Source organism: Crinia signifera, chromosome 5 (assembly GCF_055691185.1).
Source record: "Crinia signifera chromosome 5, ASM5569118v1, whole genome shotgun sequence".
In the NCBI taxonomy this organism is placed as follows: Eukaryota; Metazoa; Chordata; class Amphibia; order Anura; family Myobatrachidae; genus Crinia; species Crinia signifera.
This window is the reverse complement of record NC_139221.1, coordinates 215,994,914-216,109,047: the sequence shown is the minus strand read 5'-3', so window position 1 is coordinate 216,109,047 and position 114,134 is coordinate 215,994,914. Positions and strand designations below refer to the sequence as shown.

General features: G+C 45.0%; 1 protein-coding gene across 1 annotated transcript; it reads left to right on the top strand.

The window, feature by feature from the left end:
- The first annotated feature begins 15,122 nt into the window (after positions 1 to 15,122).
- LANCL2 (LanC like glutathione S-transferase 2) lies at positions 15,123 to 93,579 on the top strand. Its single transcript, XM_083188536.1, has 9 exons — positions 15,123 to 16,669; positions 34,958 to 35,075; positions 41,495 to 41,702; positions 52,821 to 52,968; positions 54,909 to 55,055; positions 78,508 to 78,690; positions 87,265 to 87,441; positions 89,264 to 89,336; positions 91,106 to 93,579. Exons 1-9 carry the CDS (start codon positions 16,469 to 16,471, stop codon positions 91,180 to 91,182), a joined length of 1,332 nt encoding a protein of 443 aa, XP_083044662.1. The 5' UTR covers positions 15,123 to 16,468; the 3' UTR covers positions 91,183 to 93,579.
- The last annotated feature ends 20,555 nt before the right edge of the window (positions 93,580 to 114,134 follow it).

Below are 114,134 nucleotides of genomic sequence, written 5' to 3'. Positions count from 1 at the left end.
ACCTTGCTGAGATTTTTAGCTATATGCAAAACAGAGGGGGGTTGCAGGTGCACTATGCAATCATTACTGCTAACATGTATTCCTTTTATAATTAATTTTTGAGGATGTTAGCATACATTTGGCCAAATATATCTACCTGCTCACCACGTTAAGGTCTCCTCATTAGAGCAGGTCCCTAGCACTATGGGGTTCATGCCTGGGGCACAGGGCACCCCCAAGCCAGTCCAGCAAAACCACCCCAGGGCATCACATAAATAAAATATAGCTGTGAAGTGTAATAGAGTGTATAGTGTCATAGAATGTAGGGTATGTGTAAGCAACTAATAGTGATAAAGGGTGTGTCAAAAAGAAAAAAAATTGTGAAAAAATACATATAAATAAGACATACATAGAAAAATGATATGTTTATGTGAGTCTATGTGTAAAGTAGCGATGCCCTGGGGTGGTCCAGCCAGACAAGCCCAGGGGGGCCCAGCACCCAGACAATTACCCCAAGAAAACTGACATTTGTAAATTATTAGGACTTACTTGGAATTATGCCTTCATCACAGTTGTGCAGTCATTGCTAGTCCCTGCTTAAAAACATTTGAGGGTGGTGGGGGAGGGGTGCTAATCTAGGCAGAAGCAATCTCAGGCTTCAGGTGTGTACGGATACACAATATAGACTATGGACAAAGGGGGGGCCCTAGACTGCACACCCTGTAATGAGAGGTGCTACCTTGCTGAGATTTTTAGCTATATGCAAAACAGAGGGGGGTTGCAGGTGCACTATGCAATCATTACTGCTAACATGTATTCCTTTTATAATTATAACCCCCCTCTGTTTTGAATATAATAATACAGCAATAATGTAAAAACACAATTAGCAGCACGTTAAAATAAATAGTGGGATTGTCTGAGATATTTTTTCAAAAATATATTAAAACATTTTATTAACATAAATATACAAATTCAATATTAAAAATAAAAATAAAAAAATGTTGTATCAGCATTTAAAATATAGAAATTTAGTATGGCTTTCAAGATATATTTGTAGTGCAACCTTTTGAAATAACTCACCCAAATCTAATTCTCTCTGCACAAGTAACATCTGCCCCACCTGCAGTACACATGGTTTTGTCCATCCAGGGCCGTTTCTAGAGGCGGACAAGCCATGCAGCAGCCCGGGGCGCCGCATGGCTTGTCCGCCTCTAATAAACGGTAGAAACAGGTTTTTTGTGGAGCAGGTCAGCGCAATTTAAATTGAAAAGGGTGCAGCCCGATCAGACATAAAAGGAAGGTACACCACCTTCCAGGACAAGTACGTGGAGAAACAGAATATGTCTGAATTGGCGCAGCTCTTTCTCAATAAGATGTAGTCTGAATAATTTTTCAGAATTTTAATTGTGACATTTGCATGAATAAAAATACATAAACAATAAACAAAAAGTGTGGGCAGACATTCAAGGTTTACTTTCCAATGATGGTCATGCACAGACAGATGTTAAAGTCCAACACAAGTAAGAGGACCAGGATCTCACCCAATTGATGGATTGCGGTGGGCTATGCTCCTGTGGGAGAGTCTGCGGCACCACCGCCGTTGGCTTAATCGAGTCCTCCAAAGTTGAAAGTGCTTGTGCTCAAAGTGTCCAGTGCTTCCAAAGTGCTATGTGAATTGCACAGGGATGAAGCAAATGGGTATCCAAATTGATTTGTTTTTTGGATACCCATTTGCTTCATCCCTGTGCAATTCACATAGCACTTTGGAAGCACTGGACACTTTGAGCACAAGCACTTTCAACTTTGGAGGACTCGATTAAGCCAACTGCGGTGGTGCCGCAGACTCTCCCACAGGAGCATAGCCCACCGCAATCCATCAATTGGGTGAGATCCTGGTCCTCTTACTTGTGTTGGACTTTAACATCTGTCTGTGCATGACCATCATTGGAAAGTAAACCTTGAATGTCTGCCCACACTTTTTGTTTATTGTTTATGTATTTTTATTCATGCAAATGTCACAATTAAAATTCTGAAAAATTATTCAGACTACATCTTATTGAGAAAGAGCTGCGCCAATTCAGACATATTCTGTTTCTCCACGCCTCTAATAAACAGCCGGGGCGCCCGGCAGCAGCTCCCCCCAGCGCTGCCTCCCTTCCTCGCCCTCTCCGGCTCGCCTCTCAGCTCTCACCGTCCACCGCCGGCGCCGCTGATTAATTTCCATGGGGAGGGGAGGGAGCGCATCGTGCGTCTCTCCTTCCCCTCTCTCACTGTGTCACTGGGCTGTCAGCCAATCAGGAGACAGCCCGCGATGTATGAATGGCTGACAGCTCAGTGAAGGGGAAGGAGAGACATGCGATGCGCTCCCCTCCCCAAGGAAGATGAAGAAGAGGCAGCAGCAGAGGCGATGGCAGCAGGGGGAGGCACAGTGAGTTACTGTATATGCTGCTTCCGGCACTGTGGGGCATATTGGCACTGTGGGGCATATTTGGCACTGTGGGGGCATATATCTGTGGCACTGTGGGGGCATATTTGGCACTGTGGGGGCATATATCTGTGGCACTGTGGGGGCATATATCTGTGGCACTGTGGGGCATATTTGGCACTGTGGGGGCATATATCTGTGGCACTGTGGGGGCATATATCTGTGGCACTGTGGGGGGCATATTTGGCACTGTGGGGGCATATATCTGTGGCACTGTGGGGGCATATTTGGCCCTGTGGGGGCATATATCTGTGGCACTGTGGGGGCATATTTGGCACTGTGGGGGCATATATCTGTGGCACTGTGGGGCATAGCTGTCACTGGGGGCATATATGTGTGGCGCTGTGGGGGCATATGTGTGGCACTGTGTGGGAATAGCTGTCACTGTGGGGGCATATATGTGTGGTGCTGTGGGGGGCATATCCAGCACTGTGGGGGCATATATCTGTGGCACTGTGGGGGCATATATCTGTGGCACTGTGGGGCATATTTGGCACTGTTGGGGCATATCTGTCTCTGTGGGGGCATATATGTGTGGCGCTGTGGGGGCATATGTGTGGCCTTTGAGGGAATAGCTGTCACTGTGGGGGCATATATGTGTGGCGCTGTGGGGGGCATATCCAGCACTGTGGGGGCATATGTGTGGCACTGTGGGGGCATATGTGTGGCACTGTGGGGGCATATTTGGCACTGTGGGGGCATATCTGTGGGGACATATCTGTGGGGGCATATTTGGCACTGTGGGGGCATATGTGTGTCACTGTGGGGGCATATATGTGTGGCACTGTGGGGGCATATCTGGCACTGTGGGGGCATATTAGTAAATGGCATCAGTTGTGCGGCAGCGGCTCGTGGGGCATAATGTGTAATGGGCATTACGGTGTGGGAGTATTGCGTAATTGCCATCCCAGTGTGGGGTGTAATGGGCATCACGGTGTGCAACAAAAATGTGTCATTTTTATCACGGTGTGCGGCGTAATATGTAATTGGCATCACAGTGTGCGGCATAATGTGTAATTGTCATCACAGTGTGTGACGTAATGTGTAATTGTCATCACGGTGTGCGGCGTCATGTGTAATTGGCATCATGGATAAATAGTGTATAATGATTTAAGTAGCCTGTCATTGTTTGGCCTTGATCTGTGAGGCGTACTAGGTCACTGTGTGGGCCTTTATGTTTTTTATGTCACTGTGTGGCCTTCAGCCCGCCAACTTAAGTGCAGGAGGACAATGACAACTTCTGTAAGGTAATTGTTTTCCGGCTAGGCCACGCCCTTATATTAAGCCACACCCCTTTTAAATTAAGCCACACCCCTATTTCGGCGCGCGCCTCCGGCGCGCTCAATTTCTTCTGTGCCATGTTATGTATTTGGGGGGGCGCATTTTTTTTTTTCGCCCTGGGAGCTAAATTGTCTAGAAACGGCCCTGTGTCCATCTAAGAAGGATTTTGGCAGAAAGAGTGAACTAGAATAAGGCCCTAAATGGACAAATAGATTGGTCCCTTATGTACAAAGTTCCACCTGTGAAGTAATCTAGTAGGGGATCTCACCACTGGAGGAATGCTGGGGTTCTCTTATTCCACTATCCAATGTGCTCACGATGGCACGGCTACTGTATTAGCATATTTGCAGAAGACCAATGGAGTGGATGCTGTAAACCATTTTTGCCCTCTCTGTATTGTGGTAGAAATTGGCAGATGGAAAGTCCAGTAGTTGGATTATGACATGGACCAAAGATGAAGGCTGGCAGGTTGCTCTCCTAGGCACCGACGCGTTTCGTTGTCTTTATCACAGTGATTTGTAATTAACACTAAGGGGATATGGTTTGTATTTGACTACCCAGACTGATGCGCATGCCCTGAGGGTTTTTTGACAAATTTGTAATTTATTGACTTATGCCTAGTGCTGTATGTGTGGGTGACTTAGTGACCTCTTTGAGCAATCTTTAGTTTCATTAATAAAATTCTCGGGACTTCCGGGGGGCGGTGCATCGTGATGGCCGCATCTTAACTTCCATTCCGTCTCTTATTCATGAAATCTTTCCCCATCTCCCCTTTCTCCTCACAAACAGGAGATAACATCACAAAATCCATTTGGGGGATACTCCATACTACCACGACTACTGCTTATTGAAGAGAAAGGGGCAGCGATTATCTTGGAATCCTGCCTGCAACGTGCAAGGCTTACCCCACGTGAAATGCCAGAGGCGCCATTGTAGCTGCTACCTCTGCGCACCCCTTTTTTCCTATATACCTCTATTCCTAATACCATCGCCCGGCCTGGAAATCCTTGTCTTCCATCTCATCTGACCTGTCGGGATTGGAAATGCAACCATCATAGAGAGTGCCTCCTCTGACTTCGGCAACCTACCATGCTGCGATGGTGAGTGCGGCACCGCCTGTCTGGAAGCCGTCTAAGCAGCTAATCGCTGGGTTTGAAGTAGATTCTGCTGCGCGGTGACCTGGGGCGGGTGCGCAGGAGAAGAACCTGCAGCGGGAGCGCAGGAGAAGAACCCATCAGACAGCTGACAGGCGGACATCTGAGCGGAGCGAGGAGGGGGTGAGTCTAAGACTGACAGCTCCCCGTGTGCTCGGTCGGCCCTGCTGGAACACACGGGCTGGGATGCCGCAAAGAGCTCCAGAGGTGGGGACTGCTGGGACCGGTGACGGGGATGTCCAGCCGTGGGTGACTGGACACTGACCCCTGGCTACGGGCTGAAACAGTCTGGCTGTAACGGCCTGCTTTGGTGTGGCCCCTGCACTCACTCTCCCTGTTCTGGAGTAACGGTAAAGCTATTGCCCTACATAAATCTGGGGGTGATTGGTGGCCTTGATTGCAGGAGTTTGGAGACACAACCCTGCCTGGGGATTTATTAACCTCAACTTTGCCTTGTAGCAATTCCCTACTCCCCCTTACAAGTAAAGCCAGTGCTACAGTGGCCATTTATTTTGCCCATTACAACCCCTTATATAAGGGAAATTCTGCTACATCACTCCAGAGTTAACTAAGTGGGAGCCACTAGATCTCCATAAATCAGAGGAACAGATATCTTGGATTAACCCTTGGATAAATCTGCCACATTGTGAGATCCAACTTATTGATGGTATATACTAGAAATACAGTCTAGTGTGCTTAATAGACATTATTCAGCGAATACCTAAAGGAGCCCATACACGCTCCGTTTTGTACTTTTAAAGTACACATCGTATCGGATCTCATGCCTTGTGCATGCACTGCGATCCGATATGATGTGTAGCGGGAGCGCGCATCACATAGTACAGAACAGAGCCGGACCACAATGGAGCGTGTATGGGCTCCTTAAGACTGACTGCCCAATTTGGTCAACAGAACCGTGATAAGAAACAAGCATGACCTGCGACAGATCCCTCTAAACCCAGCTTAAGTTCTTTGCAAGATAAAACAAGTTAACCCTGATCTTAATAGGGTAACTGATATATTGATTCTTACTGTTTCTATTGCTGGTGGTCCATATCTCTTCCCTATCTCTTTTCCCCCTTTCAATATATTAGCATTGTCAATGTAAGGATTTGTATTTCTGTTGCATGCTCAACCCTTTTGCTAAGGTTTAGATAATAGAAATAGTTGATATTCCACTGCCATCTAGTGGACAAACTGTTAATCTACAGCTAGATAAATATACTGGAATATATATATAACTATTTTCACGATGCATAATCACACAGATTCACCAATGCACTAGGACAACTTTTAGCCAGAGATGTGAGGATTTCAGATCTACCTACAGTCATATGTAACTTGCATTTATTGGTATATTTGGGCGTGCTGACATTTGTCACAAATTTCTTATCCATTCATAGACCCTTTACAGGGTATGGAAAAATTCTTAAACAAAACAACCCCATTACCTCAAATAATGACAAAACACAATAAAAAATCTCAACAATTAAAAAATCCTCTAGCACAAAATATGTCAATTTCGGACAACACTCTCCCTTCTCCGGGGCCCATAGGCCTAGATTCCCCAGTATCTGCATCCTCTCAAGATGACTATCCATCTCTGAGTCAGATGGATAAGAAATTAGATTCTATACAACAATCTATAGACAAAACATTTTAATTAATCCAATCTTCTATTAACACCATCTTGGCTAAAGTGGAGGGGAATGCTAAATGTGTCAATGAGCTCGAGCTGCGCACAAGTGACACTGAAGATGCCATTGTAACTCTACAAAACTCTACTGACTCCATTGCTAAAACAGTGAAAGAAATGGCAGCTAAAATTGATGAACTTGAAAACAGAAATAGAAGGAACAATTTAAGATTCGTGGGCATTCCTGAATCTATTAATTAAAGCAGGCATGCCCAAAGTCAGGTCCGGGGGCCAATTGCGGCCATGCTGTCATTTCAAGCGGCCCGCAGCCTCCAGCTGGAAGCGGGCAGAGCATCAGATGTGGGAAGCACAGCAAAGTACACTAAAGGTTGGGCCCCGGCGAGCGCGCCTTTACCTTGCTGTCTGCTGCAGTGAGGAGGTTCCGGCTGTCACAGTCAGTTGTGTTTGAGGTCCTACCCCTGCTGATGCAATTGTATATTACCCTACTCCACAATCACAGTGACAGATTTGGAGAGGGGGGCAGCAAGGGGGAAGATTGCTCCCGTAACATGCAGAGTGGAGGAGGGCAGCAGCGGGAGCCCAAGCATCTCCTGTCCTTGCAGTGCCTGCTTTGCCTCTCCTTCCTCTGGCTCACACAAGGGGCTGGGAAACATACAGAGAAGGGAGGGGGCAGAGTGGGGGAAATACAGTTAAGGAGGGTCAGGCTGGGGGACATACAGTGAATGGAGGCAGTGACGGCCATTCAGAGACGGGGGGCAGGGGCAGGCTGGGGGAAATACAGTGAATGGGGGCAGAGTGCGGTACATAGTGAATGGGGGTCATACAGTGAATGGAGTCATACAGTGAAGGAGGGTCAGGCTTGGGGGCGAACAATGAATGGAGGCACTGATGGGCATTAAGAGAAGGGGGGCAAGCTGTGGGACAAAGGGAATGGGTGCAGAGTGGGGAACATACAGTGAATGGGGGACATACAGTGAAGGAGGGGCAGGCTGGGCGACATACAGTGAATGGGGCAGGCTGGGGGAAATACAGTGAAGGGGCAGGCTGGGGACATAGAGTGAATGGGGGCAGAGTGGGGGACCATTCTGATGTGATTAATGATTCAAAGAATGTCAGGCTGAATGGTCGGCCCCCCATTTTTTCACCTCACCAAATCTGGCCCTCGTCGCAAAAAGTTTGGACACCCCTGAATTAAAGGATTAAATCTTGGGGATCTCCTAAGCGTAGACCTAATTAATGTTCTTCAAGTTCCCACAACTTCAGGCACAGTGCAAATTGAACGATTCCATAGAATTGGTCCAGAGCGCAGTTCGGGCTCAGCGCGTTTTATTGACTTTAGAGATAAAGAAAACATACTAAGAGCTCACCACAAAACAAGCACTCTAAAAATTAGAGATTTTACCATACTAATTTTTCAAAACTTTTCCATGGCGGTATCTCTCAAGCGTAAAGAATTTAGTCCAATCTGTAACTTGTTATATGACAAGAAGCTTTAATTTGCCCTCTTATATCCAGCAAAATTGAAGGTTTTCCTGGATGGAAAACAGGTGATTTTCAATACCCCTTAAGAGGCCAAGTCTCATCCTGCTCTGTCATTTTCCTCTGCTGAAAGCCAAACGCAATCTCCTCCTAATGGCTGAATTTACACATATCTCTTTTTTTATAATGTATAGTTACTGAATGACGTGACGAGAATCTACAGATTCACTGATGGTCACGTAATATATTATATTTTGTTTTTGGATTATTTCTATGTATTACTAAAATATAGAAAAATTAGTCTCTTATGGCACCTGCTGTTTAGGTGTACTCAATGTCTGGCGTTTATAATTGTTGCTTAATTGATGCTACACAATAACCTTAATTTTTTTTTACAAATGACTTGTTCCAGATCTTTCTCTTTTTTCACACTTTCCTCTTCTACATCTATTCTATGAGCATTGAGTCTGGCTGTGAAAATCTGCACCCCCCATACACAGAGTCAAGTCGTCCAGCTTGTTGGGACAGGAGGACGGCTCTAATATGGTATGAAACCTTTATTCATAACCTTTTCATAATTTCAAGTGAATAGCCCCAATATGAATCGGATATCCCATACTGTAACTAGCTCTACTACTCACATCCGCTACCTATCATGGAACGTAGCGGGTTTAAATTCTGCCATAAAACTTAAAAAAGTAATATCTCATTTCAAAATCCCTAAATCCAGACATAATATTGTTACAGGAGACACATTGGCTGGAGGGTCCTTATGCCAAACTATCAATCCATGGTTGGGTGAATGTATCTCCGCATCCTATACTCAAAAAAAAGAGAGGTGTGGCAATAATTTTTAATAAAAATTTACAATATGAAGTGACTGACAAAATAATAGACCCAGAGGGTCGCTACCTATTGCTAACAGTCAGAATACTAGGGGAATTATTTACCATATTAAATATATATGCCCCCAACACTCCTAACTTTGAATTTTACACCAAAATCTCCAATCTTTTAATGTTTAGAAATACCCCGAACCGTATTGTAGGTGGAGATTTTAATTTACTCTTTGATCAAAACTTAGACAGATACCCCTCACTTCCAAACCAAACATCTAAACAAAGAGATGGCCTACATTTACTATTGTCTCAACATAACCTTATTGACCCATGGCGACTTTTACATCATAATAACAAAGACTTCACATTTTTCTCGGACGTACACAAGATTTTCACTAGAATTGATTATATCTTAGCACTGGACTCCCTCCTACCGAGATTTCAACAAGCTACAATTGGCAACATCCTGATTTCGGACCACGCCCCCATATGCCTAGACTTAACACTCCAAAATCCCCTAAATAGAGACATTACATGGCGTTTCCCATCCTATTTATATGCTAATGCAGAATTCCGCTCTTTTCTCAAAGATATATGGAAAGAATTTACAACTACAAACTCGACACATCGTTCAAACCCAACCCTATTCTGGTCCACATCAAAGGCAGTCATGCTCGGCCATATCATTGCCTATATCTCAAGAAAAAGGAAGCAACGTAGGGAAAAAACCACAACACTTATATCTAATCTAAATCAAGCCTATCAATCTTACCTTGACAATCCTTCAGAATGTAACAAAGCTAATTACCTGCAACATAAACTATTAATGGACACTTTCCTAACAAATAATGGTCGTCTGAAAGTAGATTACACAAAACATAAATATTTTTAATGGGGAGGAAAAGCTGGAAAAATATTGGTTTATATGGTATGCCAACAGACTAGGAGAAAACTAATACCAAGATTAAAACATGATGGCAATTTTTTAACATCCCATAATGAAATTGCAGATAAATTTCCTTCATACTTTTCTACCCTACCCAAATTAACCATATCACAATCAAAAATTGTGGAAGCAGAAATATCTCTAGAAGAAATCATAACAACCATTACATCCTTAAAACTCAATAAATCCCCGGGCCCAGATGGTTTTAGTGGAGATTATGTCCTGATATGGTGACACTATTCCAACATATTATGAACGGACAAGCTACATTTCCAGACTTTAATGAAGCATACACTACTTTACTTCCCAAACCAATCAAAGATGAAGAACATGTTGACTCATACAGACCCATAACATTACTAAATCAGGACTTTAAAATACTGACAAAATGAATTGCATCCCGACTTCAAAAACAAATGCCTTCTATCTCGACTAGCCATCAATTAGGATTTATTTATTTAACCGGAATTAGAGCCGCAATAACTGCAATTGCAATAAATCCCATAACAAAAACAATATGTTGTTAAGTCTTGACGCCGAAAAGCATTCGACAAAATAGCATGGACACATCTATACAGGGTTTTGGAATGGAGAGAATTTAGCCCTCGATTTAAAAACCTTATTAAATTATTTTACAATAACCCATTGACGAAGCTGCTAGTAAATGGACTAATTGGCCTACCTGTCCACCTTTTTAGAGGAACTAGACAAGGGTGCCCTTTGTCACCCCTGCTATTTAACCTTTCCCTAGATCCCCTCCTATGTATTCTAATCAAGTGTTCTATTCATAAAGGCATTCAGGTGGGTAGATGAGAAGTAAAACTCTTAGCCTTCGCAGAAGACTTACTACTGTGCTTCTCTAACCCACAGGAGAGCCAAGTGATAGAGAAAATCTCACAATGTGGAGAGATTTCAGGTTTTACAATAAATATCCAAAAATCTGTGGCATTACTTTTATCACCTGATAGATGCCCTGGATGGGCACACAACTTCATAAATAAAGCGGTTGATGAATTAAAACAATGGCATAATATCCAATTATTCTTCTTAGGCCGGGCACATCTTATCAAGATGATTTCCTTCCCTAAACTACTATACCCTATTCAAGTCTTACCTTTATTAATTAAAGTTAAAGATGAACAAATAATTAACGCAGCTTTTCATAGATTCATCTGGTCCGGCAAAAAAAAACAAAATCAGCCTAAAACTCTTACAAAAAAATAAACAAGAAGGAGGTATAAATTTCTCTAATATATCCTTTTATAATCAAGCTGCTATTTGCCGGTATATTAAAGATTGGGTGTTATCTAAAAGTCAATATGCAGATTCCAACCTGGAACAACAACTCATACCAAATATTCATTTAGTTGTCTTCTTACAAAAAAAAGATATACCCCTCTCACTTTTAGAAAATCCAATCCTCTCATCAACTCGGTCAACTTGGTTTAAAATAAGACATTGTCTCCGTCATATTCATTATTTCTTCCTTTATATCATAACCCAGATTTTCAAGATGGAGGATATAACTACCCTTTTTATGTATGGGATCGTTCTGGACTAAAAGCAGTTAGTCACGTAGTTGACACACATCTCCGAAAATCATTATCAATAAACCAGATTATGGATAAATATACTTTTACACGCAATAACACCTTTGGTTTATGTCAGGCAACTCACTACATTCAAGATTTATTAAAAAATATTCCAGCAGAAGAATGGAATAATCCATTAAACAAAGCTATGTCTCTTTCAGAACATCCAAATAAATCTATCTCCTTTTACTATGCACTTATAAGAACCCCTTACTTTTTGGTTAATCATCGCTCAGGTATGACTACCTGGCTAAAACACTTTCCACATCTCCAAATAGCTGACATTATAAATGCCCTAAAATATTCATTATCAGTCCTGCCAAGCACCTTTTACGCTGAAATGACATACAAACTGTTCTATAGAGGTTACTTATCTCTTTCTAGAGCTAGTATAATAGGTATACTGGAGTCTACATCATGCCCAAAATGTTATCATTCACTAGCCACATTATTTAATTGTCTATGGGAATGCCCAAAGAATGCGGCACTCTGGACAACTTGTGAAGAAATTACTGGACGTAATTTCTTCACAAGTTGTCCAGAGTGCCGCATTATATACCTGCCTATATATATATATATATATATATATATATATATATATATATAATGTTCTGATATTTACAATACCTTTACAAAATAATAGAAAAACTCTTGACTTTCTTTAGATTACAGTTACCAACATGTTTATATGCACGACCAGGAAATATATTTTGACATAATGATTTTCTCTTTATATTATACAATATGCATAACTGTGTTAAAATTTGTAGAAATAGATACTGTACAACAATTAACTACACATCAAAATATACACAATTTATAAATATAATTGTATACCAAGACTGTCCATTTGCTTTTGTTTTTTTACATTTCTGAAATATGATTATTGTATACTGTGTCACTAAGTTGTTTTACTCGAAATGGCTATTTATGTAAAACTTGCCGAAAGATGACATGCATAACTTTGACCTTGATTTATTGTATAAGATGTGTGCCCTTTGTGAACTTCAATAAAAAAAGATTATTACAAAAATATATATATATATTCTCGGGTAGCGCTGCATAAGGGACTTTGGCCCTTATTCTGGTTGGTGCGGTCAGAGCCGCACACGGGGCTCCGACCGCACAAACCAAGGGCCGCCCACCAGACGGATCGCCACGGCCGTCCGTACACGGACGGCTGGCGATCCGCATTAAAATGGTGGAGGCTACGCCTCCACCATGGTGGGAGCTGCCCCCTGCATTCGATGGTCGTCGACCATCGAAGGCAGGCCCGCACGCCGCGGCAGCTCCCGCAAGCTAAGACCACACGGACAATCGTCCGTGTGGTAGCTTGTATGGGGGCTGAAAGCTGACATCCGGCGACGTCAGCTTTCCGCCCCCATGTCATGGTAATGAGGGCGTCATGCCCTCATTACCATGCATACGCCCCGCGTTTGCATGGGAACGCCCATGAAACGCGGGGCGTACACATAGGGAAATGAGGGCATGAAGCCTCTCACGCCCCTATACGCCCCCTTTGCGGCGGACGAAATACGTCTGCGGCGAAGGGGGCTGCACATGCGCAGATTGACCTCTGCGCATGTGCAGAGTCCAAACATCGGCGGTACGGCCGCACGCGGGCCGTACCGACCGAATCAGAATAAGGGCCTCTATTTCTAGTCCAAGAGTTGGAACACATGCCGGACGGGCAGTGGGCATGTGTGGATATGGAGACTTATATGGATATGTCTCCATATGGACACTGTAAGGTAGGCCATTACCCTTAAGCTGGATCTGTACATTTAGCATTTGATTTTGAGTGCTAAAAAAAGCTAAAAAAAAAAAACGTAATAAACAATGAAAACAATTAAGAGTAAATGGCTTGAGAGTACAGATAATAACCCCACGCCGTTTTTTTTCCTCATTTATTTATTTATTCTTCTTTCTTTTTTTTACACTCTGCAGCCTGCACGGATCTGACTGATTCGTGCAGACTGCCTGTACGAATTCGTATTAGCGGCCGTATATAGAATACAATTTTTTATATATGTATCCTTAGTAAATTTCCCCCCTTGTTTTCAGAACTTAAACTACATTTGCATTGATGGCCATGACTTACTTGATAAATCAGATGCAGTCTAAGGCCATCATCATTGTCATCATCATCATCATAAGCCCACAGCTTGCACCAGGGATTGAGCACATGCAAGTTATTTCACTCCAAACAGATGCATATTCTTTCCTGTGCAAATTTTGACCACAGTGTATGACAATAATGCAGCCTTCCTGTACTTTGGTTACATCTAAATGCTCCTCCACTCCCAAACTCTGACCCTTTGTCATAGGGCAGAACGGTACTTCTTTACTTTCACGGCGCCAGCATGGCGCCGCACGTCAGAGTCCCCTTGCGGGGCTCGCTTCGCTCGCCCACGCTGCGGGCTCGGTGGCTCGCTACGCTCGCCACGCTATTTAAAATCAACTCCATGCCAACATGGATAGTGGAGGTATGAACTATCCATGTTGGCATTGCGTTAACTTCCTTTATTTTACATAGTTTGTGGCGAGCGTAGAAGGCGGAAGTAGCACGGCGCCATGCTGGCGCCGTGAAAGTAAAGAAGTACCGGCAGAACAAGTGCACGTTGCCTGGAAAAGAAAACCCCCAGGGCTAAAAAATGCACAGGTACACTAAAAAAAAAATAAGACCAATACCTATTATGTAACCCTTTTGAAAATCAAAACTTTTTTCCTCAAATCTTCTTAAATCAATAAAGTTACGTGAATAAATGGATTCAGGTAATATAGCTGCCACTGAATGAAATACCATAATTGGTGGTGTCAAGATGATCAACCAAATAGAAAGGGCCACTTGTGCTGCAGATCATCATCATTATCAGTGCAATAGCTGAGGCAAGAGGTGGTTCTACTTCAGTCACAATGACCTGAACAACATGCTTTTACTGTACTCAGCCTCTGCTTGTCTGTTCCTTTCCACCCTGTTCCAGTCATAAGCAATATTTGAGAGGTAGGTGTAGATCAATTTGGTGCAAATATGTAGCATGGAAATGTACATCTCACAGAACAGCTATACATTTAACAAAAGGCAGAACTACCATTGGTGCAGCAGGAACAGTGCACCGGGGCCACTGAGGACTATTACACTCTGCCTCACCCTGTCACCCACTGCCATGTTGCATATTGTGAACTTGGAGGTGGAGGAGGGGGGCCCAAATTACATTTTTGCACCTCGGCTCACCACACACTGATTTAACTCTACATGAGCCCCCATAATGAATAGGGGATACGATCGGTTGGTCTAGCTAAAGATGGTCGACAGTTATTAGGTCGACACCATTGGGTCGACATGGGGCACGGTCGACATGACATTAGGTCAACACAAGCATTAGGTCGATATGGTCTCGGTCGACAGTCAAAAGGTCGACATGGGGGTTTTCACTGTTTTTTGACCCGGGTCAACATTAAATTAATGGAATTTCCTCATTGTGGTTCTGGGTTTACAAATCAGCAGTGCTGAGGTAATAGGATTAAAGCAATACGGCAAATTCTGGTTATGACAAAAGGGAGATCTGTCTTTGTGTGTCTGTTGTGTGGATGTGAGAGAGTGCTGAGTGCTTGCTGTGGGTGATTTATCCGACAGCCTGGTGACAATTGTAAGGTGTGTGTGTGTGTGTCTGCAGCCCTCCTCCCATGAGCCTGTCCTACAGTACCATTTATTCATCTGTGGATCACAGGGAGCGAACACAAATTCAACACAGCTGCTACCAGACAAAGGCTGGGGCTGGATTACAAATTGATTTTCCAAGATATTTTGTATAAAGTTTAGGCACAGTATATTCTATATCTGCAGGGCTAATCTCCTCCCCTCAGTGGCAAGGTGAATGAATGAATGAGGATGATGGAGCAGCTGTTTGTAGTATTATGATGCTGCTGATTTGCCTGTACACCCAAGCTGAATGGAGGCTGAAACATCACTGAAGTGGGCATTTCCACTCCTTCCTTACAATGAATCATTGGGTATATGAATTTCAATGTTTGCAGGTGCACAAAGCAACATCAAAACCTGTTCAGTGATCTTTGGATATTGACTGTGGTGCACAGCACTATACTAAGTGTGCATTGTCATGTTTTTCTTCAAGCAAAAATATAATTTGTGTTTAATTGCCTGGATGGACTCTTCATAAGGCTTTGAGGATACATATACTTACTGTACTTTGCATGATCAAACCTTCTTCTGGTAATTTCTGCTCTTTGGAATTAATTTCAGCAACCCAAAAGGGGATGTGCTAGCCCTGTATGGAAGAATGAGGGATACTGTTATGGATGATACCTCAGCATTATTGGATGTCAGCGTATGTAAGCATGGTGTCTGGTGCCTGCTAGCTGCTGCTCTGTGCAGTGTGGCTGCTGAGTGACATTTCTGCTTTGTCACCACAATGCAACATCCCTATCATTTGCCATACACTATAATATACCTCACACACATTTGTTTTCATGTTAACTAAAGTCCAACACAATTAATGACATCCACATATATATTTCTGTTAATAAAATGACCATGGGTCCTTCTCAGACCTTCTTTTCTTTTTTAAATATGCTGCTCTGCATCCTACTTTGTCTCTGATAATATAATGCAATCTGGAACATAATTTTGTTTACACTTTGCCCACCCACTAACCATTCCATTTTTTACTTTCCAAGAGTAATAATAATTGTATGCCAGTCACAGCGTACACACTGTAGGCAATAATGTATAGTGGTACTGTGGCATAGGAGGACAGGGCTGTATCTCCCAGCTGTGCCAGAGATCATGGATATGACATATGTGTCACCTGTTACCCTGGCATGCTGAGGACTGTGTCAGTGTGTGCTGCTGTGACAGGGAAGAGGAGGAGCAGGCTGAGTGTGTGCCTGGCTGAGTGTGAGTGAGTGAGTGACTGGGCGGCTGTGTCAGAGACAGCAGCCTGACAAGCACACCATTAGCAGCAGGAGGACGCGTTGTGGTAATTGGCTGAGTGAGGGCTCGGTGTTTTGTCCCTGCCGGCTCTCGGTGGGGGAGATGGGAGAGAGCATGTCTAAGAGGCTGAGGCTGCAGCTCGGCGGGGAGGCGGAGATGGAGGAACGCTCCTTCAACAACCCCTACTCGGATTACCGGCCTCCCCAGCCCACCCCCGATGCCGGGGAACAGGGGGAAGAAGAAGTGGACGAAGCCTCTGGCGACGATGGGGAGCTGGACCTGCCCTTTGACAGGGATGGGAAGGTATGTGCCCCTGCATGGCTGCTTGGCTGGGGTCCCGTGTTCTGTGTTATTACTTCTACACCTGCTCTCCTGGCTGGGTGTACGTGTATTACAAACAGCTGTGCCCGGCCGCCTGTTACACTGTGCTGCTGGGGGGTGTCTGTGATGGGCTATGGGAGCGGGTTGCAGTGCACTGCTGCTGCAGCAGCTCTTAATCAGAGGTTCTAGTTATTTTACAACATACTGTAATTGCAACCTGGTATAAATGTAGCAATATATATCTTCTTTGGTGCTTTCCTGTTACTGTCTGACACTAACTGCTATTGGTCTGGTTACAGATAATGATCTCTGTTGCTTTCATGGCCTCCTGGGGCAAGAATATGACAGCAGGTTCCTGGTGCTGCCTAGATCCGCCCCCTACCTTTTAAATTGGTCTTTTGCTGTGATGGCCCCCATACATCTAGAGTGGATTCTCTGACCCTGACAGAAAACATGGTTATTTTATTTTTTCAGTTCCCTGACGGATTGCCGATCATCATTGGTCGATCCATCAGGTGTTGGTGGAAATGAACCATGTTAAAAATGCCTGTTTTGCTGATCGCAACAGTCTTTGGTCAGAGTCTCAATTTTTAATCATTGTCCCAATAATCTCAGATGTTTGGGGCACATTAGTCATTGCTTTACTGTTAAGGCACCACCTCAAATCCTACATAGTGGATTTTCTGTGGCGGATGTAAATCAGGGTTAATATATACTTTCTAATGCTGGGCATAAATAACACAATTATTTGAGTGCCTGCCGCATTTGACAGATAATCGTACTGTGTATATGTGCAACCGATTGTTTGGGGTCATCCAGCATGCCCGCCAGATGCAAACGGGCATTGAAAAAACCAAGCAATGGACATTTTCCCTGTTCCTTCACTGGGAAGGGAAATGTCGCCATCCCAGTAAAAGAGCACAGATATCAGGTGCATTACACTGCGGGGGAAATTTAATAAGATGGGTGCTCTATTTCAGATGGGATGTTGCTATGGATAACCAATCAGATTCAATCCATTATCTTCTAGAAGGTGCATTATCTTCTAACAGGGCTGGTGCCACCGCTAGGCAGCTTTAGGCATTTGCCTATGGGCGCTGGCCACTGGAGGGCAGTACAGAGTTGGAAAGCAGCAGCAGCCCGCCCAAAGTAAGGTCTCCCTCACACTACCAGCTACCAGCAACCAGCCACGAGTAGCAAACATCCCCCCCCCCGGCGGTGGCTGCAGGTAGCGCCCGCACACTCTCCCCATCACCCGCCATGAGTAGCACACCCCCCATAGAACAGTACCGCCGGCACACCCCAAGCCTTGTATAGCACACTCCCACCCCCCATAGAGCAGTATGGTAGTGGCTGTGGGTAGCGCCCACACATTCCACCCCCTGGTGGCGGACACACACCCTAACGCGGAGCAGGTCAGAAGGGCCCGCTGATATCGGCGGCCGCACCTCCAATGGTTCATGGTCCCAGCGATCAGTGTCCACAAACTTAGCCCCGGCCACTCATCCCTGCACCCAGCTGCCCGGCAATCGATTGCTGCAGGCGGCTGGCACTTAATTCCCCCTCCCCCATTGGGAATTTGGGGGGAGTAAAGGGGAGGCCTCTTACTTCAGTGTGAAAGCTGCCTGGGGACAGATGGTCGGGACACGCAGGATAGCCCACACACCCCCCCCCCAAATAAAAACTTGTCGAGATGTCTTGCATCGGCCCTGGGTGCTAAATATATAAGAAGTAGCTTCTGATTGTTGCCCATAGCAACATCCCATCTGAAATAGAACTCCCATCTTAGTAAATTTCCCCCTGTGAGATCTCACACACCATGTATTCCCCTGATAGCTGAGGGGTGTGAGGCTGTCCCATAAAATATCACCCATCTTCCCTCCTGTTGTCAAAGCCCACTTCTCTTCACATTTCACTAACAGCTATCCTATACTCCAACACTCAGTGACCATCTGCGTCCGCATACGGTAGAGACTAGTTCCCATGCAGTATAGCTTACAGGAAGTGACGTTCAGTGAGGGCGGAAGTTGTTAGATGCCCTCACAACGTTTTTAAATTTATGTGTAATTCATGTAGGTGTCGTTTATTTTGTTTTATTTTTGCAGCATTGTACCCTCGCGGGCTCGCTACGCTCGCACGCTTCGGGCACGGTGGCTCGCTTCGCTCGCCACAGATTTATATTCCCCCTCCAGGTATACGTGGACCCAGGGCATGATGGGAAAATTACCTAAACTGCATGGGATCTAGACACTACCGTCCGCATACTCATCTCCATCATTGGCATCTAGCCTCTAGTTGTATGTTGAATTGAGTCGTCACTACTTATATCTAAGCTGTAATGTGTATTGAACTGTGGCGCTCTTTATTTGTACTCTATTTTTGTTATTTATTCAATGTTATGCCAAGTTTTACTGTTCCTTTGTACGGCGCTGCAAAACACTTGTGGCGCCTTATAAATAAAGCTATAATAATAGTTGATCGGGCAATTCAAGATTCCATATATACAGCACTAAACACTACATAGCACTGCATGAGGCCTTGTGTAGGAAATGTACATTTGTTTTATCCTCTGCACCCCACTTCCGCAACAGAACATTGATTGGCAGTGTTATAGGTATAACTACTGCAAAATATTATTTTTTAACAATTCAAATCTGCAAAGACCGGAAGTGCAGAGAGGATCCCATCAAGCCAGATCTCATTATTAATTCTTATGAGTTACAACAGTGGGGTATAATTTGCCTAAAAGGTTTGACATTGTTTAGTTGAGTTTTAGGAGTATTACAGTAAGAACGGAAAAATATAAAGTGATTAAGTACTATTGATTAAAAGTTTGTCAATGTCTGTGGGGTAGGCCAGGTCCACCAATAAAAATTTTTAATATGGTGTTTTTTAACTGGGGTGCCTTGTATTTCAGGATTGAGTCTGATTATGACAGCTAGCGATTTTATACTCAAGACCTAGGGACAAGGAGGAAGTGAGGTTAGAATATAAATCCTGTAAAGCTTGCATGAATTTTTCATTAAAAGGCTTACAGTAGGTATGACAACAATGATTGTTTGGTACTTATTTCCTAGCACGGCGCCTGTGATTTTGATTGTATTGATCTGGTCAGAAAAATCGCGTTGATCGCATCGCATGCCAATCAAATCGCATGCGATGCGATCGACCCGATTTTTACATTGGAATCAATGTAAAATGGTCCCTGAGACCCAATTTTACATTGATTTCAATGTAAAAAGCCCCAAAACCCCCCCTTTTAATAGAAAACCCCCATCATGTTTTAAATGCCCCCCCAATGTTAACGCCACCCCACTATTGATGCCAATCCGAAGTGTGGCGAGCGCCGCGAGCCCGCCAGGGGCGGCGGTATGCGTCCTCCGACCTTTTCATACCCCCCACTATCCACGTTGGCGTGGAGTTGATTTTATAAAGTGTGGCGAGTGCAGCGAGCCACCGAGCCCAAAGCATGGCGATCGCACACGCATAACTTCAGAGGTATACGCCTCCCCTCGCGGGGCTCGCTACGCTCGCCACGCTTCGGGCTCGCTGCGCTCGCCACACTTTATAAAATCAACTCCACGCCGACGTGGATAGTGGGGGTATGAAAAGGTCGGAGGACGCGTACCGCCACCCCTCGCGGGCTCGCTGCGCTCGCCACGCTTCAGGTTGATATCAATAGTGGGGTGGCGTTAACAATGGGGGGGGCATTAACCATACTTTATAACCATACTCAATGAGAAATAGGCCATATTGGCCCATTTCCCATTGTCCCCTATGTAAAATCGCGTTGATCGCATCACGGCCCATTATAATGGGCCGCGACACGATCAACCCGATTTTGACTTGAAAAATAATTTAACATTATTCTCTATTGGAAAATCGCGTTGATCGCGTCGGTCGCATTATAATGGGCCGCGATGGACGCGATCAACACGATTTTCTCTTTCACTGGCAAATTAACAGGTGATTGACAGAAAATCGGGTCCATCGCGTTGATTGTATGCCCTAAGTACCTTACACTTAAGGCATACAATCAATGAGACGGGCACCGTGCTAGGAAATAAGTACCGATTGTTTTAGGTGGAATTAATTTGTAAGAAGCCACCTCGCATGATTCAAAGTAAGGTCACCTCAGAAAGCTCTTTGTAATTATAAATAGAAAAGTCCGGCCATGGCAGAGTATTCCCAAGACTTTGTAGATTTCAGCGCACTTGCCTGTATTCCTCCGTAATGTAAAGCTTATGTTTACCACCAGAGCTACTGTCCACTCAGGAGAGTACAGTACAGGGCTGCTTTTGAATACTAGAGACATGGGAAGGATCGGAGGGATAATAACTAGGAGATTGTGCAAGAAGTTATAAATCTTTGTAGATGGACTTATTAATAACCAGATTGTAACTGAGGCAACCGGGTTTATCTCAGTGCAGTTAGGGCCCGCAAAGCTCTGTTGGCATTCAACCTATTAGCCAATAAATGATGAGCCTCTTTTCCTTTTATCAAAACATTTTGGGCTCAGCTACCATGTAGCTCTTTCTGCTTTTCACTCAAGGATAGCGTGAATGTCCCCCCTTTTTTTTTCTGAAGTTGCTTGTAAACAGAAGTGGAGTGAGTCAGGTACGTGTTCAAGTGGTTGTATGGGAGTTAACACATTTAGGGGCCATTCGGGTTGGCTCGGTAAGATGCGAAGATTGCAGTTTATAGAGTGCCTGAGATTCCCGCTGCTAATTCCCCTCGTTAACATGTGAGGGGATGTGTAAGACCCATCCCCTCGCATGCTTCCGCTGCAGGAGAAATCATTTGATGGTCGCTTACCATCATACATTGCTTACAATATGTTGTTCAGAATGTACATTTATTGGGACAGTTGTGTGAGTGTTATATATGTTGGCGTGTAATAACGATAGCATGCTCCTGCGACCAGCTGCTTCTGCAGCAACCATCTCTGGTCGCCGATGAAAACGGGACACTGGCACTAGTGTGGCCAATCCCGGGATCGGGATCGGCGGGATCCCGGGATTTGGCCTAAAAAAATCCGGGATTTCAATCCCGGGATTGGAGAATCCAATCCCGGGATTTCGGGATTAGACTGCGCATGCGCAGTCTAATGCCGGGCAGCGTCTGAGCACTCGCTCAGACGCTGCCCGGCTGTTCCCGTAAACTGACCCGGCGTGCGGCCTGCGTAGCGTGACAGTAGAGGTCACGCTGCGCAGGCCACACGTCACCAGTGACCGCCGGCCTGCCTCCGCCTGCCCGCCTCTTCTCCGCCGCACGCCAGCCTGCCTCCGCCCACCTGCCTGCTGTCTTCGATGGAGATGCACTTGCCGGGAGGCACCGTGCACCTCCAAACCCACTCCCGGCCGCCCGCCCGCTCCCTTATGTAAGTAGATGTGCGGGTTGGCCAGGGTGGGTCCAATGCTAATAATGGGCTTTTTGGTTTGGATGCCAATCCCGGGAATCCCGGGATTGAGCATTTTTCAATCCTGGATCCCGGGATTGAAAAAATGCCCCGGGATTGGCATCCCTAACTGGCACAATATGATCACTGAGCAATATTAAGCCAATTTCTCTTTCAATGGTCCTGGTGACACAGCTCAACATTGGTATGTAGGAGGGTCCGTAGGAGCCAGGCACCTATCCTAAAGCTTTTGGAGGGTAGGCTCCTCCCCTTCTGCATCCCAGACTCCTCAGTTCGTGTTAGGTGCCCACTGGAGTGGGTGCTATTCTAAAGGGCTGCTGGAGCAGCCAAAGGATTAGAGTTAGTTAGGAGTTTTTTATTTTATTAACTTTTACACTAGCTAGGTAGGCACAGTGTGAGGATTCTCATTGAACCCTCACACTGACAGCGCAGCAGGAGCTGACAGAAGCGCGTCCTGTCAGCTCACTGCGCACAGGGGAGACACTTTCTGGTCTCCCTGTGCAGCGCTTATTAAGAAGCTGCCTTGGCTCCGGAGCGCTCTGAAACCGGCTTCACGCTAGGTGGGGATCATGGGGGACAGGCGCTCCGTGATGGCGGGGGCCATTTTCTGCGGAGCTTACACACTGAGCTCCTGTATGAGAGGACAGCAGTGTGTTACAGGCATGTTCCAAGTGGTCCCCAGCAGAGGGGGAGACACTGGAACTTGGAGATCCTGCAGTGGGAGCTGCTGTCTGGGGGTGGTTGGCATCAAAAGCCACGGACCCCACAGCAGCAGGGACTTGGTCTCTTCCCTCACTCTGTTTTGGCACTTGCAGCGGAGCTGAGCTGGCTGACAGATCCTGGCAGAGTGATTGGATTTCCTGGGCATCGTTTTCCCCACTTCTGAATGCTTCAGACAGATACAGTAAGTGACTGTGGTACATTGGCTCTGTATAAAACGCCTGTACTTTGTGCACTGTGACTGTGTTACTTTTTCCATCATGTCTGAGCAACAGTCTGTGGCTTTAGGGGAGGGAGAGAACACAGACATCCCCTGGGATCAGGGTGATGACTCTGAGGATTCCACGGCCTCAGTGGTGGAGGATTTGATTACTGCTGTTAAACAGGCTTTGAATTTGTCTGTGGATGATAAAACTCCTGCAAAGGGAGTATTTAAACGGCAGCGTAAGGAAACTGTTATCTTCCCTGCCAATGAAGGTTTACAGGATTTATTGGAAGGGGCTTGGAAAACGCCCGATAAAAGACTTCAGATGCCTAAGAGATTTTTAAGTCTATACCCCATGCCTAAGGCTCATGAAGACCTCTGGGAAAAAGTTCCGGTGTAGACGCTTCTGTGGCACGGCTTTCTAAAGCCACTGTGCTACCTGTCCAGGGGGGGCAGCCTTTATGGACCCCGTAGACAAGAAGCTTGAAGGTAACCGTAAGGCAATATTTGAAGGGGTGGGCTTCACTTTACGCCCTCTTATAGCATCAGCCTGGGTCTCTAAGGCCATGATTGTGTGGGCCAAGGACTTATGAACAATTTTGCATGCTGATCCAGGTGTGTTACTGCTTGCTGAGAAGCTAAAAGCAGCCGCGGAGTATGTACTTGAGGCTGAGGAGGAAGCTCTCAAAATGGCTTCCAGAGTATCCACGGTGTCCATCAGTGCCAGGAGAGTGCTTTGGCTTAAAGCCTGGGAGGCGGATAATGAATCAAAAAAGGCCTTAGAGGCATTAGCTTTTAAAGGAAAGCTGTTATTTGGTTCAGAGCTGGAAGAGATTATTAAACAGGCCACGGGAGGCAAAAGTACCTTCCTGCCAGCTCCTGCAGCTAAACAGGCCTCAAGGTTTTCTGCTTTTAGGCCGTCCTTTCGGCCCTCCCCTAGAGGGGGTGCGTCCTTTCGAGGACAGTCCTTTAGGGGAAAGTTTCAGTCCTCCAGGGGCAAGACGTCAAAGTTCGGTTCCTTTCATAAGAAACCGAGCACCAAAGGTGAGGACAAGCCCTCAGCATGACTACCTGGGGAATATCCCAGCGGTAGTCCAAGGTAGGGGGGGCGTCTGAGATGGTTCAGGGACGCTTGGGCATTGTTGGGCCAGGATCCTTGGGTGTTGGACATTGTATCCCAGGGTTACAGGATTCCCTTCAAAGGTCTTCCTCCGAGAAGATTCATTTCTACACCACTGCCAAAGGACTCTTGGCTCCGTGCTGCTCTTTTAGGGGCGGCTCAATCTCTCTTAGAGAAAGGTGTGGTGATCCCGGTCCCTCGAGCGGAGTGGAAGAAAGGCTTTTATTCCACTCTGTTGTTGGTGCCCAAGCCAGACAGGTCCTTCAGACCAATCTTAAATTTAAAGTCTTTGAATCTCCTTCTGTGGGTAGACCATTTCAAGATGGAATCTCTACGGTCTGTGCTGGTAAGCCTGGACCAGGGAGAATTTTTGGTGTCCATGGATGTCCAGGACGCATATCTTCATGTTCCTATCCACCCGGAACATCAGGCTCTCTTGAGGTTTGCGATAGGAGACCTGCATTTGCAATTCCAGGCGTTGCCCTTTGGTCTGGCCACAGCACCAAGGGTATTCACCAAAATTATGTCAGTAATGGCGGCGGGTCTCCGACTGAGAGGAATCACTGTGATTCCGTATTTGGACGACCTGCTGTTCAAAGCAGAGTCGGCGGAGAGATTGCAGAGCCACTTGGCAGCAGCCATCAGTTTTTTGCAAGCTCATGGTTGGCTTTTAAACTTACAAAAGTCTCAGCTTGTGCCGTCACAGAGACTCCAGTTCCTGGGGGTTGTCCTGGATACCCATCTACTTCGGGTTTTTCTACCAGAGACAAAGGCCAGGGACATGGCCACCTTGGTTCGGGAGATCCTGGGGTCTCAGAGTCCATCGGTTTGGAGGTGTCTCAAACTGCTGGGGAAAATGGTGGCGACTTTCGAGATGCTACAGTTTGCCAGGTTCCACTCTCGAGTGTTCCAGTGGGACATCCTGACATCTTAGTCGGGGAATACTTAGACCATGAAGTCAGAGCACATAGTGTTGTCTCCAGAAACACGGTCTTCCCTGCAATGGTGGATTCCCTTCAGTGGGGTCGGTCTCTGCAGTCCTGGGACTGGCTGGTAGTCACTACCGACGCCAGTCTCAGGGGCTGGGGGGCAGTGGTTCTGGACCTACGCCTTCAGGGCTTATGGACCTCAGAGGAGTCTGCCTTGCCGATCAACATCCTGGAACTGCGGGCTGTGTGGAAAGTGATATCTCTGGCAGGAGAAAGATTGCAGGGTCTTCCTTTGAGGATTCAGACCGACAACCCCACGGCTGTGGCGTACCTGAATCATCAGGGAGGCACACACAGCAAGTTGGCCATGTGGGAGGTTTCCCGGATCTTCTTGTGGGCGGAACAGAATGTTCCAGCGCTATCAGCAATATTAATCCCAGGGGTGGAGAATGTCGAGGTCGATTTCCTGAGCAGGGAGGAACTGCGAGAGGGGGAATGGAGCCTGAACCCACAGGTATTTCATCAGATTACAGTGAAGTGGGGAACCCCGGATGTGGACCTGATGGCATCAAGGTTAAATCATCAGGTGCCCAGGTTCTATGTCAGAACAAGAGATCCACTGGCCGAAGCAGTGGATGCAATGACTATCCCCTGGGAGGGGAATCTGCTCTATGCCTTCCCGCCGTTTCCAATGCGGGCGAGAGTATTGAAAAGAATCCAGTCCCAAGGAATTCCGGTGATTCTTGTAGCTCCAGAGGAAGTCCTGGTACTCGAGGCTTCAGAGATTGTCGGTGGACTCGTGGCATCCACCTCTGAGGTCAGATCTGTTAAGCCAAGGGCCGTTCTTACACCTGGATTCAGTTCGGCTAAATTTGACGGCTTGGCTATTGAGACCGCCATCTTGAAGAACAAGGGTTTCTCGGAAGCTGTGGTTAACACCATGGTGAAAGCTAGGAAGTCAGTGTCTTCAGCTAACTATTATAGGGTCTGAAAGACCTATATTAGGTGGTGTGAAAGGCAGAAGTCGCATACAGCGCGATTTCGACTGTCTAAATTGCTGGAGTTTTTGCAGGATGGTTTCTTGTCTGGGTTAAGCCTTCAGTCACTCAAGGTACAGAGATCGGCCTTGTAGATTTACTTCCAGAAAAGGATAGCATTGCTACCAGAGGTGCAAACTTTCCTGCAAGGGGTTTCACGGTTGAAACCTCCCTACAAGCAACCAGTGGCTCCATGGGATTTATCGCTGGAGCCACTGGTTGCTGGTTGCTTGTAGGGAGGTCCAGGATTTAGAGCAGCAGCAGGGCTAGTGAGATCCAGTCCGTGTTTTCCTAAGGTATTTCGAATCATTGTCTGCTAATTTACAACATCTGTTACTTCCTGTTATATGTTTGTCCAGAGCAGAGAGTCAGCATTCCCAATGCCTTTTAGGGGCTGAGCAATAGGCTGGGGGAATGTGGGGATTACGTTAGGATTCCCTGGAGTGTACCCTTATTGTGAAGCCTGTGTTTTGTCTGCTAGAAAGCCTGCCATGCTATAATTGAAGAATTGCCAAGTTGTTACCTTGTATGCTGTCTACCTACTACAAATAAAGATCTAGACTTTATTTATATCCAGTCTATTTGATTCCTTGTCACATAGCTTATTGGGGACCTCAGCTGGATGTAGATTAGAGTATTTGCCAGAATAAAGCCATAAATAAAGCAATAAAGTGACCTTTGTCACTAAGGCCAGAGGAGAGAATGCTGTGCACATGGACATTTTAAGAGAAGATGAGGCCCATGTGCAGCAGCCTCCGATCATTCCCCTTCCTTTCTGCCAGGAGTAGCAGGGTCTGAGCACTAGAGTGCTCAGACCATACTACACATGGTCAGGTCTCCTGAAAAATGGTGGTGCGGACATTTTTGGGGGATTTCCACAAGGGTAGAGTGCTCAATCTCTAAAACCACTGGCTGTGCAGAAAAGTAAGGTAATCAACAGTGTCAAAAGCAGCAGAGAGCTCTAAAAAGAAGTGTAAAGAATATTAGACTTTGCTGTTAGCTTATATTGTATTATCTGAGTACTTTCTCTGTAGACCATTTGCAGAAGCTTGATTTTCATTTTCTACAATGGAATGAGAGTAGAGGAAATTATCTAGTTATACACAAGTACCTGAGGTAGCTTTAAGGCAAAGGGGAGGAGAAAAGAGTCCAGTAGTTGTTGCCCATAGCAACCATTCAGATTATATCTATTATCTTCTAGAACATGGGTCTTCAACCTGTGGCCCTCCAGATGTTGTGAAACTACATGTTCCAACATGCATTGCCACATTTTTCCTATAAGAGCATGCCAAAACTGTCAGGGCATGCTGGGACATGTAGTTCCACAACATCTGGAGGGCCACAGGTTGAAGACCTGTGTTCTAGAAGGTGCTACATAAATAATAAGTAGAATCTGATTGGTTGTTGTGGGCAACATTTCCATCTATAACAAATTCTGGATTTACCCAGATCTCAAAACGGGATCTTATTGGCTATATGCTGTCACAAGTTTTTGCTCCAAAACAATTGACAGCTGGATAGCCAATAAGATCCTGTTTTGAGATCTGGGTAAATCCAAACCTGCACATCTCTATTATATACACAGAAGTACCAAATGTCATGAGATAGGTGCCTAGTATAGTCTAGTCTAGTAACCCCCTCTAGCCAGATGAAGTGCAGCAGCTCGGCTTGACATTGATTCCACAAATGGACAGAGAACCTTTTGGAGATCTGGATAGCTGACCAAAGCTTCTTTATATTTGTCGGTGCATGAACTTCGGTGCAAATTGAACTCTAAATCCCTTCCTATAAATGATTGTTTGGGTTTATTCTGGTCAAACATAGTGGCTACAACAATCATCAGAACTCTCCTTCATTCTCCTCAAACCAATTTCAGACCGCTTTGGACAGAGAGCAAGGAGCATTATCCCAGTGGAACATTCCATCATTGTGGGGGGACGTGAAGTCCATGAATGGCTGAAAATTATCATTGAGTAATGTAGCAGTTACCAGTCAATGGCGTGTTCAGACTGTCCACTGGGTCCAACCCATGCCATATGAACACATCCCACACCATTATGAAACAGACTGCACAGTGCCTTGCTGACAACTGACCTCATGGAGTCTGTGCCATACTCCAACCCATTCATCAGACAATTGGAACCGTGACATCCAATCATGCCACATGTTGCCAGTGGGTTTTAATGCTTACCATGAGGTATTCCTGGTACATTCCTCACACTGTAAATGGAGGAATGTAGTCTGCATTACTTCAGAAAAATAGGAATGGCCTAAAACAGTCAATCACCCATTATCATGGCCTGTTCGATCTTTGCCTTGCAATGGGCAACCTTGCCTGTGTTCAAACTGACTCATGAGATATCAGATTACAACTAATGCAGGTCTGGGCATTTCCAAGATGTCACAGTATGGTGACACCACCTACCATTACCTTTACATACTGCTGTCTCATGTCTTTTGACACTTCATTGTAAATATACTTAAGAACTGGTGACTCCGGTAGTCCCAACTGTAAGGGCTATTTCACACGCTCTGGCTCCTTACGGGAAGCTGTGCCAACACAGTAGTTTACAATGGATGGGGATGGCCACAGCCCGGCAGCCGTCCCTTACAGTGGTGGGATCCGGCTGCAACCGGGTGGCCGTGCCATGTGAATGGACACATTTATGTCCATTATTAACTGCTGTGTGCGGCACGGCTTCCTGGCCATGCAGGGTTTCGCCACCCGGCACGAGCCGGAGCGTGTGAAATAGCCCTAACTCAACAGGCAAAGCTTATCAACAGAAGCTTAACGCGTCAATCAGTTGTATAAATAAGAAATACGTTTCAAATCCATCTTGCAAAAGGTCATAAATAGACCTAGTAAGGATAGTCTGTTTTATATGCTGATTCATTGAGCTACTTGTAGCAGTACATTCAGTACATGTTCTTCAATGTATTATAATTAGTAGTTGAATGCATACAGTCAGGTCCATAAATATTGGGACATCGGCACAATTCTCGTAATTTGGGCTCTATGCACCACCACCACAATGGGTTTAAAATAAACCAAAAAAGATGTGCTTTAACTGCAGACTTTAAGCTTTAATTTGAGGGTATTTACATCCAAATCAGGTGAATGGTGTTGGAATTACGTTTTTCTATATGTGCCTCCCACTTTTTAAGGGACCAAAAGTAATGGGACAAACTAAACAATCCTAAATCAAAATTAACATTTTTAATACTTTGTTGCAAATCCTTTGCAGTCAGTTACAGCCTGAAGTCTGGAATGCATAGACATCACCAGACACTGGATTTCATCCCTGGTGATGCTCTGCCAGGCCTCTACTACAAATGTCTTCAGTTCCTGCTTTTTCTTGGGGCATTATCCCTTCAGTTTTGTCTTCAACAAGTGAAATGCATGCTCAATCGGATTCAGGTCAGGTGATTGATTTGGCCATTGCATAACATTCCACTTATTTGCTTTAAAAAAACTCTTTGGTGTCTTTTGCAGTATGCTTCGGGTCATTGTCAATCTGCACTGTGAAGCGCCGTCCAATGAGTTCTGAAGCATTTCACTGAATATGAGCAGATAATGATGCCCGAAACACTTCAGAATTCATCCTGCTGCATTTGTCAGCAGTCACATTATCAATAAATACAAGGGAACCAGTTCCATTGGTGGGCTATACATGCCCACGCCATGACCGTACAACCACCATGCTTCAATGATGAGGTGGTATGTTTTGGATCATGACCAGTTCCTTTCCTTCTCCATAGTCTTCTATTCCCATCACTCTGGTACAAGTTGATATTGGTCTCATCTGTCCATAGGATGTTGTTCCAGAACTATAAAGGCTTTCTTAGATGTTATTTGGCAAACTCTAATCTGGGCTTCCTGTTTTTGAATCTCACCATCTTGTGGTGAACCCTCTATATTCCCTCTTGTGAAGACTTCTCTTGATTGTTGACTGACACATATACACCTACTTCCTGGAGAGTGTTCTTGATCTGATCAACTGTTGTGGAGGGTTTTTTTCACTAGAGAAATAATTCTTCTGTCACGACTGGAATCCACTCCAGACCTTTTACCTGCTTAATTGATGATGAAATAACGAGGAAATGGCCCACACCTCTCCATGAAATAGGTTTTGAGTCGATTGTCCCACTACTTTTGGTCCCTTAAAAAGTGGGAGGCACATACCCACTTTCGAGCACCAGGGACTCATTTTTTATGAATGGCTGGGTCCCCTGGGATGCGCTCTGCCCATTTTGGCATGCACGCCATGTTAATATGTGTGACAAGGGCGGAGGGATCTGTTTCCCCCTCAGTTGCGATGTGACCGCGGAGAAGACACAGTGGGACTTACGGGCGCTTCACACATCTGCTGGGTGCGAAAATGAAAGTGTCCCTGTCCCTGCAGAGTGGCTGCAGCAGTGCATGGAAGCCACGTAAGCTGGCTCCTGCACTGTGCCTCAACAACAGATGGCTGGATCCAACACCAGAAGCAACTGCTCAGCAGGGGAACAGAGCTGCGGCTGGTGTGAGGATGGAGCACGGTGAACTGAAACCAGCATTGGGGGCCAGAACCAGGGAGGTGTGACAGTGAGGACGGAGCAGACCCGGGCAGGAAGTATAGGTAAGAGGGGTGCGTGGTCCATTTAGCAGGCTGCTTGGCTGTGTCATGTAAGGGGATTTATTGCTAGCAGGACTCGGGCTGCAGACTTCCCTCTTCCTCTCCTACCTCGCGGTGCTGCTATCTTGTGTGTCACTGTCACCTCCTCCTGGCTCTGAGTGCTGGCTGTTAATGGCCCACTTGTCCCCTCCTCCCCTCACTGCACGGCTGGCCTAGAGGCTGCAGCTCACCAATTAACTCTTAACAGGCAGAGCTGCCTCTATGAGAGGATCCTATAGACTGTGCTGGAATTTCACTAACCCTATCCCTGCTGCCAATTACTTTTAATTTTGTTCTAGAAACAATGGACAGGGGCAGAATCCTGATTGGTGCAGCACAGGTGACCCTATTCCGACATTATGCCTTTTTCTAGTATATGTGTACCTTGCTTTATGTGAGTGGGCAAATTGCCAATTGATACAATAGCCACAGTTCTGGGGTGCCCAAATCTATGTTTGCATCCGAAAAAAAAAAAAAAAAAAATTGGCTCAGGATGGCCCTTGGCTCAGAGGAGGCTTCTGTATGTGCCATGCTGGGGAAGGGGAGAGGAGGCTTTATTCCGTTGGGACCCAGAAAAGGTCAAGTAGGACCCTGATTTTTGTAAGTGAGTGGTCCCAGGGACCCATCATTTTGGGGGTTTTTTGCGATCGCTGTAGAAACTATAGTAACTCTTACACCGTTCACCTGATTTGGATGTAAATACCCTTAAATTAAAGCTGAATGTCTGCAGTTAAAGCATATCTTGTTTGGTTCATTTCAAACCCATTGTGGTGGTGTAGAGTCCAATATTTATGTTGCAATATTTATGAACCTGACTGTACATCTACAACCTAGCTAATTTATCAAATATGATTGTAATAGTGGAGATCAAAGGTTATAGAATCAATTTGGATAACAGTAGAAATTATAAACTACAATGTGTCCCGCAGGAGATGAGTGAAGCAAGGCCTAATTATCTTTATAAACTGCTGTGGGAGCTGCATTGTAGCAATATTGAAATTTTAGAATGGAAACTAGTATAATAAATTCTTGGTAGCAGAGAAAATAATTAGTGAAAACAATCAGCTTCCGTTAGGTACATATAATAAGTGGAAAAGCATAATTATTTTATAATAGAATATACTTAATTTAATTAACACCCCTTTTTCTACTAAATGTTGCACTTTTTGTTTTCTATTTTTCAATCTCCAAAACAATTTATCTGAAATTTAGTTTAGAATTTTTGAGTATTCTAATTGAACAATGCACAGCCACAAAATATTAACACTTTCTTAGTATTTTTCTACGGTAAACAAGACCAAAACCAATGTTTCTCTGCTTTGGGTGTGCCTATAAAGTGCCCATGGAAGCTTACAAGATACTCTGTTGCCACTAGTGGTGTCACTTCCAACAAGGAGGGCACTTGAAAATCTCTGGATTGGGACCAGTTCAGTGAGGGGCTATCAACTACTCTTCCTCGTAGTCAGCAGGTGGCGACTGCTGGGCAGACTTGGTAAACAGTGGGATGTGACTTGTCCACCCACAATTATAATAAAATAATTTCTGGTACTTGTGTAGTTTCACAGTGCCAGCATGGTGCTGTGCGTCTGAGTCCCCTTGCGGAGCTCGCTTCGCTGGCGCCGTGAAACTACACAAGTTCCTAGTTTTTGAAAATAAAACACCCTAAGAAAAAAACAATAATGCTACGACAGACACATCGAGCATACACAAGATATATAGGTTTGATGCCTTTGGGACACCCTAGTGCTTCTCGCTCAGCTGTGGTAATTTCACTCATTTAGTTAACCATTTAAGGCACAGTGCACCATGCTGCCCTCTGCTCTGCTGCCAGGCTGTCTCTTTGAGCTGTCTTGAAAAAGGACTGTTATCAGTCCAAAACGACTGACTTGTTCCTGTGGTGATGAATTAAACCTTTTTTAGCTATCTACTCTGAAGCTTGATGAGTGATCTCTATTCAGATCCTGATTGGTCTCTATCCAGATTTCTGTTTATAGTGTACTACATGTGCTATTTTCAGTGGAGCACCCCACTGTTGACACCGACCAGATTGGAGTGCAGATTATTCTACATATATATTTATATTAGTAAGCGTGCTCAAAGCAAATGCTTCGAAAACTAGATGTAGTTTCACTTGCTGCCAACAGATGGCAGTGTTTCGCTGGCACATGGACACTAGACATATACAGATGATATACAACAGTAATGTAGTAAGGCAGGCATGCCCAAAGTCCGTCCTGGGGGCCAATTGCGGCCTGTGCTGTCATTTCAAGCGGCCCGCAGCCTCCAGCCAGAAGCGGGTGGAGCATCAGATGCGGGACACACAGCACTAAAGGTGGAGTCCCGGCGAGCGTGCCTTTACCTTGCTATCTCCAGCAGTGAGGAGGTGCCGGGCGCCACAGTGAGATGTGTTTGGAGTCTTTCAGGTGAGTGTGCATCCAACCCCTGCAGCTGCTATTGTATATCACCCTCCTCCGCAATCACAGTGACAGCAGTGTGTGGGGAGGGGGTGCAGCAAGGGGGAAGCTTACTCCCGTAACATGAAGAGTGGAGGAGGGCGGCAGCGGGAGCCCAAGCATCTCCTGTTCTTGCAGTTCATGATTTTCCTCTCCGTCCTCTGGCTCACACAAGGGGCTGGGAAACATACAGACAAGGGAGGGGGCAGGCAGGGGGACATACAGTGAAGGAGGGTCAGGCTGTGGGACATACAGTGAATGGAGGCAGTGATGGACATTCAGAGAAGGGGGCACAGGCTGGGGGACAGAGTGAATGGGTGCAGAGAGGGGAACATACAGTAAATGGTGGACATACAGTGAAGGATGGTCAGGCAGGGGGAATATACAGTGAAGGGGCAGGCTGGGGAACATAAAGTGAATGGGGGCAGAGTGGGGGACCATTCTGATGTGAATAATGATGGAAAGAATGTCAGGCTGAATGGTCGGCCCCCTACATTTTCAACTAACCAATTTCCAAAACTGGCCCTCGTCGCAAAAAGTTTGGACACCCCTGTAGTAAGGGATAAATAGAGCGCCGGCGATAGGGACTGGGACGCAAATGCGCGTCCCAGTATCACGGCGGCTGGGCAGCGTCTTACTGCCGGTCTCCGCTTCAGGGAGACGCTGCCCAGTTTCGGGGCGACGAGGGGGACCGGCAGTGGACCCCAGCAGGTTCCGTTGTCACGGGGCGCATGAGCGTCTCGTGCGCCCCTGGTGGTAGCCGGCCGCTGGCGGGATCTGGCGATTAGATCTGTAGTCTCCCTATGTTAGGATCAGAGTACCACAAGTATTATGCATCATTTAGATACATAAAAAAAACCATCATTACAAGTCATAGTACTAATATTATACATCGCATAATAATATAGATTTAAAAAAAAATGGGTACTTGGTATCACGGCTCCCACGATGTCCATCGCATGCTAAAAAATCGCATCGCATGCGATTTTGCACTGAAATGCATCCAAATGCATGGAAATGTGTAGCAAACATGTTAAATGCCCCCAAATGTCATTTTTCAGAGTGTACCACCCCCACTATCAACGCCAACCCGAACCGTGGCGAGCGCAGCGAGGGGCGGCAGTACGCGTCCTAAGACCCTTTCATACCCCCACTATCCACGTCGGCGTGGAGTTGAGAATAGAAAGTGTGGCGAGCGCAGCGAGCCACCAAGCCCGTAGCGTGGCGAGCGGACGCGGATACCTTCACAGGTATACGCGTCCCCTCGCGGGCTTCACAGGTGTCCGCGTCCCCGCGCGGGGCTCGCTGCGCTCGCCACGCTTCAGGCTCGGTGGCTCGCTGCTCTCGCCACACTTTCTATTCTCATTTGGGGGCATTTAACATGTTTGCTACACATTTCCATGCATTTGGATGCATTTCAGTGCTAAAACGCATGCGATCTGATTGCATGCGATGCGATTTTTGCTAAAAATAGCTAAAACCTGTAAAAATCGCATCTCATCGCATCTCATCGCATGCCATCTCATGCCACTACATATGGCATGCGATGGGAGCCGTGATACTCCACAAGTACCAAAAAATGTATTATTCTATTTGTGCCCAGTTAAAAATATTATACCTGCTGCATTATGAAGGTTCAAATAATGAAAATTCTTTCCTTGTTGTAATTTGAAAGTACCGGGTGTTACTGGATATCTCTCGTAACAAAGCATGTCATTCTGCAACCTCACAGATCACAGGAAGGTTTTCAAGACGTGTCCAGATGAAAATAAGTGACTTGCTTCAGCAAATGGAAGAAGGATTAAAGACGGCAGACCCACACGACTGTTCTGCTTATACTGGATATACAGGTGAGTCTTAGGCTAGTTCTGCGCGCTTTGTATACATAGTCATGCAAATGTACCATATACACAAAAAAAAAAATGCAACTCTTCTAAAGAAAATTGTATATTGTAAATTAGTTAATTGGCACAAATTGAGCCGCCAGAGGGAAGCTGTCAGTGAGAAGTGTTGGTGGTGGTGATGGTGGTGGTGGGTTTGAGAGAAAAAGAATCAGGAAGTGAGAAGCATAGAGGGTGAGACATAGGGAAGCTGGCAGTGAGAAGTGTGTGTGTGTGTGTGTGGGGGGGGGTTTAGAGTAAGGGAAGCAGGAAGTAAGAAGCATAGAGTTTAAGATACGGAAGCTGGTAGTGAGAACATAGAGAGTGAGAGATAGGGAAGCTGGCAGTGGGAAGCGTAGGGAGTAAGCGAAAGGAAAGCTGGCAGTGGGAAGTGTAGGGAGTGAGAGAAAGGGAAACTGGCAGTGTTGCCTGCCGCCGGTAGGGGGTTGAATCTGGAGATCATATGTGCAGCACATATGATCTCTAGATCTGATCTGATGCACAAAGGGCCACACATTGGATCGGATGTAAATAAAAAAAAACATCCAATTTAGCCAGTTTCCTTTCCATTTGTTGAATCAAATAAAAACAGGCCAAATCGGACCTGTGCCTTAACCCTTTGAGTGCCAACATTGCTGTGAGAAATGTGCAAAATATCCGCTAAAAGTTTTTTGGGGAGTGGGCGCAATATTTAGTTAGACTTTAATTGACGTCAGATCATTTGCCATCAATAACTAAAGGGATTCCCCGACTACGGCCCTGGCCCTTTTAGCGGATATTATGCACATCTATCACAGCAACATTTGGAATCAAAGGGGTAAGAAAGAGGTGAACAGACCCCATTATCTCAATTATCAGATTTAATCGATTGGATGATTAAAAACTTTGTTTCTAAAGAGGTCTGTGGTCTCTGTGGTTTAGGTCTTGGGTGGCTGATTCCCATTCTAAAAATAGGCTTGCCACTTTGTCATATGAAGGATCTTTCTTATGTGGAAGCGGATTAGATTCCATGTTTCAAGAATGTCGGGGGGAAAATCAGTAAAAGATTGCCTCAGGACAGGTGCGGCAGGTTTCTGGATGTATCTTTAAGATAACAGTTCAGGCAAGCAAGGTCCTTTAGGCCTTGACATCCATATTAAGAAAGATATACTATTCAGATATGTCAATGTCGTCCATTCGTCAGACCAATCAGAAAGGCGGCCAGAGGCAGTGACTATTTGGAAGATTTGGTGACTGTACCAGTGGCAGGAAAAATTCTAAAATTCACAGAAAATTTGAAACTAAGCATTTAGGACAAGTGTTTTTTGCATATAGTTACCAAAGGTTACCATTTAGAATTCATCCACAAGCCCAAGATGGACAACTTTGAATTCAAGACTACCAAGTATGTTGAAGTCTCAGAGACTTAATCAACTCTGGTGCAGCAGAGACCGTTCCAAGGGCAGAGGAAAAGAAGGGGTTCTATTCACGCCGATTCATTGTGAAGAAGGCTTCAGGCCGATTCAGGACTAAACTGGATTTGTAAAGTTTAAACAATGGAATAAGGAAAAAATATTTCCTTATGGGTGTAAGAAGAGGAGACTTCTTAGTATCAATAGATCTAAAGGGCATATTTCCATATTATGATCAGGCAAGGCGACAGAAAATAACTGAGATTTTGCATGAAAGGAATGCATTACCAGTTTGCTGGCCTCACATCTTCTCCAAGAGTCTTAACGAAAGTGCTTGTGTCTAATAGCCCGCCTCAGGGATCAGGGAATTATGACATGGGCTTTCCTAAGTAGTCCATGTCAACAGCAGTAGATTTACCGCTAAACTTTCTCCAATACCATGGGTGGTTGGTAAACTGAAGGAGAAGTCAATTAAAACCATCACAAAGGTTCAGTACTGGGAATTCTAATAGATACTGTACATTTCAATATTACACTTTCAGAAGAAAGATGCAACAGAATTCCAGAAGTAGCGGGTATCGTTCAAATAAGAGTAAAAATTCAGCACTGGCCTGTTAAAGTATTCCTGACTCCAGACTCCTTTGGGTCATTATAGAAGTGTTGGCATCTGCCAAAAAATCCCTATCCTGGTGGAAAAACAGCCAATTATGTCTAAAAGGTTCCGCTTTAGCAGATCCTCAGTTTCTAGTACTTACTACGGATTCAAGTGCAAGATGCTGGAGTGCTCATATGCTGCACAAAAGCTGTAATGGGGACTGGTCCCTTTAAGAAAGAAGAGTCTCCTCCAATTGAAGAGGGATGAGTGTAGTTTGGTTGGAGGTATGTCATGTTCAGAAAGATATTGCAGAAAACCATTTGAGAGCCTTTTCAGACAATAAGACTGTGGTGTCATATCTAAATTGACATGGTGGTACAAGGAGACTGACCATTTTGGAAGTAGTGAGAAATATCATGGTCTGGGCAGAGAAACATTTGAGATCATTAAAAGCACTACATGTCCCAGGACAGGAGAATGTGGTTGCAGACTACCTAAGCAGAAATCTAGTCTGACCAGGAGAATGGGATTTGGAAAGTTACATATTCCAGTTAGTATTGAACATATTTGTCCTTCCCGAAATAGATTTAAGGGCAACTCCAAAAAAGAACACAAAGCTGAAACTGTTCTTTTCCAGGTACAACATGGCAAGATCCTGTGGGATAGATTCTCTATCCCAAAAGTGGGATTTGAAGATGAGCTTTCTTCCCTCTATTTTCTCTCATTTCCAGGGCACTTAGGAAGATATTGGAGGAATGAGTACAGGCAATCATCAGTCTGCCCTTCTGGCCCAGGAGGTCATGGTTCCCAACAGTCTTGAAGATGACAGTCAAAGATCTTCTGACATTACCTATAATTCCACACATGTTGTGTTAGAGGCCTTTACAGTACCAGGAGCCTCAGAAACTGTGTTTGACATCATAGAGGTTTAGCGGAATTATTAAAAAGGGAAGGGCTGCCTCTTGCTCAGTGGCGTAACTATATCCCCGCAGCCCCCGCAGTGGTGGGGAGGTGCCTAGAAGGTGAGGGCGCCCGGGGGGGCTGCGGGGCTATTGTTACCCACTGCCATCTGCCCGGGACCTGCCGCCGATGAATCAGTCTGTGGTCCGGCTCTCCCGGCTCCTGCTGCCATAAAAAATGTGACACACAGAAAATGGCTGCCCACATACTGCAGACCTTTTTGAGGATGCTAGAGGAGGTGGAGGCCAAGATTTTTGGCAGGGGGGAGGATATTTCATAGTTACGCCACTGCTCTTGCTGTAGTTCATCTTTTCTTACTAGCCAGAAAGAAAGTGTCATCAGAAATAATATTATAGAATCTGAAAGATCTTCACTGACTGGGCAAAAGGAAAAGTGATATACTCAAAGGAGATACTACAGTATCTTTTTCAAAGGGCTTGATTAAGGTCTAGCAGTATCCACCCTCAATGATGATAAAGCAGCCCTTAGCATACTGTTAGACATAATATTGGTGAAGGACAAATTGATTGAGATTTTTGTCAAGCTCTTAAGAGGAGCAGACCTCAAAACAAATCATTTATCCCTCAATGGGACCTGAATTATTATTTTTTAACTGTATGAACAGCGCACCTAACATGCGCTCTGGACAGCCCTCCAATTAATGCTTGGCATAGCTGTCCCCTTAAATCACCACCAGCAATTAGCGTCAGGGGCGATGTATTAGCCATTTCAGGTCCAACATCTAGTCGTGCTCAACAGCCCTAGCCCTAGTAGATGATCCAATGGTGAGCCACTTATATATAATAAGGACATTGCCATCTTTCAACATTCAATGTAGACCATTTTTTAATACATAAAAAAAAATTACAATTCATTTAAACATCTAAACCAGGGAGACGGGCAGGGTTAGGGGTGGTGCAGGGAGGCTGTGGGGACCAGCAAACAATGAAGGGGAGGCGGAGGATGGCATCTGTGAGCTCTTTTGGAACAGGGCGTGCAAGCGTCTTGTGTGCGCTCGCCAATGGATGGCGGGGCCTCGCTGTAATGATGGCGGCTCCATCTGTACATATCCTAGATTAACTATAGAGGAGAGCGTGAAAGAATAGGAAAAGAGATAACAATGTTTTCTCCATCCTTCTAGGGACATGAAATCATAATCATCTGTTTGCAAGGTTATCGCCACAGGGCTTTTTTGTTCTCTATTGATATTTTATGTAGTACTTATTTATGTGAATGGAACATATCAATTGTTAATTTGCTCCTTGAAATGAACCCAAATAATTTGAATGTGTTACTTTGCCTAAGCAGGATAATGGACACATATACTTCAATAAAATTATAGAAGTATTACTAATAGAGTAATTAGAAGCTTTATTACCAAAAAGTTTTTATCTGTTTGTGCTGTTTATTTTATGTTTTATTAAATATTATTGATTTATACAAATAAGGTGGCCACCTAAACAACCGACATTTACCAATAAAATTGTATACCGGTTGCATATCCCTTATCCAAAATTCTCGGGACCAGAAGAATTTTGGATAATGGATTATTCTGTATTTCGGAATATTTTTATATTTCAATTATGTATTTTGCATGTATGTTGTACAAACACGTGAAATACACACAAATATATTTATTTGTGCATAAAACAAGGTTTCAAAACATGAAACAAAGTTTGTGTACTATCTCACATACTTTAATAATTTAATTTAAATGCCAAGTAATAATTTTCTTGCACGTATTTAGTGCCAGTTACATATCATGTCCCCAGTAGTGCTTTGAGCACACAAAAAAAAAATTCACTTTCTGTAGTGTATGGTTTTCGGAATAATTTGGATAAGTGATACTCAACCTGTATTTATAACTATAATTTGTCTATTGTTCTGTGCATGTGAAAATGATCCATGGTACTCATTAAGCTAATTAGCAAAGAGTTTTCAATTCTATAGTAAGGGAGAATTCCAGGGAGAGAGAGAGAAAGAAAGATGGGGGCAAAGGAGAGTACAGGAGATAAAGGGGTAAGAGAGGGTGTCGGAGAGAAAGCAAGAGAGACAGCACCAAGTAGAGACGGGGAAAAGAGGGTGATACTGTCAAAAAAAGGGAGGAAAGAGGGTAAGTGTGGGGAAAGCAGTGTGGTTAAGAAAGAGGGCAGAGAGAGATAGAGAGGTGGGAGGGGGAGCTAGACAGGGTTGAGAGAGAAAAGAGTTAGGAGGAGGAAAACAGGGGAGAGAGGGGTCAAGTGGAGAGAACGAGACATCAAAGAGAGTGTAACAGATGGGGTGAGCGAGAAAAAGAGAGGAGAGAAAAGGGGATAGGATGGTGGTGGGGGGGGGGCAGTGGTAGAGAGTGGGAGACAGGAGAGAGAGAGGGGGGTCAGTTGGGAGAGGTGAGAGAGGGGGCGAGGTGATGGGGTGAGGCGACTGGGGGCGAGATGATGGGCTGCGGCAAGAGGGGGTGGGGTGATGGGCTCAGGCGAGAGGGTGAGGTGATGTGACTGGGTCAGGAGAGGTGACTGGGGGTAGAGGAAAAGGTGTGGAGAGGAGGCAGGTTGGTCTCCTGTTCGCAGGGGCTGGTCTCCTGGCTCTCCTGCTCCTTGGCCGCAGTTGCCCCTCTCCTGGTCCCCTGCTGCCGCTGCATACCTGCTCCCGGACACTGCTGCGTTTCTTATGGTCCCCAGCCACTTGCTGCCCCAGCTCACATGCTCCTGGCCGCTACTGCCCTTCTCACATTTGCCAGCCTCTCTCCTGCTCCCAACCGCTGGTTGTCGCTGCTCTTCTCATGGTCCCCAGCGCTGGCCGCCGACAGCTCCACAATATTGGCTGCAGCAAAGCGCGTCCCCTGGGACCCGCTCAGTTTCACTGGGTTTTAATTTTGGGTAAAATTTGCGCTATAGCGCATATTTGCGATCACTGTTAGATCTTTATGATATGTTGTTAACAGAATGATGCCACTCCTTTCCGTATAGTGCCCTGTGTGGTATGCTGATTGCAGAATGAAGAAGCCCAGCTCTATATGATGAAACATGGGGTCCTATGTGGAATGTGGGTCACGAAATGATGGAACCCAGCTCTAAATGATGGCGCCTTGCTTGATATGGGGGTTCTACATAATTTGCAGGTCACAGAATGATGGAGCTTTGCGCTGTAGTTGGAATCTGCGTGCTCTGCTGGTTACTATAGGCTACGATTGCTAGGTACAATAGTTTCATCAAGTTTTTGGGTCTATAAATGGTACGCATGTTATTAGATTATGGGGCTCGGTAGCCAATTTGCTTTGTATTTTCTTTTTATTACCAAAACTCAAATACAATTTCTGATCATATTATGGTTCAGTGTACTGTATATTATTGTGTTAAATGAGCATTGCGTTAACTACTTGCAAACACAATTCTACTTTTTATATGGATCATATCATTTATTTTTTCTTTTCTTTTTTTTTAAAGGCATAGCCCTGCTCTACCTGCAGCTGTACCGTGTCACTCAGGAACCCGCTCACCTGCAGCGCTCTCTTGATTATGTGAAGAGAATTCTGCGGAATCTGAATGGGAGAAGAGTCACTTTCCTCTGTGGTGATGCCGGGCCCCTTGCTGTTGGTGCTGTAGTTCATCACAAGCTGCAGAACCAGGCTGAATCCACTGATTGCATTACAAAGTAAGGCTCTATTACAGACTGACAAGCCACAATCAGCAATGGTTTCCACATTTGTATTCTCTTCACCCTGCTATCTGTAATACATGAGTATTTGTTGACTACCCAGTCTTGTGTTCTAAAAAGCAGTCCTTCATTAGTAGCTTAATGGCCTGCGACCTCTATACAAAGCAGCATGGAATAGAAAGGTTCTTTTTTAGTCCACTATTATGCTCTGAAGTAGGATATGTATATGTGTGTGTGTGTGTATATGTATGTATGTATGTTTATATATATATATATATATATATATATATATATATATATATATATATATATATATATATATATATATATAACTATATATATATATATATATATATGTACAGTAATAGAAAATAATGTACAAGAGATTGAAGCTCCGTACAAGTTGCAGGAAAAAAAAACATTTACTAAACAAATGCACAAGCAGATAGAAGACAGCTAGATGCATTGGGGTTATACACTAACCAATTGCAGAAATTCACAAGCCTACTGGAACTTGAAGGTCGGGGGGGACGACGACGACAAAATGTAGAGCAACAGGGAAAGCAAAAAATGTCTTCTATGCAAAAGGACCCAGATTTTTATGAACCTGGTGGCAATGTGCTCATATCCAAAAGCGATGTAAGTGTGGTACAGATTATATATGCCCTACCTACATGGACCGACAGTTGGAAATACCGCAGCTGTATTTTGGCCTCATTAAAGCCATGCAGAGTTAATGTTAAAAGTTTAATTTGCATTGTTGAATCCAGCTGTTTTCGACAATCTGTGGACATTTTCATCAAACCACAGTTGTTCTGACGACTGAATACAAACTGTAAAATTGGCCAGTATGTCCGACTGTTGGAAACGAGATTGTATACCCCATGTGTTAAAAATCATTGCAAATAGATCCTTGCTGAGTGGGGATTAGTGCAATACATATACTTTTTCACTACTATGTAGCAAACAAGTTTTTTTACCAGAGTATTCTCTGTTTTTCTGAAAACTCGGGCGGCAACACATGCAATCCAGGAGAAAAACCACAGACTGGGTCTCCTGCGTCTGCTTATCGTGTACTCACACAGATGTACAAGTGTCATCTATCCATTAATGTGCACAGTCTCCTTGCACATCCTAGTCACATTGTGTTGGGACTTTTCTGCAATAAAGACTGAAACAGAAGCCGTGATAAGCCCTGCACTTCAGTAACGTTCACAGCAGTGATCACTGCCTGCTAAAGATTCAAAGTGTGGAAAGAAAGAAATTATGGATGTAATGGAACCCACACTCCTAATTGGGATAAGAGAGACTCTGCATATAAGTCAATCTAGGCAAAAAAAACTATTTTGCCTATATTGACTTATATACTGCCTAGCAGTATACCCACACTATGCTGTGGAGTTTCAAGTACTTCCATGCGTGTAACTAATTAAACTTCTACTTCCTGGTAAACTAAATTGTTTAGTCTTCAGTCTAGAGAATGGCTAGGCTGTCAGAGGAGTTGACTCTGGAACAGGCAACATACAACTGGCCATGGGAGAAGCAGTCACTTCTCAGATCCACACCAGCCATGTACAAACTGTGCCCCTGAGCTTTGTTTAATGGTCATTGCATAGCTTTGCTGGGAACTGCAGCCGTTTGAAGTGGAAGATGGTAGTCACACGCTGCTAAAATTATACACACACCTACTGAAAAATAAACAAAATGTATGTCGTATCCCTATTTCTTCAATAGGTATATTACCCATGGATAACAGTTTCGATTAACTGGCAGTAAGCAAATAAAATAATTATGTAAAACACATTTAGCCCCTTTCATCCCCTTTAAGGTGGAATTTAGAAAACAGCTGAAATATGTTTTTAGACACTTAATTTGGTTAGGTTTGCATACAAAACTAAATCTAAATCTCATCTGGTTTGAGATAATGAAAAATGTATTTAAAAAAAAAAAACGCATTTTACCCATTTTCAACCCTTTGGGGTTGAATTTGTAAAAAATCCCATCACGGTAGGTGCCTATGTCACAAAAGAAAGCTTCTGTCCAAATATCAAGTTCCTAGTCCTCATGGTTCCAGAGATTTTGTGAGTCAGTCAGTGGTATTTGGATTTTATATATGTAGATTTGCATTAATCTTAATTGGGAGCGCAGGTTCCATTATTTCCTTTTCACACTTCAGCAAAAAAAGATGCGCTATAAGATTCTCATGCTACCTTACATGCCAAGAGGGGCTGTTTGGCGTGACTGCACCAAAGACATCTGAGGACATATCTGTAACGGACTGTTCCTCAATTTGGTGGGCCCTCTGTATTACTTTTTGTGCAAGGACAAAGGGCTCTGGAGAATTATATGAATAAGATAGATGGCACACTAGCCTGCATATTGATCTACAGTAGCTGAATACTCCACAATTAATTGGTCAAAACAACACTTTCTTTGAAGAGGATGACCTTCCATACCTGTTTGTTTGTTCTCTACTTTTTTTTTATTAACACTTTATTGAAATGTACATAACATTCTGCTTACTGTTTAAGATGTATATAGAGATATGCAGTACAAATCTATCTATCTATCTATCTATCTATCTATGTATGTGTATGTGTATATATATATATATATATATATATATATATATATATATGTATATATAATCCCAAGTTCTGTGGTGTCACCAAGGGACCCAAATAGAACAGAGAGCAGCACTCAACGGATTTAGGAGAAAAATGTAATGATCAAGGTGGTACAGGTGGCATCATATGGGCATCATCAATGTTTCAAGGCAGGACGCCTTTTCATCAGGATGCGCTCAAAGTGCATATAGTGCTGGGGTGTGTGAACTATATGCACTTTGAGCGCATCCTGATGAAAAGGCGTCCTGCCTTGAAACGTCGATGATGCCCATATGATGCCACCTGTACCACCTTGATCATTAAATTTTTCTCCTAAATCCGTTGAGTGCCGCTCTCTGTTCTATTTGGGTCCCTTGGTGACACCACAGAATACATATACATACATACATACAGGGGGTGCGAGCCGGCACTCACTCCTAATAGATGATAATTGCCATTGGGTGCCCTCCGCAAAACAACTTGTGGCAGAAAGGCAGCGTCACTCCAAAAGGTCTTGTGTTAGAATTATTTATTAAGCATAATAGGTCACAACGCCATATGTCGACGTCTCAATGTCACAGCATTTTCCTCAAGACGGCGTGTGGCCGAACAAACACTGACAACAATAAACAATGAAATATATATACTCACAGCTCCACGTGTAGGTCCGCCCGGCCGCCGAGTGTGTCAGGACTTCCCCCACTAGATGGGCGGTTGTTCAGACACTGATGGCATCAGATGTGCGCCCGTTGCTAGGAGACGCTCGGGACGCTAGATACCGTCCCCGGCAGCCGGACAGAGCCTGCAACAAGAAAGGAACCCAATAACAATATACTAAGTACAAACCAAAAGCGCATATCAAGACAAAACATGTATAAATGTAAGCACAGAGATGTTGATGTGCCTGATCACGTGCGCTAAACGGGGAATTACAAAAATACACTCCAGTTTAGCCGTTCATTAAGTCCTTGCGGTCTGGTGGTACCTAACTTGTGGATCCATTTGGATTCAAGTTTTAGCAATAGACCATCCCTGTCACCCCCGCGTTTAAGGGGGGGCACGTGATCAATCAGGATGAATCGCATTTCGCTGACAGTGTGGCCGGCCTCCAGCCAGTGTTTAGCAACTGGCTGGTCGGCCGATTTAGTCCGCAGAGCAGAGTTAATAGATGAGCGGTGCATGGCCATACGTTCGCGTATGGTCCGCACCGTCTTGCCAATATAATGTAGTTTGCAAGGGCAAAACATGAGATACACAACATGAGTCGTTAGACAGGTAAGTACATGTTTGATATGTATAATGGAAGAGGTGACCGGATGTTCAAAATTACGGCATACTACCAAGTTCTTGCATGTGACCAAGTTCCAGCATAGGGGACATCAACATCTCTGAACAACCGCCCATCTAGTAGGGAAAGTCCTGACACACTCGGCGGCCGGGCGGACCTACACGTGGAGCTGTGAGTATATATATTTCATTGTTGTTTGTTGTCCGTGTTTGTTCGGCCACACGCCGTCTTGAGGAAAATGCTGTGACATTGAAACGTCGACATATAGAACAGCACTCCCACTGTCTTGTGTAGCTGGCTCCGGTGCCCTCCTGAAAGGGAAGTCCCCACTGTGTACAAGGGCAAGTACGGCGGGACCCGGAGGCATATATATATATATATATATATATATATATATATATATATATATATATATATATATATATATATATATATATATATATATATTGTATTCCCTAAAGGCCCCCATACACTATGCGATTTGAGCATGATTTCACCCGATTCGGATCGATCGGGCCATGAAATCGTCTCAAATCGCATGTGCAGAAATCCCGGTTGACCCGATGCGCGGTCCCATGAAGGGGGATAGCTTCTGGGGGATCCATTAGCTATAGCAATTAGCATACAGATAGTGGTAGATACTCAAATTAGTTCAGTAATAACTATGGCAATTGGGGGTATGAGGTACACTGAGAACTGCAGAAAATGTATTGATTTTGATAATAAAACATCAATTTAGATACTTTTTAGTACATTATTTAAAACATAATGAAGTAATTTAACTTTCCCATCCTCTGTTTTACTTTACCTAATGTCTCATTAGTCACACCTGTTGCTTTTACAACTCCCAGCACCTCTCATACCTTCTAACCCTGTACTTTTAGCTCCCTCCTTCCATCTCTCACGCCTTCAACTCTCACACGGTCCTTTTGCCTCTTACCCCTGAACCTATTACTCCCTCCTTTTCTCTTATCCTTTGTACCTTTCATTGCCTTTACTTTTCATTTCTTACTTCGCTACCATTCCCTATTTCAACCCTGCACCTCTTATTCCACTCTCCCCTCTATCACCCTGGCACCTCTTACTACCTCCTTCCCTCTCACACCCCAGCACCTCCTATCTATCTCCTACCCTCTCACCCCAGTTTCTACCTGTGACTCCCTCCTTCCCTCTTTCACCCCTGCTCCTCTCACCACCTCCTTCCCATGGTCACCCCTGCACCTCTCAATCATCACTTCTTAATTGTACTCCAGTCAGCAGCTGTATTATCAGATTATTAACAGATTTGCTGGATTATATTTTCAACAATTGTAACTGGCTAGCCAGGCAGACAGGAGGGCGGCTGTAAGTGGGAGGCTACTGGTATAAAATGATCTCTCACTTGACCTTTTCTTGAACCTGCGTCCAGACCACAGGTTCTAGTGCTGATTCTGACAGGTTGGGGATGGCACTGGAACAACCCTCAAGCCCAGTCCCCAGTGCTGTGGGCTAGGGTGTCGGCTGCCTGCAGTGTAGGCAGAGGGTGCTGGCAGTGCGCGATGTCACCACTGCCACAGTGCGGGTGCCAGTGGTGCAGGACATGGCTGCTACACAGGGGACCGGCTGCCAGTGGTTCAGGATGTGGCTGCCTCCCCATGGTACCGGCTCCCAGCAATGCAGGTTCTGGCTGCTGCCTGGGGGTGATTGCCCCCTTCACACCCGCTGTATCTTTCCCTGGATGCTGCACCGCTGGCTGCCTCAGCAATCTTCCAGCTGCGCCTTTGGTGTACTTCCGGCTTGGGACAGGAGCAGAATATGCTCAGACACCGCAGGTAACTGCGGCGCCCCCCACACATCCCGCGCATGCACCCACTCTCATCCCGCGCACCCACTCTCCTCACCTTTAGGAGTGCGGCCATGCTGGGACCCGGTCTCATTCTGCAGCCATTCACTACGCAGGCTGCAGCTTCACAGTCAGGCTCAGCCACCGCAGCTTAACCTGGTGACTTTGCGCTTACCGCAGACCCCACAGGTGCTGGCTCCTCCAAGCCTCTGCAGGGTCTGCGGCACCATAGTTATGCCACTGCCCATGAAACTGAACATATTTTACTGGAAAAAAGGCTGTAAATGGATAGCCCAATAACCTATTGTTTTTGTTTTGTATTTTTTTTTTTACCTAAAAATTTATATCGATAGAGCCATCCTCATGTAACCGTTTAATAGGATTGTGAGCCAGAGCTGTCGGATTTAACCACTTGAGTGGTATGCCCGGATATTTTCCAGGCTCAGCTGCTCTGCCTCAGCGATTGCCTGCCGCTTCCCCAGCTGTCAGCCGCCGTTCACAGCAGTGACGAAGGCAGCAGGCTCAGCGATCAGGAGTTCAGGCGCCGAGTCCTCCCGAGCCGCCTTGAACATCCCAGAATCTGCCACCTGTGGTCAATGCTGACTGTGACTGGTGGATGGGGTGGCGGCGGCAGGGGAGCTCTGGCGTACAAGCGGAGGTGAGGGGGGCCTTCCTACGTTCTGTAGTGGGTTTTGCTGGGGCAGGACAAACTTGCCCTGGTAGGTTTATCCTGCCCCAGCAAAACACACCACTCAAGGGGTTAATCCTCTGCTAATCCCATAATTTATTGTTCTATGTATTATATTGCTGCGGAGAACAATAGATTATAAGACTTGGCGAGCCATGGCTCTCCAGAGAAGGTTAATTGAAGAAGGATCCATCCTCGTGTGTGTGTGTGTGTGTGTGTGTGTGTGTGTGTGTGTGTGTGTGTGTGTGTGTGTGTGTGTGTGTGTGTGTGTGTGAGAATCATTAGAGAAAAATGTGTTTGTTTCGCACCAAATGTTTTACCCTCGGTAAATAGATAGCCCTTAAATTTTAAATGTGCTAAAAGTCAGTAATTAGCATTTATCTATCTTCTACAGATTATATAAATAAAGTTGTGCAAAATCTGTAGTCGGGGGTTAACTGGTTCATGGATCTGCAGGGTTAAATATATTTTAATTAGACTTTTTTGTTGGCTATTTTTCTGTATAAATATTTTTGTATTAATGTATTTTAGATGACCTAAACACTGAAACTCCCATATATGAGATCTCGCTATTCTCATGCAAGTATCCTACAGATATGAAAGGGTTAGTGCAGTTGTTCCCAGTGGGTCGAGGACCACTTCAAATTATGTATGAACAACTATTTATGGACAAAACCAATGCTGGTGGCTGCCAAACATAAAATATGTACAATCAGAAGCAAATCCTGCCATTTACCACATAACTGACCCTAAGAAGCACATATAAACACAATCTACTTCATTTTTTTATATATTTTTGGGGGGCCTAGGGGTGCCTTGGAAAAATTCTGATACTCTTGTGTGCTGTGATTCGAAAAAGATTGGGAACCCCTGGGTTAGTGTGATGCTTGTGGTCTATTGGAATTACCAGGATGTTTCATATGTACATTTGTGCTTGCTATGTCTCCCTGACTCCTGGGATTTGTCCAGCCACAAAGTGATCCCCAAATTTAATATTAAAACATTATCTGTAATGTGACCGTGTGTACGTACATACTGTGTGCTGCTGTGCGCATAATAATGTTATTCCTGTGACATTACGCCTTCATTTGGATAATTGAGCTTCATTTTTGTTGATTGTGCTAATTATTCTTCTAAATATATTCATTTTCCCAATGCTGCTCATTAATGGGAATGTGGTTAATTTGATGTAGATCCTATTTGTAGCCTTAATGCAAAGTCTTTGTTACATTAAGGCAAATCCTCTGGTAAATCAGGGCACAACACACACATATTACATTACATCTAACCAATTCTGCTCCAGCTAATAGAAAAGTGAGGCGAAGGATGGTTTTATTTAAATGATGACATTGTCCCAGTGGGAGGAAGGATTTCAGAATCTGGCATGAAAATACTTGTTGGCAGGAACTGGCAAGATCTGGGCACGAACAATGCAGTTTTAACAATTAAGTCATCTGAAGACAGGGAATTTCTACACATCACAGCGACGGTGCTTGCTGCAAATCTGGACATTTAGGGCTAATATTTCTTTATAGAGGTCTTACTTCATTTTTCAAAAATTTTAAAAGGGTTCTAATAAAGTAATAATAATGTGAGACAAAATTGAGGCCTAGGGGTAGATTTACTGAAGCTGCTAAAATGCAATTAATTAGATGTATCTTTTGCATTCTAGAAAATGCTAGACAAAATCTGATTGGTTGCAATATATGCACGTCTGTTTTAGAAGCCTTATACAGGGGCTTATAAAGTGGATCCTGGGGCTTCAATAATAGCAAACCTAGATCTGTAGAAGCCCATGGATTAGAAATCTAATATTACACCTTTCTTTCCTTTATCTTTTTATTGAAGGATTATAAAGGGTACAAATGGGATGGTAGTAGACCAAGAAGTCCTAGGATAGCTGAAACACAAGAACCTAAACTGCAATTGTGGAGAGAGTGGAGATGGGGGGTATGCAGGCGGTGGGGGCAGGAAATGGGGTGAGAGTGAGCAAGGAGAGAGAATGGTGAAAATCCAAACGAGTGTAATTTGTACACATTAAATAGCTGAAATCCGGCATCGTAAACTGCATATGATCTCAAACCAGATAGAGCAAAATGGATAAAGGTCCATACACACTGGGCGATTTTGCCCAGCGTGTATGGACAGCGATGATCGCTGTCAATGCTGGGGGGAAAGGCGCTCAGTGCATACACACTGAGCGCCTTTCCCCCCTGCCCGGCGCGGTCAGCGGGGGAGGGGGCGGCTTTCCATAGCACAACGCTATACAAAGCCGCTCATCTGCTGGTAATACAAGCAGATGAATGGATTTCCCAGCAATGATGCGGGAACGCTCATCACTGTACACACTGGACGGCTTTGAGCTGAAAGACACTCAAAACACCAAGTTTGAGCGGCTTTCAGCTCAAAATCACCCAGTGTGTATGGGCCTTAAGAGCATTTAGATCAGTAGATCTAAATCAATGGTTCTATGGTTGGAGTAAATCTACTTGTAACCGTGATATGTCTGTCTGTAGATGGCCAACTATCCATATGATCCTCACAACGAGCACACCGATCATCACAGGATATGGAATGCATTTCCATTAGTGCAGGGGTGTCAAACTCAAATTCATCGGGGGCCGCATCAGCAGTTTGGTCACCCTCAAAGGGCCGCTGTATAATAATAATGCAATGACACCACAGGCTGCTCCCGCTGTATAATAATAATGCAATGACACCACAGGCTGCTCCCGCTGTATAATAATAATGCAATGACAGCACAGGCTGCTCCCGCTGTATAATATAACAATAGTAATGCCATGACACAAATTATTATACAGGGGGAGCAGCCTGTGGTGTCATTGCATTATTATTATACAGAGGGAGCAGCCTGTGGTGTCATGGTATTACTTTTATATTATACAGGGGGAGCAGCCTGTGGTGTCATGGCATTGTTATTATACAGGGGGAGCAGCCTGTGGTGTCATGGCATAATGCCATGACACCACAGGCTGCTGCCCCTGTACAATAATAATGACACCACAGGCTGCTCCCGATGTATAATATAAAAGTAATGCCATGACACCACCACCAGATATATTGTTTTTTTTATGTAACTTAACTGTATTTTATCCCTCAGGCTCCTTTACTGCTGCTGCTGCTGCTGCGGCTCCAGTAATTTCAATTCCACTCTCTGCGCCGCGGCCTGTCCTGCTGCGGCCCCCCGACTTGGCCTGCCTTCCTTCCTCTCTGCAGAAGTGTGGGTGGGAGGCGTCATCGTCATGACGTCCCCACCCAGCGTCTGCCACTGCCTCGATAAGAGGGAACAGGCTGCCGGGCACTCCTCCACTTAGCCGTGGAGGCCGGCGGCCATGTTCCTGTGGCCACAGACATCTTAAATGACCACAGGAACATGGCCGCCGGCAGTACAAAAAAAAACTCTCAAAAAAGAGAATAAAAGGTGAAGGCTGGCGGCGGCTGCGCGGGCCACATGACGAGGTCTGTCGGGCCGGATTTGGCCCGCGGGCCTTGTGTTTGACACCCGTGCATTAGTGACTTAAAGGAGGAGCCAATTTAATAGTTAGCAGTACATGTAACCCAACGTGGGAGAAGCCTTTTGAAATGATTTGTTTAATACCTTTAGAATAGATGGAACTCTTATAAATGAAATACAGTATAGATCTTAATTTGTTTCTTTGTAGTGTTTTGCTTCAACCATGCTTATTCAACATTTTGATATGATATATGTGAGTTTGGAATAAATAAGGTAATTTTCTTTTAATAATCATAATTTACATGAGCAATTTGTCATATACTTATTACTAGGGTTGGTGTCACCCACTGTAATAACTGATGGTGTCACCCACCCTATCTACGGCAGCTGTGGCCTAAGGTGTGGCTCTGGCTGTGAGTCCCCCGTACTTCTTTTCCGCTGCTCCTTGCTACGTGGCTGCTCCTTATTCGCTAGTGGGTCAAGAGCTCTTATTGCGCATGAATAGTGCTATATTTGAAATGACAAGTGGTGGGGTTTAGTCAGTGCTCAAAGTGACTGTATGTCATACCGGCCCACTTTAAGCACATGATACGCCTCTGTGTTTGGGTGTGCCCTACCCTGGCCATTGATTCTCCACATGTGCCCCAGCCCATCACCATGATCTCTGGTACTCCACCCTCACTTACTGACCAGTCAAGCCGATGGGGACTTTGATTGCAATGATGCAGTAGCGCGCATCATTGCTAGTTGGCCACCGCTGGGACATACACACTTGCTGACTTTCAGCTAAAAATCCGTTTTGAGTGATTTTCCAGCTAAAAATCAGAAAGTGTGTATGGGCCTTATAGTAATTAACATCCATATGTCCGTAGGTGTCCATCCATAGAGGTGAATAAAATTCTGTCGTTAAGCAAAGATTTATATAACAAATTTTTGCATTTTGTTCATGTTGTCCTGTTTTTAGGCAGATCCTAGCCACAAAATAACCAGTTTAGTACATTAAACAGGGTTGCCAGGACAAGCCAGAAACACATTGTGCACTTCTGACTGGTCATTTAAATATACTGTATTATCATATACAATAAAAGGATTAGGTTTGTATGCCTGACCATTGGGGCGGACAAAACAATATTTATGAGTGGACGCTGGTTGAACGTGAAGATGTAGGTTTAAGCTTGCACAATTTGTTGTCTCCGTTCCAGTCATCTGCTACTTATGCTTATTTGTTTTGTTTAGGTTACTGCAGTTACATCGAGGGGTGGTCTGTGCAGACCCCGAACTTCCAGATGAGTTACTGTATGGGAGAGCAGGTTACCTATATGCATTGCTGTATGTAAACAAAGAGATTGGACCAGACACCGTGCCTCAGGCTACTATCAAAGAGGTTAGTCTTCTTGTGACCTGTTTTGCATCTCCATGTACTTTACTAATTAATTGTCTCTCACAATTACAGTAAAATAAGTAGCTGTTAATGTCTCGTTAGACATAATTACATGGCGGAGTCTAGTCTTCTGACCTTTTATCTATACACTTATTTTATTATATTATATACATTGAACTTTGTAGTCATGTGGAATATGAATAACAACTATTCCTGCTCTAATACACAATTTAGCATGGAGTAAAATGTAGGCTTTTAGCCAAAATGTGGACTCCCCTTTTTTCATCTTGACCTCATCTGATGGGTTCCTAAAATCCCTAATACTGACATGTATACATTTATCTAGTCCTTATCTGTCAAAGTGCCCTTTCTAATATGTAGACCACAAATGCAATGACCAATACTAATTGAAAACTTGAATTGTGAGAAGAAAAGTGTCTGGTGTATCACGAGAGAAGATCCTGGAGTTGAGCTCCAGGCACAGTCTGGTCACCACTTAAATGAGACTCCATGTGAGCAGTGGTGCGCAGCAATGCTTCTAACCAAAGCAACCAGTGGCAGCTGTTTTGACTGCACACAGTCCTAACCTCATAAGGGGAGGGAAGTTGGTAGCACAGGACTAGAGATGGAGCGACAATCTAATGCGAGTTATTGGTTAAAGATACTCCCTGCAATTCTGGGTGCCCTTTGTGTTCTGCTTTACATGTCTTCCCACATCTTATGGCCAATAGCAGACACTAAGGAATAGGTAAAGCGTAATGCGGTAAAGCGACAGCGGGGTCCCAGCTGCTGGAATGTCGGAAGTGGAGAGAGCGCAATGAGGCCTCGATCCCAACAAGTGAGAATAGACCCTGTGTCCCCAGGGATTCCATATGGTGGTAATGTTGGCAGTCGGGATCTTGAATTGGGCTACCTGACTGTTGGTATCCAGACTGTCGGCATTTTAACTACATCCCTAACCTATGTCACATCCCAGCATGCCCTACCATAGGTTTGCTGTTCGGGCAGTCTACAGCTGTGGTGTGGCATGGCATGCTGGCATATATAGTTCTTTAGCAGGATGTCGTTATTTTGAACGTGTCGGAATTTTAAATGCTGGTATTTTGACCGCCGGTCAATGGTTGTCGGGATTTTGATTGTAGGTAAATTGACTGCATCCCCTTTAGCAAATGGAGTGCCAGACATTGCTTACTGGTTTAATGGAAGATATTGATGTACTATAGAAATACCACACTTCTCTATATTATACCACAGTACATAATTAATTTCTATTAGAATGGCAGCATCCAGTGGTTTCTGGGTTTCCATCATTGAATATATCCTGTTAACTGAACTACTGGATTGTTAATACATTCGAAAGTTCCATGTGCAAAAGTGACCTCCAGTCAAATTATTAATGGATTAGCACAGCCATTTATAGGAAAGCAAGCAGGACTGAGGCCTAGTATTTAGTACACATCTCTATAAGAGTGACAGCCAATCAGTGTAAACCATTTCACAGCTTTCAGTAAACAGGATAAGCAGTCTCACCAGTAGGGAGTGGAGAGGACGAGCAACCACATCCCTGCAGCATTTTTACTAGTTGATGGAGACCAACTTTTGTTTGCGTTGTGGCCATCCTAACAGCACACCAAACACCGCAACAGCACCAGTGCACAGCTGGTTCATGTCAGACATAGAACATCTGCAGCTATGAAACTAATATTGTTAACATAACAGAACTGATTTGTTAAAAGCTAGGATTGTCTCCATATTGTATGGCGAACGCTAAGTTCATCTCTGGTCCCTTGGATGATCTCTGTATTGTCAGTCACTGGGATACACTTTGATTTGTATGGTGCTCATAAATTGGTGTATGTTTCTTAAAAACTGGTAGAAAATAGATTCAACAGAGATTTCCATTGCTGAGCCCTACTTGATTACATATTGGTATCTGTCTGCAGCTTGTGGATGCTATTATAGAATCTGGGAAAAATTTGTCTAAAGAGGAGCACAAGACAGAACGTTGCCCCCTGCTGTATCAGTGGCACAAGAAACATTATGTCGGAGCAGCCCATGGATTAGCTGGTATCTACTACACACTGATGCAGGTAAGATTTGAGATCACCGTTATCCTTTGTATTTGTAAGTATGCCTTTTGAGCATCTATAGGTGTGTGTGTGTGTACAGTATGTGTGTGTGTGTGTGTGTTGTGTATGGTTACTGTCACATATTATAATATATATATATATATATATATATATGCAGCTCAATAATACTAACATTTAATTGTTCATTAAACATAAATATTGCATAAAAACATACACACTTGATTGAGGGGTTCAGGTGTTAAGACAAAACCACAGATTTGGGAAGAATTGTGATTTTAATAGCATGGAAAAATTGTTGGGGTCAGATGAGGGAGCCTGGGAACCTTAGAAACCATTAAACTTCTGTGTTGATGACATATAAAATAGATTTGACCAAAAATGGTTCCCAAAAAAAAAATCTTCCAGCGCGTCTGCTGCAGAAAAGCCTTTGTTAATAAAGTAACATAAAATAAAATAACCATAGGTACAGAACCGCATCTATGAAAGTTTAGCACTTCAAACCTCGTAGAGAATTTTCTATAGAAGCAGAACACTGCCCCAGGTTCCCCGCCCCTCAGCTAACCGGTAACTGAGGCTCCAGTTGGTGCACACTCGCCAAAATGCAAACCATTGCTTGACCCGACCTGACCTGTTGGGGCCTCCTCAGAGCATCCTGCCACCTAGTGACAGAGTGTGTGGGGGTGGGGGGGATTAGCGATCAGGCACGGCATTGGCATGGTGGGAGAGAAGCAGGCACTTTGGCTACACCCCCCATGCCTGACATCACAAAGGGAATCCTAGCTGCACTCATGATGTGTCCAAGCTCTCCTCCGCAGCATCGTGGGTTGGGACTGCTCACTGCTGTAGTGCGATGACAAGCAGCTCCGCCAATCAGGCTGCTTGTCATTTTGCACTGGTGGAGGGCAGCAAGCCAGTCAGGATTGGTTTGTGGGCCTCATGTTACCCACCCCTACTTTAGACACATTGGGGCAGATGTATCAATCTGCCCTTAACGTGTGTAATTTAACGTTTCCCTCTTCTCCTGGCATAACGCTCAGGAGCAGGGACAGAAATCACCCTAATGTATTAAGATGGCGCTAGTGAGTAACGTTAATCGTTAACTCACCTCCTCTTTGTAATTGTTGTTTTTTATCGTCTGTAGTGTAACGTCCTCTTCACCCTGTACTGCGCATGTCTTCTTCTTTGGTCTTTTTTTTTTTCATGTCACATGTGCTTTTTTAATGCTATTGATTGGTTGGCTGCTATGTCCTCAGCATTGTGCCTCCTCTCCGTTGACTCTACTCTACAGAGCTGTTTAATATATGTTTCTGGCCTTGGCAAGTTAGATTTGTAGTTTATTTTTAATAATGTTATGTGGTCTCCACCGGCAATTGGCATGCTGACACCGGTCTCTACTGTCAGCATGCTGCCGCTACCGGCTTCCCTGCTGCTATACCCTCTTTCTAATTTTCTATTTTTTTTTGTTTTTAAATTGAAATCAGCTATTTTCTCCTAAACCCCTAGCCCCCCTCCAAGACCCCCCCCCCCTTTATGCGCCACCCCCCTTCTTGATGCAATTATTTCCCTAACACTGTAGGGACCCCGCCGAGTTAAATCACTTCGCCGTAGGGACCCGGTGGGAGATTCCCTAAAAATCTTATTCAAAAGCCTGGCCGCCACATGCTGATTGGCTTAGCGCTCAGCCATTCGCCGACCGCTCTGACTTTTGAAATGGATGGTTTCCATACTCCCGCTGCTGCCAATTGCCTGATTACTTCTCCACGGTCCCCACAGCGAGCGGGAGAATAGAATCCATCCTTTTCAAATGACTGTGCTGCTGCTGATTGGCTGAGATCTCTGCCAATCAGCAGACGCCCGGTCTTTTGAAAGGGTTTTCCACCATCTCTCATGCCGCGCCGTCGCTCTCTGGGGGACCCGGCGGCACAGCAGTTTTGAAAAGGACCATGGTCAAATAAGCCTCCCACCCTCTCCTCCGATCTCGGCAGCACGACGACAGCGTGCTGCTGTCAGCAAGCGAGCGCCACCTCCTTCCCTGTTCTCTCTTTTCCAGGCCTGTTTTTTATTAACTTTTTTAACAGCTCCTCTCCCCTACGCTGACCCTGGCAGAATGCCGACTCCTGCCTCTCATGTCAGCATGCTGACTCCGCTGGTTTCCTTGCTCCCCTCCCCGCTTCCTTTTTTCCTCCCCCCGTTTCTTTTTTTTTTTTTTTTACTGCGCATCTCTCCCCTCCCTTCCATCACACCAGCATGGCGACACCAACCTCTCATGTCAGCATGCTGGCTCCGTTGGCTTCCCCGCTCCTATCCCACCTTTCTTTACATTTTTTTAAAAGAAATTAAAACCGACCTGGAAAATATAGAACGGGGGACAGGAGCGGGGAAGGAGGCAGCGCCTGCTTGCTGGCAGTAGAGCAATCTGTCGCCATGCTGCCGTGATCGGCGGTGAGGGGGAGGGTTATTTGACCATGGTCCTTTCAAATGTGCAGCTCCTCAGCCCCCAACCCCCCTCCCCTTCCCAGCAAATTCGTCTAATTTATGTATGCCTGCACCTGTCTCATCCTCTTCCCCTAGGCTGCATGTCCCCCCCCCCCCCCCCAACTCAGCTTTCAAAGCACCTGCCCATTTGCTCTCGCTGCCACAGCAAATGCCGCCTTCTTCCCATCACCTCTCGCCTTTTTTGTTACTTTTTTATTTATTCTTTTCTTTATTTTATATCTATATATTTTTGTCCCTGCTCCTCTACCCTTAGCAACATTTCCCCTCCCCCTGCCGAATCAGTACCTGACCGCTGGCCACGGCTGACAACTTTCCTTCACCAGTCCCCCGTTTTGTACATTTAATTTACTCCCCCTATTCCCCCCCCCCCCCCCCCATCTGCCGCATCGGTGCCTGACCGCTGGCACAGTGCAGCCGCTGCCTAATCCCACCACCTATGCCCCTTTTTTAATTTATTCCCTATTTTTTATAATATTTTTTTTTGCCCTTCTCCTCTCTGCTATCCTCCCCCCTACCCTGGCAACATGTCCCCTCCCCCCCCCCCCCTGCCGCATCCTTGCCTGAGCGCTGGCACAGTGCAGCCGCTGCCTGTTCACACCACCGATCACCACCGATCCCCCTTTTTTTATTTATTATTTTATTCCCTATTGTTTAGAAATCTTTTTTTCTTCATTTTTATGCACTGCACCTCTCTGCTATCCCCCCCCCCCCCCCCCCCACCTGGCAACATGTCCTCACCCCTGCCGCATCCGTGCCTGAACGCTGGCACAGTGATGCCGCTGCCTGCTCCCACCACCTATCCCCCTTATTTTTATTTATTTATTCCCTATTTTTTTATTTCTTTATTTTTATGCCCTGCTCCTCTCTCTTATCCACCTCCCCCTGGCGACATGTTTCCCCCCTGCCGCAACCGCACCTGATCGCATGTTACAGCCAGCGCTGCATCCATTCATTCTCTTCTCCACCTTTGCTATCATTTTTTTATTATCCTTCTTAGTTCTATAGTTTTTTATTTCCGATTTTACACTACTTCTTTCATCTACTCCTCACCCTGGCTACATGTTGCCTCTCTACTACATCACACATGACCGATAGCGCACCCACCGCAGCAAGCTTCCCTTCTCCTATCCCCCCGTCTAGTTCATTCATTAAAAAGCATCTATTTATTACCAAATTTCCCTGCTTCACTCTATTATCCTATAACCACTGACAACTTATCCACCCCTGCCGCATCCGCACCAGAGCGCAGGCACACGCTGGCGCACACTTACTTTTTCATATCCCCATTATTATTCATTTAATCCCCCATTTAGGATATTTTTATTCATAAACCTCTCCCCACCTCCCTTCTTGGAATCGGCAAGTATGCCGGGGTGCAGCTGTCCACACCCGACACTGACCTTCCGTCACTCACTGCACCACTATTTTCCCCCTTCTTTTTACACACATATCTGATTGTTTTTTTTTTATTATTTAATATCCATCAGAACTTTAGTCTTCAGCCACATCTAGGTGATTACTGCAGCCTGACAATAGTGTTTAAAACACTGCTTTAATGCTGTCCTGGGGTTTTATGGTACGTGCTTTTATTTATTTATTTATTTATTTTGCGGCTGGAGAGGGGGAAAACTTCTTTTTTTTAAATGAATCCAGGCAGCCAATCACAGCTTGCTGCATCATGGCTCCGCCCCCTTTAGCTGCTATATTAGCCAGCTCCAGAGAGGGAGCAGCCAGTCCGACGGTGATGGAGGAGCAGTGAAGAGCTCCTGAAGATAGGCAAGCCCTGGGAAAGGGGGTGGCCCAGCAAAAGAGCTGCTTCAAGGGCCACCTCCCCCTAGGTGAAGCACACGGAAGGAGATGGACAAAGCCCAGGGAAAAAGGGGGTGGCCCTGCAAAAGAGCTGCTTCAAGGGCCACCTCCCCCCAGGTGAAGCACACAGAAGGAGATGGAGAAGCCCTGGGAAAAGGGGGGTGGCCCAGCAAAAGAGCTGCTTCAAGGGCCACCTCCCCCCCAGGTGAAGCACACAGATGAAGATGGAGAAGCCCTCGGAAAAAGGGGGTGGCCCAGCAAAAGAGCTGCTTCAAGGGCCACCTCCCTCCAGGTGAAGCACACAGAAGGAGACAGCCAAAGCCCAGGGAAAAAGGGGGTGGCCCAGCAAAAGAGCTGCTTCAAGGGCCACCTCCCCCCCAGGTGAAGCACACGGCAGGAGACGAAGCCCTGGGGAAGGGGGGTGGCCCAGCAAAAGAGCTGCTTCAAGGGCCACCTCCCCCCCCCCCCCCCCAGGTGAAGCACACGGCAGGAGACGGAGAAGCCCTGGGGAAGGGGGGTGGCCCAGCAAAAGAGCTGCTTCAAGGGCCACCTCCCCCCCCCCCCCCCCCCCCAGGTGAAGCACACGGCAGGAGACGGAGAAGCCCTGGGGAAGGGGGGTGGCCCAGCAAAAGAGCTGCTTCAAGAGCCACCTCCCCCCCCCAGGTGAAGCACACGGAAGGAGACGGAGAAGCCCTGGGGAAGGGGGGGTGGCCCAGCAAAAGAGCTGCTTCAAGGGCCACCTCCCCCCCCCCCAGGTGAGGCACACGGAAGGAGACGGAGAAGCCCAGGGGAAGGGACCCGGAGTACCTGTAGACCACCATCGGTGTCACATACTTGGGAGAACTACAGAGATTGTAAGAGATGCGAGGGGAGGGAGAGTGATAATCCGCACACTATTGATTTAAAACCTTTTAATTTGTGGGATTTTTAAGGCCGCCTGTTATTAGAAATTTTCTGTGGCGGGGGTGCTATCCTGGCAGGCTGGGTATAATCAATAAAGAAGAAGAGAAGGATTTGCGCTATGGATGCACATCTAAATAGGATGTCATTTTACAAATTAAATACTTTTTGTTTTTAAAGATAAGGAGGAGTTGGGTCCGTGTTCTTTTAATTTATAGGTCCGCGGGGGCTATCCCTCCTTATGGGTTGTGAAAATGTTTGAGAGGTTCAAGATTTTAGAACACACATTAGACAAACATACATATAGTGTGAAGTGCCACTACACTTATAAAGATTTGGAAAGGTGTGTTTATAGATTTAAAAAATAGGCCTTTGGTTATAAGTCTGTTTATTCACTGTTTGCCACACAGTATCAATTTACCTCAATTTCTCTGTGATTTATAGTAATATACTGTTTTTAATAGCTGGAATGCAGCTCCCAGGAGTGTCTATTGTATTATTTATACATTTAGATACTTTTCCCATAATTTTCTAGTAGCTGTTTGTTTTGTTACAATTTTAGCAAAGTGTGACCTTCTTTGCTAAAATTGTTTCAAAATAAACAGCAACAAGAAATTCAAGGGAAAAGTATCTAAATTTTTACATCATACAATAGTCACTCCTGGGAGCTGCATTCCACCTATTAAAAACTGTATATTACCAGAACTCGCATCCAGATGTTTTGCCATTGAAAAGTATACAATTCGCATATTTAATGAGATGCGAATTTGAAAAATGTGTCAAAAAATCAGACCAGGTTCTGTTATGCGATTTGGCCAGAACCCTGCACAGATAATAGAGATCTGTGCATGGCCCTGTGTCAAAAAATGTGGAAAAGTGTTTTTTGACAAAAAATAGCGTGGGGTCCCCCCTCCTGAGCATAACCAGCCCCGGGCTCATTGAGCCGGGGCTGGTTCCAAAAATACGGGGGACAAAAAGCATAGGGGTCCCCCGTATTTCTGAAACCAGCCCCGGACTCTTGGACCGGTCCTGGTTCCAAAAATACGGGGGACAAAAAAACTGGGGGTCCCCCGTATTTTGAAACCAGCACCGGGCTCCAACAGCCCTCGGTGTCATGCCACAGCCGGGGGACACTTTTTATATAAGGTCCCCCGGCCGAAACATGAGCACCGTGGCTGGTCAGCCTTGGACGGGGTACCTGGAGGAGTGGGGACCCCCCCCATAAAGGGGTCCCCCCCCCCCCCAGGCTTCACCCGTCCAGGGCTGAAGCCTGGGGCTGTCACCAGCGTCCGTGGCCAGTGGACGCCGGCCTGATATGGTTAAATCTTACATACATAACATCGCTTGATACAGGAGAACTACAAGTGCCAACAGACCTCCCCCACATGCTGGGACTTGGAGAACCACAAGTCCCAGCATGCGGGGCATTAATGGGCCCGCTGGGACTTGTAGTCCACCTGTAAAAAGAATGTTAAAAAAAACACACACACAGAGAAGTAAAACTTTATTACACACACATCCACACACCTCACTTTTACACAAATTTACTCACCAATCCAGGTCCAGCGCTGTCCTCTTCACAGCCAGCTCTCCCCGCACTGACAGCGGGGAGAACCGTCTCTCTCCGATGCTGCTAACAGCCTCTGTAGCGCTGTCCCAGCGCTACAGAGGCTGAGAGCGTGATTGGCCGATGCGTCTCCATGGAGACGCATTTGCATAGCTCAGCCAATCAGGGCTGTGGAACTATGAGTCCCAGCAAGCCTCCCCCGCATGCAGGGACTTGGAGAATCACAAGTCCCAGCGTGCGGGGCTTTAAAGGGCCCGCCAGGCACTTGTAGTTCCACAGTAAAAGAAATAGTTAAATAAACACAGAGACCCATTTAAAAATGAAACTTTAATACATCCAAAGCCCACACATACTTATACTTACCTGTCTTGAGCCCATAGGTAGGTTCCGTGGGTCCGGGCCCTTGAAGCAGCTATTTTGCTGGGCCACCCCCCTTCCCCAGGGCTTCTCCGTCTCCTGCCGTGTGCTTCACCTGGGGGGGGGAGGTGGCCCTTGAAGCAGCTCTTTTGCTGGGCCACCCCCCTTCCCCAGGGCTTCTCCGTCTCCTTCCGTGTGCTTCACCTGGGTGGGGAGGTGGCCCTTGAAGCAGCTCTTTTGCTGGGCCACCCCCTTCCCCAGGGCTTCTCCGTCTCCTGCCGTGTGCTTCACCTGGGGGGGAGGTGGCCCTTGAAGCAGCTCTTTTGCTGGGCCACCCCCCTTCCCCAGGGCTTCTCCGTCTCCTTCGGTGTGCTTCACCTGGGTGGGGAGGTGGCCCTTGAAGCAGCTCTTTTGCTGGGCCACCCCCTTCCCCAGGGCTTCTCCGTCTCCTTCGGTGTGCTTCACCTGGGTGGGGAGGTGGCCCTTGAAGCAGCTCTTTTGCTGGGCCACCCCCTTCCCCAGGGCTTCTCCGTCTCCTTCGGTGTGCTTCACCTGGGTGGGGAGGTGGCCCTTGAAGCAGCTCTTTTGCTGGGCCACCCCCCTTCCCCAGGGCTTCTCCGTCTCCTTCGGTGTGCTTCACCTGGGTGGGGAGGTGGCCCTTGAAGCAGCTCTTTTGCTGGGCCACCCCCTTCCCCAGGGCTTCTCCGTCTCCTTCGGTGTGCTTCACCTGGGTGGGGAGGTGGCCCTTGAAGCAGCTCTTTTGCTGGGCCACCCCCTTTTTCCAAGGGCTTTGTCCATCTCCTTCCGTGTGCTTCACCTGGGGGGTGGTGGCCCTTTAAGCAGCTCTTTTGCTGGGCCACCCCCTTTTTCCAAGGGCTTTGTCCATCTCCTTCCGTGTGCTTCACCTGGGGGGAGGTGGCCCTTGAAGCAGCTCTTTTGCAGAGCCACCCCCTTTCCCAGGGCTTGCCTCTCTTCTGGAGCTCTTCGCTGCTCCTCCAGCACCGTCGGACTGGCTGCTCCCTCTCTGGAGCTGGCTAATATAGCAGCTCAAGGGGGCGGAGCCATGATGCAGCAAGCTGTGATTGGCTGGCTGGTATCAGTTCAAAAAAACAAGTTTCCCCCTTCCCCAGCAGCAAAATAAATAAATAAAAACGCGTACCAACAAAACCCAGGGCAGCATGAGCAATGCAGTGTTTTAAACACTATTGGCAGGCTGCAGTAACATCTACATGTGATTGAAGAGAAAGGTTCTGATGGATATTAAATAATTAAAAAAAGAAATATGTGTGTAAAAGAAGAGGGAAAATAGCGGTGCAGTGGTCGACGGAAGGTCAATGTCAGATGTCAACAGCTGCACCCCGGCATATTTGCCGAATCCAAGAAGGGAGGTGGGGAGAGGTTTCTGGTTAAAAATATACGAAATGGGGGATTAAATGAATAATAATGGGGATAGGAAAAAGCAAGTGTGCGCCAGCGTGTGCCTGCGCTCAGTTGCAGGTGTGGCAGGGGTGGATGAGTTGCCTGAGGGTGTAGGAGAATAGAGAGCAGCAGGGTATTTTACAGAAAAAGATGGTTTTTAATGAATGAACTAGACGGGGGATAGGAGAAGGGAAGCTGGCTGCGGTGGGTGCGCTAACGGACATGTGTATTGTAGCAGAGGGGCAACACGTAGCCTGGGTGAGGAGTAGAAGAAAGAAGCATTGTAAAACTGGAAATAAATAACTATAGAAAAAAGAAGGATATTAACAAAAATGATAGCAGAGGTGGAGAGGAGAATGAAAGGATGCGGTGTCGGCTGAAACATGCGATCAGGCGCGGATGCGGCAGGGGGGAGGGGGAAGGGGAATGTTGCCAGGGGGAAGAGGCTGAAAGAGTGGTGTAGGGCACATAATATATAGATGAAAAAAAAAAAGAGGAAAAATAAAATAAAAAAAAGGGGGATAGCTGGTGGGAGCAGGCAGCGGCTGCACTGCGCCAGCGGTCAGATGCGCTTGCGGCATGGGGGGGGGGGGGGGCATGTTGCCAGGGTGGAGGATAAGACAGAGGAGCTGGGCAAAAAAAAAAAAAAAAAGCTGTTAAAAATAAGGGAATAAATAAATAAATTAAAAAAAGGGGGATAGGTCACGGTGGAGGGAGCAGGCAGCGGCTGCACTGTTCCAGCTGTCAGGCACGGATGCGCCAGGGGAACGGGGGACATGTTGCCAGGGGGGGGGGGGGGGGGGAGGATAGCAGACAGGAGCAGGGCAAAAAAATAAGGATATAAAAAAATAGGGAATAAATAAATAAAAAATAAGGGGGATAGGTGGTGGGAGCAGGCAGCGGCTGCACTGTGCCAGCGGTCAGGCACGGATGCGCCAGGGGGAGGGGGGGGGACATGCTGCCAGGGGGGGAGGAGAGCAGAGGGGAGCAGGTCAAAAAATAAAAGATGTAAAAAAAATAGGGAATAAAAAAATAAAAAAGGGGGGATAGCTGGTGGGAGCAGGCAGCGTCGGCAGTGTGCCAGCGGACAGGCATGCGCCAGGGGGAGGGGGGGACATGCTGCCAGGGGGGGAGGAGAGCAGAGGGGAGCAGGTCAAAACAAAAAAGGTGTAAAAAAAATAGGGAATAAAAAAAAAGGGGATAGCTGGTGGGAGCAGGCAGCGTCGGCAGTATGCCAGCGGACAGGCATGCGCCAGGGGGAGGGGGGGACATGTTGCCAGGGGGGAGGAGAGCAGGTCAAAAAAATTAGGATGCAAAAAATTAGGGAATAAATAAATTAAAATAAAGGGGGATAGCTGGTGGGAGTAGGTAGCGGCTGTACTGTGCCAGCGGTCAGGCACGGATGCGCCAGGGGGAGGGAGGGACATGTTGCCAGGGGGGAAGAGAGCAGAGGGGAGCAGGGAAAAAAAAAAAGATATAAAAAAATAGGGAATAAAAAAATAAAATAAAAAAAAAGGGGAATAGGTGGTGGGAGCAGCCAGCGTCGGCAGTGTGACAGCGGTCAGGCACGGATGCGCCAGGGGGAGGGGGGGACATGTTGCCAGGTTGGGAGGAGAGCAGAGGGGAGCAGGGCAAAAAAATTAGGATGCAAAAAAATAGGGATTTAATAAATTAAAATAAAGGGGGATAGGTGGTGGGAGCAGGCAGGGGCTGCACTGTGCCAGCGGTCAGGCACGGATGCGCCAGGGGGAGGGGGGGACATGTTGCCAGGGGAGAGGGGAGCAGGGCAAAAAATAAAAGATGTAAAAAAATAGGGAATAAATAAAATTAAAAAAAGGGGGATAGGTGGTGGGAGCAGCCAGCGTAGGCAGTGTGACAGCGGTCAGGCACGGATGCGCCAGGGGGAGGGGGGGACATGCTGCCAGGGGGGAGGATGTGAGAGTGCAGGCATACATAAATTATACTAAATCTAAAATAAAAAGACATAAATGAACGATTAAGAAGGAAGACAGGTGTAGGGGTGCGGACAGGTGTGGTGCAGCAAAGGGGGTAACATGTACGCTGGGGGGGAAGGAGGAGAGAAGAAGCTATTAACAATTAGATTACAAAATTAACAAAAAAACCAGAGGAGGAAAAAATGATTGTAAAGGATGGGGGAGAGGTGCGTTGTAGGAGGCGGCGGGGTAGCAGGCGGTGGGGAGATCCGGCGGTTCATCTAAATGCCGGTAATGGAGAGAGGGAGGAGAGGGCATTAGACAGGAACAGCAACAACATAAATGAATAATAGGAATACCTCTTTTAAGTATGCCTATTATTCATTTTTGTTGTCGCTGTTCCGGAGGAGCGGGGCAGTGCTAAAAACCTTTGAATGGGAAAAAAAAGGATAAAAAAAAAGAGGGACAGATGCTGGGAAGCAGGCGGGTACAAGTTGTATTGAGAAGGGGAGGTCCGAATAATATTAAATGACATTTGCATAGAGATCCGAATATATCAATGGCTTACCTCAGCGAAAGAAACATAGGAGTGAACAATCAAAGGACAAATCTTTATTTTTATTTTTTTTAAAACACACCTAACGCCAGCCTGAGGCTGGCGAAGAGAAACAGCGGGCTTAACGTCGGGGAAGGCAATAATACATTGCCTGCGACGTAAAAGCCATAACTTCAAATAGGAGGACAGCGCCTGAACGTTAAGTTCAGGGCTGCCTCAGGGGGACGTAAAAAGCCCCTTTCGTACATTTCCCCAAAACGTTAAAAAGTCCATTTAGTGGCGTTAAGTGCTACTTAAGCACTTAACGCTGCTTCGTACATCTGCCCCTTAATAACAAATGAGCATCATTGCATTGACAAAGTCTACCTGAATGTTATCACTGACCATGTGTATCCCATCGTCTAATGGCTAATTCAAGTCTGATGACGTGTTGGGTCACAGAGCACATGTTATCACAAGCTGGTTCCATGTACATGACCAGAGTTCTGTGTACTCCAGTGTCATCTGCAATAGTGTACAGCCAACACATCGTTAGCAACTGCGTGATGATATGTTGTCAGCATGGACCACAATTTGTGGGAGTGAGAAATCCACACCCGTCCACTAATTAAGGTACAAATTGTATTCCCCTTTTTTTTATTTTTTTTGCTGCTTTCTAGAGAAAGAGATACATCCCAAATTCTCTCTTAGTAGATATGGGAGAGGAAGTTTTTTCATAGAAGATATGAGACAGTCTCCATTGGACCAGAATCTTTAACCCCTTACCGCCGCAGCCTGTTTTTGCCTTCCTGACAGAGCCCTTTTTTTCAAATCTGACATATATCACTTTATACAGTAGTATAAGGGGGTAGATTTCGCACTGGATGCCTGCTTATTGGTACACTGTACTACGAATTTACAAATAAGACAGTTAAGCTCCTATACCCAGATTCAATAGGCTTAAGAACAGCTATCAGAAAATGATAGGGTAGGAGGTGCTCCCCAAAGTCAGAAACAACATAAATTTACACGTAGAAAAAGAAGACTTATGTTGGGGGCACTTGTAAGAAAGGAAGGGATGTAATATGATTAATTACTCTATTAAAACTTAACGTTTATTTCTTTTACTTAGAAAAAGGTCCTATAATATCCTCTCAGTTTTATATATCTGAGCCGGATGGGACAAAAAAGGGGGAGAGGAATAATAATTATATTCCACTATTACATAAATTAACATACAGACTTACAAACATGAAGCACACACTCAGAGTGTTTGTAGAATACCCAGTGATTAATTTAGCAGATAATTATTATCCCAAGTGCAGAACTGTTTAATTCAATTTTCATACAGTCTTAATATTAGATGGTAGATTTTAGTTGGAAAAATAGAGAGCTGTTAGCTTATTATCTCCACCTATCCTCTTACTTTCACTATCTTGTTTCAGAGGATAGTGGTTCGGAGATGTCAAGGTGTTGAAGCTTGTTAGCTCTGAAGTGATAGATTTCACTATTTCCTTCTGCTGTTTGCCTGCATTTGCGCGGCAGCACTGGTGTTTAAATAACATTTACAGTGTTGCTGTTCATCTGTCAGATGAACAGCAACACTGTAAATGTTATTTAAACACCAGTGCTGCCGCGCAAATGCAGGCAAACAGCAGAAGGAAATAGTGAAATCTATCACTTCAGAGCTAACAAGCTTCAACACCTTGACATCTCCGAACCACTATCCTCTGAAACAAGATAGTGAAAGTAAGAGGATAGGTGGAGATAATAAGCTAACAGCTCTCTATTTTTCCAACTAAAATCTACCATCTAATATTAAGACTGTATGAAAATTGAATTAAACAGTTCTGCACTTGGGATAATAATTATCTGCTAAATTAATCACTGGGTATTCTACAAACACTCTGAGTGTGTGCTTCATGTTTGTAAGTCTGTATGTTAATTTATGTAATAGTGGAATATAATTATTATTCCTCTCCCCCTTTTTTGTCCCATCCGGCTCAGATATATAAAACTGAGAGGATATTATAGGACCTTTTTCTAAGTAAAAGAAATAAACGTTAAGTTTTAATAGAGTAATTAATCATATTACATCCCTTCCTTTCTTACAAGTGCCCCCAACATAAGTCTTTTTCTACGTGTAAATTTATATATCACTTTATGTGGGGATAACTTTTTATTGCTTTTACTTATCCCAGTGATTTTGAGATTGTTTTCTCGTGACACATTGTACTTTAAGTTAGTGGTAAATTTTGGTCGATACAGTCTGTGTTTTTTTGTGAAAAATACCAAAATGTCATAAAAAAATTGAAAATTTTGCAATTTGCAAAATGTTAAATTTTCTGCTTGTGAGACAAATAATCATACCACTCAAAATAGTTAATAACTAACAAAGACCATATGTCTACTTTATGTTGCCATCATTATTTTAACCTCCTTTTAATTTTTTTGGACACTAGGAGGCTTAAAATATGAATAGCAAATTCTCAAATTTTCAAGAAAATTTCAAACACTGATTTTTTTAGGGACAAGTTCAGTTTTGATGTGACTTTGAGGGACTTGTATGTGAGACACCCCCATAAATGATGCCATTTCAAAAACTGCACCCCTCACAGTATTCAAAACAGCATTTTGGAAGTTTGTTAACCCTTTAGGTGTTTCACAGGAATTAAAACAAAGTGTAGGTGAAATTTCAAAATTTCATTTTTTTTGCAGATTTTCAATTTTAATTTTTTCTAAGCAACACAGTAGATTTTACTAGAGAAATGTGACTAAAAATTGATTCCCCCAATTCTTTTGTTTTCATAAATATCCTATAGGTGGCCCTAGTGTGCACGTTGACCAAACCACAGGCTTCATAATAGAAGGAGCACCTACTTGATTTTGGAGCCTCCTTTTTATGAGATTATTTTTTAGGCACCATGTAGGATTCTAGGCACCATAAGATGCTAAAAATTAGGAACCTCCCCCAAAAGTGACCCCATTTTGCAAACTACACCCCTCAGGGAATTCATCTAGGGGTATAGTGTACATTTCAAACCCCCAGGGGTTTCACCAATTTTGGTACAACTGGGCTGTGAAAATGAAAAATTACATTTTTTTACACAAAAATGCAGTTCTGGCTCAAAATTTTTCATTTTCACAAGGAATGAAGGAGACAAAGCACCCCAAAATCTGTGCCGCAATTTCTTCAGAGTACGGCAATGCCTCATATGTGACCAAAAAATACCATTTGGGTGCATGGCAAGACTCAGAAGGGAAGGAGTGATATTTGGATTTTGCAGCACAGATTCTGGTGGAATGAATGGTGGGTGCTATGTCGCATTAGCAAGACCCCCGAAGCACCAATACAGTGGAACCCCCCCACAAGTGACCCCATTTTGCAAACTACACCCCTCAGGGAATTCATCTAGGGGTATAGTGTACATTTCAAACCCCCAGGGGTTTCACCAATTTTGGTACAACTGGGCTGTGAAAATGAAAAATTACATTTTTTTACACAAAAATGCAGTTCTGGCTCAAAATTTTTCATTTTCACAAGGAATGAAGGAGACAAAGCAACCCAAAATCTGTGCCGCAATTTCTCCCGAGTACGGCAATGCCTCATATGTGACCAAAAAATACCATTTGGGTTCATGGCAGGACTCAGAAGGGAAGGAGTGATATTTGGATTTTGCAGCACAGATTCTGGTGGAATGAATGGTGGGTGCTATGTCGCATTAGCAAGACCCCCGAAGCACGGTGAAATGATGAACCTAATAATCCATAGATGTGTGGTATATTTTAAAACACTCCTTCATACATAGGTCGGGGCAAGTTTCACAGTGGAAAATAGTTTGCTTTCTTATTCCCTTTTTATAGCAAACTTTGCACCTTTTTTGTGTCCTGCCCTTTTTTCCAGTGGAGGGGATTTCGTTAGGAAAATGCTGCCCTGATACAATACGGGGGCCAGTACTAGAAGTACTGGGGCCAGTACTAGAAGTACTGGGGCCCTCTGCCTGCTGGTTCCCAAATATTAGGCCCTTTATGACTTCCTCTTGAAAGTGCATAAATGTCCCCGTCTGGCTGGTAGAACGGAATAGTACGTAAGCGTTATACAGTGCCATCTGGATGATATACACGGCCAGCTTCTTATACCATATTTTTGTTTTCCGCAGGGCACTGTACGGCTTCAGTACCTGATCTGAAAGATCCACTCCGCCCATGTACTTATTGTAATCTAGGATACAAATAGGTTTTGAGGTGTGGGTACTGGTACCTCGTACAGGGACGGAGGTGGTACTGTCTCCGTGAATTGTTGTCAGTATAAGGACATCCCTCTTGTCCTTATATTTGACCAACAACATATTTTCGGTGGATTGTGCCCTGCTTTCACCCTTTCTCAGTAATTGGGCAACGTGCGTTTTTGGGAGGCCTCTTTGGTTCTTGCGCACAGTACCGCAAGCTGCTGTACCTCTTGAACCAAGGGCCTTAAACAGGGGGATGCTGGTGTAAAAGTTATCCACATAGAGGTGATAACCCTTATCCAGGAAGGGGTGCACTAAATCCCAGACAATCTTTCCACTAACACCTACGAGGGAGGGGGGGCATTCTGGCGGTTCAATTCTTGTGTCCTTCCCTTCATATACCCTAAAACTGTGGGTGTACCCTGAGGTACTTTCGCACAGCTTATACATTTTTATGCCATACCTTGCCCTCTTATTGGGAAGGTACTGGCGGAATTTAACCCTTCCTTTAAAATGTATAAGTGATTCGTCTACACAAATGAATTTTTCGGGGATGTACATCTCAGCAAATTTGGCGCTGAAATGATCAATGACCGGCCTGACTTTGAATAGCCGGTCAAAGGTGGGATCATCTCTGGGTGGGCACTGTGCATTATTGTTGTAATGCAAAAATTTAAGGATCGTCTCAAAACGAGTCCGGGTCATGGCCATACGATGAAGTGGGGTGCTGTACAGAACATCTGTACTCCAATATTGTCTAATTTCTGGCTTTTTAACTATGCCCATATGTAACACCAGACCCCAAAACGTCATCATCTCTACTGCATCTACAGGGGTCCACCTAGCAAATGATGACGTGGGGTTTTGAGCAATAAACTGCTGGGCATATAAATTACTTTGGTCCACCATTAAATTTATAAAATCATCCGAGAAAAATACTTTGAAAAAGTCAATTTCTTTGAGGCCTGTAGTATCAAATTGGATTCCTGGGTTGGCCAAAAACTCAGGAACCTGGGGCTCAAAATTGTCTGGTGGTGGGGTCCATACGGGATCAATCATTTGGGGGGGGGTCTCAGCTGCTCTACGGGGGCGTCTTTGAGGGGGTCCCTCATCACTAGAGGAGGAAGAGGAGCTTAAGACGAATGCAAATTCATCGCTTACATCACTGGCTGTGTCAGTGTCAGAGGCAATAAGGGCATATGCCTCCTCCGCTGAAAACAGTCTTTGGGATGATTGGGACATTTTTATTATTTTTGTGTTTGTGTAAGTGTAGTGTTTCAACACGTGTATAGTGTAGGGGGGGTACAAACTTTATTTCAACACAGGGGGTATGTAGTGTGTATGTAGTGCTTTAACACGTGTAAGTGCACTTAAGGGGCAGCAGCTTCAAGGCAGCTTTTGGTACAACCTTGAAGGGGTTAAAAGAAAAAAAAAAAAGCTCCTGCGCCAAAAATTGAGCACAGATGTTGGTCAGTAACGTCCGTCACTGATCAGCGCTCAGCGGCCACAGGACACCCACAAAATCATCGTGGGTGTAAAAAAATAATAAAAAAAAGACCCCACAGCACCCTCAAAAAAAAAAAAAAAAACTGATGATCAGTCAAAGGCAACAGGAATTTGATAAAAAAAAAAATTAGATCAACCCTGTGCCAAAAATGCTGATCAGTGATGTACGTCACTGATCAGCGCTCAGCGGCCACAGGACACCCACAAAATCACCGTGGGTGTAAAAAAAATTTAAAAAAAAGACCCCACAGCACCCTCCAAAAAAATTTTTTTTAAAAAAACTGCTGATCAGTGATGCAACACTGATTAGCAGTGAGGGGCAGCAGGCGCACAACTTTTGGTGCAACCTGACGGGGTATATATATAAAAAAAAAAAAAACCTGCACCCCAAAAAAGGGCAGCAGGGGGCAGCAGAGACAAAATTATATTACACAATGACGCAGCAGCAGCACAAAATTATATTACACAATGACGCTGCAGCAGCACAACAACAACCAGGAAGCACCAGCAGCAGGCAGCACGGATGCCACCACACCACCAACGCTGATCAGGTCAGTATAAGAGGACAGATGGGCACGGAGACCGCTCTGCACGCTGTTCCTGACCGGAATGGCGGCTGCAGGGCTGTCTCCGTTATTTTCTCTGAGGTGTAATGGCTGTGATTGGTCCGTCGGTCCGACGGACCAATCACAGCCTTGGGGGCAGGTGGGGTGAGGTGGGGTGACCACCAGTGACCCCTTTACACCCGGTGGTGATTGGTGCTGTACTTAACAGCACCAATCACCACCGATCCCTGTGTTACCGAGCGCCGTTATTCGCCGGTACACAGAAAACGCTGCAATTGGCTGTTCACATTTGAACAGCCAATCGCAGCGATCGCCGATGGGGGGGGGCTTCGCTGCCCCCCCTGGGCAATGAGGGAAGATGTCTGCTGTCAGGGACAGCAGCCATCTCCCCTCTGTCACCACGTCTATAGACGCGGTGACACTTTAAATGCATGACGTACATTTATGCCATGCGTCGGGAAGTACATCCCGACCATGACGTAAATGTACGTCAAATGTCTGGAAGGGGTTAAGGAATGGTGGCAGCACCTTTTGTAATCTAAGCCACAAAGTATTACATACATTACATTAAGACATTACATGCGGGGAACACATACCCGCTGAGCTGCACAGCGACTAGGCAGCCATAAGCGGCACCACTTGTCATTGCAGCAGCCAGGTTGGTAACAATATAAGCAGGGACAGAACAATTATAGTAGAGACAGAACACTGGAGACATGGGGTTACATATGGCTGAGTTCACCATTCCTAGGCAGCCATTTGCGGCGCCATCTTCCGGTAGGGAGGGCCAGCATGGGGGCGGGGGGAGAGTCAATGAGGCTGGAGGTGAGTCAATGAGGCCAGGGGGTGTCGCTACCGCTGAGCTGGTGCGGCCCTGGGGGGCCTGCAGGGGAGAAATCCTGTGCATGGCTGGGTGGGGGGGGGGTGTCCTGCCGGCTGGCCGCTGTGTGTCATGCCGCGGCCCCCATGGCCATTGTGCCTCCTGACCTAGCCGGTGATAACTGATGTGATGCAGATCCTGCCATTCCCCCAACTGCATGGTGATCATCTGGAGTACTTTGGTTCTCCAAGTCCATGCATGTGGGGGAGGCTCGGTGGGACATGTAGTTCCACATCAAAACCTAATGTTAATTTTATTATTCTTTTATCTACACAAAAACAATCAGCCCTGCACTTTAGCCCTGGACGGGAGAAGCCTGGGGAACCCCTCTATTGGGGGTTCCCCAGGGACCCCGACTAGGGCTGACCAGCCAGGGTGATAATGTTTTGGCCGGGGGACCTTGCATAAAAGGTTTCCTCTGGCTGAGGTATTACACAGCTGGCTGGTGGAGCCTGGTGCTGGTTCCAAAATACGGGGTACCCCTCCTCTTTTTGTCCCCCATATATTTGGAACCAAGACTTGTTCATGCGCCCAGTGCTGCTTTCATAAATATGGGGGGACCCCAACGCTTTGTTCCCTTGTATTTGTGAAACTAGGGCCAGCTCAAAGAGACCAGGGCTGGTTATGATTGGGGGTGCGGGACCTAACATTTTTTTTTTAACCCCTACAAAAACCCTGCTCTCGTTAATAAAAAAATTACATCTTACTAAAAAATGTACCGAAAGTCATTTCTGGCTTGGTCTGAAAATTTGCACCCTATTACATGTGCAATATTTTTGGGGCTGAAAATGGCACATGTGATGTGCGCTTTGAGTGCAATTTTTAGCTTTGACTTCAAAACAAGCATCAATTCCTCTAGTTACAGTTGGACAGAGTTTTTGAAGGAATTTGGTTGGGAGGCTGTTCCACACATCTTGGGAAAACTAACCACAGATCTTCTGTGTATGTCTTCATGTTATCCCAGACAGACTCGATGATGTAGAGATCAGGGCTCTGTGGGTGCCACACCATCACTTCCAGGACTCCTTAATCTTTACGCTAAAGATAGTTCTTAAGTACATTGGCTGTATGTTTGCGGTCAATGTTCTGCTGCAGAATAAATTTGGTGTCAATCAGACCCCTCCCTGATGGTATTGCATGATGAATATTTCTCAGCATTGAGGACACCAACTACATTCTCTGAAATAGAGCCCCAAACTTTCAAGGAACCACAGTATTGTACCACTCTTTAGCCCTTCAGCAAACAAACTGTATTCCAGAGCATCTGCTGAGCTTTTTCGGCATCCCAGTTCCTATGTTTTCATACATAGTTGCATCGTTTGGCTTTGTTTTCAAGTCAGCTTTTTTGGTTGCAATTTTTCCATGAAGACAACTTGTGACAGACTTCTCTGAACAGTAGATGAGTGTACCTGGGTCCCTCTGGTTTATGCCAGTTCTGAGCTGATTGCCTTTGCTGGACATCTCCAGGTTTTGAGGGAAGTAAGCATGATGTGTCTTTACAGCTAATGCACTAAGGACCTTATTCTGGGGGACAGAATAAGGTGCATTTCTGCGCATGTGTATATGCCGGGTGCGTGCGGCACACGCACCCAAGGCGGGGACAAAAACAGTGCACGTTCCCATGATAATCCGCCCGTGCCGGGGGCGGGTAGCTGACATCACCAGATGTCAGCTGCGTACTCTGTTCTTGTCGAATGTGCACGCATATGCAAGAGACCTGAGAGTCCCTTTAGATATGCGTGCACTCACCACATTATTCGATGGTCACAACCATCGAATGATGTGGGTGTTTCCACATAGCCTGCGAATGGATGTTTATGTTCTTCCATTCGTAGGCCGAACTAACGCGGCGTGCAAGTGGGGGCAGGCAGACCGGCATTCAGCAGGTGGCGTCTAGGGCTGCGAATGTGTTGCCTTGCGAGGCAACCAGAATAAAGGCCTAAGTTTCCTTGGCCAATGCATCTACGGCCCTCAACGTTTCCTGGGACAGCTTGAAAACCTTACCTTTGTAACCGTTTGTAACAGTTTGGCTGTCCCTCACATTAGAATTGATGCTGTTGCATTATTATCTATTTGCATCTTGAGAACTGAAGACTCTTCTGTATGAAAACTGTCCCAACACTTTTTATAAAGACTTTTAATAAATCATTTTGGACTCTACCATTCTCGTATTATTGGAATATGGATAACTACAAAATAATTATACAGGTCTGACATCCCTCAATATTAGAGGACATAGGCTCCAATCTTTTATTGTTGTCTATGTCATTTGTTCAATATCCTCTACCCTTTAAGGGGTATATTCAATGCTGTCTGTGAGCCACTGATGGCGAGCTGTACGGCAAGCAGTGCTGGTAACTCACAGTCAGAGTATTCAATCGTTTCCACCACACTGGTTCTTTTTAGCGAGGTGGAAACGGCAAGTGTGGCCATCCAAATGGTGGGGCTTGCCACAAAAATTACATTGGGCTCGATGCTTTTGCGGAGAACCTCGCCGTTTAAGGGGATACTCATGGTACTCGGATGCCGATGATTTTGCAAAACATTGAATACAGCGAGGGGTGTTGGACGGTGAGGATGGCTTTTCGTTGCCAAAAAAAGCCATGGTCACCATACAAACCCTCCTCGCCCCAATTTAATACACCTGTAAATGTTATACAACTTTTCTATATCTTGCATCCCTGAGCCACATTGTGAAGTAGATGGACCCCTTTTTTGGGCCTCGGGACCCCCACAGGGGTGCTAGGGGTGTCTTACCCCCCACAGTATGTTTTTCCAGATTGTAAGTGATATCTGTATAAAGTTTGGTGTAAATTGCTCCGGACATTCCAGAGTTATGCTGGAACACACACGCACATACATACATACATGCATGCATGCATGCATACATACATATGTACATACATACTGTATTATATGGGTACTTATGTAGTACCCGGGCGCCCAATTAACATACATATGCTTGCGCACGGAAATCGCATCGCATCACATGTCCCATTTTAGTGCCGTGCGATGCATGCGATCTCAGTAGTTTATATGGATGGACGCTTGTCAGTTACTGTAGCTATGTTTTCAGAATAAGCTTAAGCTACGGAACTAGCGTAGTCAGTTAAAACTTGCGTAAGTGTTCCAGGTCACTGTCAGAATCATTCTGAGGAGATTAGCTGACAGTGATGGCTGCTTCAGTGAGTGCTCAGAACGTGACAGAGGTGACAGTCGTGGCAGGTGAACAACTCACCATGTTCACGTTACCTAATTCTGAGGAGGCGGCTGTGGTGTTTTTTCAGCGACACCAGTTGCTGCCCATCATGCAGAATTGCGTGAACGGCCATCCAGTGCGACTGTTCATAAAGGAAAGCACGTGGCGCTGCCACATAAAGGCCTGCCGGAAAAAGGTCAGTCTTCGAGCGGCCCACTGGTTCCCGGGGTGCCGGTTACCCTTTGTGACCCTTGTCATGTTCATATACTCAAGGGCAGAGGAGATGACCAGTGTGCTGTATTGCGAAGGGAACTGTCCCTCAAAACCACGTGCAGTATAACAGCTTGATTAGGGAGGCATGTGCGATGGATTTACTTTCACAGCCCCAGAGGAAAATTGGCGGTCCTGGCATGGTGGTGGAGGTAGATGAAAGCCTTTTTGTGAAGAGGAAGAATCATGTGGGGAGGATGCTGCCTCAGCAATGGGTTTTCGGAGGGATGTGCAGGGAGACAGGTGCCTGCTTTCTCACTGCAGTGGATAAGAGAGACGCCACTACGTTGATAGCCGCGAATTTACAGTTTTACAGAATTTACAGTTTACCGTTAACACAGGTCCTCATTACTATGCAGATGTATGGTATGGCTGGTGTGAATGTGTTCCTAAAACCCCCCCACTATCCACGGCACCCTGAAGCGTGGCGAGTGGGGGGTAGAGTGCATCCTCCCAACCTTTTTATACCCCCACTATCCACGTCGGCGTGGAGTTGACTTTATATAGTGTGGCAAGCGCAGCGAGCCACTGAGCCCGAAGCATGGCGAGTGGACGCGGAAAACATGTAAAGTAATCCACGGGGCTCGCCACACTATATAACATCAGCTCCACTCCGACGGGGATAGTGGCGGTATGAAAAGGTTGGGAGGACGTGTTACGCAGGGGATGCAGTCAAAATCCCGACGGTCAAAATCCCGACGGTCAAAATACCGACAGCAATTGACAGACAGTCAAAATCCCGACATGGTCAAAATCCTGACATTTAAAATCCCGACATGGTCAAAATACCGACAAGGTCAAAATACCGACATTTAAAATCCCGACAAGTTCAAAATACCGACATATAGAATGTAGACAGGTGAAAAAGTCAACATGACTTTCGGGCGACAGGTCGCGAGGTCGACATGGGTTTTTCACTGTTTCTTGACCCGACATGTGCCGACAGGCGGTATTTCATGCCCTACCATCCACTAGGGCGTGGTGGGAGAATAAAATAGTGTGCCGAGCGTAGCGAGGCACCGTGCCCGAAGCATTGCGAGCGCAGCGAGCTATGCGAGGGGCTGCGGTTGACTTACAACTGTGTCCATGTCGACTGTGTCGACATTCAGGTAAAAAAACTGTGAAAAGCCCATATCGACCTCGCGAGCTGTCGCCCGAAAGTCATGTTGACTTTTTCACCTGTCTACATTCTATATGTCGGTATTTTGAACTTGTCGGGATTTTAAATGTCGGTATTTTGACCTTGTCGGTATTTTGACCATGTCGGGATTTTAAATGTCGGGATTTTGACCATGTCGGGATTTTGACTTTCTGTCAATTGCTGTCGGTATTATGACCGTCGGGATTTTGACCATCGGGATTTCATACCGAATCCTTACGCAGCCCCTCGCTGAGCTCGCCACACACTTCGGGGTGGCATGGATAGTGGGGGGGGGGGCTAAAAATTGTAGTACAGTTAATGCCATCGCACCCTATAAAATCGCATGCGATTTTGCATGAGGTACAATGGCATGCGATGCAATAAGCCCGGGGCAAAAGAGCAGTGAATACATTACTTACTTAGGAAAATTGCATTGCATGCATTGTATGGCACTAAAACAGGTCATGCGATGCGATTTCCTTAGGCAGAATAGCCCACTAAGCAATTTTAAGTACCATTATATGTATATTATAGAGAGAGAGATATAAATGTGTGTGTGTGTGTGTGTGTGTATGTAGATATGCTATTTAAAGTATAGGAATTGTGTATGCATATATGTATAACACATTTATTTTATTTCACAGCCTTTGGCTAAAGTGGAACAGGAGACATTGACAGAACTCGTGAAGCCCAGTATTGACTATGTACGCCATAAGAAGTTTAGGTCTGGAAATTATCCATCATCCCTAAGCAATGAGACCGATCGGTTGGTGCACTGGTGTCATGGTGCGCCCGGAGTAATACACATGCTCATTCAGGCACACAAGGTGGGTGTTTAACATATATTATATATTTTAGTGTTCTTTGGCTTTTATAACCCAGAATTATAAAGAGTAGGTCAGCCAGGAGATTTCAAGCTCTAACCATCTGATATTGAGTACTTTTATTGATGATGCCAACCTTCTATTGAGAAGCTGATGGAGTTCCATCTGTCAATAGACTTGTTTCTTGTGTAAGCTGCTATGCCAAGCTACATCAAGCACTTGCAAATTGGGAGGAATTATAGAAACAGGTGTGGATCATCTCACAGCCATTGTCTAGGTCATCAATCAATATGTCGGCAACAAGAAGTCAGCAAGCACAAGGTCGAAATGACAACGTATTGACACAAGCAAAAGATTAACATGGCAATGGTTGACACATGAAAAGATCAACATGGGTTTTTCAGTTTTTTATTCAATTGTTTTGGACTGTTTCATGCTTTATTATCCATGTGGAGTCCGATTGGGAGTGGTCACGTGTGGGGAGAAAAGTGAGCCATGCAATGGTATGTGGTGCACTGGATGAGGGTATACATGCTCAGGAGTCATCAGTGACAAAAAAAGTGGGGGAACAAATCATGTCGACCTTTTATCAGAATCAACCTTATTCATTTGGACCTTTCGGTGTCGACCTATTTGACAGTAGACCTAGACATTGTCTGTGAGCCATCCGGGTACCCACTAAAACAGGTTTAGTTTCACAACTTACAGCAGGAACTACAGTATACCGAGAAAGGGAATGAAAGCCTATTGGTCCTTCATTTTTGCATACCTATTCATGCTCATTGTGATGAAGCAGACTAGCTGGCAGCTGAATTCGTCTCTATGTACTGTACAGGGACAGTAGGACGATCTGAGGTTTTGTGATTCCTATAATTTGAACTTTTTTGTATAAGATGATAGAGGTTGTTTTGAAACCTTTAACCCTATTACAGTAATAATAATAATAATAATACTACGAGAGCAATACGGCATTTGCAGTCCTATAGAGTATATGAAATATTCAATGTAAATGAATGTAACTGCCGCTGCCTGGAACAGGGGCAAGTGAAGGGGATGGTTTAAGCATGAAAGATCTGCATAGGGGAGCCTTCCTGTGTGTTGTGTTAAAGATGCCATTAAAGGAAAGTCTTATGGGCAAAATTATATGAGAGCCTAACAATGCTGAGGGAGTTCAGTTAGACATGGGGTAAAGCTCTGCATTTTACATCCGGAGCTATTCAATTAGTCAACATTTTCAGTAAATCTTTGATTTACACACGCTAACTCACTTAGGGGGGTACTCAATGCCGGGTTACGACTTTCGGTCCATCCCGACAGCCGTGACCTGGCCCATTTTTGGCTTTCTTTACCGCATATTGGCAAGCGGGATTCAATGTTCCGCCTACCGATCAGAGAAAAGGAGAGATATGTCCGTGATCATGACAATCCACGACCATTCTCGTCAAAACTGGCCCGACAGCTTTTAAAGTCAGGCCCTGGAAAGACAGCATTGAATAGATGCCCACTGCTATTTCCCCCGTCGGAAATAGCGGCGGGGATTGAATATCCCCCTTAATCTGAGCAAGGTGCTGGATCTATCAATTTAGCACTTGGGAGGCTTTTCACGTGGGTTCCCAAAGTTGATTGAATCAGGCATTCAATTCGCTGCAGGGTAAACCACATGCCTAATTTATTCTTCCCTTGTGTGTGGTCAGTCAATTCTGTGTCACCAATGAAGAAGCAAAGAAATTATCAGAGAAGAGAGAGTCTCGTAATATATCAACAATATGTATCAAACTGAGGTAAAACTGCAGCAGTTTTGCCTCTGTTAGGTTCATCATATCAGTGATATGTACCAAAGGTGGGATCAGTGCAAAGCGATAAAGGGAGTCCAGGGAGCTAATCCTCGGCAGAGCCAAATATCATGGGTTTGAACCCTTGATCCATAGACTTCTCTGGAATTTAGGTAGTCGTGCTCTGCTTACGCCCACACTACACAGCTGCTTTGCCAACACAGTAGATGCTGCATAGTGCATTCTACAAGTGACAGAGTTACAGCAGATAAGATACCATAGCCAAACAAATCCTATTGTAGCAGATAAGCAGACACAGCTGTATTTAAAGTCACTTGTCTCAAAGTAACCATAGATGAGATGCAGTTGCCAAGTTAAATCCACTTCTTCACAAATGAACAATGACTGTATGTATGATCACGTTTATTGGCGAAATTTAATTCACATTTAATTCACATTGCCCCACAGTTTGTTATATTATAGGGTTAATAAGCCAGTGTGAACATTTCTAGGTATAATGCATTTAATATTTATATTAGATATGTTACCTTTGCGTTACTAAGGTAAGTCACATTATTCATTTGCTAAAATTGTGTGTTCAGTCACTGGTCATTTCTGCACCTCTCCTGCCATTTTACTTCAGTTTTTAAACCAACATAAAAAAAAGTAGACAAAGTAGGCAGGGGTCCAAAAAATGTTTTAGTATTGTATACTCTTCACACACAATTCTCTAGGATCTTTCTAAACTGTTTATTAATTTTGGTACTTGTGTATTTTGGCGGCGCCCATCGCATTGCATACCATAAGGCATACGATGGTATGCGATGCGACGCGATATCGCGCGATATTGTACAATGCCATACAATTTTAAAATTGTATGACCTTGTATATGCCATACAATGCGATGCGATTAAACATTGTATAAGCACCCTAATGGGTGCTTACAATGTTAAATGCACCCCCACGCCACCCCCCCACTATAAACGTGAACCCGAAGCGTGGCGAGCACAGCTTTTCTACCAGCAACCGCGAGGGTCAGCGGTACGCGTCCTCCGACCTTTTCATACCCCCACTATCCACGTCGGCGTGGAGTTGAGAATAGAAAGTGTGACGAGCGCAGCGAGCCATCGAGCCCGAAGCGTGGCGAGCGCAGCGAGCCCCGCTAGGGGACGCGGATACCTTTACAGGTATCGGAGTCCCCTTGCGGGCTTCACAGGTATCAGTGTCCCCTCGCGGGGCTCGCTGCGCTCGCCACGCTTCGGGCTCAGTGGCTCACTGCGCTCGCCACACTTTCTATTCTCAACTCCACGCAGACGTGGATAGTGGGAGTATGAAAAGGTCGGAGGACGCGTACCGCCGCCCCTCGCGGGCTCGCTTTGCTCGCCACGCTTCGGGTTCACGTTTATAGTGGGGGGGTGGCGTGGGGGTGCATTTAACATTGTAAGCACCCATTACGGTGCTTAAAAGCACCCTTTAGGGTGCTTATACAATCTTTCATCGTATAGGGACCAAAAATCGCGTCGCATCGCATGCCATCGGGTGCATGGCATACGATGCGACGCGATTAAAACATTGCACGATGGAAATCGGGGGCGCCGCTATAATACACAAGTACCTTAATTTCTAGAATGTTATAAAAGACAGACAACAATCATTATTGATGGCCTTATAAACCAGCTATTCTACGCTGCGGTCCTATCAGCTTTGTTATATCCCATCTCCTGATGGTAAGAGCCAGAGTATTTAAATGCTAATTTACTTGACTGACTACTATAGGTGGGCCATCTTGCTGTGTTAAGCTTTCTTCATCTTAAAAACACTCCAAAATGATGGCTTTGTTGATATCAAATCAACTGAAATATATATGATTAAATTTAGATATACCGGTACATCAACCGTAGTCCTCTCAGTGTTTCATCAACATATAAAAACAAGACTGGAAGCTTTTAATACCTTGTTATCATAGTAAAGGGAATACAAATATACATTTTATGTATTTATTGCTATCATGCTGTGTAGTAATTGTATCCAGCGACGTCTTGTGAACACTGACCACACAAAGCCTCACTCTGCTGCTATGGTAACAGCGCCTCTCTTTGCCTAACGGCATTTTCTGTGTCTGTGCTTAGGCAGCTTAGAAACTTTGGGTGTTGCTGGTAGAAAAGATGAACTGCACCGCTGTATTTAATATAGAGACTGTATATGGAGAAAGAAAATGTATGGACCCAAAAAATGTTTTATTAATTCAGACTGTAACATTGTTTCAACAACAGTAAATTATTTAAAATAGATCACATTGTTGTAAAAGTAGTTTGGCAAAAAAGTTATTTGAATCATTTAAAAAAAAATTTGAGCACCACCGATCTGGCAATGGAAATGCGTGAATATAAAGTCAGTGCCTGTATAAAGTTTCTTTTGAATGTGAACAATAAAAAATGTTGCCTGAATGTCCAGGCGTTGTGTTCTGTAAATGGGAATGCTGACCTCTTATGCTGTTAACTATGCTACGGGATACCATGCTTAGAGGTGTAAATAATTGGCTAAGAATGTGAATTTTATCCTTAAGAAATACAACTTTTTCTGCTAATTCTCTTTTAAACGCAATTCATTATGAAAAGCTGCTTTATAAGAGGACCGATCCTTGCATATATATCAAATGGCTGTATTCAAACTCTGAGGCTTGTTGTACCATGTCTAACAAATCCTGTTAGAGAATTTAACACAGTCACCAACCAGTCCCCCCCACAGTTTGGCACATCTCCTGTAAGTGCGACAGCCAAGCTGAGTTTAGTGACCCAGATTTAGCTCATTAGCTGCTACCATGAAGACTATAATTATCTTCACATCCTCTGCCTCTTGATGCAGAGCAAAAAGCAATTAACTCACATTATACAAAATTGTGCTAGTGTACAAAATTGTTCAGCAAGAGTGCCTGGTCTCTTTAAAAAGCTGCTTTCTAATAGACACCCCTGGCTTTGTCAAAGTGGTTTGTGCCCTGTAATATAGTTAGTGGATGTTTTATTTATGGCTTCAAGACAGCAGTAAGAAAGGTTACAATTTACATAGTTACTTAGCCATACGGTGGGCTCCCAGGTCTACAATAAATGTGTTCCTATCATTTGAGTGGAACTCCACTTTTGGAAACCCCTTTCATTTTTAAATCATGCATTCCCAGGCTGTAGCAAATGACTATTCCCAGCCACGGGAACACATTACACATAGAACTGCAGTGTGTAAATCAGAGCAGCTGCTGTAGCACACAGGGGGTTATTTTGGTTCACTCTTTCTGACAAATTCCTTCTTAGATGGACAAAACCATTTGCACTGCAGGGGGGCAGATGTAACATGTGCAGAGAGAATTATATTTTGGTGTGTCATTTTGTTTCTGTGCAGGGAAAATACTGGCTGCATTATTTTTACACTGCAATATAGATCTCACTTTGAAGTAAAACCCCACCCAAATCTAACTCTCTCTGCACAAGTAACATCTGCCCCACCTGCAGTGCACATGGTTTTGTCCCTCTAATACCCCATTCAGACAGAAAAATCCCAGAAACCCAGGTATTTCCCGGATACAAAAACCCGGGTAGAACTAGGCAGCAAGGGGCTGACCCCCTTTCACACAGGAGCAAAAATCCGGGTATTTCCCGCGTCGACCCCTTTCACACAGAAGCCGGATTTTTCCTGCAAAACTCTGTGTGTCATAAGAATAGGACAGTTTTAAAGGCACACAGAGATGAGGTCATCAAAAGTGGGTGGTGACTGCTCACTGCATTGCATTAACCATGGCATGACACAAGGATATGTTGTAAACAAGTTTTATTGTTTTTATATACTGGAAGGTACATGTTACCTCACATGGCTGTCAGTATATTTGCAATGTTTGAGTACACTGTGGCATCTTTGACTGTCCCAGTCAAAGATATCCTCCTCCCCTCTCACTGCCAGCAGCTCTCACCTCTTGCTTCTACCAGTGGGCCATGCTATCCTTTTTTCAGCTCCCTTATGACCTCAGAGGCCAGCTCCATTGCCATGCCCTCCCAGTCAATCAGAGAAGCCTATCCTCACAACCAATCAGCCAGCACTCCACCAGGAGAGCCAATCAGTGCCAAACAATGTGTAATAATCCCAAAAACCCGGGTCGTTTCCTTTCAGACAGCCGGCGACCTGGGTTTTTGGAATACAGACCCGGGAAAAACCCAGGTAAATACCTGGGTCGAAGTCCCGGAACTTTAGACCCGTGTGGACCCTTTCAGACAGAAGAAAAACCCGGGTCGACACGGCAAGAGCAGGGAAATTCCCGGGTCTTTTTTTCTGTCTGAAAGGGGTATAAGAAGGAATTTGTCAGAAAGAGTAAACCAAAATAACCCCCACCGTGCAGTAGTACTGTATTTCTGGTCCATTGCATTGGAGAAGTCCGGATCAGACTGGTTTGCATTTTCCTACATGTGTGTAGGACTTATACAGCTGACATACACATTTTGACCTTCGGAACACTGACCTATCATTTGACTATTCATAGGAGAATAGGAGAATTTTACTAGGGTCTCATTTGTTTAAAACTGCCAAGCACAGAATATATAGGACCTTTTTCTAAATGATTTAATAAAAGCTAATTTTTAATATAACAAACGTATCCATCTCACAAAACCAGTGCCCCCAACACAAGTCTTCTTTCTTCTTTGTGTATTTTCATATTATTTCTGACTTAGGGGAGCACCTCCTACCCAAAACACAGTATAGCCACTAATAGCTATCTATAGAGGGTATAGGAGTTCATGCTGCTTATTTACTTTTAATAGGTACATTGTACTATTAGGCAGTAATCCTGTGCGAAATCACACAAACCCATATCTAAGCACAGAATATTGCCAACTGCTATGTTACCATGGGGGTTATTCAAGTTCACTCGCAAAGGCAAATTCACTCTCTAATGGACAATAGCATATGCACTGCAGGTGGGGCTGATGTCAAATGTGCAGGGAGAGTTACAATTGGGTGTTTTTTTGTTTCTGTACAGGGTAAATACTGAATGCTTTATTTTTACACTGCAGTATAGATATCAGTTTTATGTATAAACTCCACCCAAACTCTCTCTGCCCCCCCCCCCCCCCCCCCCCCCCCCCCGCAGTGCGCATGTTTTTTTCCATTAGAGAGCGAACCAGAATAACCCCCCCATGTGTAGATGGGTATGGGTCATCACATCGACCAACATGCACTTGAACAACCATTGAACGTCAACACTATGTCGCCATGGCTTAGGTCGACACATGCAATATGTCAACAATGGCTAGGTCGAGCGTCAAAAGGTCGACATTAGTTTTCTCACTTTTAATTGTCCCAAATGTCGGCTTGGTCAACATGTACCGCGTCCACTCGCTATGCTGGGCACACTATTCTCTTCTCCCTCCACGCCCTAGTGGATGGTAGGGCAAGTAATACCGCCTGTCGGCACATATCCATTAAAAAAAAAACAGCAAAAACTCATGTCAACCTTTTGACTGTCAACCCAATGCTTGTGTCGACATTGCAACCATGTCGACCGTGGGCATTTCGACATATTTCATGTGTCGACCTTCAGTGGTTGACCCAATGCATGTCGACCTTATATGTATCGCCCTAACGACTGTCTACTGCAGTGGTGGCCAACCCGTGGCTCTTGAGCCTCATGCGGCTCTCCCCCTTGTAAAGTGTGGCTCCTGCTCCCACTGCTACCCACCACCCACCGTCCGTCCCAGTCCCCCCTGCTGCCGGTTCCCTGTATCCCTTCTCCTTCTGAGGGGAGGAGAGCACGCATCGCGCATCTCTCCTACCCCTTACTGTGCATCCTTGTGACTGGACCATCTGCCAATTAGAGCTTGCGGGCCAGCAGCCAATCAGGAGCCGGCCAGCGAGCTTTGATTGGTGGACGGCCCAGTCACAGGGAAGTGAGGGGGAAGGAGATGCGCGGTTTGCTGTGCTCTCCTCCCCTCGGTGACATCACAGGACTGCAGGGGGACGCCAGACTGTCCTCTCCCTGCCCGGCAGCAGCAGCAACAACGGTGAGTGCTGCAGCTGGGAAATTTGCACTGTGGGGGCATACCAACTTTTTGGCACTGTGGGGGCTTACCAGCTTTCTGGCACCGTAGGGGCATACCTGGCACCGTGTGGGGGGCATATGTGTATCTGGCACTATTGGGGGCATATGTATATATGGCACTGCACTATTGGAGGCATATTTGTATCACACCCAACCAAGGGGTCAAAATAGACTACGCCCCTTTTTTTGGCGCATGCGCCTTCGGCGCGTGCATGATGTCGGCTCTTTAGCTTGACTACCGATATTTTTCGGCTCTTTACCTCTGACCGGTTGGCCACCCCTGGTCTACTGTGTAGGTGACTTGGACATAGGATAGCTATGGTCTGTAATAGACATGTGGAACTACACATAACTGCCCACACTGCCACAGCTTAGGGCATACTATAACAGTGGCAAGAAAGCTGGGCTGTGTATTCCCACTGCAGCTGAAGGGCCACACCCTGCAAACCCCTGATCTGACTGCAGAGATCATTCAAGCACCTATGAACTGCAAGTGACCATGTTCAAACTGCTGGGTATTCTCGGTTTACAGTGTAAGTGCTTCCTTTATGTTTGTCCTCTGGATGCCTCCTCTTTGCTTAGCCTTTCTCTTTTTCAAAGGTTCCTGTTGTGTTTCTCATCTTCTTTGAGCAATAGAACAGCTTACTGTGCGGCTGCCATGCTACAGTCTTCTTTATCCCCAGGGAGGTTCTATTCATATTATTATTTTATTTTTTTTGCTTTTAGCTTTTCAAAGAAGAGAAGTACTTGAAAGATGCCATAGAGTGCAGTGATGTCATTTGGCAGAGGGGTCTCCTAAGAAAGGGGTATGGCATCTGTCATGGAACCTCAGGAAATGGATATGCGTTTTTATCTCTCTATAACCACACCCAGGACAAGAAGTATCTCTACAGAGCTTGCAAGGTAATGGTGGCATCACCCCAGATTTCCAATTGAAATACACACATCAAATGGTGTCATATAAGCAGTAGTACCGGCAGTTTCATCTCACTAGGTTCGACAAACGGTATTTTCTAGAAGCTTCATTTCTGTGCATTGTGATTTACGTAGACATGTTTATGGAAAATATGTGACAAACTGTCAGCACTGACGGCGCATTAATGTACACTTACAATCCACGGATTTTCCCTGTATTATACGATGTTATTTATTTGTTTGACGGTTCCCATTTGCTTTTATGCTCTGGTCCTAAAAGCCTGATGCACTTGACCTATAGTGTCTCCAGCGTCCAGATTCCCCAACTAGCAATGAGTATCTAAATGTTTTGCTGCTCTGAAGCATTTCACGGCTGCCTGGCAGATGTAAATGGCATCTCAGAGCTCTTACAATATATTTTATGATCAAGGCAATAACTCTTCGGGGAAATCCAGATCTTCATGCTTCATTTAGGTCTGAAACATTCCTACTTTTGTAGTCAGTCTTTGAAATTGAGTTGCATTAACCTATTCACAGCTACACCGTGGTATTAAAAATGCATCATATTTCCCTTCAGCTACTAGCACATGAAAGGGGAAGGCTAGATACAAGTAGACATGACTAATGTGATGGATGCAGTGTGCCATTCCCTTGATTTTTTTATTAGTACTATTACAGGTTGCGGCTTCCATACCCAAAATACAGAATGTTTTTAGCGGGATAGAGATAGTGACACAATCTGCTTTCTGGATATCTTTCTAGCTTGCGTTCCATTTAAAGGTATCTGGATTGTAATAATTAGATTTATTGGACTGTTGCCCAAAGGGTCACCCTTAACTCTGAACTGTCCATTGTTTCTCACATTCAGTCTATCTCAAATACATGTTCCATGCATCTAAAAAAACCTATCCAAGATACGACCCTATCTTACACACGACACTGTTAAACTGCTAATCCATACACTAATTATCTCTTGCATTGATTATTGCAATAGTCTCCTCGTTGGTCAGAACAGACTCTCGCCACTGCAATCTATTTTGAACGGTGCTGCTAGGCTGATCTTCATAGCAAGACGCTCATTGTCTGCTGATCCGCTCTGCCAATCCCACCATTGGTTGCCCACATTCTACTATATTCAATATAAAATACTTCTACTTACATATAAAGCTATTAACCATACTGCACCAGCTTATATCTCTTTACTTATCTCAAAATATCTCTCAACTTCCTCTCTCAGCTCTGCACAAGATTTGCATCTTTCTTCTGCACGGATCACTAGCTCCCATTCACTGTTACAGGACTTTCATAGCGCTGCACTCACCCTATGGAATGCCCTTCCACGCACAATAAGACTCTCTGCATTCCCTGAAAACTCACCTCTTCAGGCAAGCATACCAAATTTAGGTACCACCCATATAACCTTCAGAGGCACTCATGTATTATATACACTTTACTTCTGGACTTCCAACTTGGTGGGACTGCTATGCTACTACTGGTGCCTGTCCTTGTGTTTCCCTCCTATTTTCCTATAGATTTTAAGCTTGCAGCAGGGTCTTCCTTCCTCCACGTATGTCTGGTTTTACCCAGTTTGTTCTTACAGTGTTTTCAACATTTGTAAAGTGCAATGGAATCTGCTGCGCTGTATAAGAAACTGTAAATAAATAAAAAATACTGCTCCCAAATAACTCTCCACCAAACGTGCTATAATCCCTATAAACCAATCAGCCCATATGTTTGTTTGTTTTAAATTGTCACCATGTTACCTTAATATGTGTTGTAATGCTTTTTTTTATTTTTTTTTTATTTTTAGTTTGCAGAGTGGTGTTTAGATTATGGTAAACACGGATGCAGAATCCCCGACAGACCATATTCCCTTTTTGAAGGTAATGTGTGTAACATTTACACCCCGAGCTATTAAATTTATAAGCCCTATAAATCCATGGCTAACGCACTTTAACCCATAGAGTTTAGAATAAGTGGTGGGAGCTATGGGATAACCTGTACCTGGCACCGGTGATGAGGGTAGAAAGACCTACTTAACGCAGATTTCTGTTTGACCCTCCAAGAAGGCTCAGTCAGAAATCCATGTTAAGTGCAGGCTGCAATTGAATAGCCCCAGTCGCTTTATAAGCATATGTCTTATTCAGTGTAACTAATTGAATCTGGCCCATATGCGTTGTTATGTATCATTACTTCTGGTAAGTATGATGTACGGTGCTCAGCCTAAAATGTTCTATTTTCTGGAAACAAAATGCTCTGTAAGCTTTTATTTAGGTTTTTTTTCATATATACAAATATTACAAATGATTGTCTCTGGGATAATTCTGGCAGAAAGCACTTTTTGAATAATGTGCTGCACAACCTTATTGCAGTTACTTTAGCCATTATTAGGATGTACTGTATAGCCTCACTAATGATCATTTACTGTAGCGACCATATGCATCAATGGTCTGGGCCATTGGTATCCTACTCCCTGTTCTCTATTAAGTGACAGCTACTTACAGTATATGGTACTGTAGCTATAAAAACATGGACCAGTAAAGCTGGGTACACACTATACAATGTGTATGCCCATTTTGTTTTCACCTGCCTGGGAACTCAGGGGTTATCAGATGCCGAAACCCAGTTAAAGCACAAATCCATGCAAAAAAGCACGCAAATGGACAAACTCGTGTTGCACTGCAGATGGTGCAGAGCTTTATATTTGGATGGGGTGTGTTTAAACAGAAATCTAAATTGCAGTGCAAAAATAAAGCAGACAGTATTTACCCTGCATAGAAAAAATATAACCCATTTAAGTATATCTGCATCATCTGCACCACCTGCAGTAGTTTTGCCCATTTTTGAGATATTTGGATTTGAAACAATTCTGAATCATGCCCTCTGTGGGTTAATGCCCATTAATAAGTTATTTTAATGGGGGTTAACAAGACTATTGAGGGAAATGGGGAGTTCAATTGAATAGCCTTGGGTGGTAAATCCTAAGGCTACCTCCCATTTTCACTTTTGCGGTCATTTACAGCAGATAAAATAATTTAATACCATCCTTTATTACATTACACAAGATCGCAAGCATTATCTACTGGTTGGCCATGCTTTATGCCCAACAATGTTTCCCGATATGCAACGGAGCATGCAATAGTAGGTAGACTCTCTGGATGATGTTCATGATTTGTCGTAGTCATACGACAAATCAACCCGACATCACGAACGTGTTTATCCTGCCTAACAGTCTGATAATCTTACCCTGCATTACTAACCTTGTTGGTAATTCTAGTAAAAATAACACTAGGTTGCTACTCCCATAAAAGTGTATCAGCCATAAAGCTTAACAGAGGGTGCACATTTTAGAAACAACCAGACTTTTCTGCATACTTAGGAGAGACAAAGAAGGTAAACTATTACTAACCACCAAATAGTAACCTTATTCTTACTGGACACTGCATGAAAAAGTGTCACTGACCTAAATGGATTAGGGGGCCACAAAGTGGTACCTGAGTTGAGTAATCCTGATTTGCATTGGCTGAAGGTATATGTTGTCTTTGATTTGCAAGCTTACTTTCTATGTTAAGGCATTTTGGAAAAACAAAAGTATGTATTTCAAAGAGAATGTCTGATTGAAAATAACCTAAATCTGTCTTCCTCTTTTCAGGAATGGCTGGCGCAGTTCATTTCCTGTCAGACATGTTGACACCAGAGACTTCAGGCTTTCCTGCATTTGACCTGTGATAGGATGGCAGAAGAGTTTGGAGAGAAATGTCTGTGGGAGCGTGCACATTTGTCATGTCCGTGCCTCCAGTAGATGATGCTAGCCGCCTTGTCTTGTCACCACTTTTTACAGAAGAATTGTGAAGAGACTGCTGTGGAAAAGGGGCTCTTCTGAACTTTGCCATTAACGCCATGATAGTTGTATTATTTTATGGCAGATAGACAATGCTTAGTCATTCTTTTTTTATATACAGTACAAACTAGTAATACTGTTGTTTGCTGGACATTGCACTTTGTAGGGTGTCCTGCCATAAGATTGACTGTTGAAAGGTGGTGTAGTTTCATCTTCGTATACAATACAGTACATTCCATAATTAACTGCCAGGCTGCTTAGGAAGAACGAAAGTGACCTTTTCATTGCCCAGAAACCACTTAGACCAGTCTAATTTACATTGTTGTATTAGAGGCAAAAAGAGAAAGTGGGATAACAAAAATAAAAACCTGAGCTCTTATTCAGAGTTCCTCGGAAATGGCGGAAATATCTAAACGCACAAAACACAATGTGGAAAAGTATTTGTGGTACAAGACCTACTTAGATGCATGGGTCTGCACAGCAGGTCATACCGCCTTCATTTATGTGTCCGTACTGTGCCTAGGTTGTAATTGGCATGGAGATTCAAGCTTTATTCAATCTAGTGCCCATTTTCTCTGTATCTGTATTCATTATGTCTGGTGTGTGTTAATGGTTTAGTTTGGCTTCTTTATTATATTTCCTGCCATGTATATTTTGTATGTGATGGGTTGAATGATAATATGATGTGCGATTAGCAGATATAAGGTAATTATTTTTTTTAAATTACTTCTTATTTATGACACAGTACATAATTGTACATCAAAATGTATCAGTGAATGCAATTTATGTAACAAACTGGCATATATCAAATATATTCTATAGTAGTTTATACAATGCAAATACTTTGTAGATGCCTATAGAGCAGGGGTGGGCAATCAGCGGCCCTCCAGCTGTTGATGAACTACACATCCCAGCATACCTTGCATCAGTTTCAGCATGACCACATAGCAAAACTAAGGCAAGGCATGCTGGGATGTGTAGTTCTTCAACAGCTGGGGGTCCGCTTGTTGACAACCCCTGCTATAGAGCCTCGGTCAGCTATATGGTAATTGCAATCCCAAAGTTGCTGTTTGTGGTTATCAGAACTGATAAATCATGGGCTATCAGCAGGGCTTAAAGTGGTCATACAGAGGATGGCACCTAATTACCCTCCCCCATTAGGCAGAGACAAGGCCAGTGGTAGGATATTTGGCATCCCCCTGCAAACTAGAATGCTTTTCTGTGAGAATTACTGTGCAGGGCCAATGTGGAGGTTAAAATGTTCCACCTCACCATTAGAGGTGGTGGAATTCAGTTCCACTCCATTCCCCCTCACTTTAACCCCTGGCTGTCAGGCTGATGAAGATATCTGAGGATCTTGTCACAGACAGACAACCTGCAAACCAAAGGCCTGACCATGCTGTGCTAATTGCAGTGTGGTCATTGTGTAGGTCTGCTCCATCTGCATATACTGTACTTTGCCTAAAGTGACAAACCCGGGGCCTAAAATGTTCTTTACTCTGCTGAACTTTACCAAAATAAGGAGTGCCCTTCATGCACACAGTGGAGGGAGATGTTCTGGAACTGGTTAATATTCATTAGAAACCAATAAAACAGAGGGGAGATATATCAAGCTTTTGGAGAGAGATAAAGTGCAGAAGTTGCTCAAATCAATCAGCTTCTGCCATTTATATAGCATAGTCTTTAAAATAAAGGTTAGAATCTGTTTGGTTGCTTTGGGTAACTTTGCTTCTTTATCTCTTTCCAAAGCTTGATACATCTCCCATTAAGGCACTTATGTTGGCACTAGTTCCCTGAGTACTGTGAGGCTAAATAATGTATGCAGATGACTGGAATACCTTACATCCCAGATGCTAGGATTTCCTCACACATTCGGCATGTACATCAGTAGCTGTGTCTGGATAAGGATATTATTTGTTTTCTCTATCTTGCTATTGCTAGATCTGACTCTGACAACACTTGTCATGTAAAGCACAACCTGGCTTATTGCCTGATAAATAATGTTCAGCTATTAAATCATGGGGGGAGGTAACTGCATGCACCATTATAGAAAGAGGCTTTTGTCTTCCTGTGAGTGTCTAGCTCGTGCGTTTGCTGTGACAAGAGACTGGCACACGTGTGACTGATGTGTGAGTCTGCAGTGCATGGAATGTATATTACGTGTTAGTGCTCGGCTCTTCTGCGATACAGTCTTTCACTTGTTGACTTGTTCTCTGTTTTTATATGTTTTCACCTCCATTTCTGTGGTCACAATATAAAAAAATAAATAAAAAAAGCTGGTCATATTTGATCTTTTTAATTACTCTGTTGTTTAACTTGAATAACAATTATGGTCATGCAGCAATTTCTTTTTAGATGTTGATACAGTAACAAGACGCAACCTACTATAAAATATACACAGCCTACTATACTACACTGCCCTAAAAGGCAGGGGCTCATTAAGAGAGGAGGCCTGTGTGCTGTCTCCGTCTGGGCCTCCTCCTCTATGCTGGCAGAGCAATAGAATCATTATAAGACCCTAATGCTGTCTCAGAGTCTAGTGTGCATGCACAGATCTCTGGGAAAGTGGTGTGGTGGCCATTTTCCCAGTCATTTTCTGGACATGCCGGGAAAATGTCTGCCGTGCCATGCCATTTTACCAGTGATCAGTAAGTATTGAAAAAAATTGATCATGGTTTGGGCCTCCCTGAGGTGTCTACACAATTTTCTATGATGGCACTGAGACATGAGGAGAAAAATTGTCCGTTGCTGATATGAGAGTCAGAATTCCAACTCTTCTCCAGAACCTTAGTAGACAGCTTACCAGCAGGTGCACTCTCTGCAAAGTGTCTTCAAATGTATAATGTCTAGTATATGCCACAGTATTAATGCACCCTCCCCATAATGCAATTTCCGCATGTGGTAGCAGTTTTTTTTAGATGCATGACCCATTGGATCCCATTTTTATGTTTATTTAGTTGGATGTTTGGCTTCGTCAGTAAATCAGCATCATTACCGATTGACACACCAATGTAAACCACACATAAAGATTAGTGGGTACTTCTATCCAATATTAGTAAGATTTGAGTCCCTTACTGCCCTGCGTATAGCTACAAAGCAGAAGTTTAATCCAGCAAAACATAACAAAATCTAAACAAGTTCATTTTACTGTATAAACTGCTCATATGCAGTTTATACAGTAAACCTGGCAATAAACAATACAGGGTGATACCATAGGACTTAGTGCTTTTTATTTGATAAAATACTATTTCAAGGCTACAGTAGATCCCCTTCCGGTACCCACTGATGCCATCAGCTCATGTGAGCCGTGGAAAATACCATGTGACTCGCAACTGCCCAGGAAGAGCAGGGTCAGCGGGCTAGTAAGTTTATCTATGCACATCAGCATATATTCCCTTTATTAATCAAGGCCAAAGTATGGGAAGTGCAGTACCCTTTGAGACCCATGTACTGAACATTGATCCTCCCCCTGCAGTTATGGTTCATATGGTATTTCCCATGGTATTCTGTTCATGTGGTCTGATTTTAGTTTAGGCCTACATTAACTTGTTGATATAGACACAGGTATAGAGCACTAGCATCATTTAGTTGTCCACTGGGCTCTGTCTTGTAGAACAGAAAACAGAGTTTTTGGGATATGGCTTGGTGTGCGCACTTTGTGGCAAGTTTAAGCTGGTCACCCAGTGTATTTCACTTTTGTAGATCTTGCAGAAATTGCTAAATGAAGTTGCTTGCTAATTTTCTGGGTAGGGAGATCATGCCACTAAAAATTTGTCCTACCATATCTACAAACCTTATCCATCTAAGCCGCTATTCATGTAGGTCAGCATATCCACATTGTTACTTACCACTATATATCACATTAGTTAAGTAGCTGCCCGGGTGCTCCAGTCCCTGGCTGTGTGACTCTGCGCAGAATGATGTGGTCAGAGGTCATTCTGCGCTGGCCACACCACTGCTTTTGTCTGCATCTCTCTGCCTGCCGCAACACTCCCAGCCACAAATCCCTTGTATGCCGCAAATCCTGACCATTTTTCAATCCAGAATCCTGGGAATTAAAAAATGCCCTAGGATTAGCCACCCTAGCACACATATATTGCTGGCTAATACAGTTCATCCTCTCTAGCGGTTTTGGTCCCAATATTCCCTTTCTGAAGCTTAATTGGCCCATTAAGGATCTACACAAACTCAGAAATGAGGAGGATGTGAATGAAACTCTGGCCTGTGTCCTAGGATAAGATATGGCTACCGTCTAAACTTCTGTTTGTGTGACCTAAATGTCTGCACTAATTTTTCGCCAAGCCCCTGCTATTGGTCGCTTTTGTGATATTGCCCCCAAATCACTGCCCATTGGAGGGACGTAAACCTCCCAATCCATGCTTTCACATGCCACTATTTGGCACTCGCTCCTATTCCTTATTATCTTGTCTTGATACCACAACATTTTTATGTAAACCAGTACTCACATTATATGCATCATGTAATATCAGACTGGCTCACATTTGAATGAGTCAAAACCTCCCTCTTAGCTCACTATAATAGAATTTAGTATATTAGAATGGGAAACCATTCTCCACACTTCCTCCAGCACATTCACAGCTACTTGGAGCCCTTGGGCTACTAACAACAAGGCTGTTCCTCCTCTTAGGACTAATTAACCATTATTATTACACCCCACAGATTTGGACAGTGATTCCTACCCTTCCCATTGCTTTCCATGTCCTTCCCAGGTCTTGATTCTTCTTTTTCTCTCTCCTCCCCTTTTTCATTCATGCAGTAATGGCCTTTTAAATTTATTCTCAACCTTGTTTGCATTGGATTATGATTGTAATTAGGGATGTGCACCGGCCACTTTTAGTGTTTCCTGAAACGTGTTTTGGATGTAGATCTGTTCCAAAACACCACCCTTCAGAGTTTCGTGTTTTGGATCCGGGTTTTTTTTTCTTGTTCCTACGCTATTAACCTCAATAACATAAATTTTCACTCATTTCCAGTCTATCCTGAATACCTCGCAATATTGTTTTTAGGCCAAAAGGTTGCACTAAGGTAGCTGGATGACTATGCTAAGCGAAACAAGTGTGCGGCACAAACTCATGGCATTACAGCGGCAGACAGGATGGCAGTTTGAAAAACTAGGCACCAAAGAGCAAATAATGTAAAAAAAAAAAAAAAAGAGGTTCAAGATGTAATTGTCCTTGGGCCCAATTGACCTTGGGGGGGACCCAAATTTAGTTGCGTAAATAGGACATGCACACTGTCTTTCACAAACTAATCATTTCAGTGACAGGGTCTGCCACACAACTGTAGCCAAAATGATTGGTTTGTTTAGGCACCGACAAAAAAAATAAGCAATTCATCTCTCACTGTACAGATCAGCTCAACAGAGGCAAAATGGCGTCCTCATCCTCCGATTCCTCCTCCCCTTCAGTGTGTACTTCTTCATCCTCACAGATTATCAATTCGTCCCCACTGGACTCCACAATCACAGGTCCTGTTATAATCGCTGGAGGCAATTGCTGATCTTTGAAGAATTGATCATTCATTTTGATGAACATCATCTCCACATTTTGCGGAAGAAACCTTCTACGCCACTCGCTGACCATGTCTGCAATCATTGGCAGGTCTTTCAGTCTGGACCAGATGTCCAAACTCGCTCTGGCTTGCCCTACATCAATGCCAGCAGGTCGGGTAGGAAATTTGAGCTGTTTCCTTGCAGCCACAGGTGTGGGAGAAATTAAGGAGGACATGTTGCTGTGTCTTGGTCCGCTTCAGAGGACAGTCTCCTGACCAGCAGGTCTTTGCACCAGTGTAGACTTGTGTCGGCCAGAAACAGAGACACAACATATGATTTAAACTGAGGATCAAGCATGGTGGCCAGAATGTATTCCTCTGACTTTAATAGACTGACTACCCTCATATCCTGGCAAAGTGTATGAAGGGCTTCATCCGCAAGAGCTACATGCATTGTGGAATCGCAACGCTTTAGCTCCTCCTTCACTTTCTCCAGCTGCTTCTGCAACTGACTTAAGCTGGCAGTGTCTGAACTGACTACACGTGTGGCAAATTCAAATGGCTAAAGAATCTTACACAACATGGACATCAGTCTATCAGGTTGTGTATGCTTGAAAAGCCTTTTGCTACTCCTTCATCCTCTGCAGCATATAGAGAGTGGAGTTCCAGCACATCACAACCTCTTGTTTGAGGTGATGGCAAGGCAGGTTCAGGAGTTTTTGACGTCGCTCCAGACTTCGGCAACCAGTGGCAGAATGGTGAAAGTGTTCTGCAATTTTGCGGACTACCACAAACATCTCCTGTCACTTTTGAGGAAATTCTCCATCACCAAATTTATTGTGTGGGCAAAACATGGCACATGTTGGAAATTGCCCATAATTGATGCCTGTACAATGTTACTGGCATTGTCCGATACCACAAATCCCCAGAAGCATCTAAGTGTGGTAAGCCACTGCAAGATGATTTCCCTCAGTTTCTTTTAAGAGGTGGTGTTTCGGAGATGCTGTTGCTGGGGAAGGCGATGCATCTACCCAGTGGGCTGTCACAGTCACATAGTTTGCCCTGAACCACTTGTCCATATGCCCGTGGTTAAGTGGACAGTGGCTACAAACGCATTTTTTAGAACACTGAGGATACTTTTTCAGACGTCTCTGTACATCCTGGGTATTGCATTCCTAATGAGGTGGAATCTAGACAGATTTGGCACCGGGGACACACTACCTCCATCGTCTAAATCCCACTCCATTGACGGTGGACACCAAACGCAAGTCTAACACCAATATAGCTGTCAAGGCCGCAGTTATCTACTTTACCATAAGATGACCGGACTTTAAAGTCCGTGCCACTGGATTGGCCTATACAGCAAAGTACTATCACTGGATTGGACAACAGCAGTATCCGCACTATGCTAGCAACTACTAAGTAAGATATCAGCGGGACAGCCATCCAGGTCACACGTTGCCTCTTCACTCTCCTAGACTGGAGGGAATAGAGTCTGGATGGTGCGAGATCCTGCCATCGGACCTCACGAGAATTCACGAACAGGCTTGGAGCGCATGTTCGGATTGGGGGTGTGCGGTGGTGTCCGGATTGCCCCAATCCGAACTCGCACATCCCTAATTGTTATTTATGCCTTATTCTACACAACTATTTTCTACAGCCAAACAGCTTGCTCAGCAATGACCTGCTGGCTGCCAGCTATTGCCTGCTGGCTGCCAGCTATTGCCTTTTGTGTGTCGACAATAGCTTTCATGACCTCCTCGGTCCTATTTTGCCGCTCTGCTGCTGCCTCTCCCTGCTGCAGAATCCTATTCAGCAGCTGCGTCCACCCTCCAACATCCTGTGTGGCTGTTGGAGCCTGCTGCACCTGTGGCATGGATGTCACTGCCACTGTCTCTTCCTCAGGAAGGTCACTGCCGCACGTTGGAGGTGGCTCTGAAATAAAAAGGTAAAATTACAACACATTATTTGAAACTTATCAAAATGTTGTTATGTCATGCTAACCATTTACCTTCTAGTTCAGCCACGAATACATCCACTGGGGCCTCACTATCCATGTTGCTCTCTCCCCGGATCTCCTCTATAGCCACGCAGGCCTCGGCCAACTGCTCCAGGGAGGTGAGCTTCAGTCAGGATGGCATGGGGCCAGCCCCAGTGGTCTGGCTGTGTGTCCAACGTGCGGTCAGTTTCTTCTTGAGGTTGCTTTTGAAATCATGCCACCTGCAATCAAAGATTAACAATTATTACATCGAACACCTGAAGTTTTTAATTGCATTTATTGTTATATGCGACTGATTTTTTATGATGCTTCATTCAACATAACTTAAATTAGTTCCCAAAGAAAAATTCTCACGTTTTACATGCCCATTGAGCATATTGTTATACATTCACAGTCGCCGTCTTATATATTTGAATATGTGACATGTCAATAATGTGGGTTGCGCATAGCAACCTGACCTGTCATTTAGCAATCGCAACTACCTTTGTATAAACTCATTGCCTGTATTGTGATACTTCTATATTGTGGTTCATACAATAGTACAATGAAAGAGGTTACACACAATAACTAAGGACAATAGAAATTGGGCACACATTCAATGCTGCAATGTGCAAACGACCCCACCACTAACACTTCAGTTTGATGGTCAGAATATAGAAATTTAGATGTATCACCTTATTTGTTTATATTTACTGCTTTAATTAGGGCCAGTTGGGATGGTGTAATGGTTAGCATTACTGGCTCACCGCAGTGAGGCCATGGCTTCAATACCCTGCATGGGCCTAACTGTGCGAAGTTTGTATTATATTATTAAGAATGACATAAAACCATAAATAGGTAATTGTGGGGCCAAGACCACACACTTTTTAGCTACACTTGCTTACTAATTGATGTCTTGAATATTGGAACTCACTTATAAAAGGTCAACTTTGAAAAAACAATGTACCCAAAAAACACTTTTTCACTCTCATATCAATGTGTGTGCTAGCACATGTCCATGTGTATTTGTAAGGAATCGGTACATCTGTCAGAATGAACTTAGGTCTACAGTCATTAGGTCGACTGGCAGGAAGGTCGACCTGACTTAAGGTCGACATGGGCCAAGGTCGACATGACTTAAGGTCGAATTTGCATAAAGGTCGACATGAGGAAGGTCGACTGGTCATAAGGTCGACATGGGTTTTTCACAGTTTTTTTAGTGAATGTCGACACAGTCGACATGGACACAGTTGGCAATGAGAATCGGACCCTCGCTTCGCTCGCAATGCTTCGGGCACGGTGGCTCGCTTCGCTCGCCACAGCTTTAATAACCTCCTCCACGCCCTAGTGGATGGTAGGGCATGAAATACCGCCTGTCGGCACATGTCAGCTCAAAAAACAGTGAAAAACCCCATGTCGACCTTATGACCAGTCGACCTTCCTCATGTCGACCTTTATGCAAATTCGACCTTAAGTCATGTCGACCTTGGCCCATGTCGACCTTAAGTCAGGTCGACCTTCCTGCCAGTCGACCTAGTGGGGTCGACCTAATGACTGTAGACCTAAGTTCATTCTAATAGATGACTGCATCCCATTTGTAATAAGTACGCCTAACTGTGTTGTATACACTAAAACTTGCCTTTTCTTTACACGATCAGTTCCGCGTAACTGTGGTGCGCGTAATCTCCGCAGTGACATTGTCCCAAATCTTCTCCTTCATTGTGGATGTCAACCTCTTGTGTATCAACTCAATCCAATCCCGTACCAGTATTTGTAGTTCCTCCTATTGGAATGCTTTGTTCTTTGTTGACATTTCCCCTGTTGTCCTCCGGCCATGCTTACCAGTTGCTGAGCTCGAAGTGCTGGCCTGGTTTCTCTCTTGGGAAGCCACCTGCTGTGTTCCCAATGATTCTGCTGAAGCAGAAGATGGGCCTGCAGAAGATGGGCCTGCAGAATCATCACCCATTTGCTGGCCATTTCTGAGGGACACATTGGGCCTCCTACGCACATTGGCTGTTATGGACTCCAGCTGAGCCAGGTTGAGGTCATGGTCAGAAGTTGCATTCTCAGACTCTGATCCAGACATGTTAGCAGCAAAGTATCCTTATGTTAGCACACCTATATTTCCTCTACCTCCCCATGGCAGCCACATATGGGTTTTCCTCCAATTAGGTAGATATCTGGAAAGGGAACACAACAGCCAAAAAACTGCCCTAGACACGGCCCCTATATAAGGCCCGCCCCTTCAGTGCTCTGTGTCTTTTTTTCCCTTTCCGGGTAGATGGAAGGTTTACCCTGTGAAGAGCCTTCTCTGCTGCCTAGTGCAGTTAGGGGTTGGGCAGGAATATGGTTCTCCCGCTACCTAGTGTAGTGGGGAGACGGAGCTAGGCGCCCGCTGCTTTGTGCAGTCAGGGATATGCGTGTACCTTGGTACGTTCCCCCTCCGGCAGCGCTGGTGTCTGGAATCAGCAGGAGTTGGGTACAGCTCGCGTGACGCGCGGCCAGCGCGGGAATCCGGCAACCGGTTACTACTTAAGGAGGACGCTGATATGGAGACAGCGCCGGGTACGTCGCTGCTATCAGGAGGGGGATTACGCAGGACCAGGTGACGAAGTGTAGTCGGTCCATGGTTGCCAGCTGACCAGGTAAGGCCCTAGGAAGCAGCAGCGCTGCTGGGGCACTGGATTACCTCCTCCATTATTACATGGAATTATAAGCCATTGTATCTTTCCCTCTGTATTAGAGTGTGCAGTGGTCATTATGGAGGAGGAGAAAAAACAAACTCCTAAGGCAGGGTAAGCCAGGGGATATATATATATATATTTTTTTTTCTTTTTTTCTCTCATATTTAATGTTATTGAGATGAGAATTCAGGTGATGTCTCTGTACTTGCAGAGAGACAAGTAAAGAAAAAGCGGAGACAAAGATGAAGCATAAGAAACTGCATACAGGAAAATGTTCAGTGTGTGACAAAGTATTACCTGACAAGACAATTGGATCAGTGTGTGACAAATGCAAGGGAGTGCAGTTTCTGGCACCAGAACAAATGAATGACCTGGTGTCTATGCTTAGATCAGCGTTAGCGGATACATTTGTATCAAAGGGTGATTTGGAGAAAATGTCCAAAAAGAGACCCAGAGAACCCCCGTCAGAAGATTCAGAGGGGTCTGAACAGGCGGAAGGCATAGCTGCAGGGGAGGAAGGTGAACTCCCCTCTGATAAATCTGAACTGGAGTTTAACCCAGATTTATTGAATAACCTATTAGGACTGATCAATAAGTCCCTAGAGATAGAGGACCCTCAAGAAGAGGGGAAATTACAGGATCTTCTGTTCAAAGATAAAAAGAAGAAATGTAAGACATTCCCCTTGTCCAAACCACTGAAAGACATAGTGGAAGAGGAATGGAATAGTCCGGATAAAAAGGTGGCCGTTCCCTTAAGGATTATGAAGATGTACCCGTTTGAGGATCAGCAAGTTAAAAAATGGGAAATAGTACCCAAGGTCGATGCAGCTATTGCCCGTATCTCTAGAAAAACCACTCTTCCATTGGAGGATGTAAATGTGTTTAGAGACTCAATGGAAAGAAAATTAGAAATGTGCCTACGGAAACAATATATGACCTCCGGGGCGGCCATAAAAGCCTCATCTGCGGTGGCAGTAACCTCCAAAGTTTTAAGGTCATGGTGTCAGGACCTGGAGTCTGACTTACTAGACGGGATTAAGAGAGCAGAGCTACTTAAAGTAATCCAAAATATGCAGGTGGCTATCGAATTTATATGTGATGCCTCTCTGGACAACGTGCGCTTGGCAGCTAGGAGTAATGCAGCAACAATTGTCGCCAGAAGGGCCCTCTGGTTAAAACCATGGGTGGCAGACGCCCAATCCAAAAATAAGTTAGTGTCACTGCCCTTTCAGGGTGAGTACTTATTTGGAAAGAATTTAGACGATATAATATCAAAAACGTCAGGAGGGAAATCAACATGGCTCCCTCAGGAAAAATCTGCAAGGAGACCGTTTGTCAGACAACAAAAGTTTCAGACAACGGATTTCAAGGAAGCAAGAGCTTACAGACCAGGAAGAGGGTACATAAGACCCTGGTTTGGTAATAGAGGCTCCTTTCATGGCCAAAGAGGCAAGGAAGGAAGATTCGGATTTAGAAACTTGTCACAATGACGCCAAACTAAAGGTTGGGGGCAGACTAAGAGAGTTTCATCTTGTCTGGGACCGATCGGTAGAGGACAACTGGGCGAGAGAAGTTATCTCATCCGGTTACAAAATAGAATTTATAAAGACACCAGGATCCTGGAAGGAGGAGTCACCGATTCCGAGAGATCCAGAAGAGAGGAAGGCACTGTTAGAAAGCCTCCAAAATATGATAGAACAAGGGGTGGTAGTGGTAGTACCACAAGACCAAGAAAACGAAGGTTGGCAGTCCAGGTTCTTCGTGGTGAGGAAAGCCACGGGGGGCTTCAGAACAATACTGGATTTAAGAAGACTAAATACTTTTGTGAAAACGCAGAGGTTCAAGATGGAGTCAGTACGCACAATACTCCCAGACATAAAAGAGAACTCGTTTCTGACAACGATGGATCTGAAGGATGCTTATTTGCACATACCGATAAATCATCTACATCAGAAGTACCTAAGATTTCGTCTAAAAGGCGTAACTTATCAGTTCACAGCGTTACCCTTCGGTCTCTGTACGTCACCAAGGACTTTTACAAAGGTGCTAATAGTACTAATAGCAAATCTAAGGAAGGAAGGCATTCCAGTTTGGGCATACCTAGACGACTTACTTGTCATGGCGAAGTCTGCAGAGCAGTCAAGAGAGTATACAAACAGAGTAATAAGCTACTTCCAAGAACACGGATGGATTATGAACCAAAAGAAAAGCCAACTAGAACCAGACAACACAGTAAAGTATCTGGGGTTCGTAATAGATTCGGTCAGGATGACAGTCTGCCTAACGGAAGAAAGAAAACGCAAACTGAGAAACGAGATTGCGGGGTTTCTGAAGAGAAAGGTAGTACGCACAGGAGACTGTGTAAGAATACTAGGTCTGATGTCAGCCGCATTAGAAGCCTTAAATTGGGCAAGGTTTCACATGCGGGCCTTTCAGAATTGCCTGTTAGCACAATGGGACGGAGACGGGAAGAATCTGTCGCAAAAGGTATATATATCAAAGAAGGCAAAAGAAGATCTGCGCTGGTGGTTGAATCCAAAAAGAATATCAAAAGGAAGGTCATTCAGAATAGGCGAGCAGATTATCGTCACAACCGATGCCAGCCAATCAGGTTGGGGAGCGGTTTGCCAAGGGCAAGCAACGCAAGGAGGATGGAACAAGTTCTACAGTCAATTACACTCCAACCTAAGAGAAATGTATGCTGTGTATCTAGCATGTCAAAGTTTCAGAGACAGGCTATACAAAAAAGAAGTAATAATCAGGTCAGACAACAAGTCAGTGGTAGCATATATATGCAAGCAAGGAGGGACAAGGAGTCGAAGTATGATGAAGGCCGTAGAAGAGCTGCTGCAATGGGCAGAACTACATGTAAAGAGCATCACGGCAGTGTTCATAGCAGGAGAACAAAATCAGGCAGCAGATGCTCTGAGCAGAAGGGTAATAAAAGCCGGAGAATGGGAGCTGTCCCAGGAGGTCTTTCAACTCATAGTACAAAGATGGGGATGCCCACTGATAGATCTCATGGCCACAAGAGCCAATGCCAAAGTACCCACCTTCATGTCAAGGCATTGGGAGCCAGGAGCAAGTCAGTTGGATGCTCTGACGGCACAGTGGGACACAGGCCTGGCATACGCTTTCCCTCCATTCCCGATAATATCAAGGCTGCTCAACAAAATACAAAGGGAGCAGACAACGGTGATAACAGTATTGCCTTTCTGGCCGAGGAGAGCGTGGTTTCAGAAAGTAATCAGAATGTCGGCGGATGTACCCTGGAGGATTCCGGACAGGGAGGACCTGTTAAGACAGGGGAACTACACGAGGCCACAGCCAGACAACTGGGGTCTGACGGCATGGCTACTGAGACCAGAACTTTGGTAGAAAAAGGTTTCTCTCAGAAAGTAATAAATACGCTACTTAAAGCGCGAAAGATTAATACATCAACTACATACTATAAGATATGGAAAACCTATATTCAGTTCTGCGATGCAGGGCATAGGAACCCTAGGTCAATACCCACAGTTTTGGACTTTTTGCAGACGGGATTAGAGAAAAAGCTGTCAGCCAGCTCATTAAGAGTTCAGATCTCGGCACTAGGAGCTATGCTAGATACAAAAATATCTGAAGATAAGTATGTAAGAAGATTCGTTCAGGCGTTAAGAAGGATAAGGCCGCAGTTTCATAACCCCATGGCCCCGCGGGACTTAAATTTAGTATTGAATGTACTAACTGAAGAGCCTTTTGAGCCGCTACAGGAAATACCTATCAAGAAACTAACTATGAAAGTTGCTTTTCTGGTCGCAATTACGTCTGCCAGAAGAGTATCGGAGCTGCAGGCACTCTGGGCAGAGGAACCATTCCTTAACTTCTTCGCGGACAAGGTGGTGTTGAGGACTAACCCTAATTTCCTTCCGAAAGTAGTTTCACAATTTCATATCAACCAAGAAATAGTGCTGCCAGCATTCTGTGCTAATCCAGGAAACGAGAAGGAAAGAAGACTTCATACCCTGGACGTGAAGAGAGCATTAATAATTTATCTCCAAAGAGTGGAAGGCTGGAGGAAGTCAAAGAGGCTTTTTCTAGTAACAGAAGGAAAAAATAAGGGGTTAGGCGCATCGAAGGCTACACTGGCAAGGTGGCTTAAAGAATGCATAGCAGAAGCTTATAGGATAAGAAAAATGGAGGTGCCAAAAGGGATTAAGGCCCATTCGACAAGAGCTGTGGCAGCATCATGGGCAGAAAAAGGGGCAGCTTCAATAGAGGAGCTTTGCAAAGCAGCATGTTGGGCTTCGGCGCACACTTTTTCAAAACATTACAGAGTGGATGTAGGAGCCTCCAGTGATGCGAAACTGGGCAGGAAGATCCTTAGTGCAGTGATATGAAAAAAAAAAAAAAAAGAGAAGGAAAGAAAGGAGAATAAGGGGGTGAAGATAACCTCGTATCCTTTTAAGTACTAACTATTATTTCTTGAAATGATTCCCTCCCTACTGTATTATTGCTATGGTATTACCCATATGTGGCTGCCATGGGGAGGTAGAGGAAAGTACGGATTATTACCTGTTAGTACGCTTTCCTCTACTCCACCATGGCAGCAGTTTTCCACCCTTAATATGATTTAAAATGTATTGGAAGCTATATAATTGAGACACAGAGCACTGAAGGGGCGGGCCTTATATAGGGGCCGTGTCTAGGGCAGTTTTTTGGCTGTTGTGTTCCCTTTCCAGATATCTACCTAATTGGAGGAAAACCCATATGTGGCTGCCATGGTGGAGTAGAGGAAAGCGTACTAACAGGTAATAATCCGTACTATACCCATGTTCCTAATTTGCGTACATCCCCCCCATGCAGCGTTCTGTACTGCAACGTATCGTGCGGCAGCGTATAGCACAAGGCGTTGGCGGCACAAACGCCATGCCCAAGATCTGCAGGACCTGACGGACCTCCTAATTTAAATTTTTGTTAATTTTTTATATAAATAAACAGTTTATGACAGTTAGAAGTTGTCTGAGTGTTTTTGTTAAATTTTACAGTATATGTGTAAATTGTGTAATATATTTATGTCACTTGCAAAAGGTAGATACTGTATAGAGATGTGTGTTTGCATAAAGTGTAATAAAGTTGACGGTTAATGAATAAATGGTGTTGAAGGTTTGGTGGTGTGTATGTGTGTTTGCACAGCGATCTAGAATACCTATATTATAGTGACCAATTCATTGCATAACACAAAATTCAAATATTTGTAATAAAAATAAAGTTAGCCGGTCTGCATAATGATGCACACACACACACATACTGTGCTTTAAACTGTAGGTATTTGACATTTTGGTACTCTTTACTTAGAAGGGCGCCCATCTCGGCCATCTCGGGCATTGAATGCACTAAAAAATCAGGTGCCAAGCGACAGACGAGATGCCCGAGATTTCCCATAGGGAACATTGTTAAATGTCTCAATTGACCCGATTTTCCTGTTCAATGCCTCAATTGACCCAATTTTTCCATAGGAAACAATGTTAAATGGGCCACAGAGGCCAAATAGGCACCCTGAAGTGAATAATGGGCACCCGAATTGTTAACGCCACCCCACGATCAACGTCAACCCGAAGCGTGGCGAGCGGCGGCGGTACGCGTCCTACGACCTTTTCATACCCCCACTATCCACGTCGGCGTGGAGTTGAGAATAGAAACTGTGGCGAGCGCAGCGAGCCACCGAGCCCGAAGCGTGGCGAGCGCAGCGGATACCTTCACAGGTATCCGCGTCCCCTCGCGGGCTTCACAGCTGTCCGCGTACCCTCGCGGGGCTCGCTGCGCTCGCCACGCTTCGGGCTCGGTGGCTCGCTGCGCTCGCCACACTTTCTATTCTCAACTCCATGCCGACGTGGATAGTGGGGGTATGAAAAGGTCGTAGGACGTGTACCGCCGCCCCTCGCGGGCTCGCTGCGCTCGCCACGCATCGGGTTGACGTTGATCGTGGGGTGGCGTTAACAATTCGGGTGGCCATTATACACTTCAGGGTGCCTATTTGGCCTCTGTGACCCATTTAACATTGTTTCCTATGGAAAAATCGGGTCAATTGAGGCATTGAACAGGAAAATTGGGTGAATTGAGACATTTAACATTGTTCCCTATGGGAAATCTCGGGCATCTCGTCGGTTGATCGCACCCGATTTTTTAGTGCATTCAATGCCCGAGATTTTTTACTAACGATGCCCACGATCAAAATCGTGGGCGCCCTTCTAAGTAAAGAGTACCGACATTTTTTATGTATAAATCCCAATTTGACCTTTTAGAATGATTGCATTTGCCTTGCAATTAAATAATAGTATGCATACATAAAACACAGGTAAAGGGGCAACAATGAAGTTTTACAACTTAACATGATGTAAGGGTTAATCTAAAGTGCTAGTAATGTGTTTAAGTGTCATTTAGGAAGTAATTGATTTAATGAAAAATAAATATATATGTTATGAGGTACCCTAATTGGATAAATGTGTCATGCTGCTGAAGCATGACTTCCGAATAGATTACTGAGGTTTGCGCACATACACCAACTCGGTGCGTACGGTCAGATTCCCGTCCGTTCGGACGCAGTAAGACCGTGCAGAATCTTCCCACCGCACACGCATGTTTGGATGCAGTCTGTAGACACTCCCTCTTCTTAGAGAGTCCGTCCGAACGGATGCGGACGACCTGTGGGCGTGTGTTCTTAGAATGTCCGCCGTGCGTGGCGTTCGGTCATTTCCGAAAGAACGCGCATCCCAAAGAGTCAACCAGAATAAGGCCCAATGTGTACTGGCAGCCCTACAATGTGAAATCATGTGAACGAGGGCACTACTATGGTTCATAAAATTAACCTATGCACTTATGGTTTAAAAAAATTACTTTTCTAATAAGCATAAGCTAAAAAATGCCAAAAACTCTCAAACAAAATGTGGTAAATGAAACATCATAGTGTGATATGCATATCTATAAACACTTGTAAATGGTCTTAAGGCTCTCGTACTTGTCGGACCAAATTTCCCCTGAGCTCCCCCGGCAGTAGGGGGAGCTCACCAAACGTGGTACACATATGACTTACAATCTGGAGAAAAATATTGTGGGGATAAGACCCATAGCACTCTCGTTGGGATCCAGGGCCCCAAAAAGGGGTCCACCCACTGCACAAAGTAGGTTCCGAAAGCAAGATATGGCAAAGTTTACTAACATAGAGGGGGCAGAGGACAATGTTTGAGCTCAGATTAAGTTCACGGGACCTAGTTAAAAAAAGCGAGTGTGCATTGCATTGCCTAGCACCATTGTACCGTGTATGGGCACCTTGAGACCCTCAATCCCGACACCACCAGGGGCCCAAAAAGGGATCTGGACACTAAAAGTGGGTTAGGGAAGCAAGATATGGCAGAGTTATAAAGGGGGTAGAGGACATGGGCTCAGATCCATAAGCACACCACAGACAGGTGTATGCCGGTCACGCCATGGGCATGGTGAGCGTTTAAGCTTAATACAAAAGAAGGATAAAGTTCAAGTAATGTAAATTGCACAACCATATCCGGGCAGCGCTGGGTACCTCAGCTAGTTATGTTATACTAGTAAACCCGCTCAAACCAAATGCCATTTCCAGGGGCAAACGCAGGATTTTCAGAAGAGGGTTTCCGGAGGGGCGGAGCAAAGCACGGAGATGGACACTTAGGTGACCCAGTATATGCGGGGTCAGTTAAAGTATTATAGATAGACCAAATTCATATAAATAATAATAAAATATATATATTATATATATATACATATATATATATATACATATATATATATATGTATATATATATATACTCTGTTTGCGATCCGGCACTCCCGATAAAGCAGTCAATGGCCTGGGTGCCCCCGCAATGGTATACAAACACAGATGGGTGATGGAAGCTCCTAAGAGAGACAGTCACCAACGCGGCACTCCAGGACTTGTGATGAAAAGTAATTTAATGTGCAACAGTTTCGGGGAAACAACTCCCCTTCCTCAGGCAGACAGCAATACAAAAGAATCAATCATAGGGTCCTACCTTATAACAGTGAGTGCTGTATGAGGGCACCTCCTTCCGCCGTGCGTGGCCGGTGGATTGGGTGAGAGCGGGAGACGCCGTCAGCCGGGTGCAGGGCGGATGCTGACGTCATGCCGTCACGGCTGACTAGCTGACGTCCGTTGCCAGGCATACATCGTAGCGTAGTTGTTTACAAGCCGTCTCCAGGTAACCAGGCTCATTGTCACGGCGGATGTAAGGGAGGATGCTACAGTGAATACAAAAGGTGCTGTGAGAAATAAAGATACATACATACACTGTTAAAATGACACTGAGCTGGAATGCAGTGATACACATATATAAATATAACTGGCGCTCTGTAAGTAACTTTAGCGCACTAGTAGGTTATAAATGCTATAAATATGCTAATATGATATGGGGCATTTTCTTCACCCAAGTTAACTGGAATTTTAGAGTCCATTGATAATACAAAGGGTAAGTATGCGACATATAATCCATAAGTTGAATTAATATTCATGAAGGTAGGTTTGTTTCCTTTCAGCTAGACAGTCACCATCCTCCGCCATTGAAAAAAGGTCTGGCCTATTCTCAGATGCTCCGAGCAGCACGAATCTGCAGCAATGCAGAAACACTTCCTGTACAACTTGACATCATCATCCATAAATTCCATGAAAGAGGTTACCATCTATCAGCACTGCTTAAGGCTAAGCAGCGAGTACTCGCTCTCGACCAGCTCAGTGTCATTTTAACAGTGTATGTATGTATCTTTATTTCTCACAGCACCTTTTGTATTCACTATAGCATCCTCCCTTACATCCGCCGTGACAATGAGCCTGGTTACCTGGAGACGGCTTGTAAACAACTACGCTACGCTGTATGCCTGGCAACAGACGTCAGCTAGTCAGCCGTGACGGCATGACGTCAGCATCCGCCCTGCACCCGGCTGACGGCGTCTCCCGCTCTCACCCAGTCCACCGGCCACGCACGGCGGAAGGAGGTGCCCTCATACAGCACTCACTGTTATAAGGTAGGACCCTATGATTGATTCTTTTGTATTGCTGTCTGCCTGAGGAAGGGGAGTTGTTTCCCCGAAACTGTTGCACATTAAATTACTTTTCATCACAAGTCCTGGAGTGCCGCGTTGGTGACTGTCTCTCTTAGGAGCTTCCATCACCCATCTGTGTTATATATATATATATATATAACAGCAGTGTAGACCCCTGGGCATAGCAATGTATTGGGGCCCCTACCGATCTTCCAGCGGTAGGGGTGCTATGAGCGGAAGCTTTGATGTCCCGCGGGTGGTAGGGGGTATTATATCAACCGCTCATCATGTAGGGCCTGGATCAGTAATTTCCAATAATTACCCCTTTACTGTACAGATGGTGGGAGATGGGGTGGAAGAAGGGGGCATTGGGCTGAATGAAGGGGCCATTGATACATAACTTCCAGGGTTGAACTTGTACAGGATGTTTAATATGCAGAGGAGGGGTGTATAGTGGAGTGGGCTTATTATTCCTAATTTTCTGGTGGGAGGAGAGCTTGCTTGATTGCAGCTATCTCCAGTTTCAGGAAATAGATTTCTTAGATTTTAATGGAATTAGAGAATCCCACCTACCAAATGCTATTGGCCACTAATATATATAAAACTACATACCAGGTGTGTGGAGCTGGAGCAGTAACCAGCTGCTGGAAGGCTGATATCTCTGGTTGTGGGAACAGTAGATACAAGCTACCAGTGTCCCTCAAAGGGGGAGAGTCCCAGCTTTTGGAATATACCCTCAGAAAAACTCAGTCAGACAGAACCTGAAATATCTGACTGGGAAGAGCAATTAACAGGCTTGGATGGGGACCACTAGTTTGAAGTCAGATATCTCCGGTTCCCAAGGGCTGATTTTTAAAATTCGTGTACCCCTGGAAAGAGGGGACCCTCAGCTTTCAGCCTAGACTCAGGTACTCAGAAACCCCCCCTGCGTGCTCTACTGATTTCCTGTTCCTAGTCTAAGCATTTCCCTTGTATGTCTACAGGCAGCTGTTATACAAGGAAACCTTTTTACTCTTCTCAGTACTGTGATGTTTAAATTACAAGTCTTATTTTTAATTCATTTTAGCTGAAATATTCCGTCCCCCTGTAGGTCAAATAACTTTAACATGATCTCAATAATGCAGTAGACATTGACAGTAATTTGCAAATCTTATTATCAAACAACTATGAAAGGAAAGATGTCTAATTCTATTTTCAAATGATCAAAGGGGGTTATCCTCTTTGGACACTTCATATAGTCTTCCACCCCCATGTAGCAATTAGTCCCCACTCTTACCAGAATGCAAATTGTGCTGTACATGAGTACTTTAATCACAGGCTCCTGCCAGAAAAAAACAGATCAATGCTAGTTCATCATATTCTCACTGCATCGGTTACTTACCCACGCACTGAAACTTATACCCCATTCACACCAGCATAATTTCCCGGGTTGGGCCTGGGAACAACCTGCGACTAGCGCAGGTGTGAAAGGTTCCTGGGCTAGAATCCTGGCAAAAACTGCCTGGATTTCAACCCTGCTATGGAGCATGGTTGTTCCCGGGTTTAACCCGGGGACCTGGCTGGTGTGAATGGGGTAGGGGATACTTACCTGGGTTGCTGGTCCTCGGTGTGCTGTCCGGTCGGGGATTCACACAATTCACACAAGCGGCGGGCGCAAATGATGGGACAGGAGGATGAAGATGACACAGCTCTCCGGCGACAGTGAGGGCACTGGAGAGCTTTGTGATCTTCATCCGCCGGCTGTCCCGTCATTTGCGTCCGCCGCCCGTGTGGATCCCTGGCCTGCACGGAGGACCAACAACCGGGGTGAGTATTCTACACACCTCCTGCCCGCCTCTACTGCCATCCCGCTGACTGCCCGCCTCCTCCCCACCTCCTTCCCGCCCCATCACACACCAGAAAATGAAGGGACTTTTCTGGTGTGAAAGGAGCCAACCCGGGAATGGCCCGGCATGATTCCTGGGCCATATTCCCGGGTGGGTCCCTGCATTTTCTGGTGTGAAAGGGTTATAAGGAGCTGAATCAGGATCGCTAGTAGCGGTCCCAATTCAGCCCCAATGGTCAGGGTTTGTGCATGTGCATTTCTGCGCATGTACAACCCCTGACAGCAAATGGCTTCGGCGTGTTGCGCACTCGCCAGGCCGCTCGCTGTTGGGAGGGAGATCGGGGCAAATACGGGGCTCACCCATTGGAACGCCCCCCCCCCCCCGTCTTCGTCCTAGCGCTTGCATCAGTAGAGACTGCCTTTTATTTACGGAGGTAGGAGAAACATTTAATGGTCGGTGACCATCAAATGATTTTTCCAGCTAGTTGGAGGCATGCATATAGTTACATATAGTTACATATAGTTAAATAGTTACATAGTAGGTGAGGCTGAATAAAGACGCGTCCATCTAGTTCAACCTATGTTTATAATAGCTTGTCCCTTGTTGTATAGTATGTTCTGATATTTTAAAGACAGATTATGTTACTTATTCGTACCCATGGATGTTTTTAACCAATAAATGTTTATCCAACCTTATTTTAAACGTATTTATATTGTCTGCCGACACCACTTCTCCAGGAAGAGAGTTCCAAAGTTTGACTGCTCTGACTGTAAAGAAATTTTGGTACTCGTTTCCTAGGACGGCGCCCAATATTTTGATCATAGTACATCTTATACAATCGCATTGCATGCAATATAGCGGCATGCGATGCGAAATGCGATTTTTAATTGTACAAGCACTCTGATGGTTGCTTTCAATGTTGAATGCACCCCCATTGGCAACGCCACCCCCACTATCATCCCCCACCCAAAGCGTAGCGAGCGGCGGTGGTATGCGTCCTCCGACCTTTTATTACCCCCACTATCCACGTCGGCGTGGAGTTTATTTTAGATAGTGTGTCGAGCGCAGCGAGCCACCGAGCCCGAAGCGTGGTGAGCGCAGCGAGGGGACACGGATTACTTTACATGTATTCCATGTAGAGATGTGCAGGCTCTGATTTACTCTGATTTTAAAGCAGGATCTTATTGGCAATCCCAAATCACATGACAGTTGTTGACAGTTGATAGCCAATGAAATCCTGCTTTGAAATCAGAGTAAATCAAAGTAAATCAGAGCCTGCACATCTCTAATTCCATGTCCCCTCACGGGGCTCACTGCGCTTGCCATGCTTCGGGCTCGGTGGCTCGCTGCGCTCGCCACACTATCTAATATCAACTCCACGCCGACGTGGATAGTGGGAGTATGAAAAAGTCGGAGGACACGTACAGCCGCCCCTCGCAGGCTCGCTGCGCTCGCCGCGTTTCGGGTTGCCAGTGATAGTGGGGGTGGCGTTGCCAATGGGTGTGCATTTAACATTGAAAGCACCCATCAGGGTGAATTAAAAATCGCATCGCATTCCATTTGCTGGCATGCAATGCTATGCGATATTTCATTGTACAGGCACTCCTGTTAATTTAACATGAATATCGCATCGCATCGCACACCACTAAGTATGGTATGTGATGGGCGCCGTGCTAGGAAACAAGTACCGAAATTTTTTCTTCTAGATGAACAAAATCTTTTTTCTTCTAATCTAAACTCGTGCCCTCGCATCCTAGATTCCTTTCTAGTAGAAA

Excerpts from the sequence above, each read along its gene's own strand:
- LANCL2 (XM_083188536.1), top strand. The coding sequence starts at position 16,469 with ATGGGAGAGAGCATGTCTAAGAGGCTGAGGCTGCAGCTCGGCGGGGAG. Across the intron at positions 55,056-78,507 it reads TCTACTACACACTGATGCAG|CCTTTGGCTAAAGTGGAACA; the intron begins GTAAGATTTGAG and ends TTTATTTCACAG. Across the intron at positions 87,442-89,263 it reads ATCTCTACAGAGCTTGCAAG|TTTGCAGAGTGGTGTTTAGA; the intron begins GTAATGGTGGCA and ends TTTTATTTTTAG.